The sequence below is a fragment of the Myiozetetes cayanensis genome, unplaced genomic scaffold (genome assembly GCF_022539395.1).
Source record: "Myiozetetes cayanensis isolate MyiCay16 unplaced genomic scaffold, myiCay2020 scf4, whole genome shotgun sequence".
Taxonomy (NCBI): Eukaryota; Metazoa; Chordata; class Aves; order Passeriformes; family Tyrannidae; genus Myiozetetes; species Myiozetetes cayanensis.
The window spans coordinates 24,871,791-25,015,969 of NW_026087631.1; the positions used below are offsets into that span (position 1 = coordinate 24,871,791).

The window sequence follows — 144,179 nt, forward strand, 5'->3', positions numbered from 1 at the left end:
ATACCTGGAAGTGGCTGTCCTGGAGGAGCTTGCAGCTATTGCTTTAGACCCGATTTAGCAGCATCACATGGATCAGTCACAGACACAGATGACTTGACTCATGAGAACACAAAGATTCTTGCCAGAGTCATGCAGGGGTCTGGCTGATTGATGACCTGCTGGTGGCAAACATGAAGGATCAATTAAAGGTTATTAAGCTGGCCATTAGCATGAAGATCATATCAGCCTGCTTCTGTCTGTGCAAGTATGTTACAGAGTCAAACTTAAAAAATCTCTGTATAATATGCCTTGCCATGCTTTCCCAGTTTTCACACTGTCTGTAGGCAACCAGTTTTTTCATCACCTGAGGATATTGCTGGAGGACATTGGACAAAATGGATCCTACACAGCTGCACTGACATTCATCCATGCACTTGTTGTGTCATCCTAAAAGAAAAAGCACAACAAAATAAAATTATCTTTCCCTGTCATTTCTTTCTTTGCCTCACAATCATTCCAAACTCAACCTGAATTACTTTATTCTAATTCCTCTTCCAAAGCTTTCAAAAATAAGGACAGCCCCCCATGCCCTCTTCTTTCTCCTTTCTTTCTTCCTTGGGGGGCTTTATCAGCCCTGAAAACACTTTACTTTCATTTGTTAAAAACTAGGAAAAATGTGGGGGGTTTCCCTCCCTTCCAATCCAAAATATTACAAGATGTACTTCACTCAGTCCTCTCCTTTCCTAACCATCCTGCATAGATTGTTACTGTTCTACAAGTCTGGATATTCTACTAGTTAGCCATCTAGACTTCAGGCTCTTTTATTCACTTGATAACTTTTTTTCCCAAAATAGGCAGGTATGTGTGGGTCCAACAATGAATAAATGGTTATGGCCCCTCACCAACACTCACATTGGGACCTAAATAGTACTGAATTATCCTTTCCTTACTTAGCCCCATTGCTATGTCCTAGGGCAAGTTAATAAAACAAATAAATGTACAATGGTGACAGAGCAAAGCACAGCTGAAATTAAAATATTTCTTTATTGGATAAAGAGTGCTAAACTAAGATATTTTACTGTTGAAGGCAAAAATAGGAGATTTTCTGACCAACAGCTAAAGGGTCAGGGAGGAAAATAACAAGTATAGCACTGAAATCCCTGGATAAATGAACAAGAAAGAGAAGCTTTTAATAGAAATGACTGGTTACTAAAACTCTGTGGAATAGGAGATACAAACCTCTGTGGGGTTCTGTAAAATATAATGAAAATGAGGATGTTTTGCAACATAGCTCAGGCAATGTATCAACTCTATCCAGAAGAGTTCTATTACCAGCAGACAGAGGTCCTCTGCACAAAGGTTATGAGGGTAGCTCTTGGCTAAGTAGGGGCAGCAGCAGAGTTATCAAAAGGTTTGACAGTGTCATAACAACACATTGCAATGCAGTCTTGAGATTTCTGCCTATTCCTGGGCTTCCTCTTCTTGCAATCCCCATGGCGGCCTTTATCACAGATATTGGCAAGAGCCAGTGACCAGTCTGTTCTATAGTGCCTGTCAGCAAGTATTTCTTAGTTGTCTTTTACCACTGTCTCATTGGCACCAGGACTGATCTCTTGCCATTTGAAGAATTTAGGGTAAAGAGAATGTAGTGTCTGGGAACTCACAATATCTGGCACTGTCACCCACCCACGTCAGTCTTCTCAATAAACAGGCACATGCCTAAATCCTCTTTATGAATATGTCTGAAGATGTCAAAGTACATGGCAGATGCTTTACAAGATTCTTGCCTTTTTTTTTTTTTTGCCTTGGTCCTGGAAAGACATCAGTGTACCTGAGACAGAAGAGTAAAAGAAAGGAGATTTTTTCACCCAACCGACAGTATGACCTCCTGCCCATGCCTGACCTGTTGGAGTAAGGTTCTTCTGACTGCTGGTGCTAGAATTTTGAAAACCTACAAGTTTCCAGGCTCGTGGACATGTTCTGCCCTTCCTCAGGGAAACCGTGAGCAAAATGCCATCAGAATGCTGGACAGAGGGAAAAGAAACAGGTAAATACCCCCAGGTGTGCTCGCCAGCATTTTCAGCCCTTTTTGCCCCACGAGGAGAGTGAGACAAGGCATCCCTGTGAATAGATTTATCTTATACTAATATCAGGACTTGCAACAAAACTACAGGAAATAGAACCTATTAATACATTTAGGAACCGACTGTAGACTAAAACATTGGTGCAACACCAAAGTCCTTTATGGAGAATCCAGCTTGTGACTGCCTATTGCCCTGACAAAAGATATGCAGTCCCACCTGGAATTTTACTAAAATGTCTCAGGCTGACATTTAGAGAGAGTGAACAGAACAGTAGGGAAAATCAGCACATGCCAAAGCTAATGGCATTTCATATCCCTTAATGGAAAGTGCAACTTTCACTGACACAGCATGTCCTGATGCTGTCAGGAAAAAACAATTATCCTTTTTCTTTAGTGGAGTTCAGTAAGTGAAGGAATTATGCTTTTTTGCTTCTACAAAGGGCGTTTCTCAGTTAATTGTGGTGGAATGATTTGTGTCAACACAGAAACAAAGAAAGCTGGGAAATACAATTCGCTAATGTCAAAATGAGATGGAATGTGTAAAATTGGCAGTGTCATGGTACAGATTATTGATGCGCCGCAGGGAAATTTGGAGGGAGAAAAGACTATTTACAGAGAAATATACAGATCTTAAAGACAAAGTCTTCTCAGGTCCAACACCTATCTCCTACCTGTTGATTTAATTTACTTTTTTTTTTTTAAATTGATTTTTATGCTACACTCTCTCTGATATAAGGAAGTGGAAGTGTGAAAAAATGACAGCAAATCATTTTGCTTTCAATGAAATAGATCAGTCAGTATGTAAGACTAGTAAAACAAAAATCTGCATTAATTTTAACATTCATAATTCATCAGTCCTCATATATATTATCAAGCAACTAATATAGATGCAGGCTACAATCCTAACAGACAACTCAAACAGGACTCAGATACTGGAAGCAATTTAACAAATCTATGACAAGTCTGCTGGTTGAAAGTAGTACACAGCAGGAATGCTAGAGATACAATGTGCTTCTGCGATTACAAGTAGAAATGCTTGGACATGGTTGAACTTGTTAGGAAATCACTGGCAAATGAGAACATTCAGGATTGCTTTCTCAGGGTGCAGCAAACCTTGGGCATCTGACCCATTAATTTAAAATTTTTCTTTTTAGATTATTGTTGTTTTATTTCTGCACAGAATGCATGACAAAGAAAAAACCTCAGTAGCCATCTTCATGCTGTGTTGTCACAAGCTTCATATTGTAGTTACTCTTTTCCCTAAAATGTAATCAGCTTGACATTTATCCAGCATTGTTTCAGCTGAGTGCTATTTAGAGCAGACTCACTTAAACCTGGTGCAGAAATAGACTTCCTTTTGTTATCACTAATTATTACCTTTAAAAAAATTATTTTAAATTATTTTTAATTTTAAAATTATTATTTTTAAAAGAAATTATTACCTTTTTTTTTTTTAAAAAAAAAAAAAAAAAAAAAAGGGATTCACTGTTTACAGTATTTTTCCTCAGGAACATATCATAAAATCATAGAATGGCCTGAGTTGGAAAAGACATTAAAGATATCTGGTTCCAATCCACTCACCATGGGTAGGGACCCCTTCCAGTACCCCCTGTGGAGTCTCACCAGAACAGAGGGGCAGAATCACCTCTCTCAACCTGCTGCCCAGGCTGCTTTTAATGCTGCCCAGGATGTAGTTGACTTTCTGGGCTGCTAGTCAACATTGCTGGGTCATGTTGAGATTCTTGTTCTCCAAAAAACACCCGAGTCCTTCTCCTCAGGGCTACTCTCAATCCATTCTGCTTATAACTATTTTATTTGACTACTTAATCAAACACAATTGATACTCACAATCCTCCCCCACAAAACAACTAAAACCAAAACCAAACCACTATGCTTTCAAGAGCACTTATTCCAAACTTTCAAACAGGTTTCAAAACTGATTATTTTCAAAGGGTACATAAACTTTGACTTGCCTTTGACAGTAGTAATTTTCAGACATGTAAGAATCTATGTGTCCAGAGAAAGGCTTTAGGGGCAAATGGAGCATGAATTGATGAGACATTAGAAGTAGATCACATATTCAGAATTATATTGGAAAAGCTGTTCACCATCTGAACTGAAATTATGTTCCTGAGTTTGGGCTTGTAGATTCTAAGTATTAGTTCTGGTTCTGAAAAAAATACGAGCTGGGAAGAAGCTGACCCATCCATTTCATTATTTCATCTAATTTGAAACCAGTGAGTTATGAAAACATTGTAAGGAAGCATCTTACAATGCTGCTTTCTATCTTATACATTTTATTGGAATAGTAAATAATATTTGATTTCTGTTCCTCAAAACCAAATAAGTCACACATATCAGTCTTCTTGAACCTTAAAGTAATTACAGATGAAAAAATACTACATAAAAAAATATTTGATAAATTGCTTCCTTCTTCTCATTTGTTTTTAGGTGATCATTTCTTATAAGACCTTTACTGTGCTTAGATTGAGAAGGAGGCTAAATACTTCCATCTGAATTATGCTGTTTTTAGTGCTGAAAATACTGGCACTGTCAAAGATTAAAATGAGGTTCCTGGAGTACAGAACTCTCCAAACACATTTTTTAACATTATCTTAATCTCAAACACTGCCTTTTCTCCTTGGAAACAGTCCTTTATTTTTTATAACAGCAGCCACAAAAATCAATGGAAGTGATGTTTACAACAATTTTAGACATCCATATTAACCCCTTATAGACTCTTCCCTAAAAGTACACCTTTCCAATGACCCTGACAAAAGTGTTTTCTATAGAAGCAAGGCCCGTATTAAGCAAATGTCACTATGAGGCTGCATAGAAAGAAGTTTGTCTAAGGAGGAATTTCAGCTTAATAAAGGTATGTTTGACCAAAAATTTATTGCTGTAATAAAAGTTTTCTTGTAAGAACAACTCCAAAAATACTTGGAAAGAAAGATAAGATATCACATCCATATCGTAGTGTTCTCATTGTTCTCACATCTATTTTGCATCTATTTCCATGCTTTCCATTACCTTGTGAAAAAGCTGTGTATCAGAATGGTTCAGTCTCAGGATTAATTTTTTTCTTTTATGTCATGTTGATGGTAGAGCATTCATCATTTACAGTGCACTGTAGCTACGAAGGTATAATTCAAAACCAATCATTCAGATAGATTTTATCAAGCATTTGTGACACTTGTTTTAATATGTTTGTAGCTTTTAGCCAGTGTGTTTGCATTGTCAAATAACTTACTACATCCAAATACATCTACTTGCCTTTCTTACTTAAAATTTTTATTTAAGCAAAGAATAGGATTATTCTTGTTCGAGAAGCCTCTTTTTCCATATAAGAATATCTGCTGAATTAAATATTTATCCTTTTAAACTGTTTATTAAGTGATTTTTGCAAAATCTTCTTTATTATTTGTGTGAATTTCTGTAGCCCATCATTATTTAGTTTATCCTCTTTCAGTGTGTGGTGGTTTTTTGAGGTTTTTTTTGGCTGTTTTATTTTTGATTGGTTGGTTTTGTTTTGTTTTGTTTCTTTAGAGTCAACATATTGTTAGCATTCTTCCTCTTTTTTTGGAGTAAGTCTCTTTAAGAAAACTGAGCTGCCAACTGCTCCAGCCCAGTAGTTAAGAAATATTTTTTTCATTTCACAACAAAGCACATTCCCCAAGGATTATTTAACTATTATTATCACTGTGACATCATATCATCCTGATTCATAGGTACTTCCAGGAGAAACACCTAATTTTTTTTTAAGCCTTGGCAACCTTTTTCTTTCTGTCTGATAAATATCAAGTTTCTTCTTGAATACTGTAAACTTCTAAACTCCTTTTTCTCCCTATCTAGCTATAGAGGTTTAGCTGAAATTCTGACCTGCCTTAGCAACTTTCTTTATTTCAGAACTCATCTGTGACAGTTGCCATTTGGCACCAGATTTCCCATTGATTATATATTTCCCTTTAATTATATATTAAATTGTGATAAATTATACAATATTGTTTTTAAATTTCTGGTTCAATTCACAGCTGACCAGAGATGGCTTATCACCAAGATTTCTTGATTTAATATTGAGAGGAGCTGGAATTCAACACGTCTTGTAAATGTTTTCAGCAGGCACTTTACTTTGTTCCCTTAAGAATTTCAGAAAGGAAATTGGGAATTCAAAACTCAATCTATTTTTGAAGAAGATCATATGATCTGATGGAGTGATTAAACAGCTACGACACAAAAGAATCACTCAAACATCTGGAGAAAGTCATCCCAGGAACGCACATAGCCGATATCCTCTTTTCCTTCTATTCTGGTCTCATGAAGCTGCTTTAAGGAGTAGCTGGCTGAGAGAAAGACTGCAATTTGTCATTACACAGTATTTAAGTATTTAAAAAGTGAATAAGAGACAAGGGGAAAATTAAATGACTATCCAAATTGATGATCTCTATATTTTAGTTAATGGAGTTAATAGGTGATTAAAAAAATGATATTATGGTTCAGTGGAGTTGCAATGAAACAGTACTGTAGAATTTTTACATTCTCCAGAATCTTTTCTGAAATAAACTGGAATCTTTGAACAGAAAACATCTAAATGAGTGAAAAAACAAAGATTGAAATTAGATGGACTAGAAAATGAAAGCAGGAGAAACAATCTGTCTTCTTGACTTGCCTGAAGGAACAGAGAAAATAAGAAAGAAGAATTAATAGATACCTTCTAAAAGAAATGTTTATTGGAAATTTTATGGCTGCTTTCTTTGTCATGCAAAGAACAGTGAGCAGAGCACCTGTTGGTCTCCACAAAGCAATGATAATAAACTTCCTTAATTATAGTCGTATAGATAAACTGTTACAGCTGGCTAGACTGAATAAAAGTCTGATTTATAATTCAGATAAGTATTGCTATTCCTTGATTGCAGTATGAAGATACAAAGGAAGCAGAATCCATAGAAACTGAGAGGAAGCTTTGGGATTATAAAATTGAGTGCTTGTTTTATGATACTAGACTAGAAATTTCACTGATGTGTGAAACCAGGCTGTTTCTTTTACAGTACAGGAAGAATATCAGTCTAGATTTACACAAGAGAGGAGTAAATAAAAAAAGAAGAATCTATATTCTGTCCGAGTGTCCCAACATAGCTGTTCACCAGTCCTCTCAAGAGCAAAGAAGTCCACAAGTCTTTTTTTTTGTTTACATGTTTACATTGACATTTTAATAGATGATAGCCATGCAAGACAGAATAGTCTCTTACCTTCTCTCACCTGATTTAATATTTAATATAAAATATTTTTAATATTATGATCCTTTTTTCTTAAATGCCTCTCCCCTTTCACAACTGTAGGGAAGAACACATACATGGCATACATTTCCATAGGCTTCTGTCTCCTACAGTGTGCGCACACAAACATACCTGAACACCCATATGCCTACAGAGAGAACAGACACTTAGTCTCTTTCATGAGAGAATTGCAGCACATCCATCTCTTCAGCATTTCCTGTGAGGAATATTAAGGATTTTGGTGCTCAGCATGCTAGTTTCTGTGAATGCATTTTGCATTGTATTTTGGAGTGTCTAAGTCTTTCCAAAATGCCATGGGAGATTTAGTCACTTGAACTCAGATCTGTGAATTTTACTTCTGAGAAAGAAATTTATCTTGAAGCTATGACAGTACAAAGCATCAGAACACTTAATCCTTTCTTGGCATTTGATCTGGGACCTTCACAAAATCATAGGGAGGCAATTATCAAGCTGTTTTAAGCATCTCTCAGCCCATCTTCTTATATGTTCACAAGCTGTCTATTATTCTCATGATAATATTACCTCTCTCAGGTATAGGTATTTCTATTTGCAATTATATTTAGGATTTCAATCTAAGAATAATGCAATCTGAATAAAATACTTTACCTTGAAATAAACTGTGGATTAAGTCTTTTGTAAATATTCGGCATTGTTGTTTTTCCTGAGGAATCTTTTGGTAGAGTGTTAATGGGAAGAGTGTCTTGAACTGTGGTAGCTGTGGCAGTTCCCCTGCAGGTATAAGAGCTGGAAATGTGATGAGAGATGTCTCGGAGTGATTTATTGTGAGCTCTGTCCTGGCATGGAACTAGGTACTACAACTACATTTCCAATCTTTACACCTTATAATACGCCAAGCTTCTCCGAGAAGCAGGTAATATAATAGCCATTAATAATTCCTTCTTCTGCTTCCTATGTTCCCAGGTAAATTGATGAAAGTCTTCCTGATTACCTTAGAAAAATAGAATTAGTTCGATTATGTAGAAAGAATCTTAAAATAATAAGTCCACATCGTTGTGGTGGAGGACTGAAATCTTTTCACCTCAGAGACTGGTGTAAAATTTGCAAGCACTGTGAACAATTACCCATGAGGATTTTTGTTCTTAAAAGAGAAATAAGAAAGCAAGAGGACAGTCAAGCAAGTGAAAGTGTCTACCACTAAAAAATCTTCCTTGCATTCCTGTCATTTTGCTAAAAACTCCCAAATCTGAAGAGGTAAGCAGATAAGCAGATTGACAGGATCAAAGAGCTGGACAAACTTTGGAAGGGCATGAAGCAGCTTGCATCCCTTGATGGGCCTGCAGAAGAACATGAAGAAAAAGGAATCACCTTATTTACAAAGAATTTCCACTTCTGGAGGCACAAACTGGACTAAAATGGCTGTATAGATGTGATCACTGCAGCCAGGAAAGAATGGTCTGAAAGACAAACAAAGCTGGGTTCTTCCACTGAGTGGGAAACAGCTTAGAAGCCTAGAGAAAACCTTGGAAAACACGTTCCTCCAAAATATGTATTCCAGACTGGCAAGCATAATACACCCCAGATAGACTGCAAATTGCAAAGCAAATTAGCAGGCATGCAAGTCATTTTGAAATGGAGAAAACCAAGACAGTGATGTCTATATGTGACAACACAGGTTTCAGTCAGAAAAAAAATTTAGTATTTGTAAATCATTTTAACATAGACACTGTAATGAATAACACTGTATTGTTTGTCAAATCCTGTGTAATTTTGTACTATATAATTCTTATAATCTGAAGTGTGTGAATTGTGTTTTCAGTCAGATACATGAAATGTTCTTGAGAAATTTTGAGTTTAGCATCATACCAATAAGAGAAGAAGGCTCAACAGACCCTTAAACATTGGTAGCATCATATTATATAAATAAAAAAAACAGTAATTGCAGAATTGTGGTAAGCAGCATTCATTGGAAAGCACAGAAAGTCTCACAGACCACTGAGCCATCTCTGCTTCCTCTATAAGCTATTTATTATGTTGATCCTAAAACACACATAATATGCTTCAGACTGAGTGTTGGTTCATGTCAGTTCATGCTTTATGCATTGCTTTCTAATGAGGCAGAACACTAAATCTAATGACTTAGTTACTGTACATTCACACAGTGAATTTTCAGTAGACAACATACTGCTGCTTTAATGCTCCAAGGCATCTACCATATAAGGATATTGGCAGTCTATTGAGATAGAAATTTTAGCTATAATTTCAATAAAATGGAAGTAAAGTTAATCATATATCATCACGATCTGGTCCTAGAAGACACTGAGGAAATGCATTAGACACACATCAGCTATTTTAATTACCACTTTTAAAACTTCAGTAGTTCTTTTATACTTTGTGCTTAATAAGCTTTATAACAGTTCTGTACTATCGCCAAATTAAATGTTTCTATTTTTTTTCTAAAAGCTATGAAGTAACTAAAACATTTTTATTCCAATATAAAAATATTTTTTAAATAATTCTTACCATGGTATTGCTCACCTGGATAGCTAATAAAAAAGAACCTCTTCCATAAGACCAGTATTTCTAACACTTATCTTCAGCTCTTGAATACAAATAAAAATGGTCTGATACTCTAAAATCCTGAGGAATTCAGAGACCTTATGAGCTAATGCCTTGAGCAGGGATTGGGATACTGCAACTATTTCTAGTATTCATCTGAGATTACATGAATGCTTCTATTTGGTAAAATTCCTCACATTGTTTTTATTTCACATACTTTTTCCGATACCTACTCAGCAACAACAGTGGAGCTTTGCAGTAGAGATTTTCTCAGAGGTATTCTGCTCTTTAAATGAGAAGATGCTTCAAAAAATGTTAAAACATTAAGATGTTAAGAAAGAATGCAAACGGGACATATGTACTTTGAGGCAGACCTCTGTTTCAGGGTTAGATAATGAGAAATTGCTAGTTTCAGAGGGTACTGCTATTACAATTCATGAGAGATCACAAGTAAATTTGTCAAAAATCCTGAGTTGGAAGGGACTGACAGGGATTATCGATTCCATCTCCTGGCCCTACACAGGACAGCCCCAAGAATCACACCATGTACCTGAGAGTGTTGTTCAAAGGTTTCTTGAACTCTGTCAGGTTTGGTGACATGACCATTTCCCTGGGGAGCCTGTTCCAGTGCCCAACGACCCTCTACATGAAAAACCTTTCCCTAATATCCAACATAAACCTCCCTTGACTCAGCTTCATGTCATTCCCTCTGGTCCTGTCACTGGTCATCAGAGAGAAGATATTGGTACCTGGCCCTCCACTTCACCTCATGAGGTTTTTAAGACCACAGTGAGGTCTCCCCTGATCTGTTCTTCTCCAGACTGAACAAACCAAGTGACCTCAGCTGCTCCTCACAAGGTTTCCCCTCCAGACCCTTCACCATCCTCATGGTCCTCCTTGGTATGCTTTGTAATAGCTTTAGATCTTTCTGATATTGTGGTGCCTAGAAATGTACACAATATTTAAGGTGAGGCCGCACCAGTGCAGAGCAGAGCGGTACAATCCCCTCCCTCAACTGACTGGCAATGCTTTGCCTGATACCCCCCAGGACATGGTTGGCCCTCCTGGCTGCCAGGGCACTGCTGACTCATATTCAACTGGCCATTGACCAGGACCTTGCAGCCCTTCTCTTCAGCACTGCTTTTCAGTGTCTGTACATACATCTGGGGTTGCCCCATCCCAGATGTAGAACCTGGCACTTGTTTTTGTTGAACTTCATATAGCTGGTGGTTGTCCAGCCCTCTAATTTGTCAAGGTCTCTCTCCAGGGCCTCCCTGCCTTGAAGGTACCAGTGGCAAACGCCATAGAAAGAAGCCCTGCAGAACTCCACTAGTGACAGGTCACTAGCCTAATGTCACCCCATTCACTATTACTCTCTGTGCCTGACCCATGAGGCAGTTGCTGATCTGTCACATGATGTGTTTATCCAGCTGTATCTTGGACATTTGTCCAGAAGGAAACTGTGAGAGACAGTATTGAAGCATTAATGAAATGCAAAAGATGATTACATCATGTGGCTTCTCTTGATGAACAAGGTGGGTGTCGTGGTTTTGCTCTGGGTCAATTTGCTTTCACCCCCCCCACAATCACTTTAAGTTGAGAGAAGGTTTATGTAGACAAAAGAGACTTGATTGGGGAAAACAGTATTAACATTTATTACTAACAAGTTAAAACTAAAGAACTATATAACAATTCTACTGAAGTAAAAGTACTGTGTATTTACAGAGATACATCTCCCCCCTTTATATCAGTCCGAGGAGGAGAAGCAGTTTCTTTCTCCATTCTCGGAGTTCCAGGTCTCTTCAATAACTCTGCAGCACTCTCGTCACAACTGGAACTCTTTCTCTTTCTCTCTTGCTCTGTGTTGGCCTCCAGGGCTGGGCCTACCCCCCTCCTGGGCTAAGACCGGAGGCTGAGGGTTACTCAGGCCCTGAAGGTCTTCTCTTCCATGGACTTGCAAGGGGACACTTGCCTCCCATGGATCTTCACCACAGGGTTACAGGGGATAATGGCTTAGGAGTCCACCCCTGTTTTCCTGTGGAGGTCCAGGAAAGAACGGCAGAACAGTTCTTAATAGACCTCTCCGACATGGGTCTAGCATGGATCCCTCACATGGATCCCAACATCCCTACCTGAGCCATTTTTTGCTCCAGCGTAGGTTCTCTCAGGGTCACAAATCTCCAGCACCAGCAGCACGGATCTTTCACTGAGATCCCAAGCTTACCCAAGCCATTTTCGCTCCGGCATAAGCTCTCAGGGTCATAAATCTTCAACAGGACTCTGCCTCGTTTCAGTTCTCATGAAGTCTCGGCTTCCTTGTACATCCACAAGCTCCTTTGTGAGCCGCATGAGGATCTCCTCACCCCAACAAACTTTTACAGGTGGCAGGGATTATTTTTCAGTTTTTTCCCTGCTGAAGGGAGAGAGTGAAAGGGGGAAGAAACAACTCCCCTCCTTCGAACTTTTCTTCTCTCTCCTGCAGCTGCCAGCTTTGACCTTGGAGGTCCCTTATCTCTCTGCCGGAATTCTTCTGCAGTGGTTTTTGTCCAAGCAGTCAGTCCTCTAAAGTTTTTTTCCTCCACTCCCTTACAAGGGAGAAGGGGGGGCTTCAGTGCCACACCTGCCCCCGGCCCAGGCCTGGGGAGGAGGGGGCCTCGGCCCACTCGGGGCCTGTCGCCTCTCCCTCCCTTCACAGCTTCAGTGCCACCCCTGCCTCCAGCCCAAGCCGGGGGAGGAGGAGGGGGTCTGGCCCCCACTCGGGGCTTGCTGCCTCTCCTACATGGCTGCTTAATTTCAACTGTGCAACCCACCTTCTCTTCCGTTTTCTTAAATATGTAATTAGCAAAGGTGTTACTGAGAGTTTTAATTGGTTTCTTGTCCAGAAATCCACCTGGACAAAACCATCCTCAGCCCCAGGGGCTGGCCAGCTGGGCAAAACCACGACAGTGGGGAATCTTGTCATAAAAGGAAATAAAGTTTGTCTAGCAGGACATTCCCCTTGTGAAACTGCGGTGGCTGTGACTGATGTCTGTGTAACATCACTTCCTTCAAAACTATTGCTCAAGATTTATCCCATGTCGCTGAGGTCAACAGTAAGATTTTAGTGAATTCCCAAAAGTCTCCCTTGCCAAAATTATTTTATGATAATTTTCTTGTTATTATCTTATATTTTCTTAAAGCATCTGGCAAAATCTAAAATAACGCTATTTCTTATATATCATAAACACAGCCACAATGCATACCACATGTGGCTCTAAAACTTGAAGAAGATTGAAATAAAATAATGTCAATGTCTGCCAAGTTCTTAGGCTTGCTAGAAGGCATCCAATTATTCACTTTTTTACTGCTTACTATTACTGCTTAACCATTCAAATTTTGGTTCTAAAAGTTACTTAGATGGTAACAACTCTATTTTGATCATTCCTAAAGATAGTAACCGTCTAAGATCTTTCTCCCATCTAGAATTGTTTAAGCTTCACAGACCATATGATCTTTCCATCCTGATATGCAATGAATTTTATACTCCATTAGGCATACTAGCTCATAATTAATATGTTTTGGTTTCATTACACAGTAAGAGAGCACTTTGATTTAGATTGGTACTTTGATTTAGAACACATATAGATAAGAAGGGCTTGCCTGTCTTCTACCTATTAATGCAGAGGAGACTCGCATAATAATTCAATTATTGGCCTGATAACAGTCAGATTTCCCTATTTCCCAGGGATCCATGTGGGTGTTACAATCTAGTAATGACATTTGGATCTGATTACAGACCACATTATGGGCCTATCAACAGACTTGCAACCACAGACATTGCTATGAATCCTACGGTAAAGGCAGCCAGGTAACTTCTGTCCCTTCTTCCACAACTCTTTTGTTCTACTTTAGAAACTTTTGCATAAAACTCAGATATAATCATAATTACACCATGACTGAAAACAAACCTTAGGCTTTCTTTAGGTTAGCTTCACAACACTGGTAGAAATGCAAGTGTCTACTTCAATTTGCTTTGGCATTTTTTACTTCCATCATCATTCATTTGTTACATGAAGTCTGGACAGGAATGTTTTGGTAGCACCCACCTACAGCATTACAATAAAGGTAAAACAGCCATAAATAAGAAAGTGATTCTGCATTATTTTGTTGGCAAATACTATATTTCATTCCTGTGTAATCAGTAGTTTTAACACTGCAAGAAAGACTGCCATGCTGAATAACCAAATACTTTGAGGGCTTAAATCAGAATGGAATGACATAGATTCTCCCCCTGTACTTGGCACTGGTGAGTCTGCACCTCAAGTACTGTGTCCAGTTCTGAACCCCTCAATTTAGGAAGGATGCTGAGGTGCTGCAGAGAAGGGCAATAAGGCTGCTGAATGGTCTTGAGCACAAGACCTATGAGGAGCAGCTGAGAAAGCAGGATTTGTTTAGCCTGGGTAAGAGGAGGCTCAAGGGAGAGACCTCATCATTCTGTACAATCACCTGAAAGGAGGTTGTAGCCAGGTGGGAGTTGGTCTGTTTTCCCAGGTAACAACTGACAGGACAAGAGGGCACAGTCTTAAGCTGCACCAGGGAAGCTTAGGTTGTTCACAGTAAGTTACTGATCATTGGAATGGGCTGCCTAGGGAGCTGGTGGAGTCATCATCCCTGGAGGTGTTTAAGAAAAGACAGGATGTGGCACCTTTTTTTTTTTTTTTTTTTGCCATGGTCCAGTTGACAAGGTGGTGTTGGGTCAAAGGTTGGACTCGATGATCTCAGATGTCTTTTCCAGCCTATTTGTTTCTGTGTAATTCTGTGTAAATCTGGACTGATTTTTTTGTGCAAAGACCATGGCTCAGGCTCTCCACAAAGTTCCACCAACTTCATTATCTTCTTTTCTACTTTTACAATGCATGTGATTAACCATTTTTCTAATTCAAAGAGTATCCTAACAAAAGCCCCTTCCCTGAATTTCATGTTCAGAACTTTCCTGGTCTGCCTCAAAAATGAAATCATGTTCAAATAATGCAAAGTACAAAATTTCAAATACACTGGAGTTCAAGACAATCTATTTTGGGTCTACAAATTTTAGGACCTTGGCTACTGTGACAGAAGTGAAAAACTGTAACATTTAAAATGTTAGTTCTCCAACAGGATCAGAATAAGATATAAAACAATTCATTAATCATCTTTATGGTTTTTTTTCTAGATATAAATAGTATAAATGTGACCTAAGACTAGTTTACTCTTCCTTAATTATCACTAGCTGATATCACTGCAGTTAGAAACACAGAGTTTTAAACCATAAGCCAGAGCACCAACAGCAAAGGGAGGTTTGCTTTAAAAGGCCCTCAAAAAGAACAGTAATTATTTGTACTCACTAAATCTTTTTTTTTTAACTATTTTTCTCTTAGATGAAAGCTTGTAAAATCAATTTCTCTGGAAAATGAATTTTCATGTAATTGAAATGACAGGAATGAATCCTTTACGGTATCTTTTTCTTTTTGATTTCTTTAACTCAAAATGAAACAGATTGTCACAGTCAAGGAACACATGTGCTAACTTTTCCATTTAATTGGATTATTCTTGTGATGAAAAGATCTGTCTGCAAGGCCTTTTTTGTGTGCATTGAGAAATGCAAACAGCATCAGTAATGATGGCTTTTCAGTAAAAACAATAACTTAAACTAGATGAAGTATTTTACTAATGTTCAAACTGCCATTGTTTCCGAAATGATACTTCTTTTTCTGTTTTGAATTTTCTGCTTACTTTCATTTTGTTGCTATTATCTTATAAATAACAAATAGAATGCAGAAATCAGAAAAAAACCCCAATCATAACATGATCTAGATCTGCTTCTGAGAAATGTGTTTTAGTTTCTTCCACAGTTTCATTGTGTAAGAAATATCTTCAATTCTGATACCAGAAGCTCCAACTATACTTTCAGTCTTTCATGGTTCTTGGTTTTTCTCTGAACTAAAAGATTCATTTCCCATATACACATATATTACGTAAATAGATGGGTAGAGACAATATTGATACATGGACTGCTTAACTTCTTCCTTTCCTGGTATTTGAGATTCTACCTCCTAGGTCATCCAGAAGGGGAAGGAAGGAGGGATGTAGGATTAGCAGCTAGTGGAGAGACTGCAGACTTTATGCTCGGAGCATATGGTTCCCAGCCTTGTGTACTGTTATCCTTGTCTGACATATGGTGCCATGAAACCTTCCCAGTTTTATGATTTTGTTGTCAAGACATGGTTTTTCAGCAATGCCTACTGTGGAAAGTTTGGAATGAGGTGGCAACAGAGCCCAAGGGAGACTGCAGTATCCGCAAGTGGTACACTTTTCTCCACTTGAGCACAGTTACCTTGAAACTTGCAGCACCTTTGATGCTACACTTCCCTTCCTGGCTAGTGGGACTTTAAGACTCAGCACACTGGAGCCACATAGACCAGAAGGTACCTGGCAGTAACACTGTCTCCTTCTCTGGGAGCAGAGCTATTCAAGGAGGTGAAACAGGTGTCGTCAAATGCTCTGCAAGGAGAGGACGGTGCGGTTCCCTCTAGCTGTACCTTTAAATGTGGAAATGTTAGGTTATGTGATAAAAGCTCACCTGCACAGCCACAGAAAAACAAAGCAGGTGTAGAACACACTGCCTTGCCTATTCCAGCCCCACCTCAGGTCTCATCAGCACATCACATGCCCATCCTCACAAGACCAGAGGTACAAATAGAAATGGAAACCCAGGGCCATGACTCTGGTTTTGCTCCTCCCAGAGCTGTCCCAGGAGAGACAGAGTTGCATGAAATTCTTTGTTGTCTAGGCATGAAACCCTTACAGATAATCAGTTCCAGAGAACCTTTCAGACTTCATGGTCACGGCCTGAAGGAAATGGGACACATTATAGCATGTAGAAGAGAATTTTGGGACAAGTCTGCTTATGTGTAGGGCAGGAACTAGAGGCAGGAAAAGAGATGTTTTTAAGTGATTTGTGAGAAAGAAGAGTGGGAAAATAGAGGAATAAGGTGATAAAAAGGGTCAGTTATGTGTAAATAGCTTGCTGGGAGAAGTGCACTAGGAAACCTACTGTATCACAAATGTTTTCAGGCTTATATGCCAAATGTTCAAAAAAAGGTTCAAAAAAAGATTAAAAAAAATTACAATATATGATAAATTATGGAGGATAATATAAATGTATACTTTCCTCTAAAATGGGGGAGAGAAACTGTACTATTCTTGTGAGTTACTCTGTCTTAGACAACAAATCCTGTTTCTGTAATTCACCTCTTCCATTCACCACCTCACATAAACAGATATCTCTTCTTTGCAGACTTAACTAGGATGGTTAACTGGTTTCCCCTCTAAGCCATGTATCTTTTGATAAACTCTACTTTGTGGATTCAATTCCATATTTATAGGAAGATTTAGGCAAAGAGAATGCAAGACCAAAACAACAGTTTCTAGAGCCTTCACTAAACTCCCACTGTTTTTCCAGCAGAGACAGTTGTTTTCCTGCAGTCTACCACCAAGAGATCAGAACAGCTCACTCTGCAGCACGAAAAAACAAGGAATACACCTTAGGAACAGCAAGAGGAAATTATAATACCTGAGCTAATCTAACAGATCACTGCTGCTGTAAAGCACGTTAGACTGGTTTAATCCATGTGGTGTAATTTTATCTCTGATGTAATACAAATGCATTAGCAATAAAACTCGTCAAATGTCCTCAGAAAAATCAAGGTATCCAAATTTATAACACAAATGAGAGTCAGAGTGAATGGTATTTATCATAATCCATAGCTTGACTTTGTTGAACTTTGTTCTAATACTTAAAACAGATTGGTTTAACAGTTTTCAGACACAAGAAACAGTGAGACTTTTTTTCATGTTAAGATACTAACCCATTTCCTTTCATGAAGAAATAGTTTACTGACCAGATCTTAATTTTAATACAGTCCCTTTATGGGTTGCATACCGAAACACACTTCAGGAGTTTACATAATTTTTTCATTATTAAACCCATAAAGGCACCTAGAAAAGCAAGAATAAAATGCTCAGAGCACTTAGCATTATTGTCTACTACTGTGTAATTTTAGGCAGCACAAGGCTTTTCACATTAGGTACGCTTATTGTGGATTTTGCAAGCTCTGTAAGCCACAATGATGTTTCAAAACTGAGTTTTATGGTAATATAAATATTAATTATGAAAGCTTTATATTTTGGAGACATTCTACATCTGCTTCTTCTTCCCTAATTGTTCCTGTTACATTGAGATCAACATGATGAAACAAAGACATTACTTTTACACTTCCAAGGAGTGACCTGGTGACCTTTTGAGCATATGCAGTTATTTCATCATACTGATTCAGATGATACCACAAATATCAGTAATATCTCATAGACCAGTCACTTTCCTCACTTCATGACAAGAATGGCCCAGATACAGAGGACCTAAATTCTCTTGTTTAAGAACTTTAAGTTGGTAGAATTCCCTGAAGGGCCCAGACCACCAAACAGGAAACACCACAGTGAGGGATTTAGAAGAAATTTAAGCTACATAAGATCAAGAAAAAATTATTTTGTCTTACCACTGTTATTTTTAAAATATTTTTTTCTAGGCTTTCCTTGCCTAGAAATTTACCTCATTTACATTACAGTAGAATGCTTCAGTCTATGTGTGTACTGCATCCTTCTAAAGCCAATAACCTCCTTTAAACATAGTCTTAAATTTTGAAATCTCTCTGGTTTCTACTCAGAAACCTTCATTCAGATAATGGAGCAAACAAGTCAGTCTTTTCATTTATCTAAATTTATCATACTGGATACAATACTTGTTTTATTGACAACAGTTTACACTAAACCCACATTTACTGGAAATTTGGATTTTTTCCATAAGATTCACTATCTTAATGTCTTTTGGAGTCTATAAGCCTCCATGTTTTAGACAGTTATGAATGAGTCTCTTCAAGCAAAAAAGAACAACAAAAAAGTTTCGTTTCAGAAACAAAGACTCTGAGCTTAATTCCACTGTTATAAGAACTGTCAAAAGTATGTATGGCACCATACAGACAACTTTCAAATATTCATCTTCTTATAAACTTTTAGATGACAAAGAAATTAGTCTAAAAGTTATTTAAAACCTCATATAAAAACATAATGCACACTTTATACGTAACTTTTTCAATCAAGTGCAAAGTAATGGAGTAAGGGACTTAAAAATATTGGAGTATAACACTACATTGAGAATGACAACCATGTGAAATTGGAAGCCAGATCAACTGTCTTAGAAATGTAACAAATCATCTAATAGTTGTAAATCTTTGTTGTAGCCTGTAAATATAATTATGTGTTATTGTTGTTGTTCTACTGAAAACTGAGTACATATTTCTGTGCATACAGCTTGAAATCCTAGTGAATTAACCAGTACAACTTTTAGTTAGTATCTTCAGCTGTTGTTTTCTTTTGGCTGTGGGCTTGGTACAATGAGAAGAATTTCTCACTTTTTTCTCCCTTTTAGACTGTCAGGACAGTAAAGGCCTCCATTATGATGTGGATGCTGAAGGAAGACACATCTTTTTGGTATTTGCAAATGCCTAACTTCACAGGTGAAATGCCAGTTTTTTCTCCTTGGGTGCTTCCACAGACTTCAAAACAAAATATATGTTCAATAATTTTGCTCTGATAGAATGAATAGGATAATGATTTGATCTTAAAGCATACAGGCATAGCCCAGTGATCACTTTCCACTGTTTGTGCTCTCTTGCTTCTATCAGTAAAAACAGTTTAAAAGATGTTATTAAAAATATCTGGAAAGGAGATATCCTTACAGGCACAGCATTAAAATCGTCATCCCATTCCTCCTCACAATGCTCAACCTGCCTAATTTCCTCTCATTGTTTTTATTTTTTCAGTGACCAAATGACAAATATTTCCTCCCCACACCCCACACACAATTAAACTTGTCATACTTTCTTTAAATTTCCATTGCCTAAACAAATTTAAAAGTAATTGCGACCCTTCTTGTTTATTTTGAGGAGGCAGAAGTAACTTTCTTTATTTGATTAGATAATAGTAGTTCTTGGCAATATATCTCTCACTCATGTTAATTTATATTTTAGGTGTCAATTGAGTGATAAATTAAGAAACAATTTGGTGGTTTAATTTTACACGCAGAAAACCCTGGTCATGTATGTCAGCATAGCTATCATAACACAGCTTGCAAAGTAGTATCCAAATTAACTTATTTTGACTAGTTTGATTTGATTTTGCAAAACTGAGTATGTGAAAATTATAATAGGGGCTATTCTTAGTAGATTTTTCTTTATCTAGTTGGTTTAGTTCTTCTATACTATTTTTGTACAAATAACGGTTTTATTTCATAGTTTTAGTCAATATTTCACAGTGTAAAACATGTATTCTACCTCTGCCAAGACCAGATCATAAACTAAGGTTTTTTCTTCATTCTTATAATTCTTTAGTCCGTACAAAATATATATTTTTATTTTATGAGGAGAGAGACAGCTTTCTGTGCTGCACCTGCAGCTACTGATCTGACTAAGCTTTTACCCTGAAAGATATACTGTTTTAAAATAACGTTTCTCCTTATTTTTGAAGTAAAGCCACCCATGTTTTATATTTACCTTCTAAATTTAGAGAGTAACACCAAGCAACAACAAATACTGCGGGAGTGATTTCCTTTTAAATTTGCTGAATAATTTTCAAGTAGCCCAATTTTTAAAATCAATTTTACATTTAGACTTAAGATCACTCCAGTGGAGCAGGCAGATTTACAGGACCTTTGGGCATCTTTGCAGAAATTCTACTGCTGCTACAGCACAGCACATTTTGAAACTTTTATCAAGTTGAATAAGATCAAATTCCACAAGCTCACGACAAAAGAAAACAAAAAAAGTAATTTCATTCTCAGGTAAGACATGTTTTCAATATCAGATGGAATTTCCAAATGCAAACTCTTGCATCACATGAGTGATCACATCTCTTCCATCACACTGGTGTTTCCACATCGTTCAGATACGTCCTGGTGCAGGAAGTGAAAGAAGGAGAGAGACTTTCATTTCTTCTATAAATCAGTGTGGAAAGTCTTTTTCAGTCTGACCTGAAACTGTGACTTCTCCCTTTCACTGTCTTTTTCTTGTTTTGTAGAGGAGTCAGACAGGACAGAAGTGAAGTGAGGTGTTGTGTCACTGGGAGAATGCATATGGAGATATTTACCTCAGCTGGGGAATATACCCAAGCTGAAGAACTGCTCTATTTTGAATAAAAATGTAGAAACAAGTGGCCACTTAGCTTACAGTGGACATGCTTGCTAAAGTTAGAATAACTGCACTATGGTGCTGTAGACAATGCACAGACAATGAAGTATCTGCTAACAGCCAATATCCCAAAAGGCTTTCTTTTTCAGCAGTCTACACAGGAGGGGATTCTCCACTCTTGATGATGAAAGGAAGACAAAACTAAGAGGGAAAAATAATGTGATTAATTAACTGAGAATATGTCAAAATTTGTCACTGCTTTATACGTAATTAAAAATCCTGCAGGAAATACTATGTGAATTTCAGTAACTTTTATGTATATATGTTTATATAATATATATATACATTTTTTCCAAAAGGTTAGTGTTATATATATGTATCTATTTATCTGTGTATGTATATGTTCTAAAACTATGAAACACATTGTGTCCAAGGGAACATTCCCAGTTAGTAAACCAAGAAACTAATTCCATGTCAATTGGGAATTAGCAAATGTAGAACCTCTGGGCTAAAAATAAAAAACAATTTAAAGAGTCTTCTCTGTTGTAGAGAACTTGATCAGAAACAGTCTAACATTAGCAGGAAGTCAATGGTTTTTTAGTATGTCAGCTTTCTAGGGTTAAAAAGCATTAAATATCTTCTTAGCTATCCTGTGTGTACTATCCAGCCCTGTGACTCCCTAGAAGATGGGCAGGAGAAAAAGCAGACCTCAGAAACTCAGTCAGGTAGTCATGGATAAAAAAAAGAATGAAGAAATAGTAGGCCATCCAAGCACACAGACACGACTTAGTCCCGTCATTATTTGCTCTTATAAGTGTACAGAAATAAAACTCTGTGCTTATAGGGAGTGGTCATCTTCCCTTTTTTTTTTTTTGAGATATGAATGCTTTAGAGACCTGTCAATTTAGGTTTTATCCTCTTTCACTTTACCTCTAGAGCTATCCATACCCTCCATATCCAAAGTTAAGCTCTAGGGCAAGCATACCAGCAGACTGTAGAATAGCATCCTTCCTGTCTAGACAGCCATTTCTCCTTATCACATTCAATATTTTAGAGTGTTATTTCTGAATTTTGAGGGTCTGTAAATTTGCAGCAATGGAACAGTTTCTCTTTAGAAGTTAACACCTTAGGTTACAGGTGCCTGTACAAGGTGTCTGTTACAGTCCTAAATTCATGTATGTACAACCAGAAGATGACCTGACAAAGTATAAATAGGATATCTTGTAACTGAGAACAGAAGTATCTTTGGAGTGAAAACTAAATGCTACTGTTGTCAAGCTTTCATTTGTACTGTCTGCTTTTGAGCATTTTGCTGCCTATCCATGTGTGAATACAATGCTACAGTTTGTAAGGAAATAAGGATTACATGTAATTTGTTAAAGGTTTCTGCAGGTTTTTGTGGGTGGTTTTTTTTATTTGTTTGTTTGTTTGTTTTTTTTACTAGGTGAGGTCACGGTGATGACGACCTGTTTCTGTTTTGCTGCAGATATGTTAAGAAGTTTTGGAGACTTCAGAGAGAATGTTTAGAAAGGCTTTTAGCCCTGTGAGGGTGAACATATTTCCTTTCTCACATCACAGTTTTCAATGCTGTTGTTCATCTGAAGAAAATCCTTTCCCCTTCCATCTGTTTTGGCTTACACACATACAAAATCCACACTAAATCTAAAGGGAAGGGGAACACTTCCAGTCTGTATTGCTACCTCTTTATTCCAGTGATGTGCAATATAGGCCCTGCTGTATTTTTCTCCTTTCTTTCGCCTCTTAGAAACTCCATTTCTTCTGACATTATAATCAGCCCTGTTCAGTCCAGGTCAGAAGCACATACCAGCCACTGATGCCAAATGACCACTTTTCCTCCTAGCAGTGAGATGCAGGATCCCTTTTCTTCCCAAAGAGCTTGTTCCCTTTATTCATACTTCACCTTGTTTCTTAGGTCTCATTGTTCATTACAACTCCGTAGCCAAAGTTAAGTGATCTCTAGTCAAATTTGTGCAAATCAACCAAACTGCAAATCATCAGTAGGAGCAAACATCAAGATTACCTCGAAATCCAACCAAGAGACCTCAGCTGAGTACTCAGCTGAGAAAGTAATTTACTTTGCTGCAAAGCTAAACTAGTTACAAAGAAGCAAAGGAGAATTTATATTTCAGACACAACATCAGTTTTAATAAATCTGCTAGATATTTGAGTTCAAGGCTTACTTTTTTTATGTTATTATTATTTCTCTATTGTCGTAGCTGGTTAGGAAAATTGAGTTGAAGAATGAATTATTCTTTTTTATATACTCCTTGGTAAAGAAATAAAAGATAGAGTCTGAACACTTTCATTTTCCCCTTTATAAAACCCCATTCTTTGTAAGGAAGGTTTATTTAAAGAAAAAACAGACATACAGAAATTAAAATAGGTTAACACAGGAAGAAGAATGAAGGTAAGGAGATAGATCTGGAAGGGAAAGAATAAATAAATTACCCAAGAAAATGGAAAATTAAAAAATAGGTACATAATCATAGACAATTCTTGCATGACATCACCTACATATCTGACCATACAAAAGTCAGTTATAGCTTCTTTAACTAGGTCATCAGTTAAACAAAGAGCTTGTTGAGAAGAAAATTATTTTCTCTATATATTGGCAGAATATGATTTTTCAATTCATGGCATTATCTAGATAATCACAGCAAGACAGAGATGTCATTTTTAGAAGAAGCTGGAGTTTTGTTTTATTTCTTAAATCTCATACTATTAGTTAAATACTGTCTTGTTCACAATTATCCCACAGAAAGAGGATTAAGTTAGAACAAAAGGTAATTTGTTCTAACAATAAGGAAATCTAAGTCCAAACTGTTTACCTTGTAAATATCATTTACCTTAAACTAAGGATAAAAGGAGCAGCTTTTCTAGGTGAATTTTCCATTTCATTACTTTTGTGTGAGATGGAGAGAGAAGGAATTGGGTCTGGGAGCGGGGAGAGGGGCAGAACATGAGGGAGAAAGGACCAGAGACACAACGTGTGAGGGAGAGTAAGAGAGTGAGAAATAGAAAGAGGCAACACGAAATGAGAAAAGGGTGAAAGAAAGAGGGAGAGATGGACAGATAAAAGGAAAGATGGGGGTGGGTAGAGAGAAAGTCGGCATGAGGAAGAGAGAAGCACAAGGGACAATTTTGCTTTATTAGTAAGACTGAGAAGGATTTATGACATCTAATGAAATGTAAACACAACTTCTGAAGAAACTTAAACTTTGTTTTCCTGCCATAACTTTTTTATTTTTCTGAATTGGATTTCATCTTCATTTTTAAAAACCAAAAACTCAAAACCAAAACTATTCCGCTTTTGACATCAGTGTCAAACAGCTGTAATCCCAAACCTTATACCAACTCCAAGGTGTTGCCAAGGAAACTGATCTACCCTCTCAGAGACTGGTAAATTTGTACTAGAGTACTGCAAAGCTGTAATATCAGATGATTTTTTCAAAAATTATTTTCTACAAATAAGTAGATCAGGACTTGTATTGCTACTCCAGACCCTGTGATCTATTCAGCACAAAAGCAGTACCTCTGTAATAATACACATCTGACAATCATTCAGTATTACACTGGGATGACAAGAATCAGAAGTTTTATTGTAATTTGAACCAGAGTACAGAAGCAAGAAGGAAAAAACCACAAAAATTCCCACAGACAAAAGCCCAGACCAACTCCTATATGTCACCTGCCAAAGACTCAGTCTGCAAAAGGCAGTTCATTATATTCACTGTGCGCTCTAAATGAAATAATCTCTTCTGATTAAAATGAAAACAGTGTTTTAATATGATGACATCAGCTGCAGCACTTCAGTTGGGCTATCGCTGCTGTCTCTGAAAGACTTTGATTTGCCTCATCACAGGCATTTTTCCAGTATGCTAACTACAGACTACAAGCAGAACATATTCATCCCTGATGGTGCCTCGCCTTGTGCAATGTGGAGTAAAATGAATGGAGGCCTGAAAACTGTGACCAGTATGGAGTTGAAAGCCTCTGTCAGAGTAACTGGACAACCTGTGCATTAGCAACACAGATGTGAAGGGTTATTGAACACTTCCTGGTGAGCTGTCACAAGCTCTGAGTAAGTGACTCTAAATTAAAAGCTCCTTCAATAATTTTATTCATGTGATTTGCATACTCTTTTCTAAAGGATTTCTCTGATTTCATCTTAAAATATTTGTTAGGCTGAAAGAAAAAAAGACATGCAAGATGCCCTGAAAATTATAAAGAGATCATATTCTGCTTTAATCCAATCCTATGTCAAAACATGGTTAGTAAAAATGAAAATGGGACAATTTCTCTACCAGTGCTCATGTGCACCATCTTTCATCTTTGTAAGTGGATGCACAGGCTATTCTGGGAAAAAGTCTTCCCAAATACAACTGTGCTACTGCTCTCCCTGTTGATACATCACGGCAGCCTCTGAAGAGGTCAGAATGCAAGAGACACATGATGCTTAGGCAGTAAACCTCAGTTTGCTGTCTGTGGTTTATCAGCTCAACACTGCTTGAACTTCCTCTTCTCTGTGCTAACGGTGGGGGAAAGGAAAAGGGTGTGGTGTTATAACAGGGGCTGTGCAGCATCTTATCACTTGGATCTTGCACCATGCTGACCCAAACAAACTTAAAGCCCAAAATAATCCCCACATGAGATTAAATTTTTTTGTTTTTGTTTGTTTGTTTGTTTGTTTGTTTTTGTTTGTTTGTTTGTTTTTGTTTGTTTGTTTGTTTTTGTTTGTTTGTTTGTTTTTGTTTGTTTGTTTGTTTGTTTGTTTGTTTTTGTTTGTTTGTTTGTTTGTCCTATGTACTATTTCAGACAAATTTCCAGTCAGGATGAATGTAAACTTTTGAAAGATATTGCTAAGAATAAAGTATTTTCTATCAAGCAATAAGCATCAAGTCATGATGCATTCCTGTAATTCTTACTAGCAAATATGGTTATTTGAAAAACTACAAGAATACCTGTGATGTATAAACCTGACACGTTCACCTACAAAGCACCATGTTAAACTGAGGGCATTTAATGTCATAAATGTTTAGTCCTGAAGTCTACATCCAGGCACTTTTCAGAAGATAATAGGTCTCTTGGGTTATCAGTGCCAAGTGCTTTTCCTATATGTACATCCATGTCAAAAGCAATTCACACTGTGGGTAGAGAAATAAAGGATTTTTCTAGGATTTCCCAGGCCTCTGCATGCAGCTAGCTCTACAAAAATTTTACTTATAGCTCTCTTTTATATTTCGGTGATATCAGAAAAAAAATAAAAAAAAAAATCAGGTGTTGGGTTTTCCAGAGTGGTTCCCAGTTACTTTACTGCAGATAGAGTGTACACAGATCACAGGATATCTTTTCTTGTAACAGTTCAGTGACTGACAGGTCTCTCAAGTCCACTTCAGCTCATCGCAGCTGAGCTCAAAGACTATTCTAATATTTTTGAAGGGCCACTCCACGGATCAGAGAACACAGAGATGGACAAATACAACTTTACAGTTCATTGCTTTTATCACGCGAATTGAAAATACTAGAGCTACAGCCATCCCATTAAATTATGTACTTTTGAAAGTTATTGCCTTCTTGAAATTTGTATAAACATGCCATGCATATTTATAGAAAAAAATGACAAAACACTTTTAAGGAATAGTTGAATAGTTTGGGGAAAAAATATGCAGACAAATTATGATCACATTCACCTAATGATATAAGATCATGAGTTATGAAAATGGTGATATGAATGTTATTTGCTTTTCAAGGACAAAGTATGAGAAACTCATCAATTAGTTTTTTCTTTTTTTTGTAAGACCTTCAGAATAAAAAAGTTACAATTTCCCTCAATGATAATTGTTTAAAATATATATTCCTTATAAGGACTATATTTTTGCCTTTTCGCTGTGGGTTTGCATTGTTCCTTGAAAAACAATCAAACATGTACAGCTTTTCCCCACCATCTTCCCTATCATGTATAAAGTAAGGTTTTAGAATCATGTTTTTAATAAAACACAAAATAACATACCCCCCACCCTCTACCTGCTTCTTGTTACGCAGTGAAGTACTGGTTTGTTACTTCGTTCTTTAAATACTCAGAAAAATGAGAAGAATGTCAGAGAACACATTTCAGAGCTCTTTAAAACTAAACTTTATTTTAAGCAGCACTTGAGTAAGGAGCTCCCTCTCTATTGGGTTTTAAATATATTTAAATATATAGTCAATTGCTTTTTTACACAGACTTTCCGAAAATATGAAAGAAAAAAACAGGTGTTACCTAAAATACGCATATATAGCCAGATTGTTTGTCCACAGTCATGGAGCGGGGTAGCTTTACTGCCCTGAGAATGACTACTACAACAGCAGGAAGTGTTTTACATTCCTCCTGAACATATCTTACTCTAAATATTGCTACCATGAACACTTCTCTATCATTGCGTGATTTGTATCTCTATTGGCAAGGTCTCTGTTACAACTCCTCTAGAAGGCAGATAGGAATGCAGGACTTGAATTTAATTGTCTAAATCAAAAAATCAAAAGACTCTCCATTCAAAACCAAACTGGTTGTGCCTTGCCTTCCTACAGAATGAAAAAGTACACAACCACACTGCTCAACAAACAGAAAACACTGCCTAGACAGTTCTGGAGATGCTTTGTTCTGCAGCTGAGCATATACTGTTAATGACAGCTTAAATAAATTGGACTGGCCAATTTTGGCATCAATCTGAAAAAGAAGGGAAAAGGATTAGGGCAACTGAGATCCTAAAGAGAGCCTCATTCAGGGCGAAACATGTAATTTTCAGACATTTCAATGCATAAATTACAGTTACACAGGTGCTCAATACTTTGCCTAGAATCATGTCACATTCTCACTATAAAAGGTCTTCCTTCACCAAAGCAGAGTTTGACTGCTGAAAAAGCGAGGGAGTTGGTGGTTCACTTGGGGTCCTATGCTGTGACAATATTCACATTTCTTTTCCCTATCATTGTTAAAAATAATGTCACCATCTTTTATAGGAGCTTAATTATTTTTTGCACACAAGCAGTACAAAATATAATCATATATCTCTTCACATAGTAAAAAAATTCCTTGTCAGCAACAGGATTATACTCAGCAGATGTTAATTTCATTTGATTACAGACATAAAAATAGATGAGTATACGGACTCTTCTGAGAACCTTTTACTCATCTACAGTTGCTTTGAACTAAAACTTTCATCAGTCTTCCTCTGTGAAAAATCATCTGAGGACATGACCATATGAAAGTTTGTCTTGCTCATATTTTCAGCTAAACAGAAGGAGCCTGCAGAAAATCAAGTTAATGAATTCTCCTAAGAGGTAGAAGATATTAGTGTAGCAATGGATTTAAGATAATGCAAGGTTTGAGGTTTAGGCTGAAATTTGACTTGGATTCTGTGCAGTCAGAAAGTGGGTTGCAATGATGTAATTTCTAAAGTGTCTCTTATATTTGTTCACTGTGTATTAGGGCAATTCATTCTCTTCATGAAGCTTTTGCATGTTACAAATATAATCCCCTTGGTGCTGAAAGTTTTTAACCACTGTAGAAGATCTTGCAAAATATCAGGGCAGAGCAGTCACAGGAGTAAGACGACAACGGCCCATGTTTCTCACAGAGCTCTCAAGATGGAAGAACTCAGCAAAGCTATTTGGAAAACATATTAACTGCCATTTTTCTTTCTCATTTAAAAAACCCCAACCATATACTGTTAATTTTTTTATAATGGTGGTAATTTTTTCTGAAATAAAGTAGAGATTATGGTTGCCTTTATTCTAGGGTGTTCAGTGGGAGGGATTTTGAAAAGTCTGTATTTTTCATGCAGAAATGCCTCATTTATCAAATTCTGAAAAGCACAGCTTTTAAAACTGTTTCATCTTGAATATTAAGCTTCTGTAACTGGTCAGTTTGAGAATATTTCACTTTCAATATCTTTCTACATGTGTGCTTGAACATCAAAGGTCTTAATATTAGTTTAGCACAAACTTTATGCTATATGAGTGAAATGGAATAGACTTTTCTAAGGCCTATGAGATTCTTCTAAATCTCATGTAAGTCTTGTTATGATTTTTCTTGGGAAAATAAATGTGACCATTCACTGTTCCACACAAGCATACGTGTGGAATGATAACACTTAAAAGAAAAGAAGAAAGAAAAGAAAATACAGAATGCTAAGGATTATATGTAAAAGTAAATGCAACTTTACAGCTGAACGAAGGAAGATAAACAAGTTTTATGTTATGGACACTTATTTTAAGTGATGAACAACTTTGCTGTTTTTCTCTGCTGACCATTTAACTTTGATAACTACTAGAGAGAATTTGTTTTAAAGGAATGAGGTATCCAAAAAAAGGGAGACTGAACCATTTATTTGGTGAATGTCAAAAAAGTTACGCTAACTTCTTACTTCATAGAATTAGGAGCAAGATAAGCCTACCATCATTCTTTATTTCACATATATTTGACAGCTAAATAGCTTAACATACTGCTCTTTTACAGAAGAAATCTTTTGTGTAGGCTTACTGTATTATGAATATAAGGAGCCTGAAAATCTAAATCATTGACCAATTAATCCTTGCCTAATATCTGGGAAAGTCAAAATGATTGATAAAGATTTTACTGAATTTCGAGCTTTAAATGCTATCTTTGAAGAGATGTTCTATCTGTAATGCAAATTTCATAGCAATACTTTGCTAATTAGAGCTATTGGCTGAGAAAACTTGTAAACTTTCTACTGTCACATGTTTCCAGGCCTCTTCTTTTCAGGATACAGTCGCCTATGCTTTCTCTGATTTACTTCCCTGGTTGAAGCATTACTGAGTAGATGCATCTGGAACTTCATTGCACACCAGGTCAGACACCCATTAAAGCCTGTTGGGCAATGGAAGTTAGTCAAAAACTCCAGTGCAATAGCTTTAAAACATTAGTTCCCAATTTGCAGTAACTTTTGCACAATAATAACACTAAAGTAACATCCCATGCTCTGTAGTAGATCCATCTCACACCCATGTAAGTTCATGAAGATTTTTGGGAAACGCCCTTAAACAAAAGGGTAAGAATTTGACCACTGAAAAATAACAGAATTGCCATTTCTCCTTCATAAGTCAGGAAAAAAAAACAACAAACCAAACACCAAAAAAACCCACTTTATACTCCTGTGTATACATATGCAAATTAAGAACAAATTGAGTAAGTATGCTTCCTGAATGCTCTAAAATTCAATCTAAAATAGCATATTTCATGATGGTAAGCATTTTGCAAGGTCAAGAACATTTGCTCTCTTAACCAAAGACTAATACAATGTAAGAAATGTTGTATTACCTGTAAAAAATATCCATCAACGTTCACTCAGAATTTTTTCCTAATATAGATTTATTCAAAATTTGCCATTAAATTAAAATGCTATACTTCCCTTCCCTACCCACCCCCACTGACTTCAACAAATACAGCTTTTAAAGCCACCCACGTGACTTGCGTTTCCCGCTCTAAGATAAAATGTCTTGGGGGGAGGAAAGAAGTAGGAAGAGAAACCCCTTCAATATTATGTCTGTAGTACTTTAGAGGTGGGATACAATAGGCTGCTGTTAAGTTTATGGCTTGCTCCTAGTCATGTGAGTGAACATGTAGCCCAGTAAAACCCCACTGCCATTGGAAGTAACAAGCCATTTGTTTTATATTGAACCTGCAAGTCCTCAGCACTGTGACTGAGACTTGTCTCAGTCTTGCTCTGCCTGAGTTCTCTTTACCTGCCAGTAGCTTTGTTCTGCCTGCCTTAGCTGTGGCAGCAATTCCTCCAGCTGACAAGCTGTCCATGGCTAATTTGTTCAAACTGTTGTGGTTTTTTGTATGGCACAGAAATATCTTTTATATTTACAGCAACTAGCAACAAGCAGTCATCTTGTGTAGCACAAGATTCTATTCTGACACACTTTGTAGAGCAGCAGTGGTCTGGTACAGAAGTGAGATGCAGAGAGTAGGTTTAGATTAGATATTAGGAAGAAATTCTTTACCGTGAGTTCATTTTCTGTGAAGGTGGTGAGGCACTGGAACAAGTTGCCCAGAGAAGTTGTGAATTTCCCATTCCAGGAAGTTTTCAAGGCCAGGTTGCATGGGGCTTGGAGCAACCTGGTTTAGTGCAAAGTGTCCCTGCCCACAGCAGAGGGGTTGGGACTGATAATCTTTAAGGTCCCTTCCAACCTGAACCCTTCTATGAGCAGCAGAATCTTTGCGAAGTGGAGGCCCAGGATCTGGCACAGTAGAATTTGTTGAGAGATGAAGCATTCGCTTGGTCCTGGAAACCCCACCATAACAAACATCTCACCTGTAGACAGTTAAGAAATACAGACTTGTAACTGGAAATAAAACCTGATTTTATGGAGCAAAGAAATGGTGAGCAACATACACAAATGCATCCAAAGAATGTATATAGTAAGGTAGAGTGTAACATGGAGCTGAAAAATAATGAATGAAAGCAAGATGTAAAGATATGTTAGCACATATAAAAATGATCCCAAGTGGATCCTACAGTGAGATAGAAATGACCAATATAATCAACACATTCCTCCTGGCAAAGGACACTGAACAGTGACAAATCCCCATAACTTGCCATGAACTCTGAGAATGAACACACTGACATTAGACCAAATGGAGCACAGGCATAGCATCAGAAAAAAGAACCCAAACAAACAGAAACTAAGTGCATGTATTACAATTTAAAAAGTATTCTTACTATTACTAAGGAGTTTTTTTACTGTTTTTTAACTGTATTGTTATTCTTTTTCTATAATAGAACTAGACTAATAATGGTTCTTGAATTACATTGTTCAGATTTTGGTGATTCTAATCATAAACTCTTGACTTTATATGTCAAGCATGTTTCCTCTTTGGCCATAAACAAGATTTGAAAGTAACTTGTGTTTTGACCTGACATTGTGCTATCATATCTCTCAGCTGGATGAAAATTCAGGAAGTTCAGCCAGCAGTAAAAGTGTCCCCAGGAGATTAGAAACGTAAGAACAATGAAATAGGAACTACACAGGCAAAAAAAGTGAAAAAAAAAAAAAAAGTGAGAAGATCCAGTGATTGCTAAGACTTATTATTTCATACAGTTTTCTATTTTCATATATACTCTGTTGATTTTTAATTTTATACTGCCTATTAAGAAATATTTAAGTTAATGTTAAAAGGGACACTCTTAGAGTTGGTAAACCAAAACTGAATCTATCATATGTTCTAGTTATGAACACTAATATTGGTTTTCTTTCTCCTCACACTCACGATCTGTTCTTCAGATTACTTTCAGCACTGAAATAGAATTTTTTTTTTCCTTTAGGAGTAAAACAGACAAGCTAAATGGTCAAACAGTCACAGCAATGTAATTCCATACTTTTTATACAGCACTGGCAAGTTACCTGACAAGTGCGAGATTTAACATGTTGGCACCTCAAGCAGCTTAATGTGGACTTAATGATCATTGCTTGGAAATGCTCTTTCCTTTTCAATTGTGTCCAAATCTCTAGTCCACTGACTCTGTTGGTTTTTTTCTCTTTTTCTTTTTTCTTTTTTTCCCAACACTTATAGTAAAAAAAAAATGTTGCCATCAGGTAAAAAATTTTTGTCCCTGAACCAACCAGTCTCAGTATTTCACAATATCCAGGATCTGTTTAAAAAGTACCTAAAGGAGTAAGGCTACTTTTCCATCACATTTATTTCCTGTCAGACTGCCACAGACATACAAATTGTCCTCAAGAATAATTTATTTTACTTCTTTCCATCTCAAAGCTTTTGTCTGTATTCTGGTAATATAAACAGCTTCAGCATCACCTCCTGTTCTTCAAGTCTGTGTAAAAACCTTTATGCCATAGGCAGTGAACTGTTCCACAGAGCATGCAACAGCAGAAGTGCTTTTGGCTACCCATTTTCTGAATTATTTCTATACTGAGGTCAATAATGTTTCAGGATTTAGCAGTCATATTCCAGAAAACACCACAAGAAAGGGAGAAAACAACACAGAAGCAAAGACAATGGTGTTTAAATTTAAAGGAGCTTTTCTTTCTTAAATTTAGAGGAGTTTTTCTTTCTTAAATTTCAGTTGTGTGTACACCCTTGTCCAGAACCATGGGAAAGTGAACTAAAATTACTGTTGCTCAAAAGCTAATTTTCCCTACCTAATAAACATACAGCCACTGGCTTAATACAAAACAAAGAAATACTCAGGGTAGATAAAAGGGGCTAGCAGACATTTCCAAATAACACAGTTCTGTGACCCTGAAGCAAACCTTTAGAGCTCAGTTCTCTGGGGAGGTGGCTGCTAGCTGATTCAGGTGCACATGTTCACCTTCCTGCAGGAAGACCTTCTCATCACTGGGGAACTGTCAGGCAATGCTTGCTGAACTGCTGTGACTCTTGCGCACAGTCCGTGAGTGCTCCCACCCAGATCCTGCCTGGGCCAGCAAGGGCGGGTTCAGTGCTCAAGGCTCACCTGTCCTTTTGCAAACAAAAAAAAGCTCCCAAAGTTAATTCCAGCTTCATAGCTCCTTTTTCTTCAGACTGCAGCTACCTAAGGCAGCTCTTAATCAGCTCACACATTCATACAGCCCCTCAAGTGGAAATTTTTTACCTCTTTAAAATAAGTAATGGACTCATTTCTCTAAAACAAAAAGTAGAAAAAAAGTAAAAGCAAAGGTCTTGTTTCACGCCTTTAGTTCCTGTTTTAGTTCTTCTTTTCTCCTACTATATTCAATAAGGTACTTCCTCCAGAAAGGTCATGCTCTTCCCTCCTGCCATAGTTATTCATTCCTAACGTAGGTGTGATGGTTTGGACTTGGCTCCCTGCTAAATGCCCAAACTCACAGTAACAACCCCTTCCCCCTCCCTTCTTCCCTTAGGGCAAAGGAAAAAAAACCCTATAAAAATTGAAGAACCCTAAATCAATCTAATTCTATAAAAATATATATTTTTACATATATTACAGTTATATACAATTAAGATGCTATGTACACAGAGAAGGGAGTCCAAATACCTACAAAAGGGAAAGGGAAAGGGGAAAAAGGGACAAAAAGGGATAAAACCAGCATATACAGATATACACAATCAAACCCAAGAAGCAAAATAACTAGCAAAACAAATCTCACCACATCCCTCAGAAAAGCAAGATCATCAGATGTGACCAGCACTCTCTAATCTTCCATGCGGCAGACCAGCAGTCGCCGCAGGCCTCAGCCTTAGATAAGCGAGACCAACGCAAGGACCCACTGCTCCCGAACCTGAAGAGAAGAGCAAGGTCTCTAATCTCCAACTTATTTATACTCTGATTTACGTAAAAATAGTATGGAATACTGGATACATGGCCACTTCCTTGGTTATGAGCTGGTTACCAGGAAGGCCTAGACCAAAACCATCCCAGTAGGTCAGGGTAACTAATCACCCTTAACTGTTAAAATGGTATCACTTCTTTCCTGATGGAATTTTTCAGTTTTCAGCTCTGACCATCGATTCCCTTCAAAATCTTTTTTTCATCTTTATGTCATGGTAGTATTCCCATGCATCTGAGTATACAAGGTATTATAACCTCTTGTTTATTTCTGCACCCTGCTGTCTTTTCATCCTGGTATAAGAAACCAGAAATACTCCACTGCTTCTTTGCTATTTAGCACACACAGCATCAGGAACTAATCTAGCAATCAGCTGTCTCTAAGTCCTTATTTCTGGCTTGCTGCAGGAAAGCCGTTTAAGTAAGAAGAGTGCCTGATGGCAGCAACCCAGAGGTGTCTGTTCCAGAATTCACTCATTAGTTTTAATCCTAGATGGTGATTAAGCCTAACTCATACATTTTGCTAAAATTAAAAAAAAAAAAAATTAAAAAGAGGAATGTCAGGTAACATGTGGTCATGTATGAAATATATTACATGGATAATCAATGTATTTTGTCAATGATAGCTACCGAACAGGAAAAAAAAAAAAAAAGTGTTTTCCTTGCTCTTTCATTTCAACAGGTCTGTGTAACATGATCAGTTGTAACTGGTGTAAGTTTTCAAGGATCAGTAAACAGAATGTTAAACCAGAAATGTTTATAAAGTTTCTGCAGTGATGAGTCTTGTTTGAACAGCTTATCATTCAAACAGCCTTGGTGTCTCAAATAATGTGAATGGCTTTATTGCACTGCTTCTCTGGAACAAATTCACTCAAATGGTATTTGTTAGTGGCATTTTAAAGAACCACTCATCTTTTGCTTTCCTCTGCATCCAAGTTCCCTCAGACCAAAACTGACCACCAGTAGTCACAAAAGTGTCCCTTCCTTGAGGGACGCTCGAGATGAGGCTCAAGTAGTAGGCCGCTGAAAGGGAACATTTGCTAGGCTGACCACACTCCAACTTACATGGCATCAGCAACAAGGTCACACTATCAGCATCAGCTTTCTACACTTTTTCCCTCTCACTGTTGTTTATCGTCCTCATAATTTGTCCATTACCTCATTATTACTAATTGCTCTCCTGGTCTAAGTTTCCTTTCATTTACTTCTTCTTACCAGCATTTTCAATCTTTATTCCAGAATCCTTTTATAAGGAAAAAAAAATCTTTATTCTTTAATTAAAAAAAGTATAAAAATATCAGCTACTCATGTCCCATGTCAAACATCACTGCCTGGTCATCATTATCAGAAAGTAAGCTGGCCTCATATACAGGTTGATAGACTAAAGTAATCACACCCCATGTTTTTACTCTGTTGTCTGTTTAATACACATCTATTTTCTACCTGGCCTCCTTTTTTATTTTTAATTGTCTCCATCACCAGAGAAGAAAAAGCATTCAAGAGAGTTCTTTGTCAGTTGCATTATCATCCAAAACAGTAAGATCAGCCATAAGCAAGGGGAAAACACATAGTACTGATATTACACCTGATTAATTAGCTCAGTCTGAAGCCCTGTGTATTTTGGATCTTTCCTAATTCATAAGGCATTTGACATTCAAAAGTAACAGCTTTTGACTTTTGTAAATTAGAAGTTTGCTTAAAAATTCCAATGATCAGCTTTATTGCATCAAGTGCTTCTAGCTAATTTGGATGATTAGCAATATTATTACACTTCATAAATTAAGTAAATATCTATCTGCATGTTTTATCTGCTCTGCCCTGTAAAACATTTACTATTTTGCCAAGGCAGCTCAAGAAGAATTAGCTTAAATGAGAATGTGTGTGCTTGTCTTCAACGGCCAAGAAGACCAGTGTTACCATAAATCAGAGACAGCCACAGTCCTGTCATACTGTGTTCTGCCAGAGGGTACTGTCACCTCCTTTGAACTCCAAAGACTGATAAAAATAACAACTGAGTCATTTTTCATAGGTCTTCTACTAATTCTTTCACACTGCCTGCATGTCTGACCGTCCTTTCCAGGATTTTGGCCTACAAGTAGGAAACTGTGTCTGTACTATAACTAATGATGCATTGCTTACAGTTACTGACTTCTTGCCCCAGGTTACACAAATTCCATGTTTCTATGCTCTCTTGCCTAGTGAGGTGGAGCTGAGGACCTTCATAAGTGACGTGAAGAATACGGAGTGATTGCCCTGTGACAAAAAATTGGCTGTACATGGGTGTTTTCCCAGTTTACATGGTTTCTGCCAATCATTCTCTTAATATTAGTAGGTATATATAGGATATAGACTTTGTATGTTGTGTAACAATTATCAAAGAAGAAAGCAAAAAAACAACACATAATGAAGTCAGAGCACTATGAGCACCCACTTCAAACTTTCCATTATAAAATTTAATTAACAAGTAGTATTGCTATAGTAGATTAGATCTCTGCTTAGTGATCAAGGCCCCATTCAGACATGTACTATATAAGAATGCAAGTATGTTCGCATAAAGTGAGTTATTTCTTTTGTGACTTTCTGCTGACTTTCATTATGTCAGCAACTAGACTGAAATTGAAATTTACCAACACTGTGGTATTCCAGTTGAAAAAAAAGTCAAGAGATTACTAATAAATATACTTTATACAATCTATTTCTGTGCAAAATAACACATATACTAGCGCTATATGTTACTCAAATAAACAGGCTGCAAAGATGAAAAATCTTATCCACTTTGAGAGAACTACTGGTGTCCAAACATTTAGCAGATTTCAACAGCAAATTGAAGAAAATCCAAATCATTACATTTTTTTCAGCACAAGTGATAGCGTGCAAGCCAGTTTTCAGATGCATTTGCCTATCTGGCTCTAAAAACAAAGATCAAAAGAAACACACATGGCCATATGTTTTTAATATGTTTTCCATTAATTGAAATCTCTTCCAAAGTATGAAAGGAACAAATATGCAAGTGTGTCTAGAGGCACTTGCTTCATCACAGTCACCTAAAAATCTGATCAAGACAGAAGCCAAGTTAAAGCTATAAAAGCATAATCTAGCCTAGTCAATCACAAAAATTTAAGAGCAAAATTCTCCTCGACTGCATGGTAAGTCGCATACAGCTCTTGAAAAGCAGATTACTTTCCTTATCAGAATTCTACATCATATTTCCAAATTTCATCATGTGCTTCAGGTAAGAAGTTAATAAAAATGAAAGGGAGAAAATATGAACCGCATTTTTACTTACCTATCTTTGTGTCACAACTGATATCCCCAGTGAGGGTGGGGTAGTAGTAGTAGTAGTAGAGACTGAGAACTAGGGTTTATTTAATTGACAACATAAATAACTTAGTCAGGTATTTTTCTCTCATATCTACAATCACGTACCTCTGTATTCAGCTACAGCTTTTTCAGCCTGGTTTGCTAAGCCAATAAAGCTTATATGATGTCACAGGTTGTCTGTCAGTTCACTCTAATAACTTAGCCAATGAGACCAGCACAGGCCCCTAAAGAAGTTTAAGGGTCCAAAGCTTTCTTCATGTAAGGAAAGACTGAAATAGTTGTGAGTGTTCAGGCTGCAAAAGCTCATAGATCTCCCAAAATTTTTGTATAAATATGTGAGAATTGGGAAGGAGGAAAAGAGAACCATGCTCTTCTCAGTAGTGCACAATGACAGGACAAGGGGCAATGAGCAAAAATTAAAAACTGAGAATTCCATATAAACATACAAATACAGGACCAGGCTGCCCAGAAAGGTCGTGGAGTCTCCACCACTGGAGGTTTTCAAAACACATGGTCCTGGGCAAACTGTTCTAGCTGATCAAGATTGAGCAGCAGCATTTGAACTAGATGAACTCAAGTGACCCCTTCCAAGTTAAACAATTAGCTGATTTATACTAATCCCTTGATCAAATTCATCTACATCCACTACAAGAGTAGCTGACTTAGACATTTTAAATTCCTAAGAGTTTTTGGAAATAAGTATGTTAAAAGGAGGAGAGGAAGCGGGAACACCACTTTTGCTGACAATTAGCACTCTGCACTCCCTCAGCAGCAACAGTTAGCTCCCAAATAGCATGGGCATATTCGTACTTGCATAGCCGCTGGCTCATGAGCTTCTCCCGCCTTTGCAAAACAGGTCCCTATACCCATTCTGCAACAGTGGATAATGGAGGGACATAGGATTATTGGAAGAGGAAGCAGCTCAGTGAGAGGACTATAGAAGACACGGGAAGTGTAAAGGTAGAAGACAGAAAAAAAGTGATGCAGCTGCATGAGAGGAGCTGAGGTTACTACAGAACATAACTGTGTAAAATCAGGCTTTAGACATTGTACTGCTAATGGGATGACTTGCTTGATGAAGAGTTAAAGCTGTCCTAGTGCTGAATGCTGCTTTTGTATCACACAACACTTTTCCGTGTAGAAGCAGAGCAAAGAGCATTACCATGATCTGTTGCCCAGGCTATTTCATCGTTCTTCTTAAAGAAGCCATTCATCCATGTCAAGTACCTTACCACACAGTTATTCTTCTTCCAGGCTGGTGCACTGCTACATAACACTGCCTCAGGCTTCAAATTGTGGCTCTTCACACATAGATTTAGAAGTCAGCTTGCACTTGTCAATGTTTCAGCAGAAGTAAGAACACAGAGCTAGGAAAGAAAATGGACAACCCTGGAGAGGAAAGGGTGAATGCCACGCAGCTGGAGGTTCATGAGAAACATTCAGACTTTTGAAAGCATCTGCTTTTATTTTGTTACTGTTTGTTTTTCTCTTTTTTTTCTTTTTATTTTCATACTGTAATAATGTAAATACTTCATTTTCATTCCTGTTTTTCTGCAGTCAGAGGATCTTATAGCGAAACAACACAGGAACTGACTGCTTAGACACTGCTCTTGAACTTATACGACCTGGAGCTGTTTGTTGGTGCAACATGGCAGTGGGTGGAGACAAAGATTTGAATGATCCAGAATAGCTGACGAGTCATGAAGGCGAGCCTGAGGAACACAACAGTGAAAGTAGATAGATTAGTTGGATTTAATAGCAGCTGTCAATCTTTGAAAGCAATTGAAGCTTCTGTGAATAATATTCATGATGTAATAAGAAAGCAAAAGTCTTAGAAACTCTATCTGGACAGCATAGTTAGCTCACCAAGTTTTTTTTTTTGATAAGGTACTTTTTGAAAAAAGGTGCTTGCACTCGACTACCAGGGAAGCAGCTCATTTCAGAACTTCCGTATTAGCAAAACCCTTTGTGAGCGTGATTTCACTTTGTCAGGGTTTCAGAAATTGACTGATTACCTAATAATTTGAGGTAAGAAGGCTTACTACAAAAATCATACACCTCCTTAAAGCATTTGTTGGAGATACACATTCATATTAAGGATGATGGTAACTATTTGGAAGGGCTTCTTTCAAGTTCAGAGAATATTTTCAGGGCTTTGGCTGACTCTCCATGCCCATTCTGACACTGGAACTAATAACTTTCCCAGATTTACATTGGTCTGGGAATTAACTCCTCCTTAGCATCCCTGTGAGTTAACAGGTTTCCTTTTGGCAGGAGCATTTCCAGGAATGCCTTTTAGTGTCCATTAGGAGGGGACTAAGCTTAAAGGTAGGAGTTGAACTTTACTTGAGTCTACTCATTCGTTCACACAGTTCTCTGTATGTTATTCACACATTGACATAATAATAACATTCTGTTGTGGATGAGTGGTTTGTGTTGCTTAAGGAATCACCATCAAACATATTAGCAAAAGCAAGTTTGATGTAAACTTGCAAAAATAAAAAACCCCAGAGCTGGATGGCAAGGTTCACTCTATTTCTTACTAAATGGATGAAATACACAGAGGAAAATCAAGTTAAGAAGCACTTAAGAACCACTGCCTGAGATATCCCAAAATGATGTTGTAAAAGTATCAGTTCAACACAGATGGAATTTTTACACAGCTTCTGATCTAGCAGTAGTTTATTCACAACTTTAAGGCGGATCAGTTTTAAGGCAGAACACAGGACTTTAGCAGCACTTAATCATTGACTAAGTCAGACATTTACAAAGTCAGTCAATAATAGGATTTATTCTAATGACAGTAATGACTTGAGTATAGATCCAAGATGGCAACATTGCTACAAGGATATCTATATCAATTCACACATTCATGCACACAAACAGAAAGACATATATATATATATGTACATATGTGTACAAATGTATAAAGACACATGTATATGAATTCTTTAAATGTATAAAAATTTATAACCTGTTCAACGTTCCTCTTCAGTGTATCATTCATATAAAATGTCTTGTCAGTCTCCAGCAGGTGAACGTTGAACCTTGAGGATTGGGGTGTGTCAGCCCACGACCCGTTGTCAGCTTTGGGTGACGATGCTCTGAACTTCGCAAGCTTGAGAGTTCACTGGCTCTGAGAGGTGTCCCACTCAGAAGGAGGTGCTGGTGCAGCCTGTTGTGGTCCAGAAGAGCTTAAAGGGCCTCACTTAAGACCACTGCATGAAGAGATGCTTGTCTTTAGTCATCAGCAAATTTCCGTCCTGGCTTCAATATGGGTCAATAATTGCTGGAATTTTGAGAATTCCAGTAATGATGGTACTGTTTCACTCAAGCCATGATTGAGATGAGGCTGTGAGAGGGGATGATGGATTATTCCTGCTGTCATTCCCCCACAATGGCCAGACAACTGGAGTTTTAAGTAATCCATTAATAATAATGACCTACACAGTGGTGTAGTCCTAAGGAGAAATAGAACAGTTCCATTTAAGATATTCTGGAAGAATTGGAAGAATTGTTTTATGAAACACAAAAATCTGAGTTCATCCACAATCAAAAATGCTATCATTTTCAAAAACAACAAGCTATTTTGATATTTATTTTTTTTCTGGAGCAAATAAAGACCTGAGAGTCTGAAAGTTTCATACATTATATTTGGACATGTCCATATATGCAGTTTTGGCATCTGGAGTCCTAGCATAGCAATTTACCATTCCTGATTGGAAATGTTTTCTTCTTCAATGTTTGCCTGTGCTTTATAGGAGTTCTATTTTGGGTAGGTGCCTGCATTTTCCACTCTGGGACAGAAACTCAGTCTTTACCATGACCCTCAGAAGGGATAAGAGTCATGAGATGCCCTCTGGCTCTTCAACAGAGGATGATCCTTGGTGCTTCAGAAGAGATGACAGTCTGTTGAATAGAAAGGGGACAAATCCTGCCTAACTTTAGACAGTAGCTTTAATAGCAACAGAGTAAAAACTGTATTTGATGTACAGGCAATATCTGATGTGTACATAGACCTATCTTTCTCTTTAAAATTAGATACCATTTTATTTTAAACACATTCTGCACTCTTCACTAAATAAAATTACCTCCACTGTTTCCACTCAAAGTGGTGCAATGTAAAATGAGCCAGAAAGGTAAGAATAGCCAGCATATGTATATAACAGCCTAGAGAACATGGAGTCACTTGTGAGGAGATTAAGAAGCTGATTTGCAATCAAAAGGCTCCTTTTAAGGGGAAAAGTTTCTTCTTTGCTCTAAAACAAGAGTATTGAGACTCAAGCAACTATATGTCCTCCATAAAGACTCTTCTCATTCCATCTCATTTTGTTTCTCTTTGCACTTCCCTTGGAATACATTTTAGTTTCCAGGAAGTATTCTTTTTCTGTTTTCGAGACCTCCACCTCTGAGGGGCAACAGCACAAACTGAAACACAAAAGTTCTATCTGAATATGAAAAAAAACCTCTTTACTTTGAGGGTGACATAGCAGAGGAACAGGCTGCACAGAGAGGTTGCAGAGTCTCCATCTCTGGAAGTATTCTAAAGTCACCTGGACACAATGCTGTGCAACCTGCTCTTGATGAATCTGCTTTAGCAAGAGGGCTTGACTAGAGGATCTCCAGCACTCCCTTCCAACAAACCGCTCTGTGATACTGTGCTGACTTACCTGTGCAGTTGGCAAGCTCTGTTACCACATGAGTGCATAAAGGGAGAACTAAACAGGAAGTGGAAATTGCCTTTGGTAACAGTACTCCTTTTGGCATTACTCCTTTGAGAAGCACTCTTGCTTGTTAATCAGGTTCCTTAAGGCAGTGCTTGAATTCCATCAAATATCTTTGAAGTTTTGCAGTAAGAATATGCTGAGAACATCTCATCGATTTATGTACGTGTTTATTTTGGTACATAAAGAACCAGAAGAAGATAAAAAGGCATAAACTGAATACAGAAAGGAGAGGCCACTGTCAAAGGCAGCAGGAGAAAGTATGGCTGAACATTGCCAGTGTGAGCAGGTCTTCATTATAGTGCAATAATTTGTTATGAACACAATTACTGCTCATCAATTATATCTTTATATTTTTGCTGTAGTAAGCAATCAAAGATTGCACTTTTCCAATAAAAGTGGATGGCAATTTTAAATAACCTAATTAATATTACAGAGTTATAAGCAAAATTCAGCAAAATCTGACATCTTTTATGTTTGTGTCATGAAAAAGAACACAGCTCAGCAAAATATTGACTGTCATAGAATTTTCAAAGACACACAAGCTCCAATAGTGTGTGAAGACAGAAACTGCAAATATAGATTAAAAATATCAAATTCATTTTAGAAAAGATTGGGGATGTTTTCTAGTTTCTATAACCAGAGTGGAGTCATGTATTTGCTCTTGCATCATGGCTGGTAAAGGTTAAGAAACCTATTATTGATAAAATCATGATACCGCTGGATATAAATGTATTTAAATAGGCTTTAAATATACTATACAGTATTTGCAGAATTAGGTATGATTTCTAAATTCTTTCAAGCAACTTTTAGGAGCACCCAGAAGTGAAGCTGAGCACGTGCCCCTGTGACACACAGACACACACACAGAGAGGAGACCAACACACCTGGACACTCACGCTGGCACCAAGCAGGCTCTGCCTCTGCAATCACCCCATGGAGGACTCCCAACCACTGGGGCAGACAGCCCAGCTCCCTCCTCCTCCTGGGCTGGCAGGCAGAAGTCCCCAGTGTGCGACTCATGGGACACTCTCCCGGTCCCCCTGGGCACACCAGCACAGACCCTTTCCCCACCTGAGACCCTGCCCCGATGCAGGGTCCCTGACTCGAAGTTTGCTGCTTATGACACACACACATTCCAAGCATACTGGGTTTGGAGTGGGAGGAACACAAACACTGTCCCCCCAGCAACTGGCACCACACACACAGGCTGTGACCCGTGGTCCTGCTGCAGCCACCTGTGCTGAGCCCCTGACTCCCTCACTTATGCTGGTGCTGCCCAGCAGCTGCCTTTGGGAGCACCCAGCATTCCCCTCCCATGACAGGACGTTAAAGACTGCCACTTGTTCCAGCTGCTGGCACTGAATCATAAGGTTGGAAAAGACACTTAAGATCACTGAGAACAACTGTTAAACCAGCACTGCCAAGTCCACCACTGAACCATTTCTGTCAGCATCACATCCACAAGTATTTTAAATATCTCAAAGGATGGTGACTCCATCCCTTCCCTAGGCAGGCTGTTCCAATGCCTACCTACCTTTTCAATGAAAAAATTTTCCCTAATATCCAATGCCCCAATATCCGAATATCCCCTGGCACTACCTAAATCCATTTCATCTCATCCTGTCTCTTGTTATTGGGAAAGGAGACCAAACCCACCCTGCAACCACTTCCTTTCAGGTAGCTGTAGAGAGTGACTGAGAGCTCCACCAATCGAGTCCAGCAGCCAACACCACAAGCCAGGGGCATCCACATCCCTCATCTGACTCCAGCAGCTGGCACCCACTATCTGAGTCCTTGCAGCGTGCACATGCATGGGACAGTGAGATCACACGGAAGAGGAGTTAGGAGAAGATTTAAGGGAGAGTTAGGACAGACTGCAGCAATCAAGCCTCAGGACTCTGCCAGACAAGCATATTGACCTGCCACGGTTTACACACGACCTGCCCCTTTTCTGCCTGTTCCTCTTCTCTTCCTCCCCTGTACTTTGCCCCATCACTTTGCAAAGTGCCACTGCCTTCCCTCCCTCCAACATTCCAGACCCCCAATCTGCATCCTTATCAGTCACAAAGTCCTGTTTGCCCCCAGTTTCTTGGTAGATGTTCAGTGTGACTGATGAGGTTGGCTTCTTGTCCTTGTCTCCATTATGATTTGCCTGTCAGGTTTGGGTCTCCACATACATTGTTTCCTCCTTTTCCTTAGTATCCCATTTGACAAGGTTCTTGACCAGAAAATCTTACTGGAATAAAAAATCCTACATTGCACATACCCTTACCAGTTTGTGTGAGTGATCAGTTTTGGTTCTTTTCTCTGCCTCCCTTATCATTGGTCAGACAGTTTGTGTCTTTCTGTTCATGTTTATGGCTTCCTCCTTTTCTTAATATCCCGTTTTGTGTTCAGAAAGTCCTTGATCAGACACCTTAAAAGAGCAGACACTCTCCTTCCACATAACCTTACAAATAGCACATGATTGAAAAAATTAACCAAAACTGTGTTACAAAGGAATATGGAACAGAATATAGCAGAAAAAAATGAAAAACTTCTTTATTTTACAGTTATACAAATAAAAAAACAATCCCCATAGCCGTACTTGAAATAATATTAACAGTGTCAAACATGACAATTCTGACAGAATACATATCAATATTTTAAACCACATAAATTGTATTACATACACTCAGTAGCAATAGTACTGTGCAGGAATGAAGCTCTCTGTAAACGCTCTTCCTTTATTTTATCTACATTTATAATAATTGTGCTTTTCCCTACACAAAGTAACAGTGCTCTTAAAAATAAATAGTGTGCAATTTCAGAGTTATATCCTGAAATATGCTAATCTAGATCCCCATCTAAATCCTGGACATGTTTCTCCCAGGAAAATCACTGCAAAAAGTGCTAAACACTTTGCTAGACCAAACACTAAAAAAAGTACTGAACCCATGCCTGATTTTCTTCAAATTGCAGTCAATTAGAGAAAAGGTACCGACCTCAAGCACATGTTGCTTATATCGTTTAACAACAGAATGATACAGTCTTTATTACACACCAGTCGCTGTAAACCAGCCAAGATTTGAAAGGTTCAGTAGATCTTATAACTGGAGAGTCTCTCAGAGCTGTGGGAGAGAACTGTCCCAAAGCTGAAAAGTTAACAATCAAACATTTATCTATTTTTTAATGAAATACAAAAGACTCTGTCACGGAAACATTAACATGTAGCTTAATAAACAATTTACATAAATTTATCTGAATGAAATCAAGTTGTTTAATGCAAAGCTACCATAAGATTTGGAAAAATATACAAGTTCTGATGCCTTGATGTAGCTCCCACTTCTTATTTCTAACATACATTTAGGAACTATAGCTAGCAATTGATATGGCTGATGAGAGGATAAATCTGAGGAATGCTCTGAACAAAACTGATTGGCATCTCTCAGTTGTTCCTCATCAGGGCAGCTATTACAATATTAGGGATGCTTCCTTTTATCTACTATGTTAGTTGTTGAATGCACATAAACAACAGAAATCACCCAAGGCAGCTATGGAGGCTTAAGCTGTTGACTGCTGAAGGACCACAAGGTGAAATCTGTTCCCCTTTGAAGTCTCTAAAGCTAAGCCTTTGCTGCTATGCTCTGGGTCACCTTTAGGGAAAAAGTCACACAGTGTAAGTCTGTGACCATTCAGGACCTGAGGTGCCTCAACAGGTGCCTTCTGCGCCAGGAGCCCCAGGAGGTACAAGAGAAAGGTAAGAAAGTGTGTCTGCAATGACTCCACTGCTACAGCTTCCCAGCAGGTTAAGTGCTACTAACCAAGGCCATGTAACCTAACAGGGAAAGTCCTGGGCATTCCCACCTCAGGTCACCCTAGACTAACCTGTAGTTGGTGATCCCAAACCACCTCAAACCAGACAATTTGTAGCACGACAAATGGCACACCAGGGAGCCTCCCCAGATTCTTTGGGCTCCACATGCAGTTCTTATGCAAGAACAGTAGGGTAAAATGAATCCTAGTATTTGTCAAAACCTGCAGTCAGAGACCACAACTGCTACTTGCCTCAGAGAATGGTCCAAAACCCACTACTCACTACATCACACCTCAGCTCAGGATAAAGTGAGACAAGAGGTGTGTTAGTGAGGTAGTGAGGAGTCCAATGGTTTTGGTAGGAAAGCACACCTTGGTGCCTATTTGAAGGGAAAGGGCTGAGGATGAGTATGGATGACAGTAGGGAGCCGTGAGACCATAGCTCACGGTGCCAAAAGTGTGCAGTACTGAAGGCGTAAAGCCTGCAGGAGATGAGGTTAACGCCCAGTTTTGAGAAGGTATAAGCAAACACTGTTGTCTTGGAAGTATATGCTACTGTCACGTCTTGTGCAACACCAACTCAGAGAAACTTAATGGTAAAAATCTGGACTCTATGGCTTGTGTACTAAAGTTAACTTCGATCACAGCGAATCAAATGTGAAGCTTGCAAACAAGCTCAGGCCAAATTTTTGTTTGTCTACTCACTTCTAAAGGCAAATTTTCTCACCACGCTTTCTAATTGTGTGTCATTCTTTTCATTTCTTCCATTACATAAATAAGTTTTTTTTAATGCCATAGGAATTAAGAGTGTCCCCACCCACATTGCTGTCAGAAACATAATCAATTGGCATATTCAAACTTTCCCTGAGGTGAACAGAATCACCTGTCAGTTAATACATAGTCTACTTGAACCTGCTTTTTGTTGATGGCCTGACACTACAGAGAAGACATTCCCAGAAGAGAAGATAAATCTAAGCAGATGTTTCTCTGAGCCTTTGAGAGATTGCCAACTGTGAATTCTTTATTTAATAGAAATTTTGTCGATGTATATGAAATATATTTTAGAAAATTAAAAGCAGCAAAACCCTAACAACAAGAACATGAATATGTCCACCTTTCATCAAAAAAATAATCTTGTCTTGAAACGTAAGTGTACACAGTGAACAAGTAGCACCCTGTGGCTTATCAACAACAAATTACACACATTCCTCTGTGTATGGCTGTTTAGTTCCTCGTAATGCCTTGGTTTCAGTGAGTTTCATGTTAGGACAACATCCAACACATTAGCATATGGCTAAAGTAAACTGTCCTGGGTAGGAGAGCCTGGTGAATAAGGAAAGATGCTACTGTTTCTTAGACATAGCAGAACTGACTTTCTATTCCCCACAATTTTTGGCAAAACTGTCTGCCAGGCAGTGATTTAGCTACCAAATTTGCATAATCCCAGATCTCCAGTCATGCATGATAAAATACATGTGAATTTAAGAGGAGAAAATGAGTAATAAATGATATTTTCAGCAAGTATTTGTGAGTATGGTGATACATATGAAATTGCTCAAGCTAATTCAAAATTCAGTATAATATCATATTTGGAGAGGAGGACCTAACATAGAGATGAAAGTATAACAAGAAAATACCCATACATTGTATCTGCATGCCTCCTCTTTAGCCAAGCATAACATGAAAGACATGGAACCATGGCGTTATCCATTTTATGTGCTCCTTTAGCACTAAGACATAGCATAGGCAGCCAGGTTTTGTTTCTTAGTGTATGTTGTACTGGTACTCCACCCTTTCCTACCCTCCTCTAATTTCTTGTTCTCTTTTTTTTTTCCTTTGAAATAAAAGGAAGTAAAAGTGAAGGAAGTGAAAGAACTCTTGGTTTTGTGGATAAACAACAATTATTAAAAAAAGACTGTGAGATAATGCAGCTCTGTGTTATTTCAGTCAATTACATATCAGAACATCAAGTGGATACAAAAGAGGTATATTAGATAAAGAGATCATCCAACAGCATTAGAAATTTAGGTTTTAAAAGAACTGTGTTATCTGCAGTTCTTTTATTTTCCATTTAATTGGCTAGGTGTTTTTTTTCCTTTAGATTTTTTCCCCTGTCACCTGAGTTTCTTTAGACTGTGTTTTCCTTTCTACTAGGAATAAAATTGTGTGTATTTACACATATCTATTTGAATGGATGAAATAACTTCTTTACTTCTGCAGATTTTTCTGAAGAATTCTATATGAGAAGTCATTAAAGAGGCTTTGCCTTCAGATGCTTAAAAATGTAAATAAGACTATGTTCCCTTGATCAGCAAAGAAACATAAGACTAAATCTAATTCTATGATCTACATAATTTCTTCAAGGTAAGGAAAAATGTGTATACGAGTAATCTTTGGCACCAAAAATAAGGGCACCTTCTTGTATGTCTTCAAATCTGTACACAAGAGAAAAATTCCTCTTTAAAAATGGATCAAAATGATCTCTGAGGGGTTCAGTGTAGTGAGTACTGATCGCAGTAGCTAGAAAAACACTTGGGATGTTAAGGGTTGTGTGACAGCCGGATACAACACAATAACACTAGATAAAATATTTGATGTTCCCCTCCACCCTCTCATGCCTATGAATCTTTTTTCCTTTAGACAATTCCCAACAGATATACTTCAGTTAATTATAACATCTTTAACATCCTTTAAAGGATCCAATACTTAAAAGCAAAAAAACCCCAACCAACAGCAATAAGAAAAACAGCAACAAAAGCTGAGTTTATAATACAAGATCAGAAACAGTTCTCTGACTGAAGGCATTTACTGATTTGTTTGATCTTCCAGACTTCACTTTCTCTACTCAGATCCACACGATCTTTTCTGCCAAAGCCTGGTTTATCTGCTCAAGAAAACAGTCCGTCCACTGGGTATTTCTTCTGTGGACTGTCTGACCATAGTTGTAAATCAGCAGGCTCTATTTTTCTTCTTCAATTCATGATGAATGTGTCACTGAATCCTGTAAACACTACTGAATATACATTCAAGCTTTGTTCTTAGTGAAAGTGGCACTTACTTGAACCCTTGCAGTCAAGATAGCTTAGTTACATAGCACTTTACAGGTATAATAGCTGGTTATGCACTTCTGATAAAATTCCTTTTTCCAATGGCTTTGTGGGTATTGAAACAAATCCCCACTCTGGTCCCATTGCCATTCCACAACATCTTTATGATGAAGTGTGTATTCTGTATTTATTGTACTTTGCATGTGCTTTATTGCTGTATGCATTTCCCTGTTGTTAATTTAAGTGCTCCTCTATTATGTAATACGTACAACGTTTTAAACTCTAATGGCATCCTATGAGGACTGGCATTAGAAAAGTACCGATATTTCAGGTCATCATAATAATGATATTTGACTGGTTTTCCACGTAAATCCTTTGGGAACGGCCAAAATCCATACAGATGAATTTCATCACAAAATCTGGTGGCAAGCGTATACATGAGGAGACCAGTGCTGGGTCGTTTAATGTGGACCTTGTTTGTCAGCCAATAGCTGCAAAGAAAGAAAAAGTATATCAAGAAACTATCGTACAACCTCACATGAATAAATCCTGTGAACTTATTTTATCTACTATGTGATGATTTTACACTATGAAAAGGCGAAAGTTTCATTCTTTTCTCTATACTGGGATTGTAAATGATGACACTGTCCTGGTGCACCTCTATTCCTCTTTGAAGAGGATAAGCAAGGTCTTATACAACATAGTGTTGAAGAAAAGCTGGCAAACTAAGGGTTTTAATTTCAGTTTTAATCCTAAACAGAAATCATGATGTCTGCAGACACTAGAAAGCTGTAATTAATCTTCTCAACCAGACCAGGGAATAGTCTCTTGCTATAAAATCCAATCCCTTGCAATAAGTATCCAATTCACCTGATCAAGTCAGCCCCACAATGAATATTTGATTGGCCTAGTGATTACTCTACAGATTGCTTGTCTAAGTAAAAAGCAAATGGAAATAATAAACATAACACTTGAGAATGTAACTTTCACAAGTGAATAGAAGGGAAATTTTAATTACTTGCTTGTGATGAAGCTTCCTGGTTGCTACCAGGAGTCTTCAAAAAAGCAAAATCTTACATTAATGGTTTTTAAAAGTCTTTGTTTTGCACTCAACAGGTCTGACTGAAGCTTCAGGACAGTTCTTCTGAGCCAGTAACAACACGTCTGGTTATGCGTTGAGAAGCACCACAATGTTTTCAAAGAGGAAAATGGGAAATTATCTGGATTCCATCATGTAGCTCACATGGGTACCTTCAAAATCTGCCACCAATACTGTTCTACATCCCTAACCTTCAAAAATAGAACCACATTAAAACAGTGTCAGCCTATTATTGGTAAAACACTTCTTCCAAGACGGATTCAATATAAAGTTTGTTTAGTATTTTATAGAAATAAAAAAGGTTATTTAGATTCTTAAACATGGTCATTCTGTTGGTTCAGACAAACAGCAGCCATGCACACAGTTGTACTGGTCAAACTGTGGGAATGTGCAATTCCAAGTAAGGGAGATAAGCATTACACAGTGTTACCACACAAATGTAAAATTATTGCAATGTGTCACTATACTCTTAGTTGTAGGCTGTGAGTGGCTTCTACCGTAGTCTAGGAAGGGGGTCAAGGTAGATAAACCTCATCAGACCAGAGTTAGCCTTGGCGTAAACAGGGTTACAATAGGTTGGAACTTCAAGTACAGAAACTTTAAGATGGATGTAAAAGACTTCAGTAATTCACCAAGAGGAACAAACCCTGCTCCCGCTCCCCCTCCACCCCAGGATGAGACAGGATAGCAAAACTATGTTTTTAATCAAAGCTTAAAGTGTCCTAAAAGCACCAGATAATGTGCAACAGTTAAATTAACCGTTCAATTGAAACTGGCCTTTTTAGTCTCATTGTTTGCCAAAACCACAGCCTTGAACCACAGATACCTATATATGTAAAAGCTAATTTTTATTTTTGAAAGCTAAAGGCCTCTGCAAGCAGACAGCAGTTCTAGACTGAGTGATTGCTTCTCCAAAGCGAAGATAGGGAATGACTCAGAATTTTGCTTGGCTGTAAGCAACAGGATGGTAAAAATCATATTTAAAGAACAAATGCAATTCGAAATGGTTAGGTGTACAAATGATAAATGTAACATTTGTCATTGTCTTCAAAAACACAAGTTTTCAGACATAAGATGCTAGGTAGTTTGCTTCTTATTCTGATAAACTGCAATACTGAAAAACAAGCTAAAGAAGAGACTAACTCTAGAAGATAAATGTTTACTTATAGGAAAGTTATTGAAGAAATCTGAACACTTTTAGCACTTCAAATCACAGAAACAGCAAAACAGATTAACAGTGAAAGCTAATGGCTGTAGATGCATTCACTAATGAGCAGTTCTGTACCTGTTTTCAGTTTCTGGGGTTTTATTATAACTTTAGTTTAAAGCCTAAAGATACTCTTCTGACTTATTTTTCTGGGATGAGGTAATTTTCTGTATAACTAAGATTACACTATGAAGGAAGTAATTTACCATGCAACCATGTGAGGCTCTCTCTTTTGACCAATTCCTCATTTTCCAGCTGGATAAAGAAATAAGATTAATTGAAAAAGGAGTAGGTGCATCTCACCATATTAGAAAATGGGCATCACTGTGACTATAACTGGAAGGCTGCAGTCACACAGTGCACCACTACAAGTGCTCTCTTGTTCTCTCGATATTTTGTGCTAAAACAACTCATTTGTGGGCCTGAAGGCTGAATTTATTGAAGATTTCCAAATTTACAAAATTGTGCCAGTGTCTAAACGCACTTCAATTCTATAATATTGGTGACTTGAAGCTGACTAGCTTGAAATCCAAGAGATCTTGCTTCAAATTTATTTTAAGTACATGGCTGATGGTAATGTAGTAGAAACACCGGCAAGGTGTTGTGACTTTCAGCTGAATAGTAAAAAGTTAAAAACAAACCTCCAGGAGGAAGGGAAAAACACAGTACCCCCAAACACATAAAAAAGCCCATGGAAGAATAGAGAGTATGTTGAACTATCTGCAATGAAAAGGAAGGTCAGATCAGTACTTAGACAGGTCCATGTATTGGATTTTTATAAAACTGGACTTTACAAATATCATGTTTGCAACAGGTAACTAAAGAAACCCACTCTGTAAGATTGAAGGTCACCCTGCTGACAGCAGGGGACTGCTAAAATTCTCTCTCTCATGAAAAGAAGGTATATTCAAACAAGTATTGGTTCTTCTAACAATGCCCTTCTGCTTCTACTCCTTTTTTTCTTTTTCTTTTTTTTTTAATATCATTCAGTCTATTTTCACCTCAGCTCCTCATCCCAAATCCAAGCATCCTGTACCTCCAAAACCTTTTACTTGCCTCAGACATATTAGGCCATGCCCACACATGTGAGACCTTCTCTTTCATCCAGCACAATATGGATCTCCCTTCTGCAATCTTTTCTTTACTGGACATACACACTTCAAATAGATTTCACATGATTTTAAAATCTGAACAGTGATCTCTTGCATGTTTCACTGTCTGTATGTTATGGACAAAAGGGAAGTAATCAAAGACAATGTTGGTATTTCTGTTAAGACTGGAGACAAGTACTGTCAATAATGGATATGCACCAGCATTATTTTAACACTTTCTGGTGCTTCAGAAATAATTTTTTCCCCTTCCCTTTTAAAGTTATTATCTTAATGAAGCCTAGCTCTTACATGCAGTTCCACACCATGTATAAAAGACTTAGATGTTTTAAATTTCTTTATGTAAAAATGTAATTTTTTGTGAAAGACTATTCTTTGTCTCTACCAATATAACACCAAAATCTATTAAAGCTATATAAAAAAAATTGATTTTAAATGGAGACATGGGTACCAAAACGAAACATCTCAGTAACAACGACTTCTACAAAAATCATGAGATCATTCCTATTGGAAGGAATGTCAGCAGATCTCTAGCCCAACTTCCTTCTCAGAGTAGTGTCCCTCAGACCCTGCTGGCTGGGCCTGTGCTCCAGCCCAACTACCTTTGCAGTTCCCAGTTCAACTTGCTTCAGTTGGACAATATCTTTCCTGCTTAGGGGGGCCCACAATAGGGTAAATTTCACCAGGTGTGGTGTAACAAGTGCAGAGTAGAAAGGGGGTAATCACTTTCCTTACTTGACCAGCTACAGTTCTGCCGATACAGCTCCAGATGTTTTGTCCCTTTGCTGACAAGGATCACTGATGGCTAGTGTTCTTGTTGCCTGCCAAGGCAAGTTTTTTCCAACAGAGCTGATTCCAGCCACTCAGACACCCACCACCTTTAAGTCTGCAAGGGCTACCCCCTCCCAGGTGCAGGATTCCACATTTGTCCTTGCTGAGTTTTCTCCTGTTAGATTCTGTGTCCTGCCCCATCATCCAGCTGGACTTTGACATCTAATTTTCCAGTCACCCAGACCGCAACATCCTAACTTGGATGCAAGAATATTGTGGGAAACAATGCCAAAAAACTTAATACCACTGAAACATATGACAATCTACTATACTGTTCTATGCACAAAAAAATGGGTACAATTTAACAAACAGAAAACGTAAATTGTGAAGCCTGTGAAAATTGGTAAAAACTCTTAAAGTGGTACTTGTTCAGAGATGCATGTGGAGATTAGCACTGGTAATTTCAGGTATTTGCATGCCAATTGCTATTCTCCCAGAGCTTTAAGAAGGTTTTCCCCTTCAAGTAAAGAAGGAGAAACTGTAAAAATTCTTTCTGTCATGAACATCAAGTCACATACTTGCTCTACCTCCATCAGAACCAATGGGATTACACTGGAAAGTAAGAATGCAAGAATTTGTTTCTGTTGATGTCTACAAATTCTCAGTCTACTTGAGCTTTGGATTTCTAAATATACATTTGAGTATTTTTTTTTTTGAAACATTTTTCTGTGTTTTCCAATCCTCACAAACATTAATCTTTTCTAAACTTCAGCTGACCATACACTATTTAACTCCACTTTCCATGAAAAAAATTTTAAATAAAGTGAAACCAAATGGAAAACAGAGTGTGAGCAGAATATAATAGAAAACATTCCTTCTTTGGTCAGCAGTAACCTTCTGGCAAAATGGTCATCCCCAACCACTGGTACAAGACCTGAATACTTGCAAACAACTCTTTGCCAACGGGCTCCAGATTTAGATTTACAGACCAGGTGTACTATACTCTGCTCTTAACCTTGTGTCAGCAGTAAAGGGGTATGTTTTGTAATGATCTGGAAAAAAAATAGGAACCACAAAGGGACGAAGCATTAGTGGAAAACTCCTTCCACAACTGAAAATAAGCAATTAAAGATGTAAAAGTATGCCTGATAAATATGAGATACATACATTTTTTACAGCCATAAGCACTGTTAAAAGATTGTTTTGTCACTAACACTTTGTCTTAGTGTTTACAGAATTTCAATATTCTGCCCTAAAAAAACACTGAACCTGCTTCTGCCAGATCAAAATATCACCTGTGGTTTAATACTCAGTCAAATGCACCCTAATTTCACCTGTATCTAGCTAGAAAACCTAACATTTAAGAAAATGGAATGTTCTACTATCAGCACGATTGCAGAAGAAATGTTACTTAAATAGCATGTTGCTACCCGATAATGACTTCCTGTAGTTATTGACAAAAATTAAATTCAAATAAAAAAATAAAACCCAGACATCTGCTTTAAAAATGGTTAACATTAAAATAATCTTCTGAGAAGACTCTAATGACAAATACATACAACAATTTATGGCAATCATCATACTCAATTGGATACTGGGGAATTCAAATTGTTACCTGGCTACTGGAATAGATGACTTCTGGCTAGATTAAAACATAAGATGTGCTCTCCTATTGCTGTACTCAAAGTGTCATCTCAGACAAGGAAAACCAGATATGATGGGCTACATTCAAATATCAGATAATTTAGTACACTCAACATCTTTCTTTGCCATATCTACAGATTCTGTAATATGTCTATCCATAAATAGATTAAGAATCTGGTTGTGTAGCTTTCAATGGATTTTTAACTCCTTTTTCTGGACAAGGAGAGAATCTGACAAAACATATATGTTATAACCCTGAATAGTGTCAAGATTATATAAATTTATATATATATATAAATATATTTATATAAATAAATATAGATATATTTATTTATAGTTTATTTATATTACATATAAAAGATTATATACCAAGCTCTGCTCCTTGACTGGAAAGTTGTTCTCTAAGTATATCCTCTCAGCACACTTACCTGTCACTCAAATTTTGTTCCTTTACAGCCATTACACAAAGCGAATATTTTCAAAAGAGCTTTCTGAGAAATATTAAGTAATATTTGAGAAGTTAAAATATTAGCATTAATAAGAAGGTAGGGGAAAAAAAGATTTTGAGAAAGAAGACAAAACTTTTCAATGTTATTCAAAAGCATTCGTGGAAGTGTGAGAAGCTAGAGGATATATACTCTCAATTACACTTACTCAAAAGATACTTTAGAAGATGTCAACACAGAGTAAAGCAACACAGGTTATCAGAAGAATACAATAACATAACATTTCTAAGGAATGGCAGAGTGAGGACTATATATGAAGGAGAAAGCCTTCAGAGCTAAGTAACAGGATATGTTTAATGGGAACAGTTCTCAACTTCTGTCCCACTTCTGCAATATTTCCAAACTATAGAATACTTTTATTTGAACCCACACTAGCTCCTTCTGTTTTCATCTAAACAAACAGAAATCTAGGTTTAGAAGGAGGTAACAGGAGGAATAAGTCTCTTTTAGTATTTGACAAAAGCATTCACCAAAAGGAAATGGCCTATGCTTCAATCCTTGACAAACCAATGGCAACAGTTTTTATGTTAAACCATCATTAATTTCAAAGCATAAGATAACCATGATGCTGTCCCTCGATCCTTCCTTCATAAACACAGACTTTCAAAACTGTCCACGTATTTTTATTTTTTTTTATTTTAAAGTAGAAGCATCCCAGCAGGACAGAAAGAAAGTATCCCTTTCCCCAGAAAAGCCCCCAGCAGATAGGAGGCACAGTATGACAGGAAACATGGGGCTTGATCTGCTCAGGTGGGGCGGAGGACAAGTTTAATACTGTGCAGGTGCTGTGTACCCTGTGCTGCAGTGCACAAGCAGAACGAGTGCCATCATCTCCCATCTGCTGAAGTAATTTCTGGAAGAAAACAGTAGTGCAACTGTGAGAAAACTGACAGGTAATGGGCACAGGGACTCCTACAGAGCACACCTACAAGACCAAGCTCTTCTCTCAAGGCCGTCCACACCTCTGCAAAGCTTTGCTAGCAATGAGGTGCCTGGCATCCTGCTCACTGCCATCATGACCAAGGCTTTCCAGAAGAGCTGGGCATTTCCTGACGAATAAAAGTTAAACTATATGACCAGAATTCCAAATTTTAGAAAAATTCTAGTTGTCTCCCTGAACACACATGGCTGTATGTAAAACAGCTTGTGCATAATGTACTTCAGCTGAGGCCAGATCATTGTCTTCACTCAGCCATTATTGGTAAATGCTCTTTTATTTTCACACTGTCAAGAGTACGCTGTATCTGTGAAATTGACTAATGCCCGTGTATCTGAAGGAATAGAAAGTCGTTCAAAACTAACTAAAATAAGGAGAGTGGTGACTCAGTCAAAAAGGAAAAAAATTCTAAAAGATGTTCCGAAAAATATTCAAAGAAATGTTAAGATTTTTACTAGAAACACCCTAATTGTTTAAGAAGTTTACGCTTTGCTTGGTTTGTCCAAGAAGTAGATAGTAAAGAACTGCAGAAGGGACTTCAAGCATCAAGCAAACCTTACAAAACAAAAAAGAAATTAAAATGAAAAAAAGTTTAAGCAACAAACAATATACCTTTATTACTATTCAAAACAACACAAGCAATTAATTCTATAAAGATCAATTAGTCCATGCCCCCCTGTCATGGGCATGGACATATTTCACTAGATCAGGTTGCTCAGAGCTCCATCCAACCTGACCTTGAGCATTTCCAGCCATGGGGCATCCGCAACTTCCCTGGGAAAACTGTTCCAGTGTCTCACTATTCTCATCATAAAACATTTCTTCCTTTTGTCTGATCCAAAACTACCTTCTTTCAGTTCAAAATGCTTGCTGCTCAGGCTTGACTCTTCCTCAGAACCAATTAAGGTGAGTGAGGGGTGGGTCAGGCTCGTTAGCAAGTGCTGGGGGAGGCTATATAAGAACCTCCAGGAGCGTGAGCGAACTTCGCTCACGCACCCCCACGGGAGTAGACTAACAGGGTGTGGCACAACAATTTCAAGGCATTTCAAGCCTGCAGGGCACAACCAGCTCCCTTTTCTTGTAGGTGAGTGTGCTTTTTAAAGCTAACAATGGTTTCTAGAAAAACAAAAACCATTACTGCTGTTAATACTAGGAGTGTGTTTGCTCAGACACTCCCCTCGAAGAAGGATGCAGCCACCCAGGTCTCTGGGTGTGCTGAGTGTCTGTCCTGACGTTGGTACTGGAGGATGGTGTAGGAGGTAGCTGTGTACGATGCGAGCAGGTGAGTGATTTGCTGTGCCTTGTAGCAGAACTTAAGGAAGAGGTAGAGAGATTAAGGTGCATTAGGGAGAGTGAAAAAGAAATTGACTGGTGGAGTCAAACCCTTTTAAACCCTAAGGAAGTCCAACAGGAGGCGGCGAAGCCCTGCCTCTCCTGCCATAAGACAGATGGAGCAGACCAAAATGATGGGGGGGAATGGAAACAGGTCCCTAATGGGAGAGGTAGAAGAATTCTTTCTAGACCCCCATCACCCCTCAGGGTGCCCTTGAAGAATAGATACAAGACTCTGGACCCAGACAGTCAGGTAGAGGACAGCCAAGATGATCCCTCTAGAGAGCCTCCTTGTTTGGCCCCGTCCAAAAGACGGATTACAACCACAGGTATAAAAAAAAAAAGAAGGGTAGTTGTAGTCGGTGACTCCCTTTTGAGGGGAACTGAGGGCCCTATATGTCGCCCAGACCCATCCCAGAGAGAAGTATGCTGCCTTCCTGGGGCCAGGGTGAGGGATATTAGTAGGAGACTTCCTGAGTTAATTCAGCCCTCAGACTATTATCCTCTGGTGGTAGTCCAGGCTGGCAGTGAGGACATTAATCAAAGAAGTGCCAAGATAATTAAAAAAGACTTTAAAGCACTGGGTCAGTCAGTTCAGGGGACAGGAGCACAGGTGATATTTGCCTCAGTTCCTGTACTATCTGGGATGGATGAGGAGTTAAATAAAGAGAGGAGTAAAAAAGCCCAACTCCTCAACAGATGGCTAAAGAATTGGTGCCACCATCAAAATTTTGGTTTCTTTGACCATGGGGCAAACTCCATGGTACCTAGTTTCTTAAAATCAGATGGGATTCATCTTTCTAGGAAGAATAAGAGGACTGTAGCCCATAAGTTAGCGAGGCTGATTAGGAGGGCTTTAAACTAGGTTTGAAGGGGGAAGGGGTTGAAACCGGGCTCTCCAGTGATCAGCCTAAGGATGGAAAGCCTGAGTTAAGAATTAAATCAACAGCCCACCTGAAGTGCATGTACACTAATGCACGCAGTATGGGCAACAAACAAGAGGAGCTGGAGGCAATTGTGCAGCAGGAAGGCTATGATGTAGTCGCCATCACAGAAACATGGTGGGATGACTCGCATGTCTGGAGTGCTGCTATGGAAGGCTATAAGCTCTTCAGGAAGAACAGGCAGGGGAGGAGAGGTGGAGGGGTGGCTTTATATGTTAGAGACTCTCTGGACCCTGTTGAACTTGAGGTCAGCAACAATAAGGTTGAGTGCCTGTGGATCAAAATCAGGGGGAAGACCAACAAGACTGACATCATCATGGGTGTCTGTTACAGACCGCCCTACCAGGATGATGAAGGGGATGAATTATTCTACAAGCAGCTGGCGGATGTCTCAAAATTGTCAGCCCTTGTCCTTGTAGGTGACTTTAACCTGCCGGATATCTGCTGGGAGCTCAATACTGCAGAGAAGAGGCAGTCTAGGAATTTCCTGGAGTGTATAGAGGACAATTTCCTTCATCAACTGGTAAATGAACCTACCAGGGGTAAGGCCCCGCTAGACCTGCTGTTTACAAACAGAGAGGAGCTGGTGGGAGATATAGTGGTTGAAGGCCGCCTAGGAAATAGTGATCATGAAATAATAGAATTTTCAATACTCAGAGATTCAAGGAGAAACAACAATAAAACCTCTACGCTGGACTTTCGGAGGGCAGATTTTGACCTATTCAGAAGTCTAGTCCAGAGCATACCCTGGGAAACAACCCTTGAAAACAAGGGAGTCCAGGAGGGATGGATGTGCTTCAAACAGGAAGTTTTGAGTGCACAGGAACAGGCCATACCGGTGTGCCGAAAGGCAAGCCGGCGGGGAAGACAACCAGCCTGGTTAAACAGGGAGATTCTGAAGGAAATCAGGGATAAAAAGAGAGTTTATCGACTATGGAAGAGAGGGCTGGCTACTTACGAAGAATTCAGGAAGACAGCTAGATCATGCAGAAAGAAAATCAGGGATACAAAAGCGCAATTTGAAGTTAAATTGGCCACTTCTGTTAGGGATAACAAAAAGTCCTTCTATAAATACATTAATAACAAAAGGAGGGGCAAAGAAAACCTCCATTCTTTGATGGACTCGGAGGGAAACATAGTTAATAGAGATGAGGAGAAGGCTGAGGTACTTAACACCTACTTTGCCTCAGTTTTTACCAGTAAGACAGGTGGCCCTCAAGGCAACTGGCCTCTGGAGCTGGTAGACAGAGAGAGGAAACCAAATAGCCCCCCTGTATTCCAGGAGGAAATAGTTAGTGACTTACTGAGCCACCTGGATCCTCACAAGTCTATGGGACCAGATGGGATCCATCCTAGGGTAATGAGGGAGCTGGCAGAAGAGCTTGCCAAGCCGCTCTCCATTATCTTCCAACAGTCCTGGCTCACTGGGGAGGTCCCACATGATTGGAAGTTGGCAAATATCACCCCAATCCATAAAAAAGGCTGCAAGGCTGACCCTGGTAACTACAGGCCTGTCAGCCTGACCTCGGTGCCTGGCAGAGTTATGGAACAGATCATCCTGTGTGCAATCACACAGCACCTACAAGATGGACAAGGAATCAGACCCAGCCAGCACGGGTTTAGGAGAGGCAGATCCTGCTTGACCAACCTGATCTCCTTTTACGATCAGGTGACTCACCTGGTGGACGAGGGGAAGGCTGTGGATGTGGTCTATCTGGACTTCAGCAAAGCCTTTGACACTGTCTCCCATAATATACTCCTGGAAAAGCTGGCAGCCCATGGCTTGGACAGGGGCACTCTGTGCTGGGTTAGGAACTGGCTGGAGGGCCGGGCCCAAAGAGTGCTGGTGAACGGGGCTGCATCCAGCTGGCGGCCGGTCACCAGTGGTGTCCCCCAGGGATCAGTGCTGGGCCCAGTCCTGTTTAACATCTTTATCGATGACCTAGATGAGGGGATTGAGTCCATCATCAGCAAATTTGCTGATGACACCAAGTTGGGAGGGAGTGTCAACCTACCAGAAGGCAGGAGGGCTCTGCAGAGGGACCTGGATAGACTGGAGAGATGGGCTGACTCCAATGGGATGAAGTTCAACAAGGCCAAGTGCCGGGTCCTGCACTTTGGCCACAACAACCCCCTGCAGCGCTACAGGCTGGGGACAGAGTGGCTGGAGAGCAGCCAGGTGGAAAGGGACCTGGGGGTGCTGATTGACAGGAAGCTGAACATGAGCCAGCAGTGTGCCCAGGTGGCCAAGAAGGCCAATGGCATCCTGGCCTGCATCAAGAACAGTGTGGCCAGCAGGAGCAGGGAAGTGATCCTTCCCCTGTACTCTGCATTGGTGAGGCCGCACCTTGAGTATTGTGTTCAGCTCTGGGCCCCTCAGTTCAGGAAGGATATTGAGGTGCTGGAGCGGGTCCAGAGAAGAGCAACCAGGCTGGTGAAGGGACTTGAGCACAAGTCCTATGAGGAGAGGCTGAGGGAGCTGGGATTGTTTAGTCTGGAGAAGAGAAGGCTTAGAGGTGACCTCATCACTCTCTTCAACTACCTGAAGGGAAGTTATAGCCAGGTGGGGGTTGGTCTCTTCTCCCAGGCAACCAACAACAGGACAAGGGGACATGGGCTCAAGCTCTGCCAGGGGAAGTTTAGGTTAGATGTTAGGAAGAAATTCTTTACAGAGAGGGTGATCAGGCATTGGAACGGCCTGCCCAGAGAGGTGGTGGATTCACCATCCCTGGAAGTTTTTAAAAAGAGATTGGACATGGCCCTTAGTGCCATGATCTAGTAATTAGAGTTGGATCAGGGGTTGGACTTGATGATCTTGGAGGTCTTTTCCAACCCAATCTATTCTATGATTCTATGATTCTATACTTTGTCCTATATCTAAAAAGTCTTTTCCCTCCACCTTTCTTGGAGGGTATTTTCAGGTACCAGAAGATCACAATAAGGTCTCACTGGGGCCTTCTCTTCTCCAGGCCGAATAGTCTCAGCCTTTCCTCATAGGAGAGGTGTTCCATGTCTCTGATAATTTCTGTGACCCTTCTCTGGGCTCAGTCCAACAGGCAGATTTCTTTCCAGCACTGTGGGTCGCAGAGCTAGATGCAGCACTGCAGATGAGGTCTCATCTGAGCAGAGCAGAGCAGAGCAGAGGGGCAAAATCACCTCCCTTAACCTGCTGCCCACATTGCTTTGGATGCAGGCCAGGATATACTTGGGATTCTGGGCTGTGAGCATATATTGCTTGCTCATATACATATGAAGATATGTTAATATTCATTAAGGTTAAAAAATTCTGACATGCTCAAAAAACCTTGTTTTTTTAATCAATTTGTGGCCATAAACTAAAACGCACCAGTGATAAATAATAAAATTGCATCAATTTATTTTCTTCTACTCCCCCTCCATTATAAGTTAATGAACTACCCTTCACACTTATAAAAGGCAGTCTGTAAGTTCAAACCAATTTATTTTTGATTAATATATGCTGAACCTGAATCAAGTCAGTTATTTTCTGTTACACATTTGTTAAAAGCTGCTAGAATTACTTGGTTGTTTTTTTTTTTCTCTTTACACTTCCAACAGTTAAATGACTATTGTTTCATAGAAAAGTTTGCTTCATGGAAAAGTTTAGAAACTTACAAAATTTAGTTTAAAAAAAAGTTTAAAAACTTGCAAATATTAAGGGCTAAGATAAAACCTTAAAAAATGGTGGAGAACACTTAATCAGTGTCACCTGTAGGTGTACAAATCGCGATCAGGAAACATGCATGCGAATTTATAAGAATTTAAAATGTAAAATGAGAGATGTGTTTAGATGGCACATAAACAGTCAAATCTAAGCTAATATGAAACAAATACCTGTAACAAAGTACAGTATCAATGATAAAACACAGAAGAGAAAGTATTTGATTAACTAGAAAGAAATGGAACCGAGTTGAATACTAAACCCACACAATCATTTACCATAATTTTGTAGTCCTCCTTTTTCTTTTGTTTCATTCTTTCTGCATAAAATCTTGGAAGATAAACTATATACCTATGTCTATAGATATAAAGTACAGCTATAACATAAAACTAAGCTAAGAAAATCACTTTGGTAAGGCAAGTTGTACTGGATTGCACGCTCAGTTCAATCCTAACAAAACAGTTGTAAATGCAGGCAAAAGAAAGCAATTGCATTTTAAGTACACAGGGTTACAAATGAAGCATGTTTTACAGGGACTCAATTGCTTTTCCTCCTCTTGTGTATGTTGTAAATATTGCTTATTTTCTTCTTTAAAAAAAGGGCACAGGCATTAGTTTGGATTAAACAGAAGCAATGAAGGAAAGGGATGAATCATGAGCACAAGAATATTTTATTGACTTTAAAGATTAAATTTTCTACTCAGTAAAATAAGACTATAGCAGAGATCAGGCAGGGTGATAAAAAGGCTGCCTGCTTTCCACCAGCCATATTCCCTTCCTGAAAGAGACTTCATTTATATTTCTCAGGGTAGCCACTTAAGCCTCAGAAAGACTACTGAAGCAGTCGCTTCATAGGAAACTTTGATAATGGCTTGGGTCAGCAAAGGTACTGCAGCCAAGAAACGAATTTGACCCATGTTCTGCACAGTAATTTGGTTATATGTACCCAATGTTCATGTTAATCTTGAAGTTCTGTGCTTTGTAAACTGTGCCCTGGGGTTATGACTTTTTTCTGGGAATTGGTGAGGGCATGAAAAAATGTTCTTTAAAGATTACCACATGCAAAGCTATCTCCCATGTCAAAAATGGGCAAATGAAGTAAAAAAAAGAATTTGGTTTGTAAAAAGAGTGGGTCTGATTGGATAACACTTTTCAACTACATTGGCCAAAGCTTCTCTGAGAAAGCCATGTCAAATCAGGAACAGGGAAAAATCTCCTGTTTGAACAAACAATTCAGTTGAAGGATAAGCTAAAAAAAACCCCTATGTAGTCTTATTGCAAAGTTGTAATAATAAGATGCATCAAACTGGGGACATTACTAAGTGCTTTGAAACACACAGGTAACTGTGGAATAAATTTATAAAATACACCTTTCCAAAACCTAGAGAATTCTTAATATTTTATGGAAGTATTACTATAATTTATAAATGATTAGCATTTTTCCCATGAAAATTTAATCAGAATATTACTGAAGGGGTGTAATTAAAATTAATAACTTGCCCTAATTCTAGCTTTTGCCATTAGATCTAGTCTTTCCTACTGATGTGCATATCTGTTCTTATGCTAATGCCCAGTAAATGTATTTCTGTAAGAAGAAACACCCCTATCTAATTTTCTCTCTTTTCAAAACAATGCAAGTAAAGTCATATTCAGAAAACAAGAAAAATCAAATATATGGGGAATAAGAATAAAATGCAGCGTGTCCACTATACATATTAGGGAATTAGGAACACAATAATGGATGGATCTACTCAAATTGTAAATTCTGCTTTGGTCACTTCAAAAAACCGTGGGGGAAAAAAAAAAGGGAAAACTATGGGACATTCTGCTATGAAATATTATATTCTGTATATGTGCAAGGGGGGGAAATTCATAAAGATGATCCCAGGATGAGGACTATGCCCTCTACTATGAAAGCATTTCATTAATGGCATTGATATTGAAGCTGATGTTGAAAAGTACAACCTGTGAATTTGAGCATATGTTCAGGATGCTCTTTGCTCATTGGACTATAAGCAAGTTAAACCTACTTTCAGCTTGTGCTTTACTTCCCCTGGCATCCGAAGTCAAAAATGCCTTAAAATCAGCTCTGGACAGCTATAGTGAAACAACATATTCAGTGCTATGTTACTTGTTAGACTAAATTCAATTATATAGAAAAAAATCGGACCTCTTTTGATTTAATCAATACTATCTGAAGTCTCCTTTTTAGAGATTATTACAGAAAATACGCATTACAGGTCCTTAAATTTGATCAGTGTAATGAACCAGAGCAGATTAATCAGATATAAAATCTATTGATTATACCTTAATGAATCCCATCGTTGTCATTGAATTAACCAACCAGAAGAGACAGTCTTCAAGCAAATAAAAGCAAACTACTTCAGTAAATTAAGGAGGCAGAAGTTACTCCTTAGGATCAAGATTACCCAAAACCTTTAATCTGTCAAAAAGCATTCACTGAAGCATCTGCCAAGCATGTGTTGAAGAACATGTTTGAACAAAAACAATTTGCTTCATCACCACTTATTGTGGAGCTCAAAAGTGAGAAATTGCCTCAGAAAATCCATTAAATATGAAAAGCACACTTAAACAACACACAGGAGTCCGCACGCTGCCATGCCAAAGGACCAGCAGCTTCAAAGAATGAATGCTGCTCACTTTTCACATCCTATTAAGCTCTAGCTCCACTGCAAACGATGCCAGCCAAAATGCCAATTAAGCAGCAATAAGATGTGACTGGAGTTCTGCCAAGCCCACCAACTGGTTTCACAAGGATATGCTATACACCAAGAAAAAAACTGATTTCAGTCATGGTTACACTCAGAAACAAATATATGATACCTGTGTGAAAGGCTGCAGATCTCACTACTGATTTTACAAGCAATAACTTCCCAAGAGAAATTCCTGTGTTTTTAAGTGGGAAGATTAATAGGTGTTTTTACTCCAAAACAATTTTCTGTCTTTAGCTTGCTTTCCTCCAAGATTTGTTGATGACAACCTTTGCATCAATTTCTCTTTTTACTATGTATGTCAGAGAGGAGTATAGAGAAATATGACATAAGACTTTGTCATTATGGGCTACTATTTGCCAAAAAAATTTAGAAATGTGCCCTCTCCATTGTATAATTTACTTTATTTTCTTTCTGTGGGTTTCATGCACTTTAATATTTATCAATATAGGCATGCAGCAGGTAGGTGTATACTATTTATCTACTTTATTACTGCTGTTATAAATCAAATACAGAATTATGACAATCCCTAACACAGTCAGCTACCTAGTTCACTAGGCTGTAAGATTACAATAAAATAAAATTTTAAAATAGAAAAGAAAAAGGAAAAAAAAATGCCTTGAAAATGCATTTAAAAATTATTTTAAAAGGAAAGGAAATAGTTGTCACTTTCTTGAGTAAAGCCTTCAAACAAAATCTGAACTGTCTTACTGTTATTTACTATTATGCTACCACAGTATTTTGCCAGTGGCTTTACTAAGTTACCATCAAGCACATAATTAACAGTAATTTGAAGTGACATCTTCAGTCTGAATTCAAGCTACTCAACTTCAAGTCATCACTGCTATAGAAATAAAGTGTGTTTACACATTGGCACATTTCCCAGATATTTTGTGCTCAGAACTTGTTTTGCATAACACAAACAAGTTTATAGCAATTGAAAATGAATCCAGAAAGACAGATTTCCTCTTCTCTTTCACCTCTGCTTTAGAGGATGATCATACACCAAAATAGCAATGATGTCTAGCAACCTCATGAGTTAAAACAAGGAGATCCGAGGCAAATTTTGTGCTCTTCGAAAGTCCTTATGCAGACTCCCCAGAAGGACTCACAGCTGTACCCATGAGGTCTCACACTGCCACACAGGTCCTATCAGGAGTGCACATCCCCATTTAGAGGGAACACACTATAGCATGGAGGGAGAACTTTCCCTCTTGACCTTTTCTCTATCAGACCTTGGGGTTTCTCTTTACTGATTTATTGACATTATTTTCTGAAAGCTTCTTGTTATCGAGAGCTATATTCTGTAGACTACCTTCTTTCTATTGCATTTTCTGTGTTCTGTCCCTTATAGACTAAAAGGTGAGAAAAGGCAAGGCCTCACCTGTAAAGTTCATGCTACACATTACTTTGATTTCAAAGACAACTGCCCTCTCAGCCTTTTACCATATGTTCCATTTCATCTAAGGCTAAAGAATTTGATACAACCAGAAGCCGTACCACCTGTTGGTTTCAGTATGACGATGAAACGCCCACTACTACTTCCTCTCTGTCAACTCTTGTAACTGTGTCCACACTTGTACTGAAATGGAAAAAAACCCCAAATAAAATCCCCCTTGAGCTCCTCCAAAATGTTCTGAAACCAGGAGCTGCACTTGTTCTCAGTAGGGTCCTCTCTCATATCCTTTTATAGGTCTTCTTGATTACTCATTTTTTTTGGAAAGTACCCTGTATCCCTATGCTAGAAAATAAAGTACAGCTATGTGTAAAATGAAAAAGCAAATTCTAGAAATAACTTTCTCTAACTCAATTTTCTTTGTCTACTTCACTAAATATATTCTTCAAAAAATGCAAATTATGATACTTTCTCACACTAAATACAGAACAGAAAACATCAATAAGCTGTTTACACAGTTCTTATTAGGTACAACAACTATTATTTCAATACAGAATATTGTTTTGAAAATAAAAAATGTATTATATATATTAGAAGTAGCTGTTATTCTCTTAATTTTTCCTGTGGCCTATTAATTAATTTGTTGAAGACTGAAGGACAAACCTCAAAAAAGCATTTCAACACAGCAACAGTACAGTACTGGTGAGAGACTTAAATCTCATTCCACCCAAAACACAGACACTAGCATCTAACTCAACCAGAGTGTGCCTTCCAACACAGAAGAAGTAGAATCGAGACCTGTCACCTGATAAATCAGTTTTTTTCTTTCAAAACATGTTCTGTGTTTAAAACATCACCAAGTATCCCAGCCCTGACCTAACCCTGCCATGGGTCTGAAATACAGCAATGCTCACCCTTTTTCTCACTTTCTTAACTCTCTGATGTAAACTGAAACAGGCTAACAGGTTTCCCTTAGTCTCTGAAAAGCTTATACATGGTTGATCCAGCAAATAAACACATTCCTTCCCTGACATGGTGGTTTGCCCAGATGCTCTCTCATTCCCCACCTCAGTGGGATGGGGAGAGAACAGGAAGGGTAAATCAAAGTAAAGTCGAGGATCAAGATAAAGACATAAGACTACCTAGATGGCACGGCATGGCACAGCATGGCATTGCCCTTGGTCAGTTCAGATCAGCTGTCCTGATCAGATTTTGCCCGCTACCAGCCTACTCTCTGGTTTCGGAGAGAGTGAGACGGGGCAAGTTTTGAGGCTGTGCAAGTGCCCTTCAGGCCCAGCCAAAACACTGGTATGTTACTAACACTGCATTACTCACAAACACAAAACACAACACTTTACATTTTGGCACAAGTGTTTGGGAGGAAAGTAGCCATTAGCCTTGGCATTTGGTAACTCCAGACAAAAAATGTTCAAACGCTACTCAGTGCTGCTGAAACACTCAAATCTCTCTGTATACCAACAAGAACTCATAGACTTCAAACAAATCCATTAAAGCATTCTTGAAGAAACTCATTAAAAAGCAAGGCAACAGAAGATACTAATCCAAACTGCTCCTCCCTGTACTAACACCACCATTAAGGACTGTGCCAGTGTATTATTTCACCAAAGCACTATTCATTTTAACAACCCAGTGACTTGAACTGACCAAAGGCAAACGTAAAACTATACAGTGCATAAAGCTACAGCTTTGTTTAGTTATTTCCATGTTTCCTCACTAATTAAGCATTTGATGAAATCCACTACCAGCTGGATGCTTAATACAACCACTCCTCAACACAAAAGCTCAGTAACATCAAAACTAAACGCACATATCTTTGAAAACTCTTGGTAGGTATTACAATCGAAACAAAAAACTCTAGAATTTGTATCATTATCTTACTTTAGAAATACCACTTTAAAAACAAGGAAGGAAACCTAACAGAATTTTCTCATGCACACATATGCCATCCAGAATCAACAAATAATTCATCACACAAAAAAATCCTCCGAGAAGCTACTCCAATTCTATCAATGCTATCTGGCCAACATGATTCCCTATGGACTCCAGTCCTCTCTGTTATCTGTTCCTCAAAGACAGACTACAAAAACTGTTTCTAGTTTACTTCTCAGTTGCACAGTTACTGATATGTTCAAATGAGAGTTAATAAACACATTTTTATAGTTTTCGGGAACACAGATTTTATGTAAGAGATGATAAATTTAAAAAAAAAAACAAACCACAACCTAAAATAGTTTTTATAATATATACAAATCTGCAAATACACTGTATGAATAAGCTATATGTTACTTATTCCCTGCAAAGGTGTTAGCAGTCATTAGCATTAAGTACAGTGCTGTTGCTTGTGGTAGTTAAACTAAGCAGCAAAACTTGAAAACGGGAAATTTCATTTCTACTTTTCTTATGACTAATCCTGTTGCTCTCTGCTAGTTCAAACCTGAAATTCAACCTTAGAAGACTTTACTTAGTAGTCTTAAGTATACATGTTGCTGATAATAAAGAACAAAACAGTTACCACAGCAGAGTTGAAAAACTTCTCCTCAAACAAAAACTCACTGAATTTTATTGTCAAAAGGTAAATAAAAATAAAAATAATAAAAGTAAATAAAAATAAGCATAATGGTTCTCTGTCTACTATCATGATCAGGCTTTTCGTGGCCTACCTGACAGAATGGACCCAGCAATAATAAATACAAAAACCAGTCAGTTTAGTGCACATTCAGTTTCCCCCTCATGTCCTCCTCTACTTCAATTGTATTTGCCTCGACTGAAAATTCACCCTCAAATAGTAAGACATCTCTGGACAGATACCGCTATATCTTTCAGAATCACATAAAATATGAGAGTTTGTGCAAAGGTAAAAAAAGCTCATCCTGAGAAACTTTGAATGAGATGATGGGGCACCCTCAGGACGTGTAGGGGTGTGCAGTCCTGATAATTAGGTGCTGGACTGAAAGGTTAACCTGGAGTGCCTCCACTTCAGGAATGGGAGCATCACTTTCAGCTCTCCTCTCAGGACAGAATCCTGTCATTGCAAGAACAACTTCACACAATAGACTAAATTCTTAAAATCCAAACTAAGTGGTATCTGATTTGTTTGCATAACTTACTAAACAAATCCAGCTCTAAGGATACGTTAGGGTACTGTAATGTAGAACTCCTATTTTTCACATTCATATATATAAAAAACAGGATTGTACTTCACTGAAAAGATGAGAAATTAGTGCAAATTTTTCCCCAATATTTTGAATATTTTAATATGTGATGCAAAAGGCATAGTCATTTTATATTTAGAATTCTATTTTTAGCTTAATGACCATTTTTGTAATCTTTTATTTTTTGATGTGGTTATTTATTCATCCATGTATTCCAAAATGTCTTTTCTTCAGAAACACATTTTAGCAGTAAAGAAAAAAGCAGAGTCTTTTAAGTAAAATCTCTTAGCAGTAAGAAAAGAAACAGAAGTGTTTACAATATAGATTGCTCACAGTAGTTGTTTTTCAGAACAGAGCTGCTGGAGAACTACTTGATTTCTGCATGTCTGAGTTTCTGAAAGTATTTTCTCTGTAACTCCCTGAGTAAAGGACTCTGGAGACGTGGTAAAGTTGTGCAAAAGGTCACTACGTTCAAAGAACAGCTGTTTACTCTTACTAATAAAGAAAAAAAAGACCCTGCACTGAAAAGTGACCATAAATAGGCACAGCATACTCCTTACACAGGCAAAATCAGAGATTTCAGTGGGAGTTCTGCCATGTTTAATGCAGGATAATACTGCTCTTTTACAGGCAGTATCAAGGAGGAAATAAGCAGAGCACAAGCAAATCCCACAGGATGTTCATGCAATTGTTTCATACCCAAAAGATGGGAAGGAATCTTATGTTAAGCAATTTCAGTGATATTGCTGGTGAGTGACTAATAGTTCAAGGGATGGTTCCAGTAGGGAAAAAAGCCAAGAAAACATTCTTACACATACAGCTGAGCGTGAGAACTTTGTTTTGTGGAGTTAGGAAAGGAAATGGGAGAAAAAAAAAAATTAGTGCATTGTAAGACTGTATTGCTTGGCAGGGTGAGAGGGTGATGGTGTTCAGCCCCTTCAGAGGATGTCTTCAGATATTCATCAGCAGAAGCACAAAAAAAACGAGCTGTGCAAGGTTCTGGGAGTTAACTCTGACCTCCACCTAATGCACCAGCAACTCTCTCTAATCCCTCCACAGAACCACAAGGGGGGATCCATAGCAGAACGTGTTTGCAGATCCTACTTTTAAGTTTGGTTATCTGCCACCACTGGAAGTAAACAACATGATCTGGACTCTAATACCAGCAGGCTCAGTTCCTGTTTGTCTACTGTTTAATCCATATTCCATTACAGTTCTGCTACTGAGACATGACTCTATACAGACACTATCCACACCTCGAGAGTATCACTTCATTTGGAAAATATTATTACAAATAATCCTAATGAAACAGTTCAGCATTAAATCTCAGGCTCAACTTGTGTTGTTTGCTCATTATAATCACTTTATAATTAATCTTCTTGGCAGTGACATTAGAAAGCAAGTAAATTCTTTTAATCGGTTAAGATTTTAATTTATAGATTCTAGTTCCATCTTGAACTCTGTTACGTATTGATTACCTCAACTATTTTGTCAATGTGCACAATTACATTAAAAGTTCCATAAATTAGAGAAGCTTTGTGAAAAAATCATGCAACAGCTCCCAAAGCAGTTTTCAAATCTAATTTTCAAACTTTGTTGATCAAAAAGTGAAAAAGCAAAACAGAGAAAAAAAATTAGCACATGAAGCCTCTTGACCTAAATGTAAAGAAGAAAAAAATCTGAATCCAAGGGCCATTTATGATATGTCACTGATTAAAAAAGTAGTTATCATGTTAGACTTTGGTTTTAAAACCTAAAATCCCTCTGAAATTTTGGAGTGGCCATGACTCAGAAGTTTAAGGCATGGAATCTGCCAAAAAGTAGTTTCTTTTTCCAATGCCACATTACTTTTTTTTTTTTTACCCAGAAAGTGTACTAATAAAAAAGTTTTAAAAAAGGATCTCACAATGAGTCATTATTCTACTCTCTGATCAATTGCAACTCTGAAATACTATGTACTGCTCATAAGGTTTCTTTCATTAAAAAAGAAGGGAAAATATGAGTGAAAATTTAAGTACTGGATGTAATTGCAGCAAAACTGCCCATTATTAGATAAGACAAATTCTACATTATCTGTATTAGAAATACAGAATTTGGCCTCAGCTAGATCAGAAGTCTAAGAAACTTCATGTTCTGCTATTAGAAACTGCCTAAACTGTATGCTTTAAAGACTAACAAAGGAAAATTTTGGCAGAAAGGAATAGAGACAATACTTTCCTAAACCTTGAGGATGTCAGCCTGCACCCTTCAGCATTAAGCGTTCTTTATTTGTATTTAATACGTCAGGTTGGAACTATAAACTTTACTGATGATTAATTACTAAATGATTTGGCCCACAATATACCACCTTTCCATATTTTAATAAAATTTTAGGTGAATTAAATCAAAGAACTCTAGATATCAATTTAAGTTTATTCTGGGAATTTGTTTTTCCAAGAACAAATCAAATAAAAGGATGACTTTATAATTGTAACTTTTTTAGGATGTGCATCATCTCTTTTAGGCAGTTTTCACTAGCCAAGTGTTTTATACTTTTAAATTAAAAAGACATAATACATTAAAGTTTCAAATAAAAGCCTCATTTCAAACAGCTGAATTATATGGATATGATACAGCCCTGTGGTGTACCACACCTGCAGGTATATCTGTGGTAAAAGAAAAACAACGTGGTGCATAAGTCTTATGAAAAAGGTTAAAGGCATATTTTAGCCTATTAAACAGAAAACTGCACCTTGTATTCATCTCCATAAGAATATGCTTTAGTGTTGCAGACAGTTCTTCAGTAGATCCTCCTCTCTTTGGTATGGTCTAACAGATATCTCATTGTGTTTAGGTAGTTACTAATCTGGGAGCGTTTCAAGATATAAAAAGCACCATAAGACTCACAATGTCTTTCTTGACTGATTCTCTTATCACTAAAGTCTAATTTAAAGCAATTTTAGCTCTCTTCACATAAATTATTATGTAATAAAAATATGCATATTCAAAGAATAAAACCAGAATGTTTTGGAATGATCAAGGTAAGAAACTGTAAACAATAAGAAGTGAATACTTACATGTATGGAGGTTAAGAGGAGTTTGGGGATATTACAAATATTAATACAGGACTGTGAACTACAAATGCTACATGTCCATCTGTCTGCCCTAAACCTTTGTGGCATTTAATGAAAATCATTAGCTACATTCAAGCACAAAGATATAACTACCTGACAACACTCACAATCTATAAAACAAAGATTGCAGATGCAAGTAATTCTCCTTTGTAAACTAAGACAGCCTACAAAACCCACTTCCTGTAATTTACCTTTCCTTATTATGCTTTCGTCAATAAACCAAACCCCATCTCCCTTAGAGGCTTAAGAAGCTGAAAGACATAGCATAAGCCTTGAGATCTCAGTCTAGCACATATCTTAGGCATCCTGTGAAGGAAACTAGATGCTCTGCACAAGTCTTACTGTGTGTTTTAACATGCAGGTTTTGTGGGTAGATTTCCTGCTTTTGCTCCTCATTCAACTAACAGTAATCTTCACATTCTGTTTATTTTACCCTTTCCATTTTGCAGCACCACAGGCCTCAGCTGGGTCATCACTGTTAACTGTCACGAAGACTTCAACTTGCAAGTGGAGAGCTTGCAAAGGCATCAAACATACAAACAAATACATCAAAATAAATTCACAACAGTAGCTCAGATTCATAAAACAAGGAGCATTTTGTAAGAATGTCTTATTTCTCCAGAGACTCACATATCATCAAATTGAATTTGAAATAAACATAAGCACAATAGACAGAATACAGTATAATGAAGATTTTCCTTAAAACTAAGTATGTAAGTTGCATACAGTTCTAAATGGTAGCAGATTTAGCTTCCACTATTTTCAAACTGAAGTTAGCAGCTGTAACTGGCTTAAACTCTCACAGTCTTAGAACTCAAAATGGACTGATTTCACAACCCAGTTATGCAGATTTACATTTTACTTTATTTTCTAAGATATTTTTCTTTTTTGTAAAAAATATTAATTTTTATCTCAGGCACACTTTTCTTTAAGAACAATTTTTGCTTACTGCATTCTTATACTACCATAGTATTCCATTTGATGTACAAACCTAACAGATTCTAGGGAGATGTAATTCAACCTGTAAAGAGACAGTATTCTTCCCCAAGATGTTTTTTACTTTACTGTAATACAAAGCTCATTATTATGGACTGGTGTCTTTAAGACTGTCATCTAAGACATCTAAGGAACATTTGTTTCAAATGTATTACTGCTAACTGTATCACTTCTGAAACTGACTCACAAAGACACACCCTCCTCATCTGCCTCACCTTATAAAGCCAAAAGTTAGACCAAAGTAAAACTGGACTTCTTGTTTTGTTTTTATTCAAATTACCAAAAAAGATCAGTAACAAAGATATTAGGTTACTTTCTGAAAGAACAAAAAGGGGAATGCAAGTTGATTAAACAACAAGGTTTGAAGTAGAAAATCTAAAATTTAGAAACAGATTCAACAACTGGACAAATTTCTGCAGTCATATCAGATGACACTGCTAGGTATAATCTAAAACACAGCATCGTCTAATTCAACAATTCTGATGGTAGAGTTTTTGCTGCATCTCTCAGAGAGACAATGTAGCTGCTAATTCTTTTTTTGCGACAAAGCCCCCTAAAGGACCTACAAGTTGGCCAATTTAAAGACTGCACATTCTGGATTACCATTCACATTTGATAATTTTTCTCAGATTTAGCAGATGGAAACTAGAACAGCTGTTTGTAAACTGGAAGTAATTTTATTTATTCAGATTAATACACACACACACAAACAATTACACCTACCCAAGTGCTATGAGCATTTTGAATACTTGAAAACTCAACAGAATCAAGGCCCATAAAATAACTTAAGTGTAACTCTGTAACAAAACTGAGGAACTTGGTAAAAAATTAAGGGATTTTCAAATTTTTCCAGTGCCAGAAGTGCAGCACATGGGAAATATAGCAGTTAATCTATTTGAGACATGATAAAAGGAGAAAAGTATATTCAAAGTCCTAATATCCAGAAGAACAACTTATTTTTAAGTTTTATTCCCATACTAGATTGAGATAACATTTCAAACATCCCTTCTAAACTTATCTCAGACAGTATAGTTCAAGGAACTCAGGCTGAATATTATCATATTGTCATAATTTGCTGCACAAATGTATTGCACTATCATCTTCTGAATCTTATTCAGGCACAGGTATATACTCTTACTTGTAGTGACAAAGAGATTGAAGCCTTCAATTGACAGTCTTGTTTGATTCTGGGGATAAAAAAAAAATCTCTGCACAAAGAATTGATGCTTTTTTTTTTTTTTAACAAGTGGTTACATTAATGTTTTCAGTGATTCTGATCAATGCTTTTGAATTTCCCAAGCACCTGGCCAAATTCAAAAGGAGAAAGATTGCTACAAATCCTAGATGTTGTATGAAGGAGCCCAGTATTTTCAGATCTGCCAGAGTTCATTATTTACATAGTTGCTACCTTACCCTCCCATGCTTCTTAGATTGTGTTTTTTGTTTTCATAGTCCTGACTCAAAGAAGACATTGCACTTTCTTTGTACACTTATTTGATAACTCCCCGATATCCTTTAAATTCACACTATTTTTTATTCACACTATTTTTTAAATTAGCTTATCACTGTAATGATGATACATTTTTACACATAAAGTGCAATTGATGAGTTATTATGCTAATGTATTTCAGTTGTTTGCATTAGAGCAGGCTAAATGAGTGGCTGACATTTATTACTGAACAAACTTATCATAATTGCAATCCACTACATCAATAAGAGAAATGTCATATTCCTTTTAACACTGATCTTTTTTTCTGCCTGCTAGGAATTCTAGTTATGAGTTTCATTGTGCTAAGGACAAACCAGTCTTTTCCATACACTTACCCTCTGACAGCATGAATAAGTCTCAGTGATGGATAGGCAGTTCGCACTTTCAATTTATTCTTAAGGATTAATGCATTAACCCATTCCACATGCTTCTCTCCGCCTTTGACCATGAAAGCTGGGATCCAAAGGACACTGTCATTCAGCATGGATAGTCTATGGACAAATTTTTCTCTGTCACTCTCATTCCGAAAGCCTCCAAATGCTCTTTGTACAACTGATGGGTTCATGGTAATAAAATCAGATTTAGTTCCCACATCGGCAGCAAACTCCACCACAGGAGCTAGATTGCACCTGAAGAGGAAGAAATTAATGGAAAAATGAAAATAAATATGAAACATTAACTCAGAAAAATGTGTGCATGAAGGGAAAGCTGAAAATGAACATGCAAGTCCAATTCAATTTAATGTGAGGGAAAAAAACCCAGAAATAATAGGTGTGATAACACACAGCATTTACTCAACTTGAACACTCTTCAGACAAATTTTTAAAGACATTAAGTGTACCTAATGCTGTGAGTAAAAAAAACCTCTTTGGAAACCATGTCATCATGCTCTCAAATGCACTGACAGCTGAAGCAGCACTTGTGAATAAGGATATGCTTTCTTAAACCTATTACCCCTCATTAATGTTCATTCGTCATGGTGTTACCAAGAGCTCACACAAAGAAAGCCATGGTATCCAAATAAGATATAACTTATGCAGGTTAGTCAATGCATTATTAGTTGGTTTTTTTTTACAATATAGTATTTAAACATTATTTACAAACATTACCACATGTTTAAATGAATTTTTGATAATTTGTTTTTTGGTATTATTGTTGCAGTTGATTGCATGTTTTGAAATGCAGTATTTTTATTTGACTTAGAACTACAATTTTTGGGAAAATGTACCAAATTTTCAATTTTTCCTTCATATATAATTTTTAAACCTTGTTTAATTTTTCAGTAGCTTTGTGATTTTTTTTTTTAGGGCCTTTGTTAAGCAGATTTTTACCTCAGTTATATAAATATGTATATATGTAATCACAGACATGTTGAACACTGGTAACAAAATGTGATTCAGAAATCATTTGTGATTTCAGTGCCTACCATTATCTGACTGAAACAAATTGCCTCCACAACATTCTGAATGAATTAACCTGTAGCTGGTTTGCCCCAAATATGTATCTTGACTCAACAATATTTTCATAATTTAACAGACTGCTCTGTTAAGATAAAGGATGCTGAGAAGCAATATCAGAATTAGCTCCCTCAAAACATTTGCGTATTATTATACTCCTAATACAAACAGTGCTCCATTAGTTTTCCAATTTCTATTTTTCTTTGTGCAGTAAACTTTTTACTTAAGCTCATCCACTGGTTTCTTCTAACAGCCAGACGCCCAATGACATATAAAAATAAGTCAGCATTGCTTAACACCGATTGATGATTAGTCCTGACTGATACTATGAATTACTCAGAATATCATTTTCATTCTGGAATTATCAGCTAAAGAAGTGGTCCTATCTTCTTCAAAAAGAAATGTTCTGTAAACCCTCTATATTCCTAGGAGATAAAGAAGTACAAGTTTGTGATAACATGTGGGCAGATGCAGGCTTTCTTACGAAACGGATTTACATTCTTCATTATCTTTATACATCTACTCCATAAACAATCTGCATGTATTTCAGGCTGCTAAGAGAAACATCTTTCAGAAAATAGTAGGTAGGGCACAAGAAAAACTCCCACTGAATTCAACAGTGGCTTTGAAAATTCCCTCTGAAAAGCTTAATGCACGAACCTATAACCTGTAATTAATAAAAGTCTGTTAAAATCTAAAAATAATTATAAAAATTCAAACCAAGTACTTAAAATCAACCAAACAAATTCAATGAAATACTGCTGCTTTTGAAAATACCTCTTTTAAGGGCTCACTGCACAAGATAATGAAGAATTCTTGCAAAGCAGGGTTTTTTGGTACTCAGATATACACATGCAATGACATCTATTACTTAAAAATGTAAGACAGATATTGACACTGCAAATCCTGCTCCCTCTGAGAAGCAGACCATGTATGTACCAATACCATAGCATTTAAAAAGCTGTACACCATATCCACAGTGTGCACACATAACAGTGGTCTTAAGGTTCTAATTTGATTTTATGCCTTTTGACAGCTCCTTTCTCAGCTGCCAACAACATCAGTGCTTAGACCTTAAGAGCCTAGTTTTAAACCAGCTTATAAATGTAATTTCACCTAAATCGTGGGAAAAAATCATCATAGGTATACTAAATACAAAGTCTCCTACTTTGCATGTCATTACTGCTACAGTAATATACTTAAATACTGTATTTTAGAAGGGTATAGAGAGTAAGCAGTTCACTTTGTAATATACTGTGTATTTAGATTTTTCAAGTGTAACTCTGGAAAATAATGAGCAATCCAAATGCACTCAGTAACTATGGGGTTACAGTGTTTTACCACCCCCACTGTAAAACATCTTCTTTATAACTAGTCTGAATTTACCCTCATTCCGGTCTTGCTAAAAAGTTTATCTCCATGTTTCTTATATGCTTCAAGGCTAATAAAAACTAGTTACTGTTTATTGTGTATATAGACCTGAATATACATAAATAGCTTTTACTTAACTTCTAATGCATCTTTATGCTATGCCATGGTTTCATACTGTTGTTAGAATTTTTATTTTGCTAGCAAATGTCAATGATCTCTTATCAATTCTCATGACTCTTTCAAGAAAACTTTGCATTCAGATACACATAAACATACACTAATTTTCTTTATAGTGAAATTAGGAAGCCTATTAATTGAACCACTTAAATTCTAGTTAATTTGCCATAAGGCACAGAATGCCAAATATTTTCACAGCAGTGATGAGGAGGTGAGAGGGATTCTACACCAAAAGCTTTACCATTATGTGTCTAGCGATTTATAAATCATAAATTAAACCATGTTTTTTGGGGGGTTATTTCAGGAAGAATAAATAGAGGACTGTAATTTACTGAATTTCCCCTTACTCACATGCTACCTTACTGATACCTTAAAACTAAATGCCTGCTTAAAATTTGACTCCAAACCACAAACTTCCTGCAACATACCATCAAATGCCATTCCTTCTAAAAACAACTCCAATGTTGTCTTCACGTTAACGTGTAAGTAAGCAGGTTGCAGGTAAGCAGCCTGCAGGTGGAAGATGAGCAAGACAAACTTGCTGTGAGGTTACTGACACTGAGAATATAAGAACAGATTGTAATTAACAGTCACACATAGCACTGAAGATTGACTTAACAATTAAGCAAATAACTGTAAATATGATCAATGACAATATAGCATATTAGAAGAATATGCTCTTTCCCCTGAGACCAAGCTATTGACTGTTTCCACAGAAAAGGATAAAATGCGTTTTGCCCCAGAAAAAAAAATTTAATAAATAATGGGTTTCATCTGTTCCCTTGTTTGTTTTTTTTTCCCTAAAAAAATCACTTTAAGTATATTATTTGAAACAAAAATCTTACGGCTATTTTTTTTTCAATGTAATTTGGCTTAATCAGAAGCTCTATTACTTCGTCCTTCCCTTGCACGAAACTAGCAAATAATTAGAGTTATTATTTGCTCCCTTACTTCTAACCACTTACCTACAGCAGAAGTGTTCAGAAACTGGTGTCATGAGACAAAGATGGATACATTTGGGAGAGGGGGCTAGAAAAAAACCTAAGTGGAAAACATTCATAACTGGTGATTGCTAGTATCTTAGGCAATAATATGCAAGGTGCCTCAAATTAATGCTGCAGTCCCTGTTCTCCCCATGACATCAGATCAGGCCATAGCTAAAACCTCATAAAACAGACATTTAAACAGGTCAGTTAGTCTTAACTTGGTATTAGGCATCAATTATATGATTTAGATAATTGGTAAGTTTACAGGGGCACCTAACTTATATAGTATTTGTGTATAATCATGACAGTGAAAAGCTAATATATAAAATATTTATATTAAAAATGCAGGGGCTCTTACACAGGAGCTTTCAGTGCAATAGCAGGAAGATTTGCAACAGGAAGATGGACTGCAATGTTATTACTAAAGAGAGCTCTGCGATACAAGGGAAAAACTAGATAATGTCTGAAATATCATGTGGTATTTTGGACACATGTAGAACAACTGGGATGCTAAGATACACAGGTCATAAAGTCTCAGTGATTGAAAACTCAATTCTTCCACAACCACCTGTTGCATATATTACTTACACTGGGACATTTTCAGAAAAAGTGTAGGGGAAAAAAAAAACAAACTGCCAATAGTTCGAGTTGTATGCCATGAGAAAAGACTGAAGAATGGAGTAAGTACTCCTATACCACACTTACACCAAACTTATCAACCCTTGCTGTGACATCTTTATGGTCCAAGCACATTCATAACACACACCATCTTTTAGAGAACAGAGCTTAAGAAGAAATTACTGAAAACATAGTCACAAAATATACTCAAATAAAAAGTCAGTTATTCCAGAGAGATTCAGTTCAACTTGCTTTGTCACTAATAAACATATAGATCATGCATATGAATGCCAATGTCCAACACCTAGTATTCATAGAGTGTAGGTTGTTCTATTCAAATTAATTTAAAAAAGAAAAGGTCATGAAAATTTCCTTGAGTAAAAATGACTACCATTTCCATTTTATCTGATACTGAAAACTAAAATAATATTCTACATACAGCAACAACGCAAGAATTGGCCATGATCTGTACACATCTTAATCCTCTAACAATTGGTACACTTGAGGATCAAAAAGTTGAAATAAACACTTTAGAAACCATTTTGAAAGGCTGCAAAAAAGTGCTTTAAAACCATTTGTTGTTTCATTAATATCTTCTCTTTGTAGAACAAAGCCAAAAAATCAGTCACACAATATTAACCACATATAGTCTGAGAAGCCAAAATATGATAATCAGATTGTTGCTGGCAGACATATTAAACCTCCCTGAAACATAAGGCATTACCGTGACTAGTGTCAATAATATAGTCTCTACTCAGTCTACATGCGAGAAGCACATTGCCCTAATTCCTGTGTGTATGCGGCTCATCTTCCAGCCTGGTTGTTCAAATAAAGGTGTGCAGCAGCGCTGTGATCACTTTCACATACACCCAAAAAAGGGAGATTACAAAGAGTCATGCACAAACTTCCTACATTCCCGGTCAGGGCCACTCCCGGGCAGGTGGGGCTCGTTAGCCCTTAAAGGCAACCCACCTACGTCCTAAGGACCTCGCTGCCACCATCCAAGCTCGCTTGGCCCCGGCAGATGAACCTTAGGATTAAAGGGTGGGCTCAGTTCCGCGCACACTGTGTCTCACCTAAAAAATCCAATGCGCAGGCTGGAAGGTGGAAAGACCTTCCCCGGATCTTCGCTCGCGAAGACGGGCCATTATTATTAGTAAAATGTATGGATTCTCACACGTTCTGCATACTTGTTCGGCTACTGAAAAGGTTAAAGTTGCTTCAAATTAACCATAGGGATCTGGATTAGCAGGGAATGCGCCGACATATCCCAATTCATCCCAGTCCTTAACCATGGCACAACAGAGAATGTCTTGTGAGAGCTGCAAGGCTAGAGGTTCAGGTACAACATTATAGATTCTACTCACATACAGCAATCATGGCTGCTTTTTAAGATGTGCCATGTAAAATACACCGTTATTGACCTGATATCCCCTTTTACAACACAAGTCCACAAGAATACTGAATTTATGATCGATTCCACTTCAGTATGAAGATGATTTTTGTAACATCACCTGGTACTAAACTTCATTAATTCTTGTTGTCCAGACTAGAACGTTTATTGGTAACATTAAATTCTTTCTTCCTAGCATCTTCTTTAACACCAGTGACTGAAATGCAAGTTATCATCAACTGACACAGCACAGTGAACTGCCAGAGAAAGCCTAAGTGGTATTTTAGAGACAGTGGCAAAACACATTATTTACTGTGTGTCCGTGCTGCAACATTACACATGAATTAGAGTTTTACTGTTCTTCCCAACAGCATTCTTTTGACAATAAAATAAAGAAAGAAATTTTTATCACTGAAAGTTTGTTGCATTTATATAAATAAAAAAAAAGAAACCACAAAACCTACAGCACTGAAATATTTCACAGCAGTGAAATATTGAGAATGATATTTTAATGCAAAAAAAACTAAGAAATGGAACTTTGTAGTATCCTGAATACCTGCATCTTTGCCTTTTTATGTGAAAATGTTTTACACATTACAATTTACAAAGAGCATATTCTATAAGGTAATTATCAAGATGCTGAAAAAGTGTTATAATTCTGATAAAGAAAATTTTAGAAAAAATCTGCAATATTGTGAGGACAAAAAGGGTTGAAAAACCTTTATTACTCTTGCAATAAATTCAGACAAAATTATAATTTTCATTGTTTTGGAGAAGCACTTTGGAGTTATTATTATGGAATGTAGAAAGAAGCAGTAGTTTGAACATTTCAAAATGGAGAACAGCAAAAAAGGCAACATCTGGACTAAGACTGTTCTGAATATTGTCACCTCTCAAAACAGTCAATGTACAAAAAAGGAAGTTTTTCTGAGTTTGCAACTGTTCAGAAAATTACTAAATTAAAAGCTCTGTATTATATACAGCAGGAGTAAGCAACTTGAAAATAATTTTATCCTTTTATGGATAAATTACCATATTATAAAAAGATTCAGGTTAACCCTGTGAGCCCTACATTTGGATGCTCATAGGACACTATTTAAGCAGACTCTTTGGAATTCTTGATCACTTGTTTATGGATGCACAAAAGTCACTTTTATTATATTTCCTGAGTCTTCTAGACTTCTGTCCTTAAATATACTTTGTAAGAATTAACTTCCTTTAAAAAAAAAAAAAACAAAAAAAACCATGGCCACAAAAATTAAGGTCTTCTCTGAGGCTCCCCTGAGGTGGAGACCACCCACACCTAATTGAGTAATTGACAATGAAGACCAACACTGGTGCTCCCCTTTCTCAGATACTGAAATCACTGAGCAAGAGCACTGGAAGATGATGGTTTTATTATTCTTTCATTTCAATGTAGTGTAACAATTTTTGGGAAGAGAGAAAAGGAAAAAAATAGGGCTGTCACATCTGAAATCTGAAAAAGGTCTAATGAGCTAGTCATGATGTATTCAGATGTTATTTTTAAGGGAAGAATCATGTTTTAAAATATGCCCTTTAAATTGGCCACTTTGCTTTCAACAGATCTGCTTTCTCCAAGCATTCAGCTCTACTCAGCACAATGGCTATGGTCCAAAAAAGGGGTATTAAAAAGTATTTTGACATAAAAGCTGATACAAATTTTAAAAAAAAAAGTTCCAGAATACAAGTAAATTAATATTCTAAATATCTTTATTTTGCCAAATGTATGATTACTTTTTTCCTATCAGCTGAATGAAAAATGCAGATTAAAGAAGCTACTACTAATCTCTTAACAATTTAAAGTGCTCTGCTGAAATAAGCAACCACAACTCCAAGGTATAGTTAGGTTTGTCGTTCTTCCTCACCATATACGCTGTCTTCTGCTCATACCATATATCATGCTTACTTCTGCATATCACAATTTTCCACAAAAATCAATACACTATGGAAAGACTCAAAACAGATTATCCTCCTCCTTGCAAAATGAGACTTTATTAAAGGACATATTCTTCCTTTTTTTAAAGAAAAAAAAAAAAGACTGCAAGTTTTTTCCATGTCAACTTCATTAACCACAAGAATTGTCAAGTTAAAAAATGAAAATCAAAGTGCTCTGGAAAAATAAAGAGCTGCATCTGCACAGCAAAATTTTATCACCACTGATGGTAAAAATATTCCATTTGATTCCTAAATGCTGATACAAGTTAGCAGGAGATAATTCCAGTGAAAAAAGAGGAGTTGTAACGTATAAACTAGGCACTTCAATTCAAAGAATGAAGCAATATCTTCTCATGGCTGCTCCTTGTCAGAGCAGCCCTAAACTATTCAAATAGCTTCACTCAACAGGCCTGTTCTCCACATAGTCCAATTAAAATGAAAGGGACTTTTCCAGACATGGTGTCACCACAGGAAAATACACAATATTATTTACCAGGTCTTCGTTTGTTTGTCTGGTTGGTTTTAACCAAATAACTCCAAAACTAAACTTGGCCTCTGTTTTTGAATAGTTCTCATCAGGAATGTTGAATTATATTACTTTAAAAAAAAAAAAAATTCATTCTCATCTTTGATATTGTTTGAATTCTGAACACACAGCTCAACTAAATTTCTTTTGATACTGAGTAGCTGCCAGAAGTAGTTCCAAGTTATTACTTGGCAATGTTTAGCATTGTTACTTTGCACTTACCTTAAAATATAGTTACATTATTCAGGAAGTTCAAGGTACCTACTGCATTTCAAAACATCCCACTTACTATAACAAGTTCATCTGCTCTGTTAAGATGCAACAGCTAATTCAAATCTGGCATGAGAATTTTGGGACAATGGGGGAATAAGATGTACTTATTCCTCTTACTAGAGATTTAGGAATGCTTGAGACCCTCTCTGGGTCTCAAAATGCAGGATGCTTTAGCTCATCCCTGCAAGAGTAGTAGACGAATAGCTACTTAACAGGATATTAAAGCATGAGAGGTAAAAAGGAAAAGAATATGGGAAACAGGGAGTAGTTTATAGTTGCCACAGTTTGGGATTTTTTTTTAATAGCAAAGGGTCTCCTTGATTTGCATTTTAATTAGATGGAATGCATTTTCTACTGTCAAAATAGGGATTACTTCACTAAACTTGTGTAACTTCTGTGCATGTATTTGTTATTATTAACACCTTCATGTTACCTCTATAGGATATTGAGCTTATTGTACTGCAAATACTGTTGGATATCTGTTGTGTCCTCTTCACTTTCACAGACCTTCATTATCAGTTTTACCATTAAATTTACGGTATTGTTTGTGTTAGGTATAACATCAGAACTGCTGCTCTAAGAAACAACTCAGACACAATTTTCCTTCAGATTTAAAAAAAAAAACCCATAGAATACTATCAAAATGACTGGATAATATATTTAACCAAAACAGTGTGACATACTGTCACAGCACATAAGCATAATGTACTTGGCATCAGAAGATTCTACAAAAATGTTGTTCACCAGCCTACACACCTGGAGGTATACAGTAACTCCTTTTCAGAACATCACCAGGGGACAAATAGAATGAGTGCATTTCACTTCTAAAGAGATAAGCTGAAAACAAAAGTATTAACAGAGTGTCATGGTACATTTTAATATCAGAATCCTAATAGCAATAGAGGTGAATGCTTATGAAGTACACCAGAACTTCGTAATTACACCACGTGATTACATATTGTTTTGCATATAACTTTCCCTAAATGGAAGATGAGGAATATGGGAAAATGTAACTCTGAAGAATGCTGTTTTTTCTTTAACTTGAACTACAAACAAATTATTGCTATTTACTTTAAACAGATGTTATGTACATAGGCGTGCATGGAGACTTACATAAATAAATATCATATAGTTTAAGTTATCAGATAGATGATTTCAAAAACATTTTAATTTGCAAATGAAAAAAAACCAACCAAACAACAACAACAAACCCTGTGTTAAAATTCCCTATGGGGAGCAGGGCCAAGCATCCTATTCCCAGAACCTTAGAGGTTATTAACCACGATACTGTCAGACTAACTAATTGTTATATTGATCACTTTACTAGTCATATACCATATAAGAGATATTTCACAGACAGGCTGCTCAAAGCCCCATCCACCCTGACTTTTAACACTTCCAGGGATGGGGCATCCACAATTTCTTTGGGCAACCTATGCTGGTTTCTCACAATTCTCACAGAATACCCATAAGTTTCTCCAGTCCAGCTGATTAGCAACAGTAACCTTCTACTGTTCCTATTAAGCTTCACCAAATGTTTAAGAATATTATCTTTTTTCCACATAGCCTGAATAGGTTAAAACCTACCAGACATCATCACCTAGTTTCATGGCTAGTTAAAACATTGGGGAGACCATGGGGACAACCTCAAAGAAATTCAGCACATGCTTTAAATAAAAGTACGTATCTTGCCTTCTGAAAGAAAATTTTCATCCAGAAAATCTAGTATCTAAATTTTTCTGTAGTCCTGTTAAATTAATCAAATTTAATGTCAGAGAGAGTACAAAAGCCTGCCATAGCCTAAGTGTGGTTTATAAATGTGGTAATTACTTTTGAATTCCTTCTGCAATAAGGATGTTAATTTGAATACCTAGTGGTACAAGCAAAACAAATAAGGAAAAGAAAGAACAATGTGCTATTGCTTCACCTTTCAAATGAAATACAAGTTTCATGTATATCCTGCTTGATTTACGTACTAAAAACCTGTAATTTTTCTTTTTCTCTGTCCTTTTGATATTTTTTTGCCACCATCTTTCTTGAAAGTGAGAAAAGAAAAAGCAAATAACTCACAATGACTACTATTTCTACATTGTTTTCTGTTACTACCCTCCTGTTTTCTGCCCTTTCATCCTCCTCAAACCAAACCAGTTGAAACTTTTGTTTCAAAAGCAGAAGGACCTGCCTCCTGCTCAACATTCTCTATATAATGCCAAGTTGTTAAATGAGGTCAGTTTTCCCCTTTGATACGTGAAATCCAAAGGAATTCCACTATGCATGTTTGAAGTATGAATAAAAAGCAATACATATCAACATTTTTGCCCAAACTGCAGAAATGTGTTATTAGAGCAATGTGAAGGAATATAGATGGGTGACTTCCAACTACCTTAACGGCAGCCTGGTTCAGCATCAATACATCATATCAAAATTTTACTCCATGCTGAACATAAGTACTAAAGTAATTTACAGAAGGCCATCTGTATTGACTAAGAGCTAAGAAAAAGTAATTTCTGAGAGAAAATATTTTGCATTTATTCTACCAAGGCCTCTGTAAGAACATTTATTTTGTCTGGAATAAGAACAGTAAAAAGCAAAAATAAGCAGCACAAGCTTCTCTCCTTGGCCCTTGTTTTATTTTCACTGTAAAAATAACCTTGTCAATAAAACAAGTATGTATTTAAATATGAGGAATAACACAGCAATGAATAGTTTCAGATTAATTTCAGATAATGCCTATAGTATATACCTCTGGTTAAAACATTTCTCCTAGCTTTTCTCCAAGAAAAATATTAGCCAAGAAACATATTTCATCTTCAACAGCAGATGAAAACTTACCTTATTACAAAGTCATGGCTATCAATCTCTTTTCCACAGCCACTCTTCAGAAGGATACCAGAATTTCCAACAACTGCACATGTTTTAAATCGGCGATTCTTCATTGGGGAAACTTCAGGGAGAAGGCTGTGCAAATCCTGAGAGATGTTTAGGGTGCGACGCCTGTCCAGTACATAATGAATTACATCTCCTGGTTTGAAGCTGCTTTTGACCACTGAGACATCTCTTTCAGCATCCAAGAATTGAAGAATGTTCTTTCTGCATTGACAGAAAAATGCAAAGATAAAACCCAACACTCCCTGTTGGAACCGAGATTATCTAAACACCAATACAGACTGTACAAGGCACACAACACAAAGCAGAGGATAGGCAGTGTCAGTCATACTAAGGTCATTTGTCATGCTCTAGGATGGAGTTAAAGCAAAGCTGTTAGGACAGATCAGTTGTTCAGATTGTGGTTACAATATAACATAACAATGTGGTTACAATATAACATAAATACTACAGAAATAGAGCTTAATGACTTCTATAGACAAAGGCGCCCGGAGACCATGGGAAGATAACTATGGAAATTAGAAGGTATACAGATTTTTACTATCTTTACGAAATTCTGGAACAAATACATTTTTAAAAAGGACTGTGGAGGTTTGTTTTCATACACAGTTGAATATACAAAGTATTTATGGTTTAAAAAATGTTATCTCTTAGAAATCAGGTTGGTTCAGGAATGGTCCTGTCTCTTATAGATTCGTATTTCACCGTAAGAGTAACATACTCAGTTTAGCATGAACTTCCTCCTAATTAACTGAAGTTCAGCTAAAGTTATCCTAATTAACTTGAAATGAGAACACCCACAGTCTTTTGTGCCAATTTCAACAAAAATTAAACTAAAATTTAAACTGCAAATTAAACTGCAATTCAGGGTCTAGTCAAGCTGTTAGCTGAACTCAAAACCACTAATAAACTCTTCATCACTTTGAACCATTTATTGTGCTTCTCTGCAATTAATTGTTTAAACTGTTAGACAGGTACAGACACACGTGACCAAAATACTTTGGTTTAATAAGCTACCATGGATCAAGTGAACTGTGGCAATTAAACAGTTATATATTCCCAGTCTACAGCAAGTAACAGGTGAAGAATGGTTGCTTTTATGTCAGCTGAAGAAGTCAAGTCATGGTAACTGTACCTGCTTATGGGGTTAGTGCATCAGGATGCTTTGCCTAAGTGGGGGTAAAAGAGTTCAAACTTGACTCTAATTGCAAAAGTTATCAGTGGGGAATGGAGAAGGGTGGATGACCCTACTTTTAGTTCTGAAGAATGCTGAGACTGGTCTGACTTGTCAACCCTAAAGTTAAACATTCTGGGGATGTGAAGAATAATCTTTCCTGACAGAAACTGGCACTGCTGAGGATGCAGCAGACAAAGCTCCTGCTAAAGGAACCAACAAGTGATAATGCTGATCACTTACTTAAAGCTGCTGAGTTGACACACCTGGCCTGAAGATGTATGACTGACAGTTAATCACTTTATACTACAAAAGCCCAGTACCTCTTTTTAATGGTAGGGAATTCTAACACAGCCCTTCTTGGAGAGTGTATGGAGATTCCTCCTTCAAGTGGGGACCCCTCTCAAGGTTACTTCTCAAGGCCGAGCAAAAGAGACTTGCCCACAGTCACTGGTATGCGTGAGTACCATCAATTTCTGCTCAACTGTTTTGCTAGCTTTAGTATCATTGCTCTAACATGGCTTCAATAAATAGTGCACTACTTTAGTAGGTATAACTCTCTATATACTGTGTCATAAATAATTCTGATCAAAATCTTTTAATCTAATAATTATCATTATGATCATCAATAAATAATTTATTTTATTAATGTAAGTATATTTGGTGTCCTACCCTTAATCCTGTGGAACAGAGCTATGCATAGGTTCAACTGCACCTATACAATCCTTTAAACATAAACTGGTGACCAAGTCTGGGGTTAAGACTGGATCCAGCCATTCAGAACTTCCATTCTGCCCATGACAGCTGGGGACTGGGGTCCAAAAACTGGCACACTTTTCACACATAAGTTCAAAAGAGACATTTAATAACTGCAAGGGAATGGCTAATGTATGAGATGAATAAGACCTGCACTGACAGCACTGAGCAGTTTTCAGTATACACTTGACATAAAAAGCTGGGAAGGACTCCAGGCCAGAGCTGCAAGAGCCACTGGTGGCTCAGGACTACAAATAAGCAAAGCCTTACACACCTGTGTCCACCCTTGCTCTGTGAAGCATGTATGTGTGTGAAGAGACATAAGACCACATTTGAACACAAGTACAATACTCTCAAGGAACAGAACAGTGTTGAGCTGGGGCAGGGTGTTCAGCATGTGATAATTCTTACAGATGCTTTTGCCGCTGCAAATTTAACAAAACAAGAAAAACAAAAACTTTATATTTTCCACTGTTTTCAGAAAGCAAAGTGAAATTTGAAAGAGAATAGATATTTCATTAAGAGAATGTTATTTTTAAATATTGAGGTTTTAGAGCAGAACTTCCTTAGCGAACATCAAAACAGGAAAACATAACTAGAGATGCCACTCTAGCAGTTGCAACACTCAGTTACAGCCATAAAGGGAAATAATCCCCCACAAGTTAAAAGGGATGAACTATAGAAACATCCATGTTCACGAGCCAGGTCTAATGTCACTGCCTCAAAAAGGAAGAATATGTCTGAATCTTACAAGCAATGACACAAAATACTTACCATGGAACTGATCTTAAAAGCCACAGGGGAAGTGAAACATGATAAAAACATTTTTCAAGTGACTCTTCACTTTTTTTAAAGTAGGACAGGAAAAAAAAAAAAAGGAAAGAATATCTGGTATGTCTTGGGCTATCAGTTATAGCTGTCATGTATGAGTGAAGCAGTATCAGAGCAAAGACAGCTTGTTCTGAGGCTCGGAATAACAGAGCAGGATAGGCAAATCCTGAGTGTTGCTTCTGGTAAGACCAGGCAAGGTATTACTGTAAAGGAAGATGAAAGCTCAGCTTCAGCCTTTAAGTTGAATGGATTTAAAATCTCCATGGGTTTGATGGCTTTACTTTGTGGGCACTCTGCAACAGATACTTGAATTGCTACACAATGAAAAAGAGTAAGAAAGAAGGAACTTCCCAATCTAGAAGTATTAAAATCTACTAAAAGTATTCAGTATCTAGGAACAGAGCTGCTATAGCTGGGTCTGTAAAGGATATGACAAATGCATCAAAAGCTATGAATAGCATCACCTAAGCTATCCAGAGACTCATTTCACATCCACTCTGACTTGAGAAGGGGTGACCACAAGTCTCAAAAAGCAAAAAAATTATGTGAAGTGTACAGTAACCTAGAGTTCTGACTAGAAAAAGTCACATGTGACCACGAAAAGATTTGCTTTAGTAATTTAAAGCACTCATCTACGATAGGTAGAATGAATGGGCATAAAACTGTTTCTTGATAGCAAAAAAGTAGCAACGTTTGTGCATGAATACAGTATCCTATATACTATTTTAAAAAGAGGAAGGCAGTGAAGTTATGCAAAGAATGACAAAAAAATAAAAGCACCTCAGCTTCCATTATTAATTTGGTTATTTACATTCAAAATTTGTTTATCAATATGCTAGAGAAGTCCTCCAAAGACTTTCATGAGAATCTGAATTAAAATCAGATAATCAATCACGTACTTAACACAGCTGAAATTTCTAAAAGGTCTAAGGAATTTATTTTACAATAAAATTTTGAGATGGGTAGAAGTCACTGATTCTTAGCGTCTTCTCATATTTTTAAAAATGTTTTCTTATCTGAAGCTGTCATTAGCATACACAATTAAATGTACACTCAGGTATTACAGTACACAATAGAATCCTTTTATAAGAGATTTGCTAAAATTAAAATATTTTTATTGATTTGTCTGACTCTATCCAGATATCTTTTAATACTGGAAGAAATACGATAAAGAATGCAGAATTCATGCTATTGTTTTAAGTTCCTCTGTGCTGATGACTCATCTGTTCCATGGGGATAGCAGTACTTCCCATTTTCACATAAGTGCTAAAAGGAAAAAAAATGTCTAAGAGAAGTGACAAAACCTGAACATACGTTCATGAGTGTTTCATGCTGATTAATAAGAACTTGTTTCAATCTCTGTTCTGTCCCACAGAATAAAAAACAGCACAACAAGGTTATTCTTATTAAACCGACATGACAAAATAACGTCAAGCTAATGTTAATCCACTTCAAACTGCTTATAAAATTCAAAGTAAGCTCAATTCCACCAAGGGAAAAAAACAGCATGATTTTTAGCAAACCTTGAAGCAAATGTGTTCTGCAACCTTAAGCTAAGATGTATAAACAAACAGTTTTATTTGAGGTCTCCAAGTTTTGTTATGACAAATAAAACTCTATCATGGGTGTAGCCTGAACCCTTTTGTGGGCAGGTGAGACAGATGTGGCTCACTCTTATTTGAAGCCAAGTAGCTGTTTGCAACATGTTTACTTGACTCACAAACATACAGTGTCACAATCTGACCTAAGGTTTTATTTTGATAACCAGAAACAGATTTTCACAATATTTAAGTATCTACTTAAACTCCCAGTTATCTGATAAAATTCATGTAACAGATAGTAATGTCTCTGAACAGCTTTCCAAATGTTGTAACTATGTATTGCTCTGGGGTAATATGGTGACATTTTTCTCCTTTTGTTCCTTTTTTTTTAGTTTTATTTGGTACTGTAGCCTTTGTACCACAAAATTGTTATAATGTCAAACTATTCTTCATTTGCTGCAGAATTGTGTGGATCAGGGAAAGAAAATAAATGACTAAATCATTTGACTTTTAAGATTACAAATCATTTTATATTTTTAGAAATTCTCAACAAAATTGAAATATGACCTCCAATGCTTCTCCTGGGAAAATCATTTCTTTAGAGGAAGGCAGTGCCAGAAACCCTTACTGCTGGGGCATCTGGGCTCATCTGGACAGTAACCATGATGGGAAGCCCCTAAAGGGCATCCTCAGTGCCCAGGAAGCTGGGCTAGAACACCAGCTAACACATTATGGAACTAAGTGTTTGCCTAATTCTCTCTCTATGCACTGAAGATCTACAAGCCTTCCAGCCTATGTTTATCTAATGTGTTCCTAATAACCTCTTGTGGTGGGGACCTGGCAAACTCCCTATGTAGCCTATATCAGTGCTTTCTTAGCCTTACCAGAAGCACCATACTCCTCACGCTAGCACGTTTCCCACAGCAATTTGCCTGTGGATGGCAGACTACACTCTTAGCAAAATCTTTCATTTACTTGAGGACAAGAAGCAACTTGCTTTTTTTTTTAAACTTTTATTTTTTAAGTTGTGCAGGTCATGATGTAGATTTCTGATTCCTCTTCTTGCTTTCCTGCAGACTTTCTCTGACTAATTCACACAGGTCTAACAAACAACTCGATTTTCTCACCCTAGCAAGTCCTGACATTGCTTCATGCTCCTCAGCTGGAAGGCAGAAGGTGGGTCTGAGCATTTGAAATTACCAAGGACTACAGCCTAGATAAAGCATGCTTTTTTTCAGCTAAATTAGTTTTTTAAAAAGCACAAGAGAACAAGCTCTGTGGTCACAAAAGGTCACAGCTTGCCCTTGTAGATGGCTGCAGTTCCAGCTCCTTTTGGCTTCCTGATGACGCAGTAGTGACTGTGGGTGTTTGCACCTCTTGGGTTTCACTTCAGTTTGACTGAAATGAAGTTTAAAGAAAACCTCTTCAAGGAAAGCAGATTTAGAATCATAGAATAATTTGGGTTGGAATGGCTCTTTAAAGGTCATCTAGTCCAACCACTAATTTGGATTTGTTAAAAACATGCCTAACTGCAAATAACCTTGGGACAATTCCTGGCAGCCCCCAGACAACTGAGGCCACACAAAAAGGAATGTCATAAAACAGGAGAGTGGGCACGCAAAAGGAAAAGAACAGACCATGACAACTTAGGCTTACCATAGGAAGGCTGGCCATATGCCAGCTTCTCATGAGGATAAGCAAGGTAGAGAGGCAAGCAAAAATCCCCTGAAGTTTATTACGACTAAACCAGACCAGAGAGTCCCAGTTTGTATGAGATCTTTGACACACGGAAGATCTGAAGGAAACAGCGCAAATGGCTGCAAAATGTTGCTCCAAAAGCTTCAAACCAATCGTAGTGCTCCATTGCCAGTTCAGTACATACGGCTTGCACTTCAGGGACTTATCATAGCTGTTTCATGTAAACTTGAAAGACAAACAACGATAATAATCTGAACCTTACTAAGGAGGAAACTGCCCTTATTTTTTTCTTTAGATGCTGTTAACATCTTACAAGTTCTCACACTATTCTGACAGGAAATTTTCTGTTACATTGCAGAGATAAATACATCCTCAATGTACTTTTTTTAAATTTTGCCTTCCTGCAATTCAAAACCTTCTGCTCCTTCCACTAGAAGTGCCCATACTTAATCAAAAATAAGTGGAAGAAAATCATACACTGAGACATCAGGCTGTAGTTCATTTCATACAGCTCACAGATGTGCTGGTATCAGCCCTGTGTAGAATTCTTCCCCAGGTAAGTTTGCACCATCTCAGACACATTCCTCCTTTCTGAAACTATGGCTTCCAGTACAACTGAAGTTTCCTTATTTTCATAACCATAAGGAAAACCTTCACATTGCTACAGAGAATAGAAAGGACGTAAGGTATAAAACTGTAGCACATTCTCTTCCTCACAACAGAAATCATTCAGACAGAAAGGGAACTAAGAAAGCAGTCTTCCCTCCCTAGACACAAGAATTACCTATTATTCTTCAAAGAAGTTGTCAGCAATCAGAAGGTAACATTAGTTGGAAAAAACACTCTCCCACCAGACCAGTCATGATTGGCAAGGCGTCAAATTTCCCACAGTCTCAAGTAATTAATAATACCAATAATTTCCTCCTCAATCACAGAAAGTCTAGCTCTTCTTTCTTATGTCTGCTTAACAACTCCAAAGTACTACTGCTCTCCCAGGAAAGCTGCTACACTCCTCAGTCTGCCTTTTCTGGCTGCAAAGTCCCAGAGCATCAGAAACCAAGTGAAAGCTTTCCATCCTTCCATGGGGTCATGATAAAGGAGCTTTTTCATTCATTGACTCCTATCTGATCCTGGCCTTGCCAAAAATTCACCTTTGAGGTTGACAGACTGGTCACTATCCTAAGCAAAAATAAGTGGTCAGAGATAATGCCTACAGTCAACAAAGCAAACAGCAAAGAATAATATTCTAGATGCCAGCCAACTAGGTTCAACACACTATTGAACAAGAGTCCTTGCGCAAAGCAAGGCTCACTTTCAAATATTTTCTTCATTTTAAAATTTTAATGCAGGCGTAAAGCTGATATAAGACATAAAAGTAGCTGTCTTTTATTTAAGTTTTATGAAATATCTTTATGCTGTACACTAATGGTTTTTCAAATTATTTCCCCACTCCTAAGAACTGAAAATGTTTTATGTATAATTCAACAGGCACTAGCTTGTTTTTTTTTTCTGTCTTACCGTTACTTCCTATGGTCAACCTCACACCACAAGACCACCAACCACTGTTCATGTTAATAGTTGCAACAATGAAGCATAAATCATCTTCATGGTCTATATGTACTTTAGAGGGCTGAATAGTTATTTAAACCACAAGAACACTCTAGGACTTCACTAGACACATTTGAAGTTAGTCCTGGTAGGTGTGTAAGTGTAAAAATAAAGCCAAAATGCTTCTTACTGCTGTAACAGGGAAGAAAAGCATATAGCAAGCCACCTGTAAAAGTGAGAAAAAGTAGATCATTTAGTCAGCATCAGATTGAAACACATCTCACAAGGGTTTGCATGTGGCTTCCTCAGTGAAAAGCTTGCCAAATGTCCCTCCCTCACTGCTGAGTACCATAATTGAATTTGTTATGCTATGTCAGCAAAGAGGATTTCTGGAAAGACTATGACTGGCTGGTAGCATTGATTCCTTTCATATAGTTCATGTCAGCTTTTGGCCCTAAATCATATTAATCTAAATTCTTTTACCGGTTCAGTTAAAACACTTGCTCTCTGCCTCAGTGTTCACAGTGGTAGCTATTTCATCTTGAAACAGGACTGGCAGTGTGGACATAACCTCAGCTTGATGCTCTCTACTATACAGAAAACCTTACAATACAGTAGAACCTCTACTGCTTAAATTAGGGTACAGGGTATACTTTTTTCTCCACTGTATTTATGAGACCTCTCCAAAAAATTAAATCCTTCCCTGCACTACTTTTTTTTAAAAACAATGTTATCACATCATGATGCTTCTTAAGTGCGCAACAATAATTTATTAAATAAATGTTCCCCCTCCAGCCCACAGCAAAGAAAAAAATTATTTCAAAACTTGTGATTTTAGTACATTGAGATGATACACATGTACTAACAAGCTGGGAAAAAAATCTAAACCGTTCTCTAGTATTTTACCTCTGTCTGAATGATGTATTTTGCATTTGAAACAGATGGAAAGTTACCATAACCCAAGCTCCATTTTTTCTCCTTATTTTCATCAAAAAAGTTATTGTAATATTTTTACTTGTTTGTTGTTTGGCTTGAGCAGCAACGCATATTGGTTTTACATAGTTCTGAAATACGATACTCAATTTTTCAACAAAATTACTGTAAATATTTATCTGTCTTTACTTATAGTCACTCAACAGCTTCCAAATCAGCTTACTTCACAAACAGCTGTTTTCTTCCAATTGTCAGACCCACAGCCTATGAAACAAAGTTTCAACAGTATTCCTCTAGAGTTACTTAACATTTCTCCAACTTAAATTGTCAGTTATATGCACACAAATTTTAAATACCATCACTGATGTTGACAATCTGCTTATCTTTTCTAGACTGTCCTGGAGCAGAAATCAGCCTTTATGTAACAATCATAGACTGATCAAACAGACTGAATGATGGTTCTGGAACGAACCCCATTCCTAAAACACACCTCAGCCGCACTTCGGAGTGCCCACATGGTCTTCATCAGTAGGAAACACAGCTAAGTGACTGAAGTCCTTGAATCTAGGCAGTCAAGAAGTGGGGACTCCACAGAGAACTTGACAAGCAGCTGAGTGACAGTTACATCCTCCACAGTATTAATTTTCTGCCTACCCAAATCCTGCTACGCTTTCCATCCTTTATGCTGCTCCTTGGCTTTTTGCAGTGAGGCTGCACTAGGTCCATCATACCACAAGGCTTCCAGAACATCAGGCCTTTACTACAGCTCCATACATTTCTGAGCTACCTTTATCTTCTGCATGTTTTAGGATTAGGGACATAAAATAGCATAAGTTCCTCCTTCAGAGAAGCCATGTTCACTCTAACTATCAGCAGCAGCCTAAGGCTCGTTTTGGTTTCTCTGACTTAAAGAAAGAAAACTGCCTAAGACATGGATACTGTCAGTGCCTGACCTGCCATGTGGACCAACTATGGCCAGAGTTGGATTCACAGCATTTGATGCCCTGGCTCTTGACTCCTGCATCTAAGCTGTCTGTCTAAGCTCCCTCTGTAGTTAAGGGAAGAAAACTGCTATGTTCGCAATACTTTCAGCTGTTCTATTTCAAACCTTTAGGATGAGAGGAAATCATGTCCTAAAAGTACCGGATTCTCACCACTGACTGTGGAAGAGTTCTAAACAAGCGGCTTAAATGTGGACATGCATAATGTAGACGCTGATTGCACAGGTCTGACTGCCACAGCCAGACGAAAACATTTTATTAATTCTTACGAAGGATGACTTTGAAGTCTAATGCAATGCAGTTGCACTTAACACTGAAACCTAAATATATAGTTACAAACCATCCACCTGAACGGTAAATCACATTATTGTTTCCAGACCACAGAAATTATAAGAAACATGAATGAAAAGAATTACAGGTAATATGAAATGAACTGCTTTTCATTCAAGACACTCACCTGATTTCCATTACCAAAGAAGAATTGATTTTCCAACCTTCTACAGCATGCTGGAAGATTGAGGAGCCACCCTTTCGAATTATCTTATCAGAGCTATTGATCATTGATCTACTCAAACTCAGTTCACCGTCTCTGCAATGCAATACAGAAATGACACAATTACACCAAGGCTAACTCCAGTTTTAAGTAATTTACATCCCAAGTATCAGCAATATATCCTTTTATTCACCACAAAAATAAGTAATTATCTCTCTGCTTTCTAAAGCAAATGAACTGTAACTGCGAAAAAATCTAAGACACAGATATATCTAATAGTGAAAACACGCAATTTAAGAGCTTAAATATGTTTATATTTGTAACAAAATAGACATAAGAAAGACTACAATAAGCTACAAATTGTGAACCTGGATGAAACTTTATGTCTGTGAGGTAGATTCTGTACTTTTAGGTTCCAAATTTCTAGTACTAAACTAACAATTAAGTGTTAACTTTCAAGCCTGTGCCCACCAATTGCTCAAAATCTGCAATACTGGCCTAACAGAATTCTTTCGGGTCCTATTGATACTTAAAGACTTTAAAGGACAAAATTCCAGAATTTAATGGCACACAAACCACAAAATTTCCCTGTCACTTGCTGAAACTTGTATGCACACATCCAAATCATCCCAATTGTCTTATCCTGTCCATCAGTCTTGTAATATTCATAACTTTTGGCAAGGTAACCTTAAAAAATAAAAAAATACCATAAGTTGTGGGTGAATCACTGAACATCACATGAGCTATCATAACGTTATCAGTTGCAATATTAGCCAGTAGGGTCACATAAATGGGATAGACAATCCAAAACACTGAAAGCATAACTTAAGGTGTGAGCAGTAAAATCAACTTTTATCTCCATATGTTTCCATTATCTTCCATACCACTCCCTTTTAGGTGCCAGAGGAATGTTCGGCTGAGTTCAAACACAGCTATTAATTGTAGATATATCAAAGTTGTTGAATATAACATTCTACCATGTAAAATGTCTTGTAACTCACAAGTACACAGAACAATAAAATATAGAAATCTCCTTCTCTGTTAAATAAGCATGCTCTGAAATGCTGCCGATAACCACAATATAACTTGCAAATAGAACTTCTGACCACAGCCCTTCAATAAATGAAATGGAAAAGATGTGAGACTGTAAAGTTTTCAGGGAATTGTTGACTCTTGTTTTCCTGTGGCTGTAAATTCTTAAAACAATTGGATCCCAGCCCTTAATAAGAACTACAGTAACATTACTGCAGGATATATAAAGTGGTAAAAATTGGTAAACTATATAGCAGACTAAATTCAAGCTAACCTGCCATGGAACTTTAATCAAGCTAAATTAAGAAGATTGGTATCATGTAGTAATTTCTAAAAAAATTTTCAAAAAAAAAAGTAACAAACCAGTGTTATACACTTCACCAAAACCAGCCCTGATTTTACTCACGGCATTTTCTCCCTCACCGCCCCCGTCCCCTCCGCCAACACTCTGTAGCCCTGACATCTCACCGATGCAGATGTAAGGCTGCCACCTATCGAAAACCTGCAACTTAAGGTACAAGACCTGAGGCAAATTATCCAAATACCGCTAACTTGAGGGCATGGGAGGATGCTGCACAAGTCCCTAAATTCAATAATCAGAATGCAACTTATATTTTTGTTATATTAATTTTTTTTAATTCCCTAAAATTTTTCCGCAGGGGTTGTAATAGTATTTATTACATATATACTCCTGTATATATTTTCTAGATGCATTGAGTGCATGCATGTAAAGGAAGATTACCAAAATACATCAAAGTACAGTTCTCAGTCTAAAGGTACTTCAGAGATGTCTCTAGTTTATTCACGGTCAAATATTATTTAGCAGACATTTGAACATGAGACAGTTGACAAAACTTAGCAACAAAATATATTGCCAACACTTAAAGCACCATAGCATTTGAAATGTCATTTTCTTCCATCTTCACAATTTACATCTGTAGTGAGCTATATATATATGGCCAGTCTTCGCGAGCGAAGATCCGGGGAAGGTCTTTCCACCTTCCAGCCTGCGCATTGGATTTTTTTAGGTGAGACACAGTGTGCGCGGAACTGAGCCCACCCTTTAATCCTAAGGTTCATCTGCCGGGGCCAAGCGAGCTTGGACGGTGGCAGCGAGGTCCTTAGGACGTAGGTGGGTTGCCTTTTTTAAGGGCTAACGAGCCCCACCTGCCCGGGAGTGGCCCTGACCGGGAATCGAACCCGGGTCTCCGCGGTGACAGCGCGGCGCCTTTACCACTAGACCACCAGGGGCTCGACAGTGAGCTATATAGACTGTACTTTAAAACAGTGTTAAAGTATGTTCTTATGAGCTAAAAGAAAGTCCCAGTCACTTTGTGTTAAAGTACTACTATGAAAACAGATGTGCTCACCTACATCCTCCTCTCCCTTTTATTGGCATTGTTCTATTCAATTTTCACTTAAAGTAATATTAAATAAACTAACACATAAAAAAGGAAAAAATTTCTCCAGGTAACTCTTCATTGTGTAAATAACTTTGAAATAAATTTGGGTTACTTTGAATCTTCTAGAATCACTGCAAATCCTCTCTGATGTAAATGAAACAGCTGCCAAAATGTGACAGCAACTTATGGCTGACAGCGTCAGCCTTCATTCTGAAGCACCTTGCCTTGGCGACCAATCAGACCAATATCATGAGACAATTCCTTCTCCTGAAGATAGTTCATTAAACAAAGTAACTTCCTTCAAGCATATTCCATATCAGTGGAAGATGACACTGTTTAAGAAACACTGCATTGCACATAAAATCCGTGTTTCATTACTTGCTTAACCTTTAAAGGGACATTCCTGTCTATTTGAAGCAGGGGGTGCTTTGCAATTATTGTCCTAGCAAACTTTGCTATGAGAGCACACAGCTGGTGTAAGGTTTATCGTATCATTTGGAATTGCATATAGTCCATTTTGGAACATATTCAATTTACCCAAGGTGGGTGTCAATAATAATCATAAGATGTGCCATCCTGCACATTCATAGTTCTGCATTACTGCTACTACAGAAAGTAAAACATCCCATAGAAAAGTGACTTTACTCGCCCACATGGCCAGTCAAAAATAACCAAATGTCATGAACCCCTAATTCTGGAGAAAGGCAAATGTAACACCAGTACTGGCAGCAAATAGTAGTAATACACTTAGGATTTTTTTTCTGTTTCATACAGTAATGAATGGGATGACAGGCTGTGAAGAGAAACGATATTTCGACAGTGAAAGTGACTAGCATCATGCTGTACAAGAAATCTCACTGATAACAAAGAAATAAATATATCACTAAATCACCTGGCCGAAGCACATTATACTATATTTTAAAGTGTTTGTTAAGAACACACAATATGACAAATTACACTTATTTTCTTTCCTTTAATATTAAAACATCAGTTCATTTTAGTACCTTTTCAATTGTGTCAAATCTCTCGCAGTAAGCTGGAGGGGGTTTTTCTTTGCAAACTTAGATATGGCAATTTCTGAATAATTTTAACAACTACCTCTAGTCCAACAGGAAGGAGTACATACTAATGGGTATCTTTAATGACAATTCTGCCTCACACACTGATTTTCATGTGTGTTTTTACACACCTATAACCCCAAAATTTTAAACTTCTGTACATCTCCTAAGTCTACAGATAGCTTTGTGGAAGAAACTGGGTACACCCAGGCTGAACAAGAGGGAAAGATACCAGCAAGTTGTGACAATCTTGAATAAGATGGGAAGCAAACAATGCAGACACACAAGTGAGGCAAGCCCCTGCTCCCGGGAATTCCGGGGCCACTGCTGTCCAGCTGTGCCCAGCTGCCTGTGCTCCGCTGTCGCACCAGACTGCCTGAACAGGGAGGAGGGATACACTTTCTGTCTTTAACTCCAGGGCCAAGAGGGGACTAAATAGGCTGTAATTGCTGCAGCTTCCTCCAGGCCTGTACGGGTACTTACAACGCCCTTATGCCTCCTCCTCAGATTAAGACAAGGGCTTACACGAGATGAAAATCTGCTGTGAACGGCATTCTCCCCCACAGGCGACTTGCAAAAGCAAACAGAAAGTGTGAGCCCCTAATCAGCTTTTGCTGATTTCATTAAGCGACCAAGACTTTTATGCATCCCTCCAGTGAAAACAAAATCTTATACCCCGCCAAGGAGAAACCAGCTTGGCTGAAAACCCAGCGTCTCCATAGAATAGCTACAAGTTGGGAGAAAAATGAGAAATACTGGTATTCCCGTACGCAAACACAACGACCGACAAAGAGAAAGCTGAGGTGCAAAGAGAAAAATAGCAAGGGACTCTTCGCCTTTTGTTTTCAGTTGAAGACAGGCAGGAGGGGGAAAGCATGTAACAGACGATTTCAGCGAGAGACTGAAACCTCCGGAGCTAAGCGGGATGACCCACACCCTCCCAGCGCAAGCATCCCTAAGGAGCACTGAAGTTATGCAGAGCTCCCAGGCAAAACTTCAAGGACGGAGACAGGAGTCACCTGCACCCCGGCACGCTCGCACCTCCCCGACAGGTTCCCAAGGCAGGAAACGAGGCAGGGGCGCCGGGGCACCTGCCGAGCCCGGCGGGGACGCGGAGGGGACCGCGGGCAGCGACACGGACCCGATGTCCGCTCGGGGAGCCCTCCCGGCGCGGTGCCCCGCAATTACCCAGTGAGAGGTGCCTCCTGGCGCTCCTCGGTCCGCGCTATTTCCTTCGTCTTATAGAAGATGAGGAGGAGACTTATGGTGCACACAGTCCACCTCTTCCTGATGGAACGCATGTCTTCTGCGAAACGCGGGCCCCCTCCCCCTTTTCCTTTGTTTGTCAGGGGTGTGCGGGGAAACAACTCCTCACGCGGCAAGAATTGCCAAAAACACGGCGATGTTCGGGGTTTTTCTCCCCTCGCCCCGAAATAATTACGGCAGAAAAAAAGAAAAATTAAAATAAAATCAAACCAGGTGGGCGCAGAGACTGAGGGGCTGTGCGGCGTTTAGTTTGTCTGTCTTTCGCCCTGCCCAGCAGCCGGGCGTACAGGCGGCGGCTCGCTCGCCTTGAGCCGGGGAGACGAGCCCGCGCCGTCGCCCCTGCTCGCCCGCTCGCCAAGCCGAGAAGGAAGCTCCGCTCCGCTCCGCGTCCGGCTCCGCTGCGGCGCCGCTCGGCCCGGGGGCGCGGCCGGTGCCGCCCCCGGCTCGGCGGGGCGGGGCGGGCGCAGCGCGGCCAATGCGCGCCCGGCGGGGGCGGTTCCTGGGGAGCGGGACACAGACGGCACCCGGCGGGTCCGGAGAGGGGAGGGGTTTACGCAAGTGTGGCTGTGTTTTGGGAAGGCTCACCTTCCCAAACTGGCACATGGCGGGAGTACCCTGATGGCCCGTTGGGCGCCAGAAGGTTAGAGGGGAGGAGCGCCAACGCGGTGCCGATGGAAAGGAACGCGATTTATTTGAAGAGGGGTTTTGTGAATTTTTAATTTTTTCCCCTCTCTGCCCCAGTGGACGGTTGGAGGTTGAAAAGGGCGCTGGAGGGTTTTTCCCACCTTGGCAGCTGCCCCAGCCCCGACAGGAGAAGGCGGAGGTGCGGGAGGGGAGCGACGTGGCTCCCGCACACGCCCACCGGGAGTCCCGGAGCCAAATCCGCCGCCCGCACCCCGTTACCCGACATCCTGTTTCACCCACGCGGTCTCAAATGCCCGTTACTTTCCCAGCTTCTGCTGGGACGGTTTCTCTGAAATGCACAGAAAAAAAAAAAAAAAAAGGAAACGAAACAAAAAAAATCTTTAAGATGCATAATGCAACCTGAAAAAATAAATTATTAGCTATATATCTGTTTTTCTCAGTCTTGTTTTGCCCTGTTCAAAGTGGCTGGGCTGCGCTGGGACTGTGCTTGTTCTATGTGACAGGGAGCTGCCCATAGCTCTCACGTTTGCATTTGTGTAGAAGGCAAGACCAACATCACTTTTCTCCCACGGGGATCCAGGAGGGATTTGTGACAAATCTAGTGTGACTTCCCTGTCTTGGCTTACATTAAGAGCGGGAGCTCATGGGATGAAAGAACCTTCTCTGGTTCTATTTGGTCTGATATCTTGTCTCCAGAATTGTTCCGTAACAGATATTTCACAGAAAGATGCAAGCAAATTTGGTGATAAGTGTGGATTTTTCCATCCCAAAAGAGTACTCCCTCATGGGCATTAGAAGTGGAGAAAGATTAGAGAAGTTGCTGCTAATAGTTGTTATGTTCTGAAAATCAGTTTTGTGAAGTAGGAAAGGTTTTATTCAGCTTCAGAGGAATGGAATGGAAACTGCAATTTCCTTCCACACGAACCAGATCAAGCTGCTCTTTCTGTACTTTTCTCTGCTATAGCTCTGATAACCTGGTGTCAGAAAGTGACATCTAAAAGGCATTAGCAGCAAAAGGAAAAAAAAAACCCTCTGTGAGAGTGAAATTCAAATTATAATATAATTATACTATAATTTCTGACATACATTCTTTTCTAGAAAAAAAAATCAATGCAAACCTGTGTTTAATACTATTGTAAAAATGAATCACATGTTCAGCTGAACAGTTAAGATTCCGTCATTGTTAACCCTGTTGAACATCTGCAATACTCTTTTTTTATACATTACATAATTTTTGTATATTAGATTATTTTCATAGTTAGATGGACTCATCATCAACAGGTGTTGAAAATGAGGATCAGTCGGGATATAGAGGATGCCTTACCCAGCAGTGCACTTTTCTCTCTCTGCTCACTCTGGTTGCAACCAGTCTGACTGAATCTGACCTCCATCACCCAGAGTGGCCAAAAAAGTTGACTTCAAGATCCAAACCATCAAGACTCTAAAACTTTTATTCAGTTACTAGAAAGGAAACTATCAGTTTACACGATTAAAATATGGAGAAAAGCACTACTCCAAAAGCACAACGTGCTCAGCAGTCTGTGGCATTTTCAGGAACATTCATGCTGTTCCCATGCCTGTCGTTCTACTATCATGAAGACGCGCTTCTTGGTCGGAAGCAGAAGTGGGATCCTGAGGTAGCCCAGATCATCCACTGCAGTGATTCAGCGTCTTCACGTTCTGTGCATGCTAATCTAAGTTCTGAGGTTATCTGCATAGCAGGGTCCCAGAGTTATAGGAGTTGCTTAAAAGCAGATCCAGGGCAAGTTCCTAACTTCTTCATTGCTCTTCAAAATCAGTACCAAGTTTTAATTCAAGACTAGCCTTACAGCTGTGCCTGCAGTGAGGAAGACCCCTTGCTTAGCTGTTCTGCCCTCCCTAAGGGCATTCCTCCTGGTATAGTCTTACATATAATTTCTGTGATGTACTCAAGTAACAGGCAGACACATATAGTGTATAGGTGTATACATTTCATTTGGTACATTTAATTTGTAATGATTAAATTTATTATTACACAAAATAAGTTTACTGTACAGAGAGTTCAAACATTCATCTAGTACTTCACCAATTCCTTTAATTATCTCTCTTTAATGCATCATCAACAGCACTTCATAACTCTAACAGGCTATCCAAATTATGCCTTGAAATTATTTTCTCTTTCTCATATGGTCTAATGATATTTAAATAATGAATAGCATTTATATCAAATAGTATGATTTATTTCACATGAATTGGAGGAATGATTTAGCCCTGTGAACCCAGAAACATGTTCAGTAAATCCTATTTCATGGCAGCTGGTTATGATAGTAAAATTTCTTTCATGAAAACTACTGGAGGAGCAAAAATGTGAATAATACAAATAATCATGCATTTAAGCATTTCAGATTTCAGAGTGCTAATTAGTTCCTACTGCAAAAAGTTCTTGAAAGGCTGCATTTCATGCTGAAGAAAGTACCTAGGACTTGAAACATTTACATTTGTTAGGGCATATTTCCATATAAAGTCCTTTTTGCATTAAGAGTATATCATGTTGTTTGTGGGTGCCCAGAAATATCTTCTGAATTACATCATTTTTTTTTTTATCACTGAGAATAGAGAAATTCTAGAGGAGATTTGCTGGGGAGGCGCTAGCATTTCCATCATTAGTAGTCTTTATTAATAAGTTGCACAAATCTCTGGATTTTTATCTCAAAGAGGAAGGATGGATGAAGTAAATTTTTCATCTCCCTTCTCACTATTTTTTAATGTGTAATTTTAATGCAAATCTGCTCAAACCACAGTAAACATAGCTGCTTCCTATCTTTTAACAAAATGTTGAATCGATGTTGTCGAATGGTCATATGTTTGTACATGCTTTTTTCTCAGGAATAGGTTAGGTTGATACCCCTTCTTACATTTGCTTAATAATTTTAATTCTGATTCAGTCCTACAGAGTGTATTTATTAGTATTAACTATTCAAATTTTGCTGTTAAAAAACCCTAGTTAAAACTAATAATGCTTTGCCAAATTTTTAAGTACTACTGTTACTCAGACCTGTTGTCATGCAGAGATCAATATTTTCACTGACACCTCAAGAAAAGGCACTGGACATCCCTGTTGTTACTGAGTGTTAATGTGCACAGAACACTAAAACTTTGCAGAATTGCTCTTATAGCCCAAATTTTAATATATTCTCTGCTTCTGTTTATCATAATCTATACATATTTTCATTAAAATTTATTCCTCTTTGAAATATTATCTAAGTCAAACATTACATTTTTAGCCATACTGGCATTCCAAATAGCAACATTTCAAATTCTTCAGCTTTATAGGCAACAAAATTAAAGATTGTGTACTGAGATGCAGTTTTGTGTAGGTTTCAAGGTTTAGGTTGATGGTGATTAAATTTCTGTTGCTGTTCAGAGACACAAAATGCATGTCAGAATCCATATTCAGATTCACCTCCCCTTTCATTTTTGTGATTGACATCCAGTGATGACTTGGTGTTTGCAATTGCCTGGCGCAACAACCACAGGATCAATAGTGTGGAGACAGTTAAGCTTACCCGAATTTCTCGGCCATGTCTTGTGTGCATGTGATAGGAAGAGAGCATATTTTTCTCCAGAAGAAATTCTATGGCAATTCCTTAGAAAGCGTTAGAGCTAAATCCCAGTGAAACCAAATTCTCTGTTTTGTATTCTTTTGTGCAGTAGTGTATCTACCCAGTGCACAGGCGCCCAGATACAGTTGCAGTGTAACAGCAAAGAAGGATGTTAATTTAGGGGCATACACCATTGTGTTTATTGCATTGCAAATTTCTCTGATCCATGCACACTTTTATACTGCAGTAAAATATAAACCATGTCCACATTTCAAGCAGAGTAATCATGCAGGTAGGGGCCAATCTAAAAGAAGACATTGTCAGTTGTCATGATCTTCTCATTCCTTTTGTGACATGGGGTATTTCAAATGTCCCACAAACACTTGTTATAAAAATGCTAATATTATGCTAATTCAGGATGGCTTTCAGCAACTATGCCTTTCAGGAGGGCTAGAACCGCACTATTTTAAATCAAAATTGCTACTGCCTTCCTAGGGACTGTATGTGTGAAATTTGGTAATGATGAGCTGCACTATTTCCCATAGCCTTTTCATTGAGTCTAAAGACAACCTGCCCTTAGGAAAAATATTCAACCTATATATTTTGTAATTGGGATGAATAGAAAAAATAGGGAAGAGAAATAAGGGTTACAGAACACTGGAAAACTAACAGAAGAGAAAGAAAGAAGAAGTAGATATAGAAGAAGGATGAGGGTGAAGTGGTTAAGGGATTGGCAGCTGGGAGAAAGGGAAATAGCTATACCTAGTCCAATAAAAAAAAGAGAGAAAAAGTTGAGAGTCCAGAAAAGTTATAAGAAACTACTTAAATGGAGAAGCATGCCTGAACAAGCTGAAGTAAGAAATGCATACAGCTGTGTCTACTTTTTGTTTTGATTTGTCTGTCCTGCAAGAATGAAGTCCTCATCTCCCTTACTTAAATGTGCCTGAGCCTATGTTCAAGTCCTAAATTCAATTCATTGTTCAAATACAATTCTGTTTTGCAGTCTGAATGAAGAATTTATCTTTCTAGAACATAAAACACGACTCAGCTGGGAGACTGCTTTTTACTTATATGATTCTTTTAGGTCAAATGAAAGAAAGTCCAGTAAATTTCTTGCTGTATTTCCATCCTGGCAGGTTAATGATTTGTAAGTTGCAAACACATCTGAAACAGATGGATAAATTATTGCAACTCCAAAAAGCAATCCTCTTTCTGGTTACACCAAACCTCCAACTCCTCTCTTCATTAGGTAATGATGTGCTTTTTCGTTCAGACTTTGAAATTAGCTCTCCTGGCTTAAGTGTTTCCAGGTAACACTGTTGGGAATGAATCAAGAAAACCTGAGCTATTGTCCAGCCCCACCAAGGCATTCCTTCTGAGTCATAGGGTATGACTGAAAGTTTTAAAGGACTGTGAACACCTTCTTATAATGTTACTTGAACAGTCCATATTGCAAAAGGAAAGAAGAAAGATCATGCTACTGGGGTTAGTTCTGATTTTTTTTGTACTTGCTCATGCCTGCAGTGAAATCTTGGTCCAAAATGGCTCCTCTTAGATTTTAAAGTTGGGGGTTAGGTTTGGAGTGAGAGATTAGGGTTGGGTTTAGGGTTAAAGTTAGTGTTGTTAGGATTAGGGTTATGGCCATTACAGTTTAGAGTTATGGTGGTAGGGTTAGGTGTTGGGGCCTAGGAGTTGTGAGTTAGGGTTGGGATTAGGGGTTGTGTTTCAGATGAGTTTTAATTAAGCTGCATCAAATCTGTTCTGTTTTCAGGTGGCTTCAGATCAGTGATCCAGTAGAGTTCCTTACTCCGTGGGACTTCAGAAAGACCCCAAATTGTTTGCCCTGTGTAATGGTTTTGATTGGGGTAGAGTTAATTTTCTTCACAGTGTCTGGTATGGGGCTGTATTTAGGATTTGTACTGAACACAGTGATGATAATAAGAGATGTTCTTGTTATTGCTGAGCAGTGCTTACACAGAGAGAAGGTGTTTTCTGCTTTGCATACTGCCACGCTAGCAAGGAATTTGGCAGTGTGTAAGAAGATGCGAGGAGACACAGCCAGGACAGGTGACCCAAACTGACCACAGGAATATTACAGACCATATGATATCATGCTAAGTATATGAAGTGAGAAGAAGAAGAAGCAGGGGGGGATGTTTGGAGTGATTGTGTTTGTCATCCCAAGTAATTGTTACATGTGAAGAGGCCCTCCTCTCTTGGAGATGTCTGAACACCCACCTGCCCATGGGAAGCTTTGAATTAATACCTTCTTTCACTTTGCTTGTGTACATGGCTTTTGCTTTATCTGTTAAACTGTCTTTATCTCAACCCATGAGTTTTCCAGCTTTTACCCTTCCAGTTCTCTCCCCTGTCCCACTGAAAGGGAAGTGAGCAAGCAGCTGTGTGGGCCTTGGTGGTTGCCTGGGTTTAAACCATGACACCCTCTGTTGGTGCCATGGTGCTTTCAATACCCCTCCCAAGATAGAAAGTGAGACCAGACTTAAGCACATGATTCTATTCTTGCAAACTCATGTAACAGCACAAAAAGTTCAGGTTTGGTTTTTTTCTTCTGTACTTTAGGCAAGCTTCTAGAGCTAAAAGGCCTGGGACTTGGGTTTCCACACAGCCCAGATCTGTGCACAAAATACAGCACCACAGTACCTACTCAGAGGCAATGTTGGTTGGGTCTGCCTGAAATTTTAAGCACTGCTTTCTATTAAGAGGCAGTAGGCAAACACAGAACAGGGAACAGTGTGATTAATTGTACCTAAGACATGTTGTCAGCACACCTGCTACCAGTCTGCTCTTCAGTTTTTACTGCAGAAATTAAGTTTAAGGAAGTATCTGGAAGTCATAATAATACTTGCTTTTTATCTATTAATGTAGAGGTTGCATGTTGGTTTTCTTTTCCAAGTGAGTAACTGTGGTTGTAAAAACAAGGGAGGTACAACATTAAATGACTATTTTCTTTATTTGGAGGCAATGCTTTAGTTTCATCTATTTATAATACTCTGTAACTCATTACTGCATGCAGAGAAAATGTATTTCCTAAACACGTTGTAGTGAAATTATTAGAGATTACTTCATGAATTTTCCATGTCTCAGAACTGGAAAGAGATTTTCTGAGGAGTTAAATGGTGGATTGTGAGGTTTTATTATATTTTAATAACAGTGAATGGCCTCCCAGTGAGAATCATCATTTTACTACAAGTTTCCAGCAGGATACCCACCTAGGCTATATAGATTTGAAGAGGGGAAAGAAGCTTTTTGTCTGAATTCAAACCACATCAGGAACCACTCAGTCTTTGGGAACTAATTCCCATTTTTATTATTGCTATTTTTAATTTTGCTTAATTTAATGATAGTTGAACTATATAGTTAGACACTACAGTTAGATGCTACAGAATTTCCTGTATTTATTGCTTCATTTTTGATAAAGTCATAAAAGGGGGTTCCCATATGCCTTTAACTGTATTGTCTTACATATCTTTTTGACAGTTACACTTTGAGGCATTTGCTGAATGCAGTCGTATCTTGTTCACAATTTTTTTCCTCTTTTTTTTTTTCCCCCCCTCTAAATGGAATAGTATAATTCAACAACACTTTTATGGTATCTTTATAAGTTTCAACAAAAATCTTCTCTATGCCCAAAACTGAATTTCTAGTAATTGGGAAAAGTCAGAGCTACCAGTAATTTAGCCTGTTCTGCACTCACCTGCCATACAAAGGATTTGGACTCAAATCCCTATTGAAGAAAGGATTTATGGCTGGCTTCATAGCAATATACAGACCTCATATGGGCAGATGAACAAGCAAGCCCTGCTTGTGGACAGCAAAGATACCTTAACATTATCTTATATTTGCTGCAGACAAAAAGCATGCATGCAAACTGTTACTGCCTAACAACTAACAGATGCTGTGAGTTCACAGTGTACCCTCTTTTGTGGTAAATTGTTTGTGAAGCCATATTTCAGCCTACATTAGAATAACCAAGTTAATTTTTAATGACTGCTTTCCATGGCAGTTTTACAGTATAAGTAAGACAAAATGGTTTGTGATATGGCCTAGAACTTAAACCAGAACCCCCTCTCCATCTACCACATTCCAAGAAGAACTATAAGTAGTAGCCTCTTCAGGACAAGTCATCTCTAAAATGCAATAATGTCCATATATTTTTTCTTCTATTTCTCTGAAAACTGTGATTTAGTATTCCAGTCACAGTGGATCAGGGTCCTAGGTATTTAAATTCTCATGGGAAAACCTACCTCAAAAACTGCAGTCCACACAGAAGACACCAAGCAGGGGAAAAAAACCCACAAGGAAATTACATTTCCCAAATGTCTCCCAGGTCAGAGGGCAGACATGTGAAGCAGATCTAAGTTTGAGTTTCTGACTCTGCTGAAGGTGATTGTTAAATTTTGATTGACTTAGCAGGGTTGGGTTATCACTTTAGCTCACCCAGCATCCAGTTCTATGCTCAAGATAGGTAGACATTAAATATAATAGACATATCAAGAAAGATATTTCGGAATTTTATTTAATATATTTCTTTAAAACTTTTAGACTAAAAAGTTAAAAAAATTACAAATAGTGAAAATGTATCCCATAGAAATTGCAGTAAAAATATAATCCTATTAATTGTGATTTCTCAAAGACAGTATTGAGGGAAATAATTTTTACCATATTTTGATGACTCAGGAAAAGCATACAAAATCTTAACCAGTCACGGTTATAGAAGTCCTTTAGCGACTTTTCAGTGTTAAGACTTTTTCATTTGACAAAATATAAGCACTGTATCAATTTCAGGGACTTATTCTTTTGAGTGTTTAAAATATGATTTGTATTAAATGAAAAGCAGAGAACTCTTTGCTTAAACAACTTTATTTTTTAGTTCTCTTTAAAGGAAAGTATGTCACAAAATCAAAATTAGCTATTTTTCATAGAAACAAATATCATAACTGTTTTTATTGTTTTTTATTTTAGAGAAATGCTATGGAAAGTAAATTTGATTTACCAAGCTTATGACAGACTGTGAACTTTAATATTAAAGCAAAATGAATATTTGTTTTTGAAGTCACTGCTTCATCCCTGACTGAATAAAACCATGTGTGAAGGGAAAAAAAAATTGCATATGTATAGACACACACTTGTGAAGTGCTGTAAGTCACAGGACGTGAATATTCTCTAATTACAGAATTACAGAGGAAGAGACAAATCTGAGTCTGAAATGCTTGAACAGGAAATTGCCACTTACTTGGGCAGAATTTTTAGAACTTATTTTCACATATCAATTTTGTGTGACTGGAGAGTGTGAAAATTTGTGCTGGTGTTAGGCTAGAGTCAGGTATATGATTAAACCAGATATGTGCCCAAAACCAGATAATTTGAAATTATTATTCTCAGCTGCTGCAAAATGCTGTAGTCTGGTTGTGTGCTGTCAGTGGAGAATTTCCACAATACAAAACACAGACGTGCCACGTCTAGGTCTGTACTTCATGTCCATGTCCTTGCCTCAAAACAAAAAAGTGCCAAGTAGAGGGAAGAAGGGACAGAAGAGAGATGTAGTGTGGGATGTCAATCCTTCCCTGGCAGTGACTGGAAATTGCTTTGTAGTGAGGTAAGTCCGACCAGCCCAAACTCTGGTACATAACACAAAAACGCCCTGTGCTCTCAGAATAAGGAAGAACTTAGGAAGCCTTTTTGTCAATAAAAATATAATATTTATGATGAGTTCCAGTTTTTTTCCCCCAAAATCAATGGTTTTCAGATTTTATAGTATATTATGGGAGTATCTCTTAGTAAAAGCACATTGACACTCAACTTTCAGAAGCACCAGTGTGTTAGCCTGTTTTAACCCCACCATTGCAAGTGGGATTTAGCATCACCTTTCTCTGAATCTTGGGCTGGACAAGTTAAAGCTGGACATGTCTCACACCAGAGTCCTCTTAGCATTTCTGTCAGCATCTCAGATTATCAAGGTTTGAGCTGTGCATCTTGCAAAGCAGCATTGGTAATGGTTTTAGAATTCAGGTTGATGATTTTCAAGAAAAACTTGATTATTTGTGGGGAATTTAGTACTTTTGCAGTCTGGGGAAGTAAACAAGTTAGTGATGAATGAGCTCAGGCCAGCTGCAAAAAAATCCGTGTTCTTTGCCAGGTTAACTTTCATCCCAACTGTGCTATTCTGTGCTCTTCCTCAGTGAAATTCTTTCTACAGGGAAACCCAAAAAGCAATTTGATGAAATGGACTTTCTCCAGATGAAACATTGCTGTGTATTCACAGACCTCTTTCTCCACTGACCAATCCTACACCATACAAATGCTCCCTTTTTTTTTGTCCGCAATAGATAATCTTTTCTGGTAGGCTAGCAATTCTTGGCTTTTGTATACAGAATGGTTTTTGTCCTTTGTCCTGACTCCCCAAACCTAGGCAATTACCCATTGTGTGGAAAAGAAAATTCAGCTCTCTTGATCTTTTAAGTGTTCTTCAATTCCTAGTGATTTCCTTCAGTGCTAAAACAATGCAACATTTTGGATGCTTTTCTCACCAAGTCTCTGTATCATGTAACTAAAGAGATCTGTAGATGTTTAATTCAGCAATTTTCAGCAACAAAGGTAAGACTTTATACCACAAGACACTTGACCAACCCCAGAAAATTAGAATTTTTCCTCTTGCTATCACTATGCCACATGTCCATTGAGAAATAAAACCAACACTTAGCAAAAGTGAAATAAAACCTCCACAGTCCCTCCCACCTCTGTACGTCTGAGCCTCTGTAAAGCTTTTTTCTTCTTCTTAAAGCAAATCACAATGTAAAGAAATTGTATGTGTGAAATCCTACACATTTAAAGATCAGGAACCAATTAAGTGTTTGCCAGAAATGGGAAAAAATGCTAGACCAAGTTATTCAAAATTTAAATAATTCTTTAACCCATGCATAAAATATTATTTTGGGGGGAAATGCAAGATGCCCTGTGAAACTGCAGACCTGTCTTTACAAAGCTGCAATATAGCTAAGCCACACATATTTGAACATCCCAGTCAGAAGTTAGTTACTGATCACATGTAGTATGACGTGAAAGGCCACATGCAAAGTTAGTGTGAAGAAAGAGGCTTGCTTTGCAAAATTTTGACAAATATCTCCAAGGCTAGTGAAAACCATGCTTCACAAATGCAAGTAAAAGAAGAAAAATACTCTGTGTAATTAAACATAGATATCATAATCAAAATCATAGAAGGGTAAATCACTGATTGAAACAAGGCATCTCTGCAATAAATGGTCAGTTCTCAAAGCAAAATGCTGAGTGCTGCAGGACAAGAGGGAATAGATCACACAATCTGTAACAAAGGAATTAACAACATGTGCTATTTAAAAAATACTACTGACAAAAAAAGCAAAGAATTTGAGGTTGGTAGTGATGCAGAAGCATTTCTTTGTTAGGATTCATTGTAGGTGTACAAAGGAGACATCCTGCAATTATCTCCTTTTTTACAACAGACTAAATATCAAGCAATTGGCTTCACATAAAGACAGCAATATTTGATGAAATGTTATCCACCAGGGATCACCTAGGAAAAAGGAGAAAGTGGAGATTCGGTTTTGTAAAATATTTTAAAAAATTGACCCATTCTCCTTAACTTAAAGCATCTGTGTTTTCATAAGACTATGCGTGCAGATGAGCCCATTTTAAGAAGTTTTTTACTCAGCCTGGCTTCTTAGGTTTTTACAAAGCAAGACAGCAGCAGAAATAGCATCTGCTCATTAAAGAGGCAGGGTACATAGACAAGGTGGAGATGTTTAATTCTTTCTTTGCCTCTGTCTTCAGCATTGATGATGGGCTTAGGGGTTCCCTAGGCTGGAGGACCATGACTCTGAAAATGATCAACTCGCAGTAGACTCTGAAGTTGTGAAGGATCTGCTGCTCCAGCTGGATCACTGTAAATCCACGAGGCCTGATGGCTTCATCTGAGAATGCTCAAAGAGCTGATTGATGTCACTGCAAGGCCTCTTGATGATTTTGGAATGTTCCTGGTAATCTGGAGAGGTCCCAGCCAACTGAAAGTTGTTGAACATTGTCCCAGTTTTCAAGAAGTGCAAGAAGGATGACCCTGGAAACTATAGGCCTGATAATCTCTCTTCAGGGCCTGCTAGATTATGGAGAAGATTGTTCTGGGAGGTATTGAAAAACACCCGAAGGACAACACCAGCATACCACATTGGTCACAGACAGCATGGCTTCATTAGAGGAAATTCTGCTTATCAAATCTGATTTCCTTTTATGACAAGGTAACTAGTCATAGTTATCCCTAGTTGATCAAGGGAAGCCAGTTCATGCAATCTTTTTAGGTTTCAGTAAAGCTTTGTATACTGTTTCTTACAGTATCCTTATGGACAAAATGTCCAGCACGCAGCTGGATAAATACATCATGTGATGGGTGACCAAGTGGCTAATGGATCGACAAAAAGGATTATAGTGAATGGGGTCACATCCAGCTGGCAACCTGTCACTAGTGGGGTTCCACAGGGCTCCATCTTAGGCTCTGTGCTCATCAACATCCTTCATGCAGGACTTGAAATGATACTAAGATAATTTGTTGACGATGCTATGTGGCATTGAATTGGGAAAGGGAGAGGTACCAAGAGCTAGGTTTTTAGCCCATCACCTGGAGGGGAAAATGCTCCCTCCCTTCTCCCACCACGAGGTCCCTATGGAGTCCACAGGCACCAGAGGAGACCAGCAGAGGAGAGAGTGAGAGAGAGTTTATTTTGGGTAGGGATATATATAGGTTTTAAGGGGATTTACAGAATAACCAATTAGGAGTTCAGGAGGTCTTACAAAACCCCCAATAGCAGGCAAGGGTTAACAACCAATAGACAAGGAGTTAACAAGGCCAATGAGAAAACTTTGAGTTATCTCCCAAACATTCCAAAGTAGAGATAAGGCTGAGAATCCTGGGAAGAAGAAGGCGAGTTTGCAAAAAGATTACAAAAGCCATTTTGAAAGCATATTCACTTAAACAACAGTAAAAACTTCTATTTTCTCTTATATATTGCAGAACCACTGCAACAATACTAAATTTGGAGGAGCCGTTGACTCTCTTAAAGGCAGGGAGGCCCAGCAGAGAGACCTTGACAAATTGGAGGACTGGGCAACCACCAGCCATATGAAGTTCAACAAGGGGAAGTGCCAGATTCTGCACTTGGGATAGGGCAACCCCAGATGTACAGAGATACTAGGGAATGAGAGACTGGAGAGCAGGGCTGTGGAAAGGGACCTGGGGGTCCTGGTTGATGGCAAGTTGAATATGAGTCAGCAGTGCCCTGGCAGCCAGGAGGGCCAACCATGTTCTGGGGGGCATCAGGCACAGCATTGGCAGCTGGGGGAGGGGATTGTCCTGCTCTGCTCTGCACTGGGGAGGCCTCACCTTAAATATTGTGGCAATTTTGGGCACCACAGTATAAGAAGAATCTAAAGCTATTACAAAGCATCCAAAGGAGGGATATGAAGATGGTGAAGGGCCTTAAGGGGAAGCCATATGAGGATCTGCTGAGGTCACTTGGTCTGTTCAGCCCAGAGATAGAGGGGAGACCTCATCCCAGTCTGCAGCTTCCTCAAGAGGGGAAGTGGTGTGGCAGGCACTGATCTCTTCTCTGTGGTCACCAGTGACAGGACCTGAAGGAATGGCATGAAACTCTGTCAGGGGAGATTAAGCTTGATTAGCAGGAAAAAGTTCTTCACCCAGAGGGTGGTTGAGCACTGGTACAGGCTTCTCAGGGAAATTGTCACAGCACCAAGCCTGTCTGAGTTCAAGAAACATTTGGACAATGCTCTCAGGCACATAGTGTGACTCTTGAGGCCATGCATGACAAGGAGTTGGACTGTGATGATCCTTGTTGATCCCTTCCAAATTAGAAAATTTTGTGATTCTGTGAAGGCTTAAATTTATCTTTTTCCTGGATGCATTTTGCTTTTCGGTAGTAAGTTGAGCTATTTTATCACTCAGGATTTCAAACTAGGCAAAATAATAGTTCAGTCAAACAGTCCATTCCAATAATTTTTACCCTTGGTAGACCAAAATCAGTTTACCACACGAAAGACTGAGGACAATGCACTGTTTGAAAAGAAATTCTGTTTATAGGAAATGCCCTACACTTAGTTGTCTCTAATGTGTCTAGGTTAACTTTAGCTCATTGGAAAAAATTAAGTATCTTCTCCTACTAAGATTTTTATATATACTGAAGCACAGATTTACTTTTGTTGAAACATTTTTATCTAAGCAGTAATTGAATCTCTAAATGCTGATGTGGTTGAAATATTACCCATGTCACCTCAATTTTCTCTCCTTGCATTTTAGGATTCTCATTTTAACCTAAAAGGCAATTAGATTCACTTAAACAAAAAAAAAAAAAAAGACTGCTGCTCCACTGCATATATGCAATGGCTATTAAAGAGATTTTTCAGGAGTCATTTCCTGATGACTGGCTTTGTGGAGACTCTCATCTCTAGGCATTAGATTAAAACAGTGTATTTATAGGCATGTAAACATGTATCATACACTACAGTTAGATTTTATATACTCACCAGTGCTTGTAATCGTATTATATGAAGTGATTCATGTGTCAATATCAAGAGTGTTCTTTACTGCAGTTTATACTTGGACTATGAACAGTACAAAAGTTCCTGTGTTCTCTTACAACTCCAAGTGATGTAAGAAGTACTTCTTCAGAGAAGACTTCCACACTACATACGGTAGAGAAAATCAGACATGTTTAATTTCAGTAGGCAATGTTCTCAGGATATTTAGCTATGCTTACAGAACAGCAATCTCATAAAGTAATACAGACAAGCATTGCCTGGAACTGTAGTGGACTGCATATATTATGACTGCAGTCATAATTCATAATATTACATTCTTAATAATTTTTTTTTTTAAATTTTGAATAGAGCTTTTCTCATCACAAAATGTTTGAGAGGATTTCAGACTAAAGCAGCCCACTTAGAATGCTGCTTAGTTCTTGCACATAATATTTGTTTTTTCTGTTTTCTTCTGATTCATTGTGGGGTTTTTTACTACTTTTGTGTGTGTGTACGTGTGTATGTTTTGGGAGGTTGGGGTTTTGGGTTTTTGGTTTTTTATTTTTTTTCTTGGTGCATTTAAGAACAGATGGAGATGCTTTTAAAATGGCATAGTTCTGATCACAATCTAAAATAACTAACAAGGTGCATATGTGGTCCAATATTTATAGAAATAAATACACATTAAGGAGAAATGCCAAATATAGAAGGGTTCTTTGCATTAAAATCCATGTTCAAGTTCTTTGTTTCAAAAAAAAAAACCACCTAATGCATACGCTAGCATAAGCAGGAGACTATAGCTATCACAGTATTTTTGGGGGCTTCACTTTCGAAGGACTCTCACAGTGCAGATATTTAAGCAACATTCTACATTACTTGTATGGAAAGTTTCAACAAGCTGTTGAATTAATCAATCAAGAAGTCAAACTGCCAAAGCAGAGCAGCACAGAGCCAACATCACAGAAGCTATCTCAATCTGCACCAATTCTTACCACATGATCTGAAGAAGTCTAAATCAATTCATATCTCACTTGGATTTTACCATGATGCCATCCTAAGCACCTACTCACCCTCAGTCCTGATCAGTTGGCTGTGGACATGCTTTCAACTTCGGGGCCTGGATTAAAGACTCAGGGTAAACAATGGTCTAAAGCTTAAGTACTTGCATCTTAATTTCAGCAAAATTCCTGCTCATGAGGAAATTTTTGTGTTAATTCCATCATCTAAGCATAGATTCCAAATGCAAAAAACCACAAAAGTAGACTATGATGTTGATAGTACTGCAACAGGATTATTTTCAAATGTAATACTGTATTTTATTTGAACAGTTTCTGGGAAAGCATACTCTGAGAATATCTGTCATGTCAGATCCTAAAAATCAAGAGAAATAGCTCACTTTCTAGTATGTAGAATTACAAACCTGACAGTTAAATAAACCTAAGCTCTGAGTAATAACTCAGAAAACATACAGCTGGGTGAATTTTAAAGTGTACAGGTTCTTAGTAACTCCATGTTTAAGTAGAGTCTAAACGTCATGTTTTAACATTAAAGTGCTTAAACTCTTCTGCTGAAAGAACCCAGCTAAGTCCTTTTGTATTTCTACTACACATATGTTTTTTTCAATCTATTACTAAAGCATTTTTGCTTCTTGTTAAATCTTATGTTTGGTTTTAGTTTTAAGTTAGAATTAAATACTTACACTTTTTTTTCCCCTTTTTTTCCCATGTAGATCTAATTCAGAGAATAGTTTACATCACAACTGTTTTCTAAACATGGGTGCTTTTTTCAGTCAAGACCAAGAAAAAACCAGAAAATAAAAATGTATTTATTGAACTACTGAATTATTTAATACTCTCTTCCCCTGTTTTTAACATGTCTTCCATACATTTATTATTAATTCTTAAGCCCATAATGAGGAATTGCCATGTAGTTGCAGCCTTATCTTAATATACAAAAAGATTATGTATGTCTGCAGATGATCTTGCTCTTTGAAGTACCAAAACACATAATAGAGAAAGATCTCTCCATTTGTCAGCCTCAGCTTTCTAATAACTGCAACAAAGAAATTTCATTCTGGTTTTCAATCACAAACTCCATGGACTGATTAGACTTCTGGTGGGTCATATCATCCAGACAGTTTTTAATTTTTGATGTTCAAGTAGAAAACAAAAGAAAAAATAGGGGGGGAAAAAAAAGGTGTGTATCCTCGAGTTCAATAATAAACTTCAATTTTTACCTAAATTCCCAGTTGTATGTGATTTCTATTTTTATAGTAACTTATCTCTAATGCCATATGACCTGTAAAGCTCTCCTTCTTTTCTGTGCTAAATGTGATGTAAATTGCTTTTTCTCCTCAGTTAAATTTGGAAACATGTCAGTATGTACACACATTGACAAATGGAATGACAGGTTATTTTAAACCTTAGCTGAAAATCAGAAATTAAGTCAGGACTTCACAAAGTCTATTTTCAATAAAAGAAAAACAAAGTAAGTTTCTTCTTTCAATAAGTTAAAATACTGTAATTTTGTCAGGAACATGAGTTAAACAGGCTGATCACTTTCAAATTTGTCAGGGCTTCATTATTTTTAGCAGTTATAGTAATAGACTCTCAAAGGGTTAACCTGCTAAAGATGAAATAAAATTGCTGGCACCTATTTGGCTTTCATTTATGTGAAAATAATTCCAACTTTTATGAATTTATTTCTGGAAAATTAACATTTTTGAAGTATTAGTGGAGCAAGTTTAAACACACCATCTTGGGACCATAAGAAAATATATGTTGTAAATGGGACAAACTTGCTGTTAGATCAATTCAGCCTCGAGCATTTCTTTTCTTGTAAATTACCTTTTTTAGTATTATAAAGTTTTTCTCTAAATGGTCTACACTGAATATGAGATGAAGGTGGATCTTTAAATCCCAAGCCCAGACAATCTGTATACTTCTGATTTATCCGAAATAACCTCTTGTACTCCTTTTACAATTCCAGGCAGGGATCTCATTCCTTTGCCTCTAGGGCAATTTAGCCTACCAAATGGATGCAGAAAATGGAAACGCAGTTACTACACAAAAAACTTTAGCACTGGATATAAAAAACCAAAACAAGAAACAAAACCTACTTGCTATTCTATTACCTGTAGCTAACTCCTTTTGAAATAAAGCAGATACTTACCAGACTTAAGGTTGGTTTTTTTTTTTTTACCAGCTACAGGGAAATCTGAGATTGGGTGAGAGTGATGTGATCAATGAACACATTAGAAAAATTCATCATTGTTACTTACCAAGATAACTGTCTATGAACTCTTATTTTAAACTTCATCATGATCCTTTTAATATATGTTATACAACTCTTATTTTAAAAACTGCATTTACGTCCGTGACAATGTAGTATGAAAGGATTGAGTGCAGTAAAGCATCTGTTTGAGTTGCAATTTGAGAGAATACAGTCATGACACAGTTTAATTGCTTTACTTTCATATAACAATGTGTCATAAAGTTAATGTGTTCTAGTTAACGCTCTCCTTACATTTTCATTGGAAGTTACTGCTATAGAAACATGACATGAATGTTGAACAGTAAAGCTCATGTCTGGAGCCGAAAGCCATATGAGTGCTACCTGTTGGAGCTAACGGATATGTTTTGGGGGCAAAGTTGTATTCTATGCAGTTTCCACAATTTACTCTTTTTTCTTCTGTGGAGAAAAAACAAAATTTTCAGTCAAATGTAGAAAATTTCAATTTGTAAATATTACTGTATTGTCTGGTAGGAACTTAGTCAAAATTTTCTGACTTGAACAGTGCCTTCTATGTAATACCATACTCTGTCTTCCTTAATCAGTGTGTATCAGGGTTTATCCCCAGACAGGAACCAAGTACCATGATGGCACTCACTCACTCACTCACTCACTCACTCACTCACTCACTCTCTTCACAGGAGGGAGGGAGGAAGGGAGAGAGGTAGGGAGGGAGGAAGGTAGGGAAGAAGGGAGGGAGGGAGGGAGGGAGGGAGGAAGGAAGGAAATTCACATGTCATTTCAATGTAAGGGAAATTTTCAAATGGAATTTGGCAAAAAATGAGGGTGCTAATTTCTCTTCCAGAGTAATATTTTGCCATTAGTAAATGTTTTTCTTAAGGGAATCAAAGCAGCTGAACTCCCCCAAATTTTTTGATGGAAAAATATTTAATTTTACCAACCTTTAATAATATAGTCTGTTATTTTGAAAGAAAGGTTTTTTAGAAAGCATACAAATTAAACTTCCAAATAACTTTTTTCTCTTTAATTTTTTTTTTTTCATTTTCTGCAACAAAAAATCCCAATTTCATAAAGTAAGTGTAGGGAAATGCACCTAAATGGCAAGCTGTTGGGCAGAAGAGAGAGAAAATAAGTATAATTTCACTGATTTCCAGGGCAGGAGCATGAGCTCAACAGAGAGTTTTAAGAAAAATTAAACTACAGAAATTAAAAAAAATATTGACATCGATTTTGCTGGACTGATGAACCTTAACAACAAAAGGCTAGTGAGGTAATAGTTACTGAAGGGAAAGCAAACTTAAAATCATGTCTGCAGAAACAGAGAGAAAGAAATGCAGGCAGAGAGAAAAGATGGAAGGCGTAAAATGTCAAACGACACTTGTAGTAAATAGATGTAGAGAAACAGAAAATGAAAAATGACATAAAAAGAATAAAACTACAGCAGAGTTACAAAGGTAAGATGGTTTTCTCTCAGAGAAAACAGCATTAATTTTAATTTCCAAAGCACAATAATTACAGGTGGTCTAGGAGTTCAATGGTTTTAAGCTGTGTCTAAGCAATAAAATAAATAATGGTATGAACTGAACAGCTATAATTATGAGATCAACTATCAAGTTAAAAAAAACCTTTCAAGCTCAAGCTAACAATTTAATCTATAAAAATGGCAGGCATCAGTGGAAAACATAACTATGGGAAATATAACAGGAAAATTCAATGTAAATTGCCACAGTCATGATACCAGAGATGTAAAAGCAGTGCATCCGATGTCAGTATTTGCCTTGGAAGAGCATTGCCTCCACAGGGATGGATGGATGGATGTTCCAGTTGGTTACAGGACAAGACATGATAAGTATTTTAGAAGAAAATGTGTATTGGCCTTGGCTGCTCCATTATACAGAAAACTATCATCCAAAGACCAGTGCCAAGAGACAGTTTCCCATTTACTGTAGAGTTGGCTGGAATGATGTTGTAATCTGTGATGGTTTGGACCTGGCTCCCTGCCAAATTCCCGAACTCACATTAACAACCCCTTCCCTCTCCCTCCTTCCCCTGGGGTAAAGGAAAAAAAAACTATAAAAATTGAAAAACCTGAAACCAATCAAATTATACAAATATATATATTTTTTTTCTTATATTACAGTTATATACAATTAAAATACACAACAAAGGGAGTTCAAACACCCCTAAAGGAAAGGGAAAGGAGAAAAAGGGACAAAAAAAGGGACAAAACCAGAACAGATATGCACAATCAAGTCAAGAATTAGTAAAATAAAGAACTAGCAAGACAAAATCTCACCACGTCCCTTAGGAAAAACAAGATCACCAGACACAACCAGTACTCTCCATCCTCCCATGTGGTAGACCAGCAGTCGCTGCAGGCCTCACAGCCTCTAGAAGCGAGACCAATGCAAGGACCTACTGCTCCTGAACCTCACTGGAAGAGAAGAGAGTGAGGTCTCTAATCTCCAACTTACTTATACCCTGGTTTACGTAAAAATCGTATGGAATACTGGGTACATGGCCACTTCCTCAGCTACGAACTGGAAGGCCTATACTAAAACCATCACATAATCCAAAGAGAAAAATCTATGTGCATGTGGCTGTATATTTATGTAACTTAACTATACAGCTAGCACAGCTAAAACAAGTGCAGAGGTAAGCAAATGGTTTAGCAAGAGCGTAGGTGAAAATAGCAGCATGACACTCTCATTCTTACTATTTGTGTCTGCCATTAACTGGTGGAAAGTCTGACAGTTGCAAGACATAGAACAAATGGCTAGGAAGAATAAAAGTGCTTTAGAAGGTCTAAGGCTTTTGCTCTATTACATTATACACTTTCTCTCATGATGAAGTTATCTCTCTGCCAAGCATTAGAGGTGAAAGAATGCAAACTTGAAATGCAAATCAAAATTTGTACTTTGCTGTTGTCATAATTTTATGTGCTACTGCTGCCAAGATTCAAGCAGTTTGGTCATCTTTCTGAAATGGAATATTTGATAACGATAACCTTAGCATATTTCAATGGAAATGGTGTATTAGCAGACGAATACAACAGCTCAGTCAGTTCATATGTTTAGCAGTTACTGCACATTAGTGCACGGCTGTATAAATGTAAATATTATAACTAAAAGGCAGAATTTTGCAACTTACATGGTTTCATTAACAGAAAGCTGAAAATTGTTGTTTGGTCAACAAAAAACTAAAAATTAAAGGCAAAACTGAAGGTATGCCTCCTCAACTAAATTGCTGAATTTCAGATTGTAGCGGGTTGACCGTGGCCAGATTCCATGTACCCACTAAAACTGCTCTCTCACTCTCCCTCTGCAATTAGACAGAGGAGAGAGAAAAAAAAACACAGCCAAGGATTCATGAGTAGAGATAAGAGCTGGGAGAGGTCACTTACTGATTACCTTCACAAGCAAACCAGACTCAAAGTGGGGATAGTACTTAAATTTATTACTGACAGGGTAAGAGCCAAATAGTAAGAAATAAAACAGTCTTATAAACAGAAATAAAACCTTCCCCCCACTCCTTCTGCCTTCCATGTTCTTCCTCTTCCCCACCCCCAGCAGTGCAGGGAGACCGGGAATGGGGGTTGCAGTCAGTTGTTTCTGCTGCTGCTCAGGAGAGGACTCCTTCTCCTTTTCTCCATGGAGTCCCTCCCATGGGAGACAGTCCTTGATGGACCTCTCCAGAGTGAGTCCATCCCTTGGGCAGCAGTTCTTCCCAATCTGCACCACTTCACAGATCTACTGTTCTACTGATGTGGGTCCCCCATGGGGCCACAAGTCCTACACGGGAAAAACCTGCTCCAGCGTGGGTTTCCCTCTATACAGGCCACAGGTCTCCTGCAAGACCCTGCTCCATCCTGAGCCTCCCGTTGGGTCACAGCCTCCTTCGTGCATCCACCTGCTCCAGCAGGGGCTCCTCCATGGGCTACAGGGGGATCTCTGCACCCCGATGGTCCTCCATGGGCTGCAGGGACTCAGCTGCTCCACCATCATTTGCATCTCCTGCCCCTCCTGCACTGACCTTGGTGTCTATGTTATTATCCCATGTTATGACTCTACTCTTCCCTGAATGGAATTTTCTTCAGAGCAACAATCTCTTTTGTTATTAAATATGTTATGACAGAGACATTACTATATCTGCTAATTGGTTTGGCCTTGGCCAGCAGCAGGAAGTCTGTCCTGGAGCCAGTTATCATTGGCTCCATAGGACAGGGGAAGCTTCTGGCAGCTTCTAACAGAAGACCTGTAGCCCCCCCTACTACCAAAACCCAGCCACAGAAACCCATGACAGTTTAATTTTTGGAAATGTAAGTTGGGAATTCAGAAGGCATCAACAGGCACCTGTTTGTCAGAGTAAGATACACATGTTAAAATTATTAGAGAACTCAGCAGTTTATCAGCTCTGAAATTACTCAAAAAAAAAAAAAAAAGGATATATTTAGGATTTATTAAAAATAAGGTATGAGTTTTTGGAGTGAAGCTAGATGAATTGAGAGCATTGAAAACTTGTTATGTTGAATAATATTTACAGAGATAAAACCTGTGAAATTAACAACAAGTAAGAGAAGTCCAAAGTGAGTAGGATGAGCTGAGCTTTATTTGTGTCATAAAAGATAAAATGAAAGTGCAGAAAAGATTGACATTTCTTTTTGTTATCTTGTTTATTCATCTGACTGTATATTGAAAAATAAACTGAAACTTGCTCTTACAGTCAATACTGTATCTACCAAGACCTCCAAATTGGAACTGAAGTGTTCCATGAAAGATTCTTTGCAGAGAAGCAAACAGAAACTTTGAAGTATTTCTCAGGTATGGTTGGCTCTTCAACATAGTTTTATTAACTGTGTGATTTTAAAGGAAGTGTGCTGATTTACAGTAGTACCACAGTCTAATACTCCCTGACCAGGTTCTTTCAATATTCCACATGGAGAGGTCTATATTTGATATCAAATTTACTTATTCAAAGATAATGTTACTTAGGATTTCTGTTTTCCCATATAAATTAAATGAAACAAAATGATACATCAACAAAACAAAATATCCAGAAAACACAATAAAAATGGAGGTTACATTGAACAAAATACAGAGACTGCAATACACAGTTTGGTTATGGTACTGGTGTGACTCCTGCTGCTGGTCTTGAACATGTCCACTGTCACAGTGCTGGACTTCCCCAGTTGTTGGGAAGGCACATGTGGGTTGAAACCAGCTCAAGACTATTATTGTCTTGAAAAATCTTTTGGTAGTTGCTTAATTTTTATATTCAATGTTGGTACTGCAATTTTATTTCCATACTGCCCTCTCTCACACTTTCTGGGAGGAAAAAAGGTAATGAAAATGGAATGCAGAGTTCAGGGCTGAAACTTACCAACAGGAGAAAAAAAAAGAGAAAAAGAGATAAAAGTGGAAGACCATTTTCTTCAGTACTTATACCTTCAGTGGAATTAGGCTAGGTGAGGTTGTTCCCCACCTATTGAGTTGAAGGGCTGTCGTATAATTTCAGGCCATTGTTCAATAACTTGCCTTCATCAGAGCCTGCTCTCAAATTCATGTGCAAAGTGATGTATCTGCTGCTGTTCCTTCTCAGGAGTCAGTTGTTTCATGACATCCTGAGTCAGGTAATTGTATTTTTCAGTCCCCGTGGACTTTTGTTCCACTAATCTGCCTAGTCATTGTTTTAGGATTCATTTACACTTTTGGTGTTACAATCTTCTGTTGCAGTATGCTTTTGGTATAGAAAAGTATGCTGAAGTTCTAATGTTGTTTAAAGTGAACATGCTTCCAAAATGGTATTAACTCTTTGTGTAAACCTTTCTCCTTCCCAAGATCCCTTACCTGTATCTTTAGAATGTCTAAGATATAACTGGAAGTTCATCTATTGGTTGTTAACCCTTTCTTGTAATTGGTTGGTTTGTAAGACCTCCTGGACTCCCACTGGTCACTTTGTAATTCCCCCAAGAGCTATTTAAGCAGTTACCCAAAACAATAACCTCTCTCTGCCTGCTCTCCCTGCTTGCTGCTGGCGTCCTGGTCTCTCTGGGGGCCATGAGACGCCGCAAGGTGGGAAGGGGAGGGGGAGGGCACCTTCCCCTCCAGGACTAGGGGTAAAAGGAAAGCCTCTAGACTGGAGTTCCCCTCCCTATCCACATTTGACATTCGCCAATCTTCTGCAGAAATTAACTCAGTTCAATATTAAGCACACTGTGAAAAAGCTGCTCATTTCAGTGGATGCCTGCTAGTTTTTTTTTGGGCTAAAAAGAGTAATGAGAGAGTCTATACTCACCTCTGAACCATACCTGATTTTGAAGGGATTTGTCATTTCCTGGTTTTGTCTTTACTTTTCCAGGTTTTCCAGTTCTTTTGCCTCTAAAAACCACGCTATCACTTCAGTCATTGTTGTTACTCTTCTCTGCACTGTTGTGCTTCAGTATATTGAAAAAAGGATTACAATGCATGTGGTGTTCAAGATGTGACAGTGCAATAGTGTTTATTCTTTGTTTTTCTTTATTATTTCCTAGGTTTTTGAACTGCACATTGAGCTGCCCACTCCCCTTATTGGCTGGAAAAAGTGTGCTTTATTGAGTAGTTCTTAATTGTCAAATCAGAGTCCAGGGTACTTTTCCTTGTGTTCATCATTGTGCATTTTTCAACCCTGCATTTCATCTGCCTTGTTATCTCTGAGTCCACTTCTTTCTACTGTCATTTGTGAAGACTTTTGTTTCGTGTGGAAAATTTTGAAGCATCAGCCTCCTTTGTCCCTGTGCTGGGTGCAGGTGCCCGGGTGCTGGCAGCATGTGGTTTCAGAGGCACTTCTTAGAGAAGAAACTGAGGCTCCCTCTGCAGTTCCAGTTGCCTTCAATGGACCCCCTTTTGGGGCATGTCTGATTGTCTCAGCCAATGTGGCCGTGCCTTTGTGGAAAAATATTTAGAGAAAGGTAAAAAACACTGGAAAAAAAGAGGAGGAGAAAACAAAGCAAGAGTGAGAAACAATGATGGGAACACTAAGATCAGAGGAGGAAGATGTGCTCCAGGGTGGAGCAGGTGTTCCTTACGAGGGACCACAGAATACTTCCAGAGTACTCTCAACAACACAGAGAGAAACTACAAAAAACAAGGAGCAGCAGAGAGAAACTGCTACATCCTGATCCCAAACACCTGTACCACTCACAGCCTCATTGAACGAACTGAATTTATAACCTGTAATGCTATCAGGGTTAAGGAGAGCAGTCTGGAGTGAAAGTGAGCCTAGGAATATGGGGGAGTTGTTTTTCTCTCTATGTGTTTTTGTGTGGGTTTTTTTTTTTCTTTCACTATAAGATCTTATTCACTTTAGAGAGTGAATTGAAATGCCAGAGACAGGTGGGACAGCACCCAGGGAACATATGTTTGTGAAAGATTACTCTAATTTTCAGCTTTATAATGACTCCTAATGTGTTGTTGATACATAGGAAAATTATCTTTTTATCCTAAGAAATGTAAGTTTTACCCATCTTTGGTGATATGTTAAAATATGTTTTAATATAGGAAGAACACGTTATCTGGATTCTCCTTAATTGCAGTGAATTCTGCTCTTTTCCTGCTATCATTTCAAAGCATTTCTCTAGGAAGTAAACTAGACTCAAGAATGCTCTACCATCCTACTAAAGGCCCTTTTTAGATTGGTGAATATAATTTTGTTTCTGTTTTGATACTGAGGCTTCACAAAACTACACAGTAACATACTGTGGCTAATACATTTGCAGTTTCACGTTTGAGTTTCTTTCTTACATTTGAGTGATTTTTGCACTTTGGATACTCAGGATTTGTTACTGTGTATCATTGATTACATTGATTTGATTGATTTAATTAATTTCATTCATCTGATGGTGGCACTGATTATATGCCATTAGCTGTTCAGTTTAGGATAAGACCTTAGACTCTTTTCTCAGAAGAAGTGGTTTCAGGGTGAGAACTTGTGATTTTAGATTGTTCAATCACAGAAAGAGATTTTAAACATCTCATCCCTCACTCTGATACCTGCACGTGGTCTCCATTTACCAATCACTTCTCTAATGCAGCATAGTCTTAGTGTGGAGAAACATCAGGTTAGACCACGTTGCCTGAAATACCCAAGAATGTAAAGATGCTTGTCAGCACACTTAGCAGGACACAGTCCACCCTGGGTTCTGTGGTTGGTCAGTTGCTCACTGTGAAGCTGAGGGAACATGTCCTGCATTCCTGATTTCCATATTTTTTAACTTTAAAAAAAGAAATACAGTCCTACATTCTGTGAAGAACAGAAAAGAAAATTCTTACCTTTATTCCATGGAAGAATGTGATGATTTTGGTCTAGGCCTTCCTGGCAACCAGCTCATAACCAAGGAAGTGGCCATGAACCCAGTATTCCATATGATTTTTACATAAACCAAGGTATAAATTAATTAGACACCTCACTCTCCTCTCTTCCGGTGAGGTCCAGGAGCAGTGGGTCCTTGCGTTGGTCTTGCTTATCTAAGGCTGAGCCTGCAGCGACCTCTGATCTGCCACGTGGGAGGTTGGAGAGTGCTGACCAGGTCTGCCAATCTTGCTTTTCTGAGAGACTAGATGAGATTTGTTTTACTAGTTATTTTACTAGTTCTTGCGTTTGATTGTATATATCTGTTCTGTGTCCCTTTTTGTCTGCTTTCTGTCCATTTTTCCCCTTTCCCTTTTCCTTCGGGGGGTGTTTGAATTCCCTTCACTGTGTACATAGCATTTTAATTGTATGTAACTGTAATATAAGAAAATTTTTGTTTATATATATAATTAAATTGATTTCAGGCTCTTCAATTTTTATAGTTTTTTTTCCTTTGCCCTAAAAAAAGAAGGGAGGGGAAGGAGTTGTTACTGTGAGTTCCAACATTGGGCAGGGAACCAAGTCTGAACTATCACAAAGAACAATGAAATGATAGTGGTTTGTTGTCTTCTAAAGGCTGATAAGCACAGAGCTTAGTGGAGTCAACAGATGATACACTACCCATACAGACAACAGGCAAGCCTAAAATAAAAGGGTCCTACAGCCTGCTCTTAAATTATTGAGTCAGAGTGTTGCAATATACTTGTCATTTTAAAGTGGACTTATACGCTCTGCAGCGTTTAGCATCCTGCTTTGCAGAGGCTGCTGAGCTTTTTGGAGTGGAAGTCAGCTTGAAGAAAACAGAAGTTTTATATCAACCTGCACCTCGGGAAGTCTCCCACCATCCCCATATCACCATTGGTGAAACAGAGCTCAAATCAGTCAATCAGTTTAATTACCTGGGTAGCATCATCTCCTCAGACGGTAAGATTCATGCAGAAATAGACAACAGGTTAGCAAAGGCATGCAGAGCTTTTGGTAAACGCCATAAAAGAGTGTGGCAAAGCAAACACCTGAAGAATAGTACAAAGATCAGCGTTTACAGAGCTGTTGTACTGTCTGCTCTTCTATATGGGTCCGAATCATGGGTCATTTACCGGCACCACTTGCGTCTCTTAGAACGCTTCCATCAGCGCTGCCTCCGCACAATTCTAAACATCCACTGGACTATGTGACCAACACATCTGTCCTTGAACAGACAGCAGTCACAAGCATTGAGGCCATGCTACTGAGAACACAGCTGCGCTGGGCAGGGCACGTCTCCAGGATGCAGGACTACCGCCTCCCTAAGATCGTGCTCTATGGGGAACTTGCCACTGGCTGCCGCACGAGAGGAGCCCCGAAAAGGAGATCCAAGGACTGCCTGAAACAATCCCTCATCCTTGGCCATATTGATCACCACCATTGGTCTACCCTGGCCTCCAATCGGGAGGCCTGGAGACACACCATCTATAACGCTGCTGCTGCTTTTGAGAACACACACAGGATCACTCTCGAGGAGAAAAGACAACGCAGAAAGAATCGCGTCTCATCGATATCACCTGGGGAGTCTTTCTGCTGTGCCTTCTACAACCGGACTTGTCTATCTCGCATTGGCCTTTTTAGCCATCAGCGTGCTTGTAGCAAGCGTGGGTAGAGCCCTTCTCAAATCTTCGTTCGCGAAGCCTAGCCATGATACTTGCTCCCTCATTTATCAAACATAGCCGAATCAAGTCAGACAGGCCTAAAAAGAGTGGCAAGAAGCATTCCCAGAAGGACTATATATCTGTCAAAAAGAAGTGGAACAGTCTCACAGTCAGACCAGACTTCTCGAAGCATATAGAGTAAGTAAGACAACTAAATCCAAGAAATTTAAATGAAAAAAGAGCAAATAATCTGACATGAATAAACCCACTCTAGAACTCCTTGCTGAATCTCACACCTTCACGTTGAAAAATTTAAGCAGTGATTTCAATACAGAATACAAGAGTTTTGCAATGAACTTTTCTTTGAGCTAAAGACTAAAAAGAAACAGATGTAGCAACTATGACAGTGAGCCCTGGCACTGATGATGTACTATGCATGTGAAAAGAGAGAAAAAATATATTTTTAAAAGACTTTTAATTAATTTTCATTCAGCCCAAATATCTCTGAAATTATATTTCAAGAGGGAAATCATGTCATGTACATAAAATATATGCACATTAGTTTTCATAGGGCATTATGTCCATGTTAGCTTAAATGTGTAACCCACTGAAACAACTTTTTCAGAACTGTCCCAACCATGTTGATATAATCAGTCAATGTAGTGTTAATGGAAAAATAACTTAAAGCACATTAAACCCAAAATCTAAACTTAGTTCCAACACATCCAAAGTCAACTGTAAATGTTAGAATAAGAGTTTTGAAATCTCTTCCTTTTTTCTTTATTAAAATTGAGACAAATCCACAAAATTACCATGGAGCAGATTCTCTGAGGGAAAGCATTTTTTTTTAACATTTTCTGGATTGTGTTGAGTAGCATAAGGTAAAACCTATGGCAGTAGTCTATTAAAAAGTGTATTTCATGCATAATTTGACATCTGAGAAATAGTCAGATTTATTTTGATATTTGTCCTCTGCTGACCAATTATTAACTGAGATCTATAAGTCTAGCAGGCAGAAAAATTTTTCCGCTGGGCATCCTTTCCTCATGCAATCCTTTCTGAGAAGCATCTAAAGGAGCTGTAATTACAAGAAAAATATTTATGTAAACAAGTGCCAAAAAATGATGATTCTGGGCTTAGTCTCTCTGTCATTCCTGGGCAGACTTTACTTCCTTTAGTGGAGGCTCTGATTTTGTCTGATTTTGTGCTGAGTAATCTAATGAGCTTTCTTGAAGACAACCTCATCTAACAAATGCTGAATTTATTCATAGTATATTAGTTTCAAAAAAGAAATTAGGCAAGAGCCACCCCAGAAGGCCACCAATCTGCTAATCAGAAGTTGTTTGTGATCCATACTCTAGAAACATATCTCCAACCATTCTTTCATAGAACAGAGGAAGAATCATAATTTTATATGGTGTTGCTGCTTTTGGAAAAGTAACCACTTTCACACAACACTTACCGTTTAAAGCCCTCACCCAGACAGTGAGCTCTGGATTAAATTTCCTCCTCACCTTGAGGAGCTGAAACAGACACCCCTGGCTTTTGCAACAGTGCTCTGACAGTACTGCTCTGATTGATGAAATCTCTTGCTGAAACTCTCATCACACAGAATTTTTATACCAGAGTCGAGGGAGCACATGCTCAAAAACTCCTCAGAACCTAAGCAGTGTGTCCAAGGCACACACAATTTTATACTTTGATTCGTGTGTGAAAGTGTAAGTCCACTTTAACAACTTTTCTTGGATCTGACTCTAGAGTCGGTAAGTTAGATTGAACATTTCATATAGGTAGCTTTTTTATATATGAAACACTCTGGGTACATTTTTAACTCCACTTTTGACCCCATTAACTATCTTTCCTACATTTATTACAACAGGTTTTATCTCAGAGAAGTCTATAAAGTGCACCAGACTTAAAAGTGCTAAGTATTAGGGGGATTTCAGTGTTCAGTTATAAATGAGACCATTCCTGCTGCTGAGTCTGGACATAAAGACTGCAGAAGTAAATGAATGACCTTTGGTTGTAGAATGGTACTTCCAAAGTTCTGATGAAAAAATGATAATACATTTAAAATAACCATTAAACCCAAATTTCTGCATTAAATTTTTTGGTTGTTAAGCTTGGTATTACTGCAGTGCCACACGGCAGGCAAAGTGTTCTTGAAGTGGTTTTTCAAGGTCCAAAGTAATTTAGAAAAATACAGAATTTATGTTATTTTATATTGAAGATTCTTATTGTATTCCACCCACTTCATGCTTTCGAGTAAGTAAAAAAATCTCACATGGGCTAAACATACACTGAATGACAAACGAATAACAAAGATAGTTATCATTTTCCTTTGTCAATATCATTAACTTTTGCTTACCATTTTTGTTTCCTTTTATAGAAAGGTTCAAATCAAGTTCATATTTTCAGACTGATTTTAAGAGAGTGTCATGTTTTAACCCCAATCAGCAACTAAGTCATGTCTGTTCTGGCCATGCTGCCTACCAGGTTCTTGTGCAGCTCCTCACTGTCAGAGCCTGAGACACTGACAAGTCCTTGACTCAGAGTAAACACAAACGCAGCTGAAACATCAGTGTCTTATCAATATTTTTCTCATACTGAATCCAAGGCACAGTACATAACCAGCTACTAGGAAGGAAATCAAGTCTATCACAACTGAAACCAGGAAAAACATTATTCAAGAATTTCCTCCTTGCTAAAATTCTTCAAGTGCTATTTAAATGCAAGTAAGTTATATTGTATCCCTCCTACAGCTAGACAGACTTATTTACTTTATTTTGCCTTCAATATGTATTTTCATGCTCATGTGTTCTTTTTTTTAAGCTAAAGTAAGAATTCTGAGTTTTATTTAATGATGTACATTCCCCTGTTTGTTTGTTTTCCAAAACTTCCTTCTTTGTGTAGAATCTAGCAGATAAAAATAAACTAAAAATCTTAATTCAGGGGTTCTCCAAGACTTTAAATCTAGGGCTTTTCCTAGTAACTCTGCTACTATATAGATGCAAAGACAGAAACCTGGTATTCAGAGAGTACTCAGCAATGTCATGTGGCTGTAAGGTTCTTTCCTTATCTATCAGCTGAAGACATGGCTACAAAATTTTCAAAGAAATTTCCCTTAGTCTAGTTCTTGCTTAGTTTACACAGTTGTGAATATATTTAAGTCTTCTAATCAAAACCATACAGATTAATGGAGAACTTACCAAATATGTGAAAAATTATCCCAGGGTGAGAGTATTCTTCTTTTTTTTTTTTTTTTTTTTTTTTTAAATGAGATTTTATTCTAAATCTTCATATGAGTCTCTTAACCATCAAATTGCTGGTTGTACTACTTAAGAGCAGAGGAGCATGTCAACATTTTCTGTTTAAAGTGCAGTTCATTCTGCAACTAATCTAGGTTTTTAACACCTGAATAATTCTTTGGAAGTGGAAAAGCTGTTCTGACTGCTGGTTTTCCAAGCTAAGATTCTCTTTATTGATTTTCCTTTTGATGAGATTTTAATTTTTTTACTTTCCATTTTCATTATGATCATTAGAAGCAGATTTTTATTTCACAAGGACAGAATTTTCTGTATGCATTTAAATTACATATGCATAGAGAGTTTTTAAGAACAGTGAGGCATGCTTAGCCACTAACAGTTTTTCATTATTTGTTTTTTGGTTTTAAGCCCATTGACCAATGAGCAAGTGTATATTAAGTTGGTAAAATATTATTACTAACTGAGGAGACCACCAATTAAAAAAATAAGGCCAAGGTTAATTCTTAGTACGTACTGAAATTAGGAGGATTGAAGCAGCTAAATGGACAGCTTATCCTAGGAATAAATCAGTGAAGACCCAAAATGTAAATAAAAACCAATCTGCTTTCCCCTCACCACTACCTCTTCATAAATAGAAAGAAAATATTTAGTTATTTAATACTATTGGTTTAACAAGGCTAAATGCAAGCATACACATTTGAGTCTAGGGCAGGATCTTGGAATACATATTTCCTTGTTGTGTCACAGACTTCTGCAGAAATCAGTTATGCTCAGATCCTCCAAAGACTATTTATTTGCCTATCACTGATCACAATACCAAACATCCTTGAGAACATCAGCTTCACAGAAACAGCAGCAAATGGAAAAAACACTGCAATGATGCATCGTGATGTTAAATATGCTACAGTCTGGCTGGTGCATAAGTGGGAAAGCAATGTAAAATTTGTAAAACATGTACAAATGAGTTAAGGAAAAAAGATTTTTTAGGTTTACACTACTGATTAACCACTACACGTGAAGATCTACATTACCAAATTCATTTTCAAGACCAGAGAAGAAGAGAAAATAATTGCATTCAACAGCACAAGACGGTGTGCTGTTCTATTTTAGGAACATGCATCTGGGGAACATATTCAGAAAAAAAAAAAAAAACCTATGTAAAATTGTATCTATAAATCCAGTGAACAAACTTCATGTCTAAAATGGCTAGGCACAAAGTTTATCATATATTTGCAAGCAGGTACTGTCAGGAATAATAAATACAATACTGGTTATTTATGTTCAGGTAAAGGGTACTAACAAAACTCACCTGCAGTTTAAGCAATTGTACTGAAGCTATTGCAACGCCTCTGAAAATTGTTAAAATTCATCTACCCTGCCCCAGTGTCCTCATGTCATAGCCCAAACCTGCTATGAAATTGCCAGGGTCTCAAAACAAAATGCTACAAGCAACTGACTGATTCTTCTTTGAGGAAAAGAGAAAAAGCATTTCTTATGGTGACTAACTCCTTTATCAAATTATAATATTTATAAATAAAAATAAATATTTATCCTATCTAGGCTCTACTTTCAATAGCCTCCTTACTAGTCTGCCCTTAGTTGAAACAGGCTACCTCAAACTGTCCAGCTTTCTCTTATCAAATTCATCTTTAACCAAATCTACCTAGTCCTGTTGCCTCATACCAGTTTTCAAGAACTGAATATTTAGTTTGATTAATTTGAATAAAGTGGTGTGGCTTACTTTCTGTGATTATACGTGTTTTGGTGATGCCAGGGACAGTTCTTTTCTGGAGAGGAAACTTTGCACCATTGTACTCTGAAGAGAAAGTGTGACAAACTACTAGTAAAATTCCTATTTGTGCTCCTCTCCTATATATTCAAGAATATGCCAGAAGCTCAGTTGCTACAGTAGTTAACTACCAGATGACCATCACTGAGGCTAGTCAGCGCAGAGCAACCTGTGTCTGTACTATCAAACTGTCTTTAAAAAGGTGTGATAGCTGCCCACCAGTAATGGCATCCTACCTCACACTAGCTTCTAATGTATACACAGAAAGATGGGGGAAAACCCTTACTGACACATGCCAAAAATAAAAAAATAGATAGATAAATAAATAAATGAATAATAGCAGGGATTTTTCTAACCATTGAATTGTAGACAGGATTAAATTCAATTGCCTGGGAGCTTCTCCTATCAGTATTGTACTACTATGATACGACTGTATTGTCTTGAGTATCTTCATCCCTTGTCCATCTCCCCAAGACAGTCTGACTGCTTTGGAGAGGATACAGAGACAAATTTTATGCTTTAAAACTCTAATGCATTAACATTTCTTCATATTTGTCCCACCCTTAAACATGACTTGGCAGTATCTAAGCTAGATTTGTTCTGTGAACAGAATACCTTAAATTCCTTTATGATATCCTTCAAGTTCTGAAAAACTGATTAATTTCTTTATGTTTTGCAGAGCTAGAGGAGATTACAGACCTTCTAAGAAATACTTTAACAGTAATCTTCTAGGATAAAGAGGGTAGCTGTCACTAATGTTTTTTGTCTCAGTAAATAGTTTAAAATAATTTTCTAAATGAATCATAAAATAGAGGTTAGTTTTGTCCTTCAGAACTTCTCTCTCCAGAGATAGAACTTTAACAGAAGCAGCTGGAGCTATAGCACCAAAGGAAGTGAAAACACTGCCAGTATCAGCACAAAACCTGCTGGCGTTGTAGAACTACCTGTCAGAAGAAAATATTCTGGAGGCTGCAGAAGGATAATAGAAGGGAAGAAGAGAGTTTATTGCTCCTATTGTTGGCCTTAGGAGTGAAAGCAGCACTTCAGTATACTTTTAAAATAGGATTTCCGCGTTGTGTTGACTGGTTGTCTAGGGTATCTGAATTGGCTACAAATGCCCTCCTAAAACACCAAAAGCAGTGATAAACTGTAACTGCTGCAGATGAGGAGGACCAAGCAGCCAATATGAGCAACTGGGAGACTGCTGGAAATTGTGATCATTCATTTAAAACTCCACACTAGACTGCAGTATATACTTCAAACTTGAACAACATCCATGCAGAATTCAGGTTTTTATGTCAAGTAATGGCCTGCTCATAAGAAGACAGAGTCCTTAGTTATGACAGCTGTTTCATAGCACCCAAAAGATTTTTGCCTCTGGAAATCAGAGTGATCTTGATCCATCCGTAATCTGAAAGTCATAGTTACCAGATGTGTTAACACTTCTTCGGAAATAACAGTGAGCAGCTTTAAGTGAAACATTTGAATTTTGTGTTAGTGCCAAATTAAAGTGAACATATTGTACATATAATCTCCTCCTTTGTAGTTTTAACTACAACTTATATTTTGTGCAATAGTGGAAAAAGAGGTGAGAGGAATGGTTAACGCTTTTTTTAACAAATATTTTTTGTTTGGTTAGGCTTTTTGGTTTGTTTTCTTTCGAGTTTTACATAATCTTGTTGCAAAATTGACTGGATATTTTATACATACCACAAAAATTTATTACAGTTACTGTTGATGTCTATGTCCTATGATAAAGCTTAATTTGAATCCCAGAAGAGAAACAAATTGGTCTGTGGGAATAGATAGAGCAATCCATTACCTCTATCAATGTTTATATCAAGTAAAAGCAATTGGTAACAGTTGAATAGAGAAAACCTATCTTAAAATCAAAATGTGTAAACCTAACTCCTGTCTAATAGGACTTTGTAACCAGAAGTCTAGATCTTCCAACAACCAGAAAAACAGTTGAATAGTCTTCCAGGAAGTTGTCACACAGTAATCTTCAAGAAAAACACCAGCTCTGAATAACTGAGTCAATAAATATTGAACCAGAATGGCAGTTTCACTTCACCAACCTTCATCTGTACTTCATTCAACAATGAACTCTGACTTTAAAAAGAAGTCTTACAATCCTAGTGAAAGAATTGAAATGGGCTATATTTTATGTTGTACTCTTATTCAGGAGCCATATCTACCATCTGTCACAAATGGAGTACTGAGCAAGCCATGCTATTCTAAGATCACAGGAACTGATTTTCAATATCTGCCTAAGAAAACAGACAGAATAGGAAAAATAATCATAACCTGTCACTGAATACAAAACATCCCATCCATGTTAAAATCCAGATTTGAGTGAGATATAGGAAAGTTATCAATGTCAGTTTGTGATGATTGCAGTATTAATAACAACTGCAACTCAAACTGAGTATCACTTGACAAAGAAGAACCTAAAAATGCTAGAGAAATTATGTGGGAGAAAGAAAGCTAAAAAATCTATGCTATGCGATAAATTTACTTACATAACTTGCATCTCAAAGGCTAAACAAAGCTCATGGTTAATATCTATGCATTTATTTAATATAAATAATGAATTTTTTCTTTTGTGCATTTTTTATATCTCTTAGAGTAAATATCATATGCATATATATATACATGTATATAAAGGATGGGGAAAAAATCGTATCTCAGAGAGTTCTCAACTTCAGAATAACTCTTCTTTCTTTCTTACTTTCTTTTTTTTGTTTTGTTTTGTTTAAGTTTTTCCCTTTACCTTTTACATTGTTCAACTATAAACCAATGAATCTATGTATTTTTTGATGCTGGAATTTAAGCACTGCAAATTCAGTCTTAATTAGTTTTATTTTGTTTGTGGTTCTACTGTTAAACAAGTTAAACTCCTCTTCCTTGTTGCTAGCATCACTGTGCAGAAATCCAAATGCTGAATCAGACATGACCAAAACCTGATTGAGTTTAGTTGCATCACTGGTACTCTAGATGGAAATTCTAGTCCTTGTGACAGTCAGAAATATACAGAATAAATGCCCAGTCCTTCACAATATTTCTCCACAACTGTGCAGCAATTGCAAGCTTCAAGAAATGTGTTTTAAGTGATGTAAAAAAAAAACCACGGATAAAATCTTAGCAAAAATGTTTCTAGAACAAGTATATGTTAGAGATCAAACATAAAATAATATATATTCTTTTGGGAACAAATATATTAGTTTATTGATACATTTGCAGCTCTGTTCTGACATAGGAAAGGACTGCAGTACTGTGGGGTAAAATTCACTCAGTGATCCTTGTTTCAACTTGTTGCTTCAGATTTCTGCAGGAGTTGTCCCATTTAAGCTGACAGAAATGGCCTACTGAGAGAGCATAGCAGTTTCCAATGACCTCTAGCTGTGCAGTCTCCAATCTTGCAATTGAAGCCGATGGTCCAGCCTTACTGGGGGCTAACATTTCTTGTAACAGACTTTTTTTGTTGTTTAAATAGCTGCCTTTATCAGGGATGACTACTTTATCAGCAGAGGACAGGAAAGATCAGCAAAATAATAGTATGAGATGGTGAAGGTAATACCAGTTTAATTCAGATATTATTTGTGACAGCAAAATAATGCTATGTAGTAATACAAATCAATGATTAACAAGGAAGGTTTTTTTTTCTGCATAGTAGTAGATGGACATAATCAGTGTCTTTGACTTAATCAAACTCTTTGACTTAAACCATTAGGTACCTCATACTGCTTTCAGAAAGTCCACCTCTTTCTGAGATGGGGATGCTCCATTTCCAGCCCTACAGTGTAGCATTTTAATCACCACAGATAAATTGAGAATTTGTTTGTTTTATGAGCATCATAACTTTAACTGCTGAAAGTCCTCAATTACATGAAAATATCACGATTTAGTTGATATTTTGCTCTTGAATAAGATTACAGGATAGCTTATTCCAGAAAAAGAACAAATTGTTAAAAACTACGTTGAGCTTGGGAACACTTTGCCAATTTTGGATATTAATACAGCTGTGCTAGCAAAGCAGATCTTAAATGTTCACCCAGACCTGATCTTTCCACCACCTGTCTGGAAAAAGTGGTCATTTGAAAAGTTCTTTTATCCCGTACAGTTTGACTTAGAACACTTAGTTAAAATCAGGAGCCAGATTAATTACAAGGAGTGTTCAATTAAATAAACTTGCCTTCCTGTTGCATTATATAACAATTATTTTGAGGCACCATTTCAGACATCTTGAAAATGAAGGAGAATTTTGTTTGGTTTGCATAGTGTTGTTCCTTTTCGGATGAAACTTGTTCCTTTTCGGATGAAACATTATGTTGAAAACTTATGTTAGATACTGGAAGCTAAGGTGATTAGTTTTTACATGCATATGAACTTCATAGTTAATGATATAGTCCTGAAATATTGAAAATACTACATTTCTGCAGAAAAGATCTCTTTTAGAGAAAATAGTCTTCATTGGAGCTAAATTTATGGTTTTTCTTTTTTCAATTTCTATGTCTACTGGATCTGAACAAAATTGAAGAGTAATATTTCATCAAGTGAAAAATATCAGACAATCTGAAAATCACTCGACCTTTTCTATTGCCTTTGTATTCTTATGTTGTATAAAAGAAAGATTAAATACCTGGCAAATATATCAGGCTCATACAACTAAGTCTAGTTTCTCCCAGAGAAAAAAAATTGCAATGCAGGGCTTTGCTAATATCTTCATGTTCCTCACTGCCACCATTTACTTCTGTACCAAAAAATGATTCTACAAATGCAGTGGTAATCTGGTGACTGGCCAGTACAGGGAGACATAGCAAACCTAATCATTAATAAATTGAGCCTTTTGGTTGTGACCAGATGAATTTGCTACACAATCAAAGAAAATTAGCACAGGAGTCACAGAACATGTGAGGCCCTACAGAACCATTGTTCTTTCACAGGGGCAAAAAGAAGTGTAATGTTACTAACCCATCAGCAGTGAGCTATTTCCCATCAACCACAATGCCAACTTTTATGTCTAGATGACTTAGTTTTCTCTAGTCCCCATGCTGTTTATGTAACCCAACCTAATCACGTCAGCTCATCAAGAATCCAAAAACTTTTAAAAACCTTTCTGTAAGAAGCTTTGAAGTCTCAGTCTCATTTTCAAAACTGACTTAGTTATTTGAAATCTAAGGTCCTTTGGCATGAAATGAGATGAAGCAGAAAGACTGAAATAAAATAGTGAGGGGAAAGTAAGAACAATCATCTGAAAATGTGGTGTCATAACTCATCCTGCTGTCTTAAGCGGCCCGATATAGGATTTGCGAGTTTAGAAAGGGAATGAGTCCTCAAAATTCATGATACTGTTTGTTTCTAGTAATGTAGGTTTCCTGAGTTCCCATCAAAAACATGTGTTTTTCTTTCCCAAACAGAATATATATGTACATATACATATATATATGTAAACAATTATTTTTACCTCTGCTCCTCCCAGTTTGAAATGTTAATATGTGAATTTCTCAGGTATGTCATCTCTTTATCCTATTTGTTTTCATGTATATCTGTTTGTGCACACACATACAAGTTCAAAGCAATTAAAACTAGAATAAATATGTCTACCTGCAACCTATAAATCTATCTACCTATAATCATTACTCAATCACCTTCTCTACATAGTGCTTGCTACTCCTCCCACTTACTCACTGTTATAGAATGTGAGTAAATACGTTATAGAAGTATAGTGGTCCATCACAGCAGAAAATTATGAATACAGAAGAATTACTCTGAGACAAACACTCGTGGAATAAAACATCCATAAGGAATAATTTGTTGGCTGTGGGAAATTATTTCAGTTGTGATGAGGAACAGTAACTCTGTTAGCTAACATGGGAAGTCCAACACAGTGCAGGCAGTTACCATATAAAATCAGAAAAATAAAAGCAGTGAATAATTTTCTCTGCCTATTTAGGTAGTTTATACATTTTTGTGTATTTCTATGCCTAAGAAGATTCTGAAATTCACTATAGGCATTTATCACAGGACCACAGAATATGCTGAGCTGGAAGGACCCACAAGGATCATTGAATCCAGCTTCTGGCCCTGCACAGGACCATACCCAAGAGTCACATCATGGGCCTAAGAATTTCATACAAATACTTCTTGAACTGTGTCAGGATGTGAAGAACCTCTTTCCAACCTCCAACCGAAACCTCCCAATTTCGGGCCATTCCCTGGGGTCCTGCCACTGATAATCACAGACAAAAGATCAGTGCCTGCCCCTCCTCTTCCCCTCATGAGGAAGTTGTAACTGCAATAAGATATCCCCTCAGTCTCCCCTTCTGGAACTTCACGTAGTTGGTGATTGCCCAGTACTCTAATTTCCTGAGGTCTCTCTGCACGGCTGCCCTGCCTTTGAGGAGTCAACAGCTCTTCTCAGTTTTCAATTTATCTACTTTTTTTTTCTAATTCCTTTATCTTCAGAAGATTTCGCCCTAAAGTAAGAATGTATGATAAACAATAGCACTACTTTCTAGAGGTCTGCTGTCTACAGAAAAAAACCCAAATAACTAGATTAAGCTAGACACATAACTTCTACACTGTTGTTAAGTAAAGAGATTGAAATTTTAAAGGATTTATATACTTTTTTCCCTCCTTTTACACTTGGGATCTATCATAATCAATACAAAACATGTAGGAAAAAGTGAGGTACAGTTTATCCCTTTCTGTGCAACAACAGGATTTGTTGCACAACTGAAGTGCCAATCAGTAACATCTCTCTGGAATCAATGAAATAATTTGAAATAATTGGCTTCTGCAAGTTAAGTGAAGGCATAACTCACAACTGTTTATTCTCGGTCATGTTGTCCAGAAAAAAAAAAAAGTAAGCGTGGACTCATTTTCAAAACTTAAGTTGTTACTGCATAGCATTAAACATTAAAATAATAATTTTGAAAAATGATAGATATATAAGTTTAGCTATATCAGTGGGACTGCTTATTTGAGCAGTTGTTTGCCGTTTATGAAATGTGTTATAATTCCAGTCAACTCCTGAGCTATTCCATGCCTTATAACTTGCCCAGACTGTCTAAATACATACACACACTTCATTTTACAAAATTAAGCAGAAGCCCAGATGTATAATAACTGGAACATATTTATTCTAAAATCTGCCATTTTTCATTTCTCCATAATTGTAATCATCTTTTTTTTTTTCAGTTCAGAAACCAAGCAAAGAGTTAGAAATAAACTGGTCTGTCGCAGTTTTGAAAGCGGGGAAAGGAACGAACCAGCGACGGGGGTTCTTGACTAGCTTTTAGCTGTTAAGGTAGCAGCCAAGAATAAGGCTAGCAGGTTAAGTTCAGGGAATGACGCAGCCCCGAAAAGAGACACACGACAAACGGTCTGAACACCTGCACAGCCCAGGGCTGATTCAACTTTATTAATACAAAATTGGGGGTTTTATAGGGTTCGTTATGGAAAGATCTGGAACCTGGGCGGAGAAGGGGCGGAGCATGCAAATCCGCTAACAGAGATTGGGTAAAGGTACATGAATAAACATTAAGAGGTAGGGACAAGGGAGGAGATAACTGGGGGAAACATGATTGGTCCGTACCCCAGGGTACACGGACCAATGAGGGACTGTCTCTATGCCTGACAGGCAAAAAGTCCGTGAGGGAAAATGGGGAAAATCAACCTACGAATAGGTTTTCACAGAAATTACACAGCTACCACTGTGGAGTCCTTAATCACCATGGTTGTTGCAGGTAGAGGCAATAGCAGGATTATTTTTCCAGTCCTCAAATGAGGTTTCTCCCTTCCCTTGGTCTTTCCATGCAGCGAATGCTCTTTCTTCGTTTTCCTCATCCCCAACATCTCCTCCTTTCTTGTTTTGTATAGAAGCTGAAAAAATCCACTTGGAAATCATTTGTTTTAGAGTAGAAGAAAAATACGTGAAAGATGCAGAAAGACATACTAAAAAGATTTGTTTTAGCCAGTTAGGAAGGGAAGGTAAATGTAAACCATCAAAAATGTCAGAGGAATAGAAATTTGGAGGTACTTTGGCTGCACTGAATAAGTTTTTAAATCCAGAGATAGAAAAATAGGCATAGTGTTGAGAAGGTGAGGAAGGGTGAGAAAAGTTAAAGCAACAGTAGTTGTTAATTTCTTGGTACCCATGAATTTGGGTCAATAGAAAGTAGTCTACAATCGCCCGATAATTTAAAGACATCTCTAACTTTAAGTATTTTTCAGCTAAGTCATGGAGAGTAATGCTAATTGAGTAAGTTTTCCTAGTAATTGGGCCTTTCACACATTCTAGGGCGTTGAGATTTTGTACCGAATTTATATCTAGAGGAATTGGGATCTGGGAATCACATTGTGTGGAGTTTTGTATTTCTGAAGTTAATGTGGGAGGCGGTTGTGGTGTGGAAATGAAGTTGGTGAAGTCAAAAAATGTCAACATTCCTACAGTACATGGTCCTCCCAAAGGCAAAGATGGGACTCCAGTCCAAATCCGATCTCCACAGATTAAAAATTGTTCGTCTGGAAGGTTCAAAGGTTCTCGGATATAAGTCGTGTAATAAATGGAGGTTTCTTTGCACCACAAGGATGCATTTTTGTAGACAGAGGAAAATGGGGTGATTGAATGTCTTGATGGGTATGCTGCTGCATCTACAGAAGATCGGTGTTCGAATATAAAACAGGTATCAGCTCTGAGTGTTCCCAGAATATTCATTTCAGCAGGTTCCGAATTTCTTTTTATGAATTTTCGGAATAGCTGAAGGGTATGTTCTTTGACTGGTATGCCAATTAAACTTGTCTTTAAGGGATCATTAGTATTGGAAAGAGGTAGGCAGAGAAGGTTAGTGTTAAGTTTTTCGGTTAGTTTTACCCAAACATTTCCCTGTCTGGATAAGGTCCAAGGCATGGGGTTTTTTAGTGGTCGTTCACAAGTCAGAGGGATGAAGATGACAATGAGGACAAGGAGAGTGATCCATGATGGAAGGCGTCTGGAGGAAGGAGCGCTGCAGGCTATGAAGAAGACGACGGTGGCATTGGTCCGTTGAAGATTCGAATCCTCTTCGACGGCACCCATAATGGACCTGTGTCTAGTAAAATACAAGCGTGTCCCTTTCCCCAAGTTATAAGGGGGAAGGGACCCTGCCATTGATCAGTCATTAGGTTTTTATACAGCACTTTTGCTTTAGTTATGTGCT

At 37.8% G+C, this 144,179-nt stretch overlaps 1 protein-coding gene across 1 annotated transcript; it reads right to left on the reverse strand.

The window, feature by feature from the left end:
• Window positions 1-45,035: 45,035 nt before the first annotated feature.
• Window positions 45,036-102,205, reverse strand: ST8SIA4 (ST8 alpha-N-acetyl-neuraminide alpha-2,8-sialyltransferase 4). Its single transcript, XM_050328444.1, has 5 exons — window positions 101,778-102,205; window positions 97,061-97,192; window positions 87,068-87,325; window positions 75,814-76,107; window positions 45,036-49,843 (listed from the first exon to the last, which is right to left on the reverse strand). Exons 1-5 carry the CDS (start codon window positions 101,888-101,890, stop codon window positions 49,561-49,563), a joined length of 1,080 nt encoding a protein of 359 aa, XP_050184401.1. The 5' UTR covers window positions 101,891-102,205; the 3' UTR covers window positions 45,036-49,560.
• Window positions 102,206-144,179: the final 41,974 nt, after the last annotated feature.

Excerpts from the sequence above, each read along its gene's own strand:
- ST8SIA4 (XM_050328444.1), bottom strand. The coding sequence starts at position 101,890 with ATGCGTTCCATCAGGAAGAGGTGGACTGTGTGCACCATAAGTCTCCTC. Across the intron at positions 87,326-97,060 it reads TCTTTGGTAATGGAAATCAG|AAAGAACATTCTTCAATTCT; the intron begins GTGAGTGTCTTG and ends CTGTCAATGCAG. Across the intron at positions 49,844-75,813 it reads CTTATTCATGCTGTCAGAGG|CTATTGGCTGACAAACAAGG; the intron begins GTAAGTGTATGG and ends CTTTCTTTGCAG.